At 43.8% G+C, this 144,179-nt stretch overlaps 1 protein-coding gene across 1 annotated transcript; it reads left to right on the forward strand.

The window, feature by feature from the left end:
- The first annotated feature begins 2,924 nt into the window (after positions 1-2,924).
- LOC135508221 (atrial natriuretic peptide receptor 3-like) lies at positions 2,925-109,063 on the forward strand. Its single transcript, XM_064928308.1, has 8 exons — positions 2,925-3,888; positions 32,374-32,496; positions 32,793-32,968; positions 89,242-89,377; positions 91,479-91,573; positions 95,480-95,600; positions 100,718-100,802; positions 106,202-109,063. Exons 1-8 carry the CDS (start codon positions 3,219-3,221, stop codon positions 106,311-106,313), a joined length of 1,518 nt encoding a protein of 505 aa, XP_064784380.1. The 5' UTR covers positions 2,925-3,218; the 3' UTR covers positions 106,314-109,063.
- Positions 109,064-144,179: the final 35,116 nt, after the last annotated feature.

Raw genomic sequence — 144,179 nt, forward strand, 5'->3', positions numbered from 1 at the left:
CAAAGGCACCTACTACCATACCCTGTTCAAAGGCACCTACTACCATACCCTGTTCAAAGGCACCTACTACCACACCCTGTTACCAGACCCTGTTCAAAGGCACCTACCACCATACCCTGTTCAAAGGCACCTACTACCATACCCTGTTCAAAGACACCTACTACCACACCCTGTTCAAAGGCAACTACTACCATACCCTGTTCAAAGGCACCTTCCCACCATACCCTGTTCAAAGGCAACTACTACCATACCCTGTTCAAAGGCACCTACTACCATACCCTGTTCAAAGACACCTACTACCACACCCTGTTCAAAGGCACCTACTACCATACCCTGTTCAAAGACACCTTCCCACCATACCCTGTTCAAAGGCACCTACTACCATACCCTGTTCAAAGACACCTTCCCACCATACCCTGTTCAAAGGCACCTACTACCATACCCCGTTCAAAGTCACTTAAATATTTTGCCCCGTCATCCTCTGAATGAAACACAGACACAATCCACGTGTGAAGAAAAAAATTATTCTTTATCCTGTCTCCTCCCCTTAATGTACACTGATTGAAGTGGATTTAACAAGTAACATCAATTAGGGATCAAAGCTTCCACCTGGATTCACCTGGTCAGTTTGTGTCATGGAAAGAGCAGGTGTTCTTAATGTTTTGTCTAATCAGGTTATTGCTTCACTTACAACAGTGCTGTCTATAGATTGAGGTCTTGGGGGATATCTTGTCTCTGCTTTGTACCTAGTGATGAGGGGCACGTTAGGGGTACGTTAGTGGAACATTAGGAGCACGTTAGGGGACCTACCTCTCTCTCTCTGTCAAACACACACACACACACACACACACACACACACACACACACACACACACACACACACACACACACACACACACACACACACACACACACACACACACACACACACACACGGGGGACATTAAACAAGTATACAGCATTAATATAAAACACACCCTGTCGTGGCTCTGACAGATGGCCTTGATTACATGAACCCTAGATTTATAAAGAGATGTGTGGTCATAAACCAGCACCCTTATTAGATCAACTAACAACCTGCCCTGCAATACGGTCTGTCTGGACAATTATACAACACACACACACGCAAACGACCTGCACTGGGCATCAACCAGACCTAGCCAGCCAGGCTGGCTGCATCATATACCTTTCATTTGTATTGTTATTTAACTAGGCAAGTCAGTTAAGAACAAATTCTTATTTTACAATGACGGCCTACCAGAAGGCAACAGGTCTACTGCAGGGGGACGGGGGATTAAATATAAAGTATTTAATATAAAGTATTATTTTTCTGCTGTGAGAAACTGGGTCAAAGTAATATGCGGCATCTGTAGCTACAGGATGTTGTACAATTAAACAACAAGGTGTCCTGTTAGTTAAGCAGAATGACTCCAAATAGCAGCTTCAATTTGCACCCATTGGTGTAATCAGGATAAGGGGAGTGTCTAAAGATATCACAGACGAGAGACCCAACATTACCTCAAAACCCCTGTCATTATTATAATGAGACTTCTGGAGAACGTGTCCCCCTATATGTCAATGAATTACGCCAGCCACAAAACCATGTGGCCCGTTCAAATGTGTCATGAATGAGAGGTTGTTACTCATATGTCTAGGGAACTTGTTAGGTGACTCATTTTTCAGGTCGGACATTTAATGGGGCATGAGATATATAGCCAGGCTGGGATTGCCTCTTCTCCTTATTTAACATCCAACATTTAGTACTCAACTGTTGATATCTATCCAACACAACACAGGAGATTTTTATTTAACTAGGCAAGTCAGTTAAGAACAAATTCTTATTTACAATGACGGCTAACTCCGGCCAAACCCGGACGACGCTGGGCCAATTGTGCACCGCCCTATGGGACTCCCCATCACAGCCGGTTGTGATACAGCCTGGAATCAAACCAGGGTCTGTAGTGACGCCTCTAGCACTGAGATGCAGTGCCTTAGGCCGCTGCGCCACTCGGGAGAAAGACACCATTGTTTCCCAATAGACCAACACAAATCAGTGAGCTAGGTTTACTAGGTACAGTCTATTGTTATTAAACAGATCATTTTTTTCTTAAAATCGCCTGGACAGTATAGGCATATATATATATATATATATATATATATATATATATATATATATATATATATATAGTGAACTGAAACCCTCCTCAACAGGCCTACTTCTTTACTATAGAACAGTCTATGTTGGCTGTGGCCACTAGGTGGCAGTCTATAGCAGGTTTTTTTCCTCCCCCTCCTCACGCATCACTCGAGGTGGATCGTTCATTCTGGCTGCTGTCATTCACTTTGGAACACTCCGCAAGCTTCTAATACTGAATATGTTTAGTGGGGTGTCTAAAAGCAAAATGAATCAAAAATGTGGATATGTATAATGTTCAGTTGGCCTATTCATGTGCAGTATGCTTAAAGGTAAATTGATCAGGTAAGTTAAAGGTATTTAGTCTATTAATACAAGCTATATATGCGCTACACTCTACTATACTGTATATTATATTGCATTGTGTAGCTCAAAACAGCTTAGACTCGTGTTTTTTTTTAAATAGCAAAAGAAAACATTGTTCTTGAAACTTTCCTTAGTTTTATTTATCTTTCTCTTTGGAATTAAAAATAATAATAATTGCACACCGTTTATTGTATATGAGGCAATGCATCCCAGTGCATTCCGTCTCTTCCAATGTGGCAAAACGAACAATTATTTTCTATAATTATTTAAAAAAAAGGAGAAAAAATAAGGACCTGTAGCTTTAAGAAAGAGGTGTGTTGTACAGGGATGACGCAGGAATAATAATGAGCCAGCGTGTGTGGTAGCCAGCGTGTGTGGTAGCTGTCTGGGCAGTTACCATATTTAAACAAGAGGAATGACCAGAGAAACAGGAGAATTAGTTAGCAAAACAGAGGGGATACTTCCATCAGTTGAGGAGGTTGCAGGAGACTCTCTGTGCAGGAGCATTATACACTTCATACATTTAGAATTTTTATTTCATTCATTCAAAGAAAAAGGTTACTTAATTTAGATTATTTATTTTGGAAGACTCCACATTGGTATTTGCAATTTACCTGTGTACTCGGAAGTCTGCGGTTCCAGGGACGCAGTTGACTTGGAGAGCGAGATAAACATTTATTAATGATTATAGACAAAGCATAACTTTTAAAGTTGCATCATGCCATGTTACGTTTCAGTGTGTTTGTACATTTGGCTGGGGTTGTTACCTGGCCGGACAAGTGCAACAGTGATTGAGGACATCGAAGTATTGGTGATGTTGCCAAAAAATAACTCTTATATGTTCTCAATAGCAAGAGTGGCCCCGGCAATAGAGTATGCAAAGCAGAGGTTGAAAATCGGAGGCGGTGTGTATTCCGGATTTAACTTTAATTTGCGCTATGAGGATTCTAACTGTGGCAATGATGCGCTCTTCTCCCTGGTGGACCGCTCCTGCGAAAAGAAGCCGGACTTGGTGCTCGGTCCGGTGTGTGAATACGCCGCGGCGCCGGTGGTAAGGATGGCATCTCACTGGAACATCCCGGTAATATCGACAGGTGCTCTGGCCAGCGGTTTTAGTGACAAGGAGAAAGAATACTCTCACCTGACCCGAATCTCCCCGTCTTACCTGAAAATGGCAGAAACATTCTCGGCGATGTTCCGTCACTTCAACTGGAAAGACGCGCTGCTGATCTTCGATGACGACAAAGAGGAGAGAAATTGTTACTTCACTCTGGAAGGAGTGCACCTCAAACTCATGGAGGAATATCAGACCGTACACATAGCGATCAACACTAAAGAAGAGGGCCTGAACGCAGATGACATCATCAACTACATCTACGAGAGTGAAGGTAGGCTACTGTACTGAGAAAAGTCTCTACACTGTCTCATTGTATAGCGTAAATGTCAGAAATATTCAACTATCTACACACGCTGCCACTCATTATACTCATTGCACTTAAAATGTTCGCGTTCGTTCACATCCGTTGATTCTTTTTCACATTTTGTTGTTACCGCCTGAAAATACAATTGATGAAATTGAGATTGAGTCACTTGCCTACACACAATACCCCATATTATGTTTAAGACGTTTTTTACAAATGTATTCAAAATGAAAAGCCCTTTGTTATGCAAGCCTAAATAAGTTCAGGAGTAAAAAGGAGTAAAAATATGCTTAACAAGTCACCTAATAAGTTGCATGGACTCACTGTGTACAATAATAGTGTTTAACATGACTTTTGAATGACTACCTCATCTCTGTACCCCACACATTCAATTATCTGTAAGGTCACTCAGTCGAGCAGCGCATTTCAAACACAGATTCAACCACAAAGACCAAGGAGGTTTTCCAATGCCTCACAAAGAAGGGCACCTATTGGTAGATGGGTAAAAATTGAGAAAAAACCCCAGACATTGAATATCCCTTTGAGCATGATGTAGTTATTAATTACACTTTGGATGGTGTATCAATACACCCAGTCACTACAAATATACAGGTGTCCTTCCGGTGTCCTTCAACTCAGTTGCTGGAGAGGAAGAAAACTACTCAGGGATTTGACCATTGGGCCAATGGTGACTTTAAAACAGTTAGAGTTTAATGGCTGTGATAGGAGAAGTGGGGATGGATCAACAACATTGTAGTTACTCCACAATACTAACCTAATTGACAGAAGGAAGCCTGTACAGAATATAAATATTCCAGGCACTAAAATAATACAGGGGAAAATACAAGGCACTAAAATAATACCGGGGAAAATGTGGCAAAGAAATTAACTTTATGTTCTGAACACAGAGTGTTATGTTTGGGGCAAATCCAACACATCACTGAGTACCACTCTTCATATCTTCAAGCATGGCGGTGGCTGTGTCATGTTATAGGTATGCTTGTCATTGGAAATAACAAGGGAGTATTTTTAGGATAAAAAATAAACGGAATTGAGCTAAAATGGGAAAAATCTGAGAGTAAAACCTGGTTCAGTCTGCTTTCCAACAGACACTGGGAGACTAATTCACCTTTTAGCAGGACCAATAAACTAGAACACAAGACCAAATATACAATGGAGTTGCTTACAGAGATGACATTGAATGTTCCTGAGTGGCCAAGTTACAGTTTTGACTTAAATTGGAGTAAAACTCTATGGCAAGACTTGAAAATGGCTGTCTAGCAATGATCAACATCCAACTTGACAGAGCTCGATGAATTTTGAAAAGAATGTCAGAATATTGTACAATCCAGGTGTGCAAAGCTCTTAGACTTACCCAGAAAGACTTACAGCTGTAATCGCTCTTAGAGACTTACCCAGAAAGACCCACAGCTGTAATCGCTCTTAGAGACTTACCCAGAAAGACTCACAGCTGTAATCACTACCAAAGGTGCTTCTACAAAATATTGACTAAGGGGTGTGAATCATTTTGTAAATGAGATTTTTCTGTATGTCATTTTCTAAAACATTTACTACAAATCTAAAAACACATTTTCACTTTGTGAGAGGAAAACGATGGGTGAATTGAGGATGTAATACAGATGGGTGAATTGAGGATGTAATACAGATGGGTGAATTGAGGATGTAATACAGATGGGTGAATTGAGGATGTAATACAACACAATGTGTAATGTCAATGGGTATGAAGACTTTCTGAAGCCTCTGAATGGCTTTTCTGCTGTCCAATATGGGAGGAAATATGCCAAATATTTACAGCTATGTGAAGAATACATTATCTCCAACAAATCTAGTATAAATTAAAGTGTTTGTGGAATTTACTTCTTGCTCACTTCAATAGCACATAATGCTGTAGGCTGCTGGGCCAACTGCATTGGGCCGGCCGCACTGGGCCAACTGCACTATTTACAATAGACTACTGGGCCAACAGTACTGGGCCTACTCAAACCCATGATGGGTCCATTCTTGCTACTATTGAATTATTACATGATTTAGCTTCCCTCCCTGTACTGTTTGGAGAGTGGCCTTTGTCTCAGGACATTGTTGCTGTGATATGAGGAGAGAGTGATCTCCCTCCCCCTCTGTGTGTTGTCACAGAGGGGTGAGATGGGTCTTCCCTCCTTTTCAGATGGCTGTTCCTCACTCCCTCCCTCCCTCCTGCTCTGTATGTTGTCACAGAGGGGTGAGATGGGTCTTCCCTCCTTTTCAGTTGGCTGTTCCTCCCTCCCTTTAAAGCTGGAACACTTCATGCCCCTAACTAATGCCCACGCACACATGCACACATGCACACATGCTTACATACATACATACATACATACATACATACATACATACATACATACATACATACATACATACATACATACATACATACATACATACATACATACATACATACAGTTGAAGTCGGAAGTTTACATAATCGTTAAAGAATATAATCTTAATGGAGTCATTAAAACTCATTATTCAACCACTTCACACATTTCTTGTTAACAAACTATAGTTTTGGCAAGTCTGTTAGAACATCTACTTTGTGCATGACACAAGTAATTTTTCCAACAATTGTTTCCAGACAGATTATTTAACTTATAATTCACTGTATCACGATTCCAGTGGTTCAGAAGTTTACATACACTAAGTTGACTGTGCCTTTAAACAGCTTTGAAAATTCCAGAAAATTATGTCATGGCTTTTAAAAGCTTCTGATAGGCTAATTGACATCATTTGAGTCAATTGGAGGTGTACCTGTGGATTTATTTCAAGGCCTACCTTCAAACTCGGTGCCTCTTTTCTTGACATCATGGGAAAATCAAAAGAAATCAGCCAAGACCTCAGAAAATAAATTGTTGACCTCCACAAGTTTGGTTCATCCCTGGGAGCAATTTCCAAACACCCAAAGGTACCACGATCTGCACAAACAATAGTACGCAAGTATAAACACCATGGGACCACGCAGCTGTCATACCGCTCAGGAAGGAGACGCGTTCTGTCTCCTAGAGATGAACGTACTTTGGTGCGAAAAGTGCAAATCAATCCCAGAACAACAGCAAAGGACCTAGTGAAGATACTGGAGGAAACAGGTACAAAAGTACCTATATCCACAGTAAAACGAGGCCTATATCGACATAACCTGAAAGGCCACTCATCAACGAAGAAGCCACTGCTACAAAACCTCCATAAAAGCCAGACTACAGTTTGCAAATGCACATGGTGACAAAGATCGTACTTTTCGGAGAAATGTCCTCTGTTCTGATGAAACAAAAACAGAACTGTTTGGCCATAATGACCATCGTTATGTTTGGAGGAAAAAGGAGGAGGCTTGCAAGCCGAAGAACACCATCCCAAATGTGAAGCACGGGGGTGTCAGCATCATGTTGTGGGGGTGCTTTGCTGCAGGAGGGACTGGTGCACTTCACAAAATAGATGGCATCATGAGGGTGGAAAATTATGTGGATATATTGAAGCAACATTTCAAGACATCAGTCAGGAAGTTAAAGCTTGGTCGTGAATGGGTTGAGGCAAAATGGCTTAAGAACAACAAATTCAAGGTATTGGAGTGGCCATCACAAGGCTCTGACCTCAATCCTATAGAAAATGGTATGGGCAGAACTGAAAGAGTTTTTGTGAGCATGGAGGCCTACAATCCTGACTCAGTTACACCAGCTCTGTCAGGAGGAATGGGCCAAAGTTCATCGAACTTATTGTGGGACGCTTGTGGAAGGCTACCCTTAATGTTTGACCCAAGTGAAACAATTTAAAGGCAATGCAACCAATTACTAATTGAGTGTATTTAAACTTCTGACCCACTGGGAATGTGATGAAAGAAATGTAAAGTTGAAATAAGTAAATCTCTCTCTAATATTATTCTGACAATTAAACTTTCCCCTCTCAGCCTACTGTTCTGACTTGGTGGTGCACATGTGGCCTATAACCTGTTTTTGAAAAAATGTAATCATTGAATATTGTAAGAGCTTTCATTGTCTGCTTATATGCCCTCTTTATTTATCTTACAGTTCTGACTTGGTGTACAGGGAGAACCCTGTAAGAACTGAATTCTGTCGCTGTACGTTTCAAAAGTGCTAAACAAATAGTTATATTGACTACGGACGTCCTAGCTCGCTCATTAATGTCTTAATCGAAATTACGGATTGCCTCTTATCCGCTTGTCGTCCCCTTATTCCATAGTTTGTACATCCGCCATATCAGCCATGTTTTTTTTAAAGATAAATGTTGCCAGACAAGGCTCTGCTGATAGCCAGGTGTAGCAGTGGTACGGTGTTGGGACTCTGCTGTTGGGACAGCTTTATGTAGGCCCTAACAGTTTGTGGGCACCGTTTGTCACCGTTATAGTGCAATTAATGTATTGTTTAGTGTTGTGTTGTGTAGTGGCTTTGTTGGCATGCAGCTACATAATTTTTTTGCACCACTAAGATTTAAATACTGGAATTGCCACTGAAGCTGACAGTCTGCACTTTAACCTCATAGTCATTGTATAATTTAAAATCCAAAGTGCTGGTGTACAAGCCAAAACAACAAAACGTGTCACTGTCCCAATACTGTTGGAGCTATACACACAAATATTCTCTTTCTCCACTGCCAATCCCATTATGCTGTGGTGAAACTCTCCCCCATCACTCTTTGCCAAAGACAACACCTGCCCTCCTATGCCCCCTGCCCGCCTGCCTGCCCCGCTCTCTTCCAATGGCAGCTCCCCTCAGCTCCGTCGGTGGCTGTGCCCACTGTTTCCTTTGGAACAGCCCAGGTGTCAACATATCTGCCTGCTGTCAAAACGATCCATTGTCTCTCCGTTGCAGAGCTCTGGGAGATGGCCAGCCATTCCACCATCCTCTGTTCTGAAAAATAATCACTATTCAGTCAGATCTCATTTCATTGGCACTGGGCAGAGGGATGGGCAGAAGGGTGGAGAGCTGGATGTTTGGACGGGCGGACGGTTCTATGTTGTCTTATCAGGGTTGTCCCCGACAAAAAATAATAATCTTGTTCGACCAAGAGTCGTCTTTAACATTTTAAATGTGTATTTTTCCATATATAGACACATCCTATGTGTTTTAATCAAATATACCGTTCAATAGTTTGGGGGTCACTTAGAAATGTCCTTGCTTTTTAAAGAAAAACACTTTTTTTGTCCATTAAAATAACATAAAATTGATCAGAAATACAGTGTAGACATTGTTAATGTTGTAAATGACTATAGTATCTGAAAACGGCTGATTTAAAAAAAGATCTACATAGGCGTACAGAGGCCCATTATCAGCAACCATCACTCCTGTGTTCCAATGACACATTGTGTTAGCTAATCCAAGTCTGTCATTTTAAAAGGCTAATTGATCACTAAACCCTTTTTGCAATTATGTTAGTACAGCTGAAAACTGTTGTACTAATTAAAGAAGCAATAAAACTGGCCTTCTTTAGACTAGTTGAGTATCTGGAGCATCAGCATTTGTGGATTTGATTACAGCCTCAAAATGGCCAGAAACAAAGGACTTTCTTCTGAAACTCATCCGTCTATTCTGAGAAATGAAGGCTATTCCATGCAAGAAATTGCCAAGAAACAGAAGATCTCGTACAACGCTGTGTACAACTCCCTTCACAGAACAGCACAAACTGGCTCTAACTAGAATAGAAGAGGAGTGGAAGGCCCCGGTGCATAACTAAGCAAGAGGACAAGTACATTTGAATGTCTTTGTGCAATGCTGTCATAAAGGCATTCTTGACATTCTCACAACCAGCTTCATTAGGTAGTCACCTGGAATGCATTTCAATTAACAAGTGTGCCTTCTTAAGTTAACTTGTAGAATTTCTTATTTTTTTAATGAGCCAATCAGTTATGTTGTGACAAGGTAGGGGTGGTATACAGAAGATAGCTCAAATAAGCAAAGAGAAAACGACAGTCCATTACTTTAAGACATGAAGGTCAGTCAATACGGAGAACTTTGAAAGTTTCTTCAAGTGCAGTCTCAAAAACCACCAAGCACTATGTTGAAACTGGCTCTCATGAGGACAGCCACAGGAAAGGAAGACCCAGAGTTACCTCTGCTGCAGAGGATAAGTTCATTAGAGTTACCAGCCTCAGAAATTGCAGCCCAAATAAATGCTTCACAGAGTTCAAGTAACAGACACATCTCAACATCACCTGTTCAGAGGAGACGGCGTGAATCAGGCCTTCATGGTCAAATTTCTGCAAAGAAACCACTACTGAAGGACCTCAATAAGAGGAGACTTGCTTGGGCCAAACAACCTGAGGAATGGACATTAGACCGGTGGAAATCTGTCCTTTGGTCTGATGAGTCCATATTTAAGATTTTTAGGTCCAACCGCCGTGTCTTTGTGAGACGATGTGTGGGTGACTGGATGATCTCTGCATGTGTATTTCCCACCGTGAAGCATGGAAGAGGTATGATGGTGTGGGGGTGCTTTGCTGGTGACACTATCTGTTATTTATTTAGAATTCAAGGCACACTTAACCAGCACAGCTACCACAGCATTCAGCAGAGTTTGACCATCCCATCTGGTTTGGGCTTAGTAGGACTATCATTTATTTTTCAACAGGACAATGACCCAACACACCCCCAGGCTGTGTAAGGGACATTCGACCAAGAAGAAGAGTGATGGACTGCTGTATCAGATGACCTGGCCTCTACAATCACCTGACCTCAACCCAATTGAGATGGTTTGGGATGAGTTGGACCGCAGATTGAAGGAAAAGCAGCCAACAAGTGCTCAGCATATGTGGGAACTCCTTCAAGACTGTTGGAAAAGCATTCCAGGTGAAGAGAGTGTGCAAAGCTGTCATCAAGGCAAAGGCTGGCTATTTGAAGAGTCTCAAATGTAACATATTTAGATTTGTTTAACACTTCTTTTTGGTTACTACATGATTCCAGATGTGTTATTTCATAGTTTTAATGTCTTCAATATTATTCTACATTGTAGAAAATATGAAAACCCTTGAATGAGTAAGTCTTCTAAAACTCTTTACTAGTAGTGTACAGCGGGCACTATCAAGCCTGTAGTCTGACGAGGATATACAGCTGGCACTATCAAGCCTGTAGTTACTTTTACCTTTTTTTCACCATGGGAATATATCTTCAGACCAGCTTACCTCGATAACCACGAGAGGGCTAAGGTTTGAGACCAGACCAGTACCTCTATCACAGAGGGAAATAAAGTTTGAGTAGATTGCTGAATCTTTTAACCATCCCACGTGGTTAAACTCTTAGACTATCGATACCGACAGAATAAGAACAAGTCTTTGATATTAATTACTAGTCTGCAGCGAGGTATTCGGTATCATTGAACACGAAGACCGACAACCGCCGAAACATCTATTCTATAACAGCATCGCTGAATGTTACTCTGAACTATCCATCCTAACCATGGAAGAGGGAGCGGGCGGACAAACTTCAACAGAAACAAACATTCCAACAGCGATCCCGACGACACACTGAGCGTAAATATATATATTGCAATTATTCCCGAATGAGTGAGCGTTCATGTGCAAAGGATTGGCATTTCAATCGTTCTAATTATCACTCTGTCTAACAAGCCACCGTACCGGTTTAGCCCACAGCCCCCTTTATTTTTTTACCTTTATTTAACCAGGCAATTCAGTTAAAAACCTATTCTTATTTTCAATGACGGCCTAGGAACAGTGGGTTAACTGCCTGAACGACAGATTTGTACCTTGTCAGCTCGGGATTTGAACTTGCAACCTTTCAGTTACTAGTCCAATGCTCTAACCACTAGGCTACCCTGCCGCCCCCCTATCATTTCTTTGTAACCATATCTACTTTGTTTGTGTTATGCATTTCTGTGAATTACTTAGTTAGTAAATAAATTATTTTAAGACAATTGATGTATGGATGACTCATAGTAAAGACTGGGTTCGTGCAGATAACCAACAATTGACGTTTGGAATGAGACTAACGTGAGGTAAATAATAATTCATTAAGACTAAGTGATTAGATATTAAAATATCTGAAAGTTAGATAAGGAAAATTATAATTTTATAATCTGAATATTTTCCTTGGTGCCCCGACTTCCTAATTAATTACAGTTACATGATTAAGTGGTTTAATCACGTAATAATAATTACAGAGAATTTTTGATAAAGATTCATCTTCAATTTAATGACACGACACTAGGCTGTAACGCTGTCATTAGTCTGAGGATGAGGAACTACCAATATGTATACACAGCCAGGCTGCAATGGGGATTATATACACAGCTAGACTAACAGGGATTATATACACAGCTAGACTAACAGGGATTATATACACAGCTAGACTAACAGGGATTATATACACAGCCAGGCTGCAATGGGGATTACATACACAGCTAGACTAACAGGGATTATATACACAGCTAGACTAACAGGGATTATATACACAGCCAGGCTGTAACGGGGATTATATACACAGCTAGACTAACAGGGATTATATACACAGCCAGGCTGCAATGGGGATTATATACACAGCCAGGCTGCAATGGGGATTATATACACAGCCAGGCTGCAATGGGGATTATATACACAGCCAGGCTGCAACGGGGATTATATACACAGCCAGGCTGTAACGGGGATTATATACACAGCCAGGCCGTAACGGGGATTATATACACAGCCTGGCTGTAACGGGGATTATATACACAGCCAGGCTGTAACGGGGATTATATACACAGCCAGGCTGTAACGGGGATTACATACACAGCTAGACTAACAGGGATTATATACACAGCCGGGCTGTAACGGGGATTATATACACAGCTGGGCTGTAACGGGGATTATATACACAGCCAGGCTGCAATGGGGATTATATACACCGCTAGACTAACAGGGATTATATACACAGCCAGGCTGCAATGGGGATTATATACACAGCCAGGCTGTTCTGGGGATTATATACACAGCCGGGCTGTAACGGGGATTATATACACAGCTAGGCTGTTTCGGGGATTATATACACAGCTAGGCTGTTTCGGGGATTATATACACAGCTAGGCTGTTTCGGGGATTATATACACAGCTAGGCTGTTTCGGGGATTATAAACACAGCCAGACTAACAGGGACTATATACACAGCCAGACTAATAGGGATTATATACACAGCCAGGCTGTAATAGGGATTATATACACAGCCAGGCTGTAACGGGGATTATATACAGCCAGGCTGTAACGGGGATTATATACACAGCTAGACTAACAGGGATTATATACACAGCCAGGCTGCAATGGGGATTATATACACAGCTAGACTAACAGGGATTATATACACAGCCAGGCTGTAACAGGGATTATATACACAGCTAGGCTGTTCTGGGGATTATATACACAGCCGGGCTGTAACGGGGATTATATACACAGCTAGACTAACAGGGATTATATACACAGCTAGGCTGTTTCGGGGATTATATACACAGCTAGGCTGTTTCGGGGATTACATACACAGCTAGGCTGTTCCGGGGATTATATACACAGCTAGGCTGTTTCGGGGATTATAAACACAGCCAGACTAACAGGGACTATATACACAGCCAGACTAATAGGGATTATATACACAGCCAGGCTGTAACAGGGATTATATACACAGCCAGGCTGTAACGGGGATTATATACAGCCAGGCTGTAATGGGGATTATATACACAGCCGGGCTGTAACGGGGATTATATACACAGCCAGGCTGTAACGGGGATTATATACACAGCTAGACTAACAGGGATTATATACACAGCCAGGCTGCAATGGGGATTATATACACAGCTAGACTAACGGGGATTATATACACAGCCAGGCTGTAACGGGGATTATATACACAGCCAGGCTGTAACGGCGATTATATACACAGCCAGGCTGTAACGGGGATTATATACACAGCCTGGCTGTAACGGGGATTATATACACAGCCAGGCTGTAACGGGGATTATATACACAGCCAGGCTGTAACGGGGATTATATACACAGCCTGGCTGTAACGGGGATTATATACACAGCCAGGCTGTAACGGGGATTATATACACAGCTAGACTAACAGGGATTATATACACAGCCTGGCTGTAACGGGGATTATATACACAGCCAGGCTGTAACGGGGATTATATACACAGCTAGACTAACGGGGATTATATACACAGCCAGGCTGTAACGGGGATTATATACACAGCCAGGCTGTAACGGGGATTATATACACAGCCAGGCTGTAACGGGGATTATATACACAGCTAGACTGTAACGGGGATTATATACACAGCCAGGCTGTAACGGGGATTATATACACAGCCAGGCTGTAACGGGGATTATATACACAGCCAGGCTGTAACGGGGATTATATACACAGCCAGGCTGTAACAGGGATTATATACACAGCCAGGCTGTAACGGGGATTATATACACAGCTAGGCTGTAACGGGGATTATATACACAGCCAGGCTGCAATGGGGATTATATACACAGCTAGACTAACGGGGATTATATACACAGCCAGGCTGTAACGGGGATTATATACACAGCCAGGCTGTAACGGGGATTATATACACAGCCAGGCTGTAACGGGGATTATATACACAGCCAGGCTGTAACGGGGATTATATACACAGCCAGGCTGTAACGGGGATTATATACACAGCCAGGCTGTAACGGGGATTATATACACAGCCAGGCTGCAATGGGGATTATATACACAGCCAGGCTGTTCTGGGGATTATATACACAGCCGGGCTGTAACGGGGATTATATACACAGCTAGGCTGTTTCGGGGATTATATACACAGCTAGGCTGTTTCGGGGATTATATACACAGCTAGGCTGTTTCGGGGATTATATACACAGCTAGGCTGTTCCGGGGATTATATACACAGCTAGGCTGTTTCGGGGATTATAAACACAGCCAGACTAACAGGGACTATATACACAGCCAGACTAATAGGGATTATATACACAGCCAGGCTGTAATAGGGATTATATACACAGCCAGGCTGTAACGGGGATTATATACAGCCAGGCTGTAACGGGGATTATATACACAGCTAGACTAACAGGGATTATATACACAGCCAGGCTGCAATGGGGATTATATACACAGCTAGACTAACAGGGATTATATACACAGCCAGGCTGTAACAGGGATTATATACACAGCTAGGCTGTTCTGGGGATTATATACACAGCCGGGCTGTAACGGGGATTATATACACAGCTAGACTAACAGGGATTATATACACAGCTAGGCTGTTTCGGGGATTATATACACAGCTAGGCTGTTTCGGGGATTACATACACAGCTAGGCTGTTCCGGGGATTATATACACAGCTAGGCTGTTTCGGGGATTATAAACACAGCCAGACTAACAGGGACTATATACACAGCCAGACTAATAGGGATTATATACACAGCCAGGCTGTAACAGGGATTATATACACAGCCAGGCTGTAACGGGGATTATATACAGCCAGGCTGTAATGGGGATTATATACACAGCCGGGCTGTAACGGGGATTATATACACAGCCAGGCTGTAACGGGGATTATATACACAGCTAGACTAACAGGGATTATATACACAGCCAGGCTGCAATGGGGATTATATACACAGCTAGACTAACGGGGATTATATACACAGCCAGGCTGTAACGGGGATTATATACACAGCTAGACTAACAGGGATTATATACACAGCCAGGCTGTAACGGCGATTATATACACAGCCAGGCTGTAACGGGGATTATATACACAGCCTGGCTGTAACGGGGATTATATACACAGCCAGGCTGTAACGGGGATTATATACACAGCCAGGCTGTAACGGGGATTATATACACAGCCTGGCTGTAACGGGGATTATATACACAGCCAGGCTGTAACGGGGATTATATACACAGCTAGACTAACAGGGATTATATACACAGCCTGGCTGTAACGGGGATTATATACACAGCCAGGCTGTAACGGGGATTATATACACAGCTAGACTAACGGGGATTATATACACAGCCAGGCTGTAACGGGGATTATATACACAGCCAGGCTGTAACGGGGATTATATACACAGCCAGGCTGTAACGGGGATTATATACACAGCTAGACTGTAACGGGGATTATATACACAGCCAGGCTGTAACGGGGATTATATACACAGCCAGGCTGTAACGGGATTATATACACAGCCAGGCTGTAACGGGGATTATATACACAGCCAGGCTGTAACAGGGATTATATACACAGCCAGGCTGTAACGGGGATTATATACACAGCTAGGCTGTAACGGGGATTATATACACAGCCAGGCTGCAATGGGGATTATATACACAGCTAGACTAACGGGGATTATATACACAGCCAGGCTGTAACGGGGATTATATACACAGCCAGGCTGTAACGGGGATTATATACACAGCCAGGCTGTAACGGGGATTATATACACAGCCAGGCTGTAACGGGGATTATATACACAGCCAGGCTGTAACGGGATTATATACACAGCCAGGCTGTAACGGGATTATATACACAGCCAGGCTGTAACGGGGATTATATACACAGCCAGGCTGTAACGGGGATTATATACACAGCCAGGCTGTAACGGGGATTATATACACAGCTAGGCTGTAACGGTGATTATATACACAGCCAGGCTGTAACGGTGATTATATACACAGCCAGGCTGTAACGGGGATTATATACACAGCCAGGCTGTAACGGGGATTATATACACAGCTAGACTAACAGGGATTATATACACAGCTAGACTAATAGGGATTATATACACAGCTAGGCTGTAACGGGGATTATATACACAGCCAGGCTGTAACGGGGATTATATACACAACCAGGCTGTAACGGGGATTATATACACAGCCAGGCTGTTTCGGGGATTATATACACAGCTAGGCTGTTTCGGGGATTATATACACAGCTAGGCTGTTTCGGGGATTACATACACAGCTAGGCTGTAACGGGGATTATATACACAGCCAGACTAACAGGGACTATATACACAGCCAGACTAATAGGGATTATATACACAGCCAGGCTGTAACAGGGATTATATACACAGCCAGGCTGTAACGGGGATTATATACAGCCAGGCTGTAATGGGGATTATATACACAGCCGGGCTGTAACGGGGATTATATACACAGCCAGGCTGTAACGGGGATTATATACACAGCCAGGCTGTAACGGGGATTATATACACAGCCAGGCTGTAACGGGGATTATATACACAGCCAGGCTGTAACGGGGATTATATACACAGCCAGGCTGTAACGGGGATTATATACACAGCCAGGCTGTAACGGGGATTATATACACAGCCAGGCTGTAACGGGGATTATATACACAGCTAGACTAACAGGGATTATATACACAGCTAGACTGTAACGGGGATTATATACACAGCCAGGCTGTAACGGGGATTATATACACAGCCAGGCTGTAACGGGGATTATATACACAGCCAGGCTGTAATGGGGATTATATACACAGCCAGGCTGTAATGGGGATTATATACACAGCCAGGCTGTAACGGGGATTATATACACAGCTAGGCTGTAACGGGGATTATATACACAGCCAGGCTGTAACGGGGATTATATACACAACCAGGCTGAAACGGGGATTATATACACAGCTAGACTAACAGGGATTATATACACAGCCAGGCTGCAATGGGGATTATATACACAGCTAGACTAACGGGGATTATATACACAGCCAGGCTGTAACGGGGATTATATACACAGCCAGGCTGTAACGGGGATTATATACACAGCCAGGCTGTAATGGGGATTATATACACAGCCAGGCCGTAACGGGGATTATATACACAGCCAGGCCGTAACGGGGATTATATACACAGCCAGGCTGTAACGGGGATTATATACACAGCCAGGCTGTAACGGGGATTATATACACAGCCAGGCCGTAACGGGATTATATACACAGCCTGGCTGTAACGGGATTATATACACAGCCAGGCTGTAACGGGATTATATACACAGCCAGGCTGTAACGGGGATTATATACACAGCCAGGCTGTAACGGGGATTACATACACAGCCAGGCTGTAACGGGGATTACATACACAGCCAGGCTGTAACGGGGATTATATACACAGCTAGGCTGTAACGGGGATTATATACACAGCTAGGCTGTAACGGGGATTATATACACAGCCAGGCTGTAACGGGGATTATATACACAGCCAGGCTGTAACGGGGATTATATACACAGCTAGACTAACGGGGATTATATACACAGCCAGGCTGCAATGGGGATTATATACACAGCTAGACTAACGGGGATTATATACACAGCCAGGCTGTAACGGGGATTATATACACAGCCAGGCTGTAACGGGGATTATATACACAGCCAGGCTGTAACGGGGATTATATACACAGCCAGGCTGTAACGGGGATTATATACACAGCCAGGCTGTAACGGGGATTATATACACAGCCAGGCTGTAACGGGGATTATATACACAGCTAGACTAACAGGGATTATATACACAGCTAGACTGTAACGGGGATTATATACACAGCCAGGCTGTAACGGGGATTATATACACAGCCAGGCTGTAACGGGGATTATATACACAGCCAGGCTGTAATGGGGATTATATACACAGCCAGGCTGTAATGGGGATTATATACACAGCCAGGCTGTAATGGGGATTATATACACAGCTATGCTGTAACGGGGATTATATACACAGCCAGGCTGTAACGGGGATTATATACACAGCCAGGCTGTAACGGGGATTATATACACAGCCAGGCTGTAACGGGATTATATACACAGCCAGGCTGTAACGGGATTATATACACAGCCAGGCTGTAATGGGGATTATATACACAGCCAGGCTGTAACGGGATTATATACACAGCCAGGCTGTAACGGGATTATATACACAGCCAGGCTGTAACGGGGATTATATACACAGCCAGGCTGTAACGGGGATTATATACACAGCCAGGCTGTAACGGGGATTATATACACAGCCAGGCTGTAACGGGATTATATACACAGCCAGGCTGTAACGGGATTATATACACAGCCAGGCTGTAACGGGGATTATATACACAGCCAGGCTGTAACGGGGATTATATACACAGCCAGGCTGTAATGGGGATTATATACACATCTAGGCTGTAACGGGGATTATATACACAGCTAGACTAACAGGGATTATATACACAGCTAGACTAATAGGGATTATATACACAGCTAGGCTGTAACGGGGATTATATACACAGCCAGGCTGTAACGGGGATTATATACACAACCAGGCTGTAACGGGGATTATATACACAGCCAGGCTGTAATGGGGATTATATGCACAGCCAGGCTGTAACGGGGATTATATACACAGCTAGACTAACAGGGATTATATACACAGCCAGACTAACAGGGATTATATACACAGCTAGGCTGTAACGGGGATTATATACACAGCCAGGCTGTAACGGGGATTATATACACAACCAGGCTGTAACGGGGATTATATACACAGCCAGGCTGTAATGGGGATTATATGCACAGCCAGGCTGTAACGGGGATTATATACACAGCTAGACTAACAGGGATTATATACACAGCCAGACTAACAGGGATTATATACACAGCTAGACTAACAGGGATTATATACACAGCTAGACTAACGGGGATTATATACACAGCCAGGCTGTAACGGGGATTATATACACAGCTAGACTAACAGGGATTATATACACAGCCAGGCTGTAACGGGGATTATATACACAGCCAAGCTGTAACGGGGATTATATACACAGCCAGACTAACAGGGATTATATACACAGCCAGACTAACGGGGATTATATACACAGCTAGACTAACGGGGATTATATACACAGCTAGACTAACGGGGATTATATACACAGCTAGACTAACAGGGATTATATACACAGCCTGGCTGTAACGGGGATTATATACACAGCTAGACTAACAGGGATTATATACACAGCCTGGCTGTAACGGGGATTATATACACAGCTAGACTAACAGGGATTATATACACAGCTAGATTAACGGGGATTATATACACAGCTAGACTAACGGGGATTATATACACAGCCAGACTAACGGGGATTATATACACAGCTAGACTAACGGGGATTATATACACAGCTAGACTAACGGGGATTATATACACAGCCAGACTAACGGGGATTATATACACAGCCAGGCTGCAATGGGGATTATATACACAGTAGCAACACCTTAAATCTTGTAGCCTGATGACTTGGAGTTCAAATCAAATTGTATTGGTCACATACACATGGTTAGCAGATGGTATTGGTCACATACACATGGTTAGCAGATGTTAATGGTCACATACACATGGTTAGCAGATGTTAATGTGAGGGTAGCGAAATGCTTGTGCTTCTAGTTCCAACAGTGTAGTAATATCTAACAAGTAATCTAACATTTCCCCAACAACTACTTTATACACACAAATCTAAAGGGGTGAATGAGAATATGTACATATTAATATATGGATGAGCGATGGCCGAGCGGCATAGGCAAGGTGCAGTAGATGGCATAAAATACAGTATATACATGTGACATGAGTAATGAAAGATATGTAAACATTATTTAAAGTGGCATTATTTAAAGTGGCGTTGTTTAAAGTTCTCAGGTTTTTGCAGTACTTCGTTTTAGGGCGATTTGGCCTAAAAACATATCTTGATTATTATTTTTTTTTAAATGATGGCTGATTCACAGTATACTGTATCTCGATGAAACACGTTTTTTAAATAAACAAATTAAATTATTAGTGGGTCTTATGGTTGTGGAAGGCTTATATTCAGCCTCAATATAATGTCACAAGCCCTGAATTCATTAGATTATTGCTGACTGTTTGAAATGCAGTGTATTCCTTATATAATTGTGTTTTATGCTTATTGCAATTTTTTAAATAAAACACAACAGACTAGACAGCTGGTATAACAGTCTTTGGCTACAATGCTGATAGTGGTTCTGGTTCAAGGCCGCGCACAACAAACTGAGCATTCACTTTCATAATCAGTGTTCACTGATACTCCCGTTCTTAGTAGAGTTGAGAGATACTGTAAAACGCTACGTACGTGTGGACAGACGGACCAAGGCTCAGCGGATGTTGAGTTCCACATCATATTTATTAAAGTGAAACTTAGCAAAAACAATATATCAATAAACTAACAACGAAACGTGACTATGTGGTGCACAAAACAAAACAATATCCCACAAACACAAGTGGGAAAAATTATACCTAAATATGATCCCCAATTAGATACAACGATTATCAGCTGCCTCTAATTGGGAATCATACAAATCACCAACATAGAAAAATAAACTAGAACCCCACATAGCAATAGTAATAAACTAGAATACCCCCCAGTCACGCCCTGACCTACTCTCAAAGGCTCTCTATGGTCAGGGCGTGACAGGTATCGTTAGAATGGTTAACTTGTCCTCTAATATAGTGAAATAATGTCTCAATGTGTCGGTGTCCATATGACCCATTCTGTGGGTCTGAATTTTGTATCTTGTATAATACATTAGTTTATACTGGATTACGTGTACATTTTCATAAACTGTAATTTTGTTTGTTATGCTCCAACTTCCCCTCCATCTTGCCCCTACATCGGTTATTTTTAAATCTGATTTATCGTATGAACATCCTGTGTCTGACTCAAATAAGATTCCGTCAAGGTTGCTCTGATGTCCAAAAGATTTTCAAATTGAAATTTTGTGATATGTAACTTTAAAAAAAAAGTTTTATGTATTTTGAAACCATCTAGATTAGTCAGTCCAAAATGAATTCTTTCATGGAAATAATGTATCCCCCCGTTACCAAATCATTTACGGTTTCTATGCCTTTAGTTTTCCATGTGGAACAATTTATCGGTGAATTCTGACAAGAATTGTTCCATATGGTTGTGTTTCTAGGGAGTGATATTGGTTCTTTTAGAATAAGTTTAATTTTCTTCATTATTGTTCTAATTTTCTTACCTATAAAGTTGTTAATGTTCTCAGCTTTATCCTGTGAAAACAGACACGTATTCTGGGGATGAGCATCTTCAATATGTTCCCGTTGTTCCTCTTTGTCGTAAGTAAAAGACCTGGGTGGTGAATTGATGCAATTAAATGTCTGGAAGGTTAAAACCACCCTCAGTGTCTGGAACGTTACAACCACCCTCAGTGTCTGGAACGTTAAAACCACCCTCGGTCTCTGGAAGTTGTAAAACCACCCTCGGTCTCTGGAAGGTGTAAAACCACCCTCGGTTTTAGGAAGGTGTAAACCACCCTCGGTCTCTGGAAGGTGTAAAACCACCCTCGGTCTCTGGAAGATGTAGAACTTTGCTGTTTATTCTATGAGTTTTATTTGTCCAGTTAAAGTCTCTTATGACCAAGTATGCTTTTTTTAAATGTGTCTTCGGTGGGGTAATTAGTACTACTGAAAATAAATACACAGCTTTGACCGCCATGCCATTCTAAAGACGTATATTCTACCTGGAAAATGTATGGGCATCAACATAATAAGCTAAATCACTGAACTCCTCCACTCTACTCTCTCCTCCACTCCTTCTCTCCTCCTCCTCACTCCACTCTCTCATCCACTCCTTCTCTCCTCCTCCTCACTCCACTCTCTCATCCACTCCTTCTCTCCTCCTGCTCACTCCACTCTCCTCCACTCCTTCTCTCCTCCTCCTCACTCCACTCTCTCCTCCACTCCTTCTCTCCTCCTCCTCACTCCACTCTCTCCTCCTCTCCTCCTCCTCACTCCACTCTCTCCTCCACTCCTTCTCTCCTCCTATACTTGTTCTCTCCTCTTCTCTCTGCCCACAGCAGCATTCTCAGCATCTCAGTAGTAACAGGCAGACAGGCAGGCAGGCAGGCAGGCAGGCAGACAGGCAGACAGGCAGACAGGCAGGCAGCGTTACAGATTTGCACAACGTCGTTCCCCTATTTGCATAATGCACTCACACAACACCATGTTTATAATGAGCCAAGGAGACACATAAAACGTCCTGTGAGCCACGATAAGTAGGGCCCGTGTGTAGCGCCCCTTCTCTGCCTTCCTGAGCTCAGTGCTCCCTACCTAGAGGTGAGGACAGACAGGCAGGCAGGCAGACGCAGACAGACAGACAGGCAGGGAGACAGACAGTCAGACACAGACAGGCAGGCAGGCAGACGCAGACAGACGGATAGATAGACAGGGAGATGCAGACAGACAGCAGGCAGGGAGATAGACATGCAGACAGACAGGCAGGGAGGCAGACAGACAGGCAGGGAGACACATAGACACATGGAGACAGACATACGCAGGGGGACAGACAGACGCAGGGAGCAACAGGGCTGGTATTGTTGTCTCTGTCCCAGTAATGCTGTCAGCAGGACTGAGGTGAAGTGTGTCCCCTCTCTGGACCCCCCCTGACCAGCCGGGCGCTACAGTGACAGGGGAATGTTTCAGCAGACTCTGGTTGTGTTCCAAATGGCCCGCCAATTCCGTATTTAGTGCAGTACTTTGACCCCTATCCTTTTATATAGAGCCCTATGGGCCCTGGTCAAAGTAGTGCACTATATAGGGGATTGGATGCCATTTGATGCTCAACCCTATTAACCACGGCTGGTCAACGCTGGGACACTCCCCGAGTTATTTCCAAACCTTTTCCAAATGCCCCCTTGGCCTCTCCTCGTTGTTTGTTTGTGTGCCTGTTTTGTTGGGTTGTATTTTTAACCTCGCTCCATAGTAACCAGACAGGTTTTCTGTTGATGTTTGGGTCAGGACTAGGGCCGCCGAGCCCCTCTCTGACTGTCCCCTACTGTATCTTACTTATGTACTGTAACTAGTGCACAGGTTTTCTGTTTGTTGGAGTTGGGACTACCTTCTCTACTGTACGCTGCTATGAGCTGTTGCCTAACCTGGCGTATATTTCAACAAGGTACAGTATCACAAATTCAATTTCGGAATCAGCCGTTTTCAATTCACCTCGGAATCAGCCGTTTTCAATTCACCTCGGAATCAGACGTTTTCAATTCACTTTGGAATCAGCCGTTTTTACAGTGGAGATAACCACCTCACCCATAGATATTCAACTTGACACGTTGTTACCCTATGAACTATGTTGTATCCAGGTATCCCCTGGCTGTGATCTGTAGTGTTGCCATTAACAGATCTGGGACCAGCCTAAGGACAGGTATCCCCTGGCTGTGATGTGTAGTGTTGCCATTAACAGATCTGGGACCAGCCTAAGGACAGGTATCCCCTGGCTGTGATGTGTAGCGTTGCCATTAACAGATCTGGGACCAGCCTAAGGAAAGGTATCCCCTGGCTGTGATATGTAGCGTTGCCATTGACAGATCTGGGACCAGCCTAAGGACAGGTATCCCCTGGCTGTGATGTGTAGTGTTGCCATTAACAGATCTGGGACCAGCCTAAGGACAGGTATCCCCTGGCTGTGATGTGTAGTGTTGCCATTAACAGATCTGGGACCAGCCTAAGGACAGGTATCCCCTGGCTGTGATATGTAGCGTTGCCATTGACAGATCTGGGACCAGCCTAAGGACAGGTATCCCCTGGCTGTGATGTGTAGCGTTGCCATTAACAGATCTGGGACCAGCCTAAGGAAAGGTATCCCCTGGCTGTGATGTGTAGTGTTGCCATTAACAGATCTGGGACCAGCCTAAGGACAGGTATCCCCTGGCTGTGATGTGTAGCGTTGCCATTAACAGATCTGGGACCAGCCTAAGGACAGGTATCCCCTGGCTGTGATGTGTAGTGTTGCCATTAACAGATCTGGGACCAGCCTAAGGACAGGTATCCCCTGGCTGTGATGTGTAGTGTTGCCATTAACAGATCTGGGACCAGCCTAAGGACAGGTATCCCCTGGCTGTGATGTGTAGTGTTGCCATTAACAGATCTGGGACCAGCCTAAGGACATATCCCCTGGCTGTGTGTAGTGTTGCCATTAATGGAATCCTAGTACTTGTAGGGCTAATTGGTTGAAGCTACTGTAGGGCTACTTAGCCTGCTGTCCTTGGTACGTCTCCAGGGAAGACTTGACTTCTTCTTCCTCGTGATCGTCACCTAGAAGTAGGTAGGCCCACTGTGTAGTTACATTTACATGATCAGCACATAATACTATTATTGCAACTGTGCGGGAGGCTCATGCCTCTAGCTGTGACATCTGTTTCTCTTCATCACTACCTCATTGTCCCGCTTGTTCAGCTTCTGATTGATTTTATTTGCTGTTGTCTGTTCCCAACAATGTTTTTTCCCCGTTTTGTGCTGCTACCATGTTTTGTTGCTACCATATTGATGTTGTGTTGTGTTGCTACCATGTTGTGTTGCTACCATGCTGTATTGGCATGTGTTGCTGCCTTGTTATGTTGTCTTAGGTCTCTCTTTATGTAGTGTTGTCTCTCTTGTCGTGATGTGTGTTTTTGTCCTATATTCTTACTTAATTTATTATTATTTTTAATTCCAGTTTGGTTTTCTTTTTAATTTAGCCTTTTGTTAGACTGTCATTGTAAATACGAATTTGTTCTTAACTGACTTGCCTAGTTAAATAAATAAAACAAACACACACAGACCAGGCGGTTGGTGGCACCTTAATTGAGGAGGACGGGCTCATTATAATAGCTGGAATGGAATGAATGGAATGGGTATCAAACACATCGTTTCCATATGTTTCAATACCATTCCAGTCTCTCCATTCCAGCTATTATAATGAGCCGTCCTCCCGTCACCAGCCACCTATAGCACATACATGGAAATAAGTTAGTTCCACCTGTTGAAATGAGGAGGCAGAAGCAGAAAAGAACCCCATACCTACTGAGAAATATGGTGGTGTAACGTGTGATGTAATGGGGTCAAAGGCATCATGAACTCTACCTAGTACCTGGACATTTGTCTTAGCCGTGTCTGAATCCTGGCTTAGGAAAACCACCAAAAACCCTGAAATCTCCATTGCTAACTATAACGTTTTCCGCCAAGATAGAACTGTCAAAGGGGGCGGTGTTGCAATTTACTGCAAAGATCGAAAGTAATACAGAACTCTGCAGGCTAAGTCTGTACCCAAACAATTTGAGCTTCTACTTCTAAAAATTCACCTTTCCAGAAACAAGTCTCTCACTGTTGCCACTTGCGATAGACCTCCCTCTGCCCCCAGCTGTGCCCTCGATACTATATGTGAACTGATTGCCCCCCATCTATCTTCTGAGCTCGTGCTACTAGGTGAGCTAAACTGGGACATGCTTAACACCCCGACCATCCTACAAACTAAGCTTGATGCCCTCAATCTCACACAAATGATCAATGAACCTAACAGGTACAACCCCAAATCAGTAAACACGGGCACCGTCCAGCATCACTACTCTGGACGGCTCTGACTTAGAATATGTGGACAAATACAAATACCTGGTTGTCTGGTTAGACTGTAAACTCTCCTTCCAGACTCACATTAAGCATCTCCAATCCAAAATTAAATCTAGAATCGGCTTCCTATATCGCAACAAAGCATCCATCATGCTGTCAAACATACCCTAGTAAGACTGACCATCCTACCGATCCTCGACTTCGGTGAAGTCATCTATAAAATAGCCTCCAACACTCTACTCAACAAACTGGATGCAGTCTATCACAGTGCCATCCGTTTTGTCACCAAAGCCCCATACACTACCCACCATTGCGACCTGTACGCTCTCGTTGGTTGGCCCTCGCATCATACTCGTCGCCAAACCCACTGGCTACAGGTTATCTACAAGTCTCTGCTCGGTAAAGCCCCGCCTTATCTCAGCTCACTGGTCACCATAGCAGCACGCGCTCCAGCAGGTATATCTCACTGGTCACCCCCAAAGCCAATTCCTCCTTTTGTCGTCTTTCCTTCCAATTCTCTGCTGCCCATGACTGGAATGAATTGCAAAAATCTCTGAAGCGGGAGACTCACATCTCCCCCTCTAAGCTTTAAGCACCAGCTTTCAGAGCAGCTCACAGATCACTGCACCTGTACATAGCCCATCTGTAAACAGCCCATCTATCTACCTACCTCATCCCCATACTGGTATTTATTTATTTTGCTCCTTTGCACCCCAGTATCTCTACCATTCCAGTGTTTAATTACTATATTGTAATTACTTCGCCACCATGGCCTATTTTATTTCCTTAACTTACCTCATTTGCACTCACTGTATATAGACTTGTTGTAATCTTTTGTTCTACTGTATTATTGACTGTATGTTTTGTTTATTCCATGTGTAACTCTGTGTTGTTGTCTGTGTCACACTGCTTTGCTTTATCTTGGCCAGGTCTCAGTTGTAAATGAAAACTTGTTCTCAACTAGTCTACCTGGTTTAATAATGGTGAAATAAATACAAATTTCAGACAGAAACCTGGTTGTGTCACGAATCCCGTTTCCTGAGTCTTTTTTTTGCCTGTGTTCTGTCCTGGAGTGTTTTTTCCGGCGTCCTGGAACGCACCCTGTCTGGTTGCCGGGCAATGTAGCCAGTTGGGAGTTCTGGTTACCCGCACCTGTATCCCATCAGCTATCTGCACACCTGGTCCTGATCATCATCTCTCCTCTTCATAAGCCCGGACCTGACATCCATTCCCTGCCGGATCGTTAGCCATGAACAGTATGTCGTGCCATAGTATCAGCCTCAAGTTGGATAGAATTTGTTTTGTTGTTTTTTAAGTATTGCTTGCCTTAAACTTACCTCCGTTTGTTCTGTCTTCAGTTACTCACCCGGATCATTTACCCCATTCCCGCCTGGTCGTCGGAGAATTCCGCTACCCCATTGGATCCACCTATTTACTCCCATCAACTCACCACCGCTGCCCGCTACGCCACCTGGATATATCTACCCATTCACATTCACTTGTAAATAAATACTCACCTTCTTCCTACTCTCCTTGTCCTGGTCTGCTTCTGGGTTCAATTCTGGTAAACCTTGACAGGTTGCCTCTGTCAGAGGCTGAAAACGTGGCCGAACTACAGATCTTCAGAGACAATAACCCCGAGCACACATAAACCCCAAGCACACATCAAACCCCGAGCACACATCAAGCACACATCAAGCACACATCAAGCCCGAGCACACATCAAGCACACATCAACCCCGAGCACACATCAAACCCCGAGCACACATCAAACCCCGAGCACACATCAAGCACACATCAAGCCCGAGCACACATCAAGCACACATCAACCCCGAGCACACATCGAGCACACATCAACCCCGAGCACACATCGAGCACACGTCCAGCCCCGAGCACACGTCCAGCCCCGAGCACACGTCCAGCCCCGAGCACACGTCCAGCCCCGAGCACACGTCCAGCCCCGAGCACACGTCCAGCCCCGAGCACACGTCCAGCCCCATTCTAGAAAAAAGGCTCAGGACTCTATTTAATCTGGATGGGTGAAGCATTACAGATTGCGTGATGGAAATGTTAAGGTCATTTCCCATTGAGTCGACATATGCAGTATTTTGCTAACACCGGAATCATTGCCTTTTTAAATTGAAATCCTGCTGCGATGCGGATTGAATAGAGCCCTCAGCACCATTATCCTCACAAGGTTAGGTATTTTAAAGGTATTGAAAACAGGGGTGCCAATACTTTTTTAACCACATGCTTTTTAAGAAGAAAATGATCTCTTCACAAACAAAATCTCTTTCTCTGGGCAATTCTATTAGTATAAAATAATATAAACGTTCACCTTGGAGCGTTCAATATAGTTATTTGATAGTCTTTTATTTGCTCTTTTTTTTATCAAGGGTGCCAATAATTATATACTATCTGGTTGAGTCCAGGGTTAGGAGGGTCCTCATTGGCCAGTACTGTACAGTCTGGTTGAGTCCAGGGTTAGGAGGGTCCTCATTGGCCTGTACTGTACAGTCTGGTTGAGTCCAGAGTTAGGATGGTGCTCTAAGTAATTGTGCACTTCTGCAACCACAAGAAGCAAGTGGGCACAACGTGCCATGTTCACGTGTGTGTGTGTATTTTGGGTGTAACCAAGTGGTACAAGAAATTATAGCGTTGAAACGTATTACTCTGATATCAAAAGTAGTGTTTTTATTTCCCTCTACTTCTATAGAGCCAACGACTACAAACACCCGGTACTTCTATAGAGCCAACGACTACAAACACCCGGTACTTCTATAGAGCCAACGACTACAAACACCCGGTACTTCTATAGAGCCAACGACTACAAACACCCGGTACTTCTATAGAGCCAACGACTACAAACACCCGGTACTTCTATAGAGCCAACGACTACAAACACCCGGTACTTCTATAGAGCCAACGACTACAAACACCCGGTACTTCTATAGAGCCAACGACTACAAACACCCGGTACTTCTATAGAGCCAACGACTACAAACACCCGGTACTTCTATAGAGCCAACGACTACAAACACCCGGTACTTCTATAGAGCCAACGACTACAAACACCCGGCACTTCTATAGAGCCAACGACTACAAACAACCGGCACTTCTATAGAGCCAACGACTACAAACACCCGGCACTTCTATAGAGCCAACGACTACAAACACCCGGCACTTCTATAGAGCCAACGACTACAAACACCCGGCACTTCTATAGAGCCAACGACTACAAACACCCGGTACTTCTATAGAGCCAACGACTACAAACACCCGGTACTTCTATAGAGCCAACGACTACAAACACCCGGTACTTCTATAGAGCCAACGACTACAAACACCCGGCACTTCTATAGAACCAACGACTACAAACACCCGGCACTTCTATAGAACCAACGACTACAAACACCCGGCACTTCTATAGAGCCAACGACTACAAACACCCGGCACTTCTATAGAGCCAACGACTACAAACACCCGGTACTTCTATAGAGCCAACGACTACAAACACCCGGTACTTCTATAGAGCCAACGACTACAAACACCCGGTACTTCTATAGAGCCAACGACTACAAACACCCGGCACTTCAATAGAACCAACGACTACAAACACCCGGTACTTCTATAGAATCTAAAGCTACAATGGCACCCTATTCCCTACATAGTGCACTTCTTTTGATCAGAGCCCTATGGGAGTATAGTGCCATTTGGGTTGTAACCTAAGACTGCATCAGACCAGACATGTAGGGCAGGAGGGTTTGAATTTAAATCGCACCAGGATCATTATTTTTTTATTTTTTTGTGCTTTGACTCATTCAAAGATGCTTTGTTTTTTAAGAAACGACAAATGAGGATGGGGTAGTGTATTAAACCTGTAGCGAGAATACAGGCATCCTTTCCATTACAGCTTCAAGAAAAGGAATTTGTCAATTGTACTGTGAACATGGTTTTCTGAAACAGTCTCCTACACTATGTATTGTATGTACTTCTCATCTTGTTGCTGGGTTGAGTTGTAGCACTGTTTCCTCCATGTCTTCTCGTCTTGTTGAAGCTCGGTTGAGTTGTAACACTGTTTCCTCCATGTCTTGTTGAAGCTGGGTTGAGTTGGAACACTGTTTCCTCCATGTCTTCTCGTCTTGTTGAAGCTGGGTTGAGTTGTAACACTGTTTGCTCCATGTCTTGTTGAAGCTGGGTTGAGTTGTAACACTGTTTCCTCCATGTCTTCTCGTCTTGTTGAAGCTGGGTTGAGTTGTAACACTGTTTCCTCCATGTCTTGTTGAAGCTGGGTTGAGTTGTAACACTGTTTCCTCCATGTCTTGTTGAAGCTGGGTTGAGTTGTAACACTGTTTCCTCCATGTCTTCTCGTCTTGTTGAAGCTGGGTTGAGTTGTAACACTGTTTCCCCCATGTCTTCTCGTCTTGTTGAAGCTGGGTTGAGTTGTAGCACTGTTTCCCCCATGTCTTCTCGTCTTGTTGCTGGGTTGAGTTGTAACACCGTTTCCTCCATGTCTTCTCGTCTTGTTGTTGCTGGGTTGAGTTGTAACACTGTTTGCTCCATGTCTTCTCGTCTTGTTGTTGCTGGGTTGAGTTGTAACACTGTTTCCTCCATGTCTTGTTGAAGCTGGGTTGAGTTGTAACACTGTTTCCTCCATGTCTTGTTGAAGCTGGGTTGAGTTGGAACACTGTTTCCTCCATGTCTTCTCGTCTTGTTGAAGCTGGGTTGAGTTGTAACACTGTTTGCTTCATGTCTTCTCGTCTTGTTGAAGCTGGGTTGAGTTGTAACACTGTTTCCTCCATGTCTTGTTGAAGCTGGGTTGAGTTGTAACACTGTTTCCTCCATGTCTTGTTGAAGCTGGGTTGAGTTGTAACACTGTTTCCTCCATGTCTTCTCGTCTTGTTGCTGGGTTGAGTTTTAACACTGTTTCCTCCATGTCTTCTCGTCTTGTTGCTGGGTTGAGTTTTAACACTGTTTCCTCCATGTCTTCTCGTCTTGTTGAAGCTGGGTTGAGTTGTAACACTGTTTCCTCCATGTCTTCTCGTCTTGTTGCTGGGTTGAGTTTTAACACTGTTTCCTCCATGTCTTCTCGTCTTGTTGAAGCTGGGTTGAGTTGTAACACTGTTTCCTCCATGTCTTGTTGAAGCTGGGTTGAGTTGTAACACTGTTTCCTCCATGTCTTGTTGAAGCTGGGTTGAGTTGTAACACTGTTTCCTCCATGTCTTCTCGTCTTGTTGTTGTTGCTGGGTTGAGTTGTAGCACTGTTTCCTCCATGTCTTCTCGTCTTGTTGTTGTTGCTGGGTTGAGTTGTAGCACTGTTTCCTCCATGTCTTCTCGTCTTTTTGAAGCTGGGTTGAGTTGTATCACTGTTTCCTCCATGTCTTCTCGTCTTTTTGAAGCTGGGTTGAGTTGTATCACTGTTTCCTCCATGTCTTCTCGTCTTGTTGAAGCTGGGTTGAGTTGTAACACTGTTTCCTCCATGTCTTCTCGTCTTGTTGAAGCTGGGTTGAGTTGTAACACTGTTTCCTCCATGTCTTGTTGAAGCTGGGTTGAGTTGTAACACTGTTTCCTCCATGTCTTCTCGTCTTGTTGTTGTTGCTGGGTTGAGTTGTAGCACTGTTTCCTCCATGTCTTCTCGTCTTGTTGTTGTTGCTGGGTTGAGTTGTATCACTGTTTCCTCCATGTCTTCTCGTCTTGTTGAAGCTGGGTTGAGTTGTAACACTGTTTCCTCCATGTCTTCTCGTCTTGTTGAAGCTGGGTTGAGTTGTAACACTGTTTCCTCCATGTCTTCTCATCTTGTTGCTGCATTGAGTTGTAACACTGTTTCCTCCATGTCTTCTCGTCTTGTTGAAGCTGGGTTGAGTTGTAACACTGTTTCCTCCATGTCTTCTCGTCTTGTTGAAGCTGGGTTGAGTTGTATCACTGTTTCCTCCATGTCTTCTCGTCTTGTTGAAGCTGGGTTAAGTTGTAACACTGTTTCCTCCATGTCGTTTCCTTGCAGTTGTTATCATGTGTGCGGGAGCAGACGTTGTCCGAGACATCATGCTAGCGGTTCACAGAAGGAGGCTCACCAACGGCAGCTACATCTTCTTCAACATCGAACTCTTCAACTCCTCATCCTATGGTAAAAATACACATCAGTACAACGTTGCCAGCCCTACATATACTATGTTCCCAGCCCTACATATATACTCCGTTGTTCCCTACATATATACTCTGTTGTTCCCAGCCCTACATATATACAACCATGTTGTAATGCTTGGCCATGTTGTAATGCTTGGCCATGTTGTAATGCTTGTAAAGACCTTCCCACTATGCACATCTCCATGCCGAGGGTTGCACTACATGGTTATAGACAGAAACTTTTCAACATGTCAAAAATGTCACCTCTTTTTCATCTCTCCCTGTTTTGTTTCCTAGGCAACGGCTCGTGGAAGCGAGGGGATAGGTACGACAGTGAGGCGCGACAGGCGTACTCTGCCCTCAACACGGTCACGCTGCTCCGGACGGTCAAACCAGAGTTTGACAACTTCTCCTTGGAAGTCAAGAGATCAATTCAGAAAGCTGGACTACCGGACTGTGACGACTGTGACAATGTACGTACGCCTGGCATCCTAAACTCTAAACCAACTGTTAACTGTGAAGACTGTGATCATGTATATACAGTACCAGTCAAAAGTTTGGATACACCTACTCATTCAAGGGTTTTTCTTTGTTTTTACTATTTTCTACATTGTAGAATAATAGTGAAGACATCAAAACTATGATATAACACATATGGAATCATGTAGTAACCGCAAAAAGTGTTAAACAAATCAAAATATATTTTAGATTCTTCAAAGTAGCCACCCTTTGCCTTGATGACAGCTTTGCACACTCTTGGCATTCTCTCAACCAGCTTCACCTGGAATGCTTTTCCAACAGTCTTGAAGGAGTTCCCACATATGCTGAGCAATTGTTGGCTGCTTTTCCTTCACTCGGCGGTCTGACTCATCCCAAACCATCTCAATTGGGTTGAGATTGGGGGATTGTGGAGCCAGGTCATCTGATGCAGCATTTCACCACTCTCCTTCTTGGTAAAATAACCCTTATACAGCCTGGAGGTGTGTTGTGTCATTGTCTTGTGGAAAAACAAATGATAGTCCCACTAAGCCCAAACCAGTTGGGATGGCATATCGCTGCGGAATGCTGTGGTAGCCATGCTGGTTAAGTGAGCCTTGAATTTTAAATAAATCACTGTGTCACCAGCAAAGCACCCCCACACCATCACACTTCTTTCTCCATGCTTTATGGTGGGAAATACAAATTCGGAGATCATCCGTTCACCCACACAGCGTCTCACAAAGAAACGACTGTTGGAATCAAACATCTCAAATTTGGACTCATCAGACCAAAGGACAGATTTCCACCAGTCTAAATGTCCTTTGCTCGTGTTTCTTGGCCCAAGCAAGAGTCTTCTTCTTATTGGTGTCCCTTTAGTAGTGGTTTATTTGCAGCAATTCAACCATGAAGGCCTGATTCACACAGTCTCGTCTAAACAGTTGATGTTGAGATGTGTCAGTTACTTGAACTCTGAAGCATTTATTTGTACTGAAATTTCTGAGGCTGGTTACTCTGAACTTATCCTCTAGAGCAGAGGTAACTCTGGGTCTTCCTTTCCTGTAGCGGTCCTCATGAGAGACAGTTTCATCATAACTCTTTCAAAGTCCTTGAAATCTTCTGTATTGACTGACCTTCATGTCTTAAAGTAATGATGGACTGTCATTTCTCTTTGCTTATTTGAGCTGTTCTTGCCATAATATGGACTTGGTATTTTACTATAGGGCTATCTTCTGTATGCCAACCCTACCTTGCCACAACACAACTGTGCGTGTGTGTACTACAAGTCTGTGCTATGCTAGGCCCAATGGCTGGGGGGGTGTGTGTGTGTGTGTGTGTGTGTGTGTGTGCGTGTGCGCACACGTACTTCATGTCTGTGCTATGCTAGACCCAGTGGCTGGGAAACCTCTCCAGTTAGTCTGTAGTTGAGTCAAGGTAAACAACATAACGGACTGGGCCTAGAAACGGACTGGGCCTAGAAACGGACTGGGCCTAGAAACGGACTACGCTCTTAGAAAAATATTTCCAAAAGGGTTCTTCATCCCAGAGAGGATGAGGGGGAGATACGGGGGGGAGGATAGGGTCATATTTTACCAGTACCACCCCCTACTCCCCATATATTTTAGGATTCCCTATACTGAAATATAAACAAAACACACCAAACTCTCTGGCCTGGTTGGACCAGTAGCTAGTTAGCTGGTGCCCCAAGCTGAGGTAATGTGAAGTTCTTTCACTATGGCAGAGAGGATCAGGGGGATGTCTGGGAGGGAGAAAGGAGGCGTTATTCATGGGGGAACTCGGCACCGCTAATTCCTAGGCTGCTCGTCAGATATATGTAAATTAGACGCGCCAGCCACAACCATCACAAGAGACTTCATTGTCAACAAGCCGTTCAGCTAGGGCTCTGCAGGAGGAGGGAAAGAGGGAGAGAGGGAGAGAAAGATTTCTTTTCACATGGCCGTGGGTTGAGACAGGGATGCAGCTTAAGCCCCACCTTCTTTAACGTGCAGTTGAAGTCGGAAGTTTAGATACATTTAGGTTGCAGTCATTAAAACTCGTTTTTCAACCACTCCACAAATTTCTTGTTAACAAACTATAGGTTTGGCAAGTCGGTTAGGACATCTACTTTGTGCAGGACACAAGCAATTTTTCCAACAATTGTTTACAGACAGATTATTTTACTTATAATTTACTGTATCACGATTCCAGTGGGTCAGAAGTTTGCATACACTAAGTTGACTGTGCCTTTAAACAGCTTTGAAAATTCCAGAAAATTATGTCATGGCTTTAGAAGCTTCTGATCAGCTAATTGACATCATTTGAGTCAATTGGAGGTGTACCTGTGGATGTATTTCAAACTCAGTGCCTCTTTGCTTGACATCATGGGAAAATCAAAAGAAATCAGCCAAGACCTCAGAAAAGAAATGGTAAACCTCCACAAGTCTGGTTCATCTTTGGGAGCAATTTTCAAATGCCTGAAGGTACCACGTTCATCTGTACAAACAATAGTATGCAATTATAAGCACCATGGGACCACGCAGCCATCATACTGCTCAGGAAGGAGACGGGTTCTGTCTCCTAGAGATGAACGTACTTTGGTGCGAAAAGTGCAAATCAATCCCAGAACAACAGCAAAGGACCTTGTGAAGATGCTGGAGGAAACCGGTGCAAAAGTATCTATATCCACAGTAAAACGAGTCCTATGTCGACATAAACTGAAAGGCCGCTCAGCAAGGAAGAAGCCACTGCTCCAAACCGCCATGAAAAGCCAGAATACTGTTTGCAACTGCACATGGAGACAAAGATTGTACTTTTTGAAGAAATGTCCTCTGGTCTGATGTAACAAAAATAGAACTTTTTGGCCATAACGGCCATCGTTATGTTTGGAGGAAAAAGGGGGAGGCTTGCAAGCCGAAGAACACCATCCCAACCGTGAAGCACGGGGGTGGCAGCGTCATGTTGTGGAGGTGCTTTGCTGCAGGAGGGACTGGTGCACTTCACAAAATAGATGGCATCATGAGGCTGGAAAATTACGTGTATATATTGAAGCAACATCTCAACATTTTACATCAGTCAGGAAGTTAAAGCTTTGTCGTGAATGGGTCTTCCAAATGGATAATGACCCCAAGCATACTTCCAAAGTTGTGGCAAAATGACATAAGGACAACAAAGTCAAGGTATTGGAGTGGACATGGCAAAGCCCTGACCTCAATCCGATAGAAAATGTGTGGGCAGAACTGAAAAAGCGTGTGCGAGCAAGGAGGCCTACAAACCTGACTCAGTTACACCAGCTCTGTCAGGGGGAATGGGCCAAAATTCAACTTATTGTAGGAAGCTTGTGGAAGGCTACCTGAAACGTTTGACCCAAGTTAAACAATTTAAAGGCAATGCTACCAAATACTAATTGAGTGTATGCAAACTTCTGACCCACTGGGAATGAAAGAAACAAAAGCTGAAATAAATAATTCTCTACTATTATTCTGACATTTCACATTCTTAAAATAAAGTGGTGATCCTAACTGACCTAAGACAGGGAATTTTTACTTGAATTAAATGTCAGGAATTGTGAAAAAGAGTTTAAATTTATTTGGCTAAGGTGTATGTAAACTTCAGACTTCAACTGTATATATCAACAAATTGGAGAGGGCACTAGAACAGTCTGCAGCACCTGGCCTGATCCTGGGGTTCTGTTCACAAACAGACCCGACAGAGCACAGGGTCTGCAACACAATTAGACCCAACCAATTCATGAGAAAACAAAAATATAATTACTTGAAACATTGGAAAGAATTCACAAAAAAACAGAGCAAACTAGAATGCTATTTGGCCCTAAACCGAGAGTACACAGTGGCAGAATACCTGACCACTGTGACTGACCCAAAATTAAGGAAAGCTTTGACTATGTACAGACTCAGTGAGCATAGCCTTGCTATTGAGAAAGGACGCCGTAGGCAGACATGGCTCTCAAGAGATGACCGGCTATGTGCACAGTGCTCACAAAATGAGGTGGAAACTGAGCTGCACTTCCTAATCTCCTGCCAAATGTATGACCATATTAGAGACACATATTTCCCTCAGCTTACACAGACACACAAATAATTTGAAAACAAAATCCATTTTGATAAACTCACATATATATTGGCTGAAATATCAGTGTGCCATCACAGCAGCAAGATGTGTGACCTGTTACCACAAAAATCGGGCAACCAGTGAAGAACAAATACCATTGTAAATACAAACTGTTTATTTATTTTCCCTTTTGTACTTTAACTATTTGCACATCATTACAACATTGCCAAATCAAGTATATTTGTCTATATACAATGTAAACATGTTTCCAATACCAAAACATCCCCTTGGAGAGCGAGAGAGGAGAGGAAGAGAGAGGAGAGCGAGAGAGAGGAGAGAGAGAGAGAGGCGAGAGAGAGAGAGGCGAGAGAGAGAGAGGCGAGAGAGAGAGAGGCGAGAGAGAGAGAGAGGAGAGAGAGAGGAGAGAGAGAGAGGAGAGAGAGAATTTAAGTGGATGGCCATAACTCCAATATTTCTATCAAATCACAACCAGTAGGTGGGTGTGTTGCGTTAAAGCTCTGTTTTTACTTTCACTAACGTGACACACAGTACGTTGGTAAAAGGACCAGGCATGAATCATTTGATTTGTGTCAGAAATCAAAACAAGAACAGGCCCTGAACGTCCAGAACAGACTGATGCTTTTCAACAGCCCTGGCCAACGGCTCCAACACACATTCAGCCCTGACCAACGGCTCCAACACACATTCAGCCCTGACCAACGGCTCCAACACACATTCAGCCCTGACCAACGGCTCCAACACACATTCAGCCCTGGCCAACGGCTCCAACACACATTCAGCCCTGGCCAACGGCTCCAACACACATTCAGCCCTGACCAACGGCTCCAACACACATTCAGCCCTGACCAACGGCTCCAACACACATTCAGCCCTGACCAACGGCTCCAACACACATTCAGCCCTGACCAACGGCTCCAACACACATTCAGCCCTGACCAACGGCTCCAACACACATTCAGCCCTGACCAAGGGCTCCAACACACATTCAGCCCTGACCAAGGGCTCCAACACACATTCAGCCCTGACCAACGGCTCCAACACACATTCAGCCCTGACCAACGGCTCCAACACACATTCAGCCCTGACCAACGGCTCCAACACACATTCAGCCCTGACCAACGGCTCCAACACACATTCAGCCCTGACCAACGGCTCCAACACACATTCAGCCCTGACCAACGGCTCCAACACACATTCAGCCCTGACCAACGGCTCCAACACACATTCAGCCCTGACCAACGGCTCCAACACACATTCAGCCCTGACCAACGGCTCCAACACACATTCAGCCCTGACCAACGGCTCCAACACACATTCAGCCCTGACCAACGGCTCCAACACACATTCAGCCCTGGCCAACGGCTCCAACACACATTCAGCCCTGGCCAACGGCTCCAACACACATTCAGCCCTGACCAACGGCTCCAACACACATTCAGCCCTGACCAACGGCTCCAACACACATTCAGCCCTGACCAACGGCTCCAACACACATTCAGCCCTGACCAACGGCTCCAACACACATTCAGCCCTGACCAACGGCTCCAACACACATTCAGCCCTGACCAACGGCTCCAACACACATTCAGCCCTGACCAACGGCTCCAACACACATTCAGCCCTGACCAACGGCTCCAACACACATTCAGCCCTGACCAACGGCTCCAACACACATTCAGCCCTGGCCAACGGCTCCAACACACATTCAGCCCTGGCCAACGGCTCCAACACACATTCAGCCCTGACCAACGGCTCCAACACACATTCAGCCCTGACCAACGGCTCCAACACACATTCAGCCCTGACCAACGGCTCCAACACACATTCAGCCCTGACCAACGGCTCCAACACACATTCAGCCCTGACCAAGGGCTCCAACACACATTCAGCCCTGACCAAGGGCTCCAACACACATTCAGCCCTGACCAACGGCTCCAACACACATTCAGCCCTGGCCAACGGCTCCAACACACATTCAGCCCTGACCAACGGTTCCAACTCACATTCAGCACACACAGTAAAAGGAGGTGTCACTACACACTGACACAGTAAAAGGAGGTGTCACTACACACTGACACAGTAAAAGGTGTCACTACACACTGACACAGTAAAAGGAGGTGTCACTACACGCTGACACAGTAAAAGGAGGTGTCACTACACGCTGACACAGTAAAAGGAGGTGTCACTACACGCTGACACAGTAAAAGGAGGTGTCACTACACGCTGACACAGTAAAAGGAGGTGTCACTACACGCTGACACAGTAAAAGGAGGTGTCACTACACGCTGACACAGTAAAAGGAGGTGTCACTACACGCTGACACAGTAAAAGGAGGTGTCACTACACGCTGACACAGTAAAAGGAGGTGTCACTACACGCTGACACAGTAAAAGGAGGTGTCACTACACACTGACACAGTAAAAGGAGGTTTCATTTGGAAACCCTCAAGTTTATGGTTTATATATTTAGAATGTTTTACAGCTTTGTCTTTTAAAAAAAAAATCATCTTATTTATACTGAACAAAAATATAAATGCAACAATTTCAAACGATTTTACTAAGTTACAGTTCATATAAGGAAATCAGTAAAATTTCAATGAATTCATTAGGTCCTAATCTATGGATTTAACATGACTGGGAATACAGATATGCAGGCTGTTGATTGTGGCCTGTAGAATGTTGTCCCACTCCTCTTCAATGACAGTGCAAAGTTGCTGGATATTGGTGGGAACTGGAACATGCTGTTGTACATGTCGATCCAGAGCATCCCAAACATGCTCAATGTGTGACATGTCGGGTGAGTATGAGGGCCATGGAAAAACTGTTATATTTTCAGCTTCCAGATATTGTGTACAGATCCTTGCGACATGGGGCCGTGCATTATCATGCTGAAACATGAGGTGATGGCGGTGGATGAATGGCACGACAATGGATCTCAGGATCTTGTCACGGTATCTCTGTGCATTCAAATTGCCATTGATAAAATGCAATTGTGTTCGTTGTCCGTAGCTTATGTCTGCCCATACCATAACCACTGCCACCATGGGGCCCTTTGTTCACAACGTTGACATCAGCAAACCGCTCGCCACAGGCTGTTATGGTCTTTATTCAGGGATCAGTGTGTGTGTGTGTGTGTACACATGCCTTATTGTGTTGTTGATTGTGTGTGTGCGTGTGCGTGTGCGTGTGCGTGCGTGCGTGCGCGTGCGCGGTCTCTCTAATATCTACCGTGTGTCAGGGAGAGACAGGGCGTCAGGTCTGTACTTGAAGCAGCCCCCTCAGTGGTAAGTTATTAACAGAAACGTTGTCATTCCTGACAGACTGTCAGAGCAGATTTTAATCCTACCTCCAAGCCGGTCGTTTTACGCAAAAGGCCTGAGGAAGAGAATAGCACTCGTCCATTCCTTCATAGCATTATAGCTGGCTTGCATATACGTGTTGCAGAGGGCTACATTACCAACTAGCAAACAAGACCAAAAAAACATTATGAAAAGGCCAGATTTATTTTGAATGTTATGTGTAATTCATATTTAACCATTGTTTAAATGAAGTAAAGTGTCATGAAGAGGCAAGGCATGGCCAAGCACGCAATATAAGGCAATAGGAGACGATAAATAATAAATAACTGAATGGTCTTGTCTTGAGGCCCAACAGAGTGGAACCAGCTCTTTGAAGAAACCCCCTGTAGAGTCACATTACATCCCAGTACACTTCACTAGTCAGCAGATAAATGTAGACTTCCTTTTGTCTCTGCATGCATAGAGACTGGCTTCTGGGGCTAGTCTGATGGGCGTAATAACTGTAATAACCATGTCTAGTCTGCTGGGGGTAATAACCATGTCTAGTCTGCTGGGGGTAATAACCATGTCTAGTCTACTGGGGGTAATAACTGTAATAACCATGTCTAGTCTACTGGGGGTAATAACTGTAATAACCATGTCTAGTCTGATGGGGGTAATAACTGTAATAACCATGTCTAGTCTGCTGGGGGTAATAACTGTGTAATAACCATGTCTAGTCTGATGGGGGTAATAACTGTGTAATAACCATGTCTAGTCTGATGGGGGTAATAACTGTGTAATAACCATGTCTAGTCCACTGAGGGTAATAACCGTGTCTAGTCTGATGGGGGTAATAACTGTATAATAACCGTGTCTAGTCTGATGGGGCTAATAACTGTGTAATAACCATGTCTAGTCTGATGGGGGTAATAACTGTGTAATAACCGTGTCTAGTCTGATGGGGGTAATAACTGTGTAATAACCGTGTCAAGTCTGATGGGGGTAATAACTGTAATAACCATGTCTAGTCTGATGGGGGTAATAACTGTGTAATAACCATGTCTAGTCTGATGGGGGTAATAACTGTGTAATAACCGTGTCTAGTCTGATGGGGGTAATAACTGTGTAATAACCGTGTCTAGTCTGATGGGGGTAATAACTGTGGCTAGTCCGCTGGGGGTAATAACTGTGTAATTACCGTGGCTAGTCCGCTGGGGGTAATAACTGTGTAATAACCGTGGCTAGTCCGCTGGGGGTAATAACTGTGCAATAACCGTGGCTAGTCCTCTGGCGGTAATAACTGTGTAATAACCATGTCTAGTCCTCTGGGGGTAATAACCATGGCTAGTCCGCTGGGGGTAATAACTGTGGCTAGTCCGCTGGGGGTAATAACTGTGTAATAACCATGTCTATTCCGCTGGGGGTAATAACCGTGTCTCGTCCGCTGGGGGTAATAACCGTGGCTAGTCCGCTGGGGGTAATAACCGTGGCTAGTCCGCTGGGGGTAATAACTGTGTAATAACCGTGTCTCGTCCGCTGGGGGTAATAACCATGGCTAGTCCACTGGGGGTAATAACCGTGGCTAGTCCGCTGGGGGTAATAACCATGGCTAGTCCGCTGGGGGTAATAACCGTGGCTAGTCCGCTGGGGGTAATAACTGTGGCTAGTCCGCTGGGGGTAATAACTGTGTAATAACCATGTCTATTTCGCTGGGGGTAATAACCATGTCTAGTCCGCTGGGGGTAATAACCGTGGCTAGTCCGCTGGGGGTAATAACTGTGGCTAGTCTGCTGGGGGTAATAACTGTGTAATAACCATGTCTATTCCGCTGGGGGTAATAACCGTGTCTCGTCTGCTGGGGGTAATAACCGTGTCTCGTCTGCTGGGGGTAATAACCGTGGCTAGTCCGCTGGGGGTAATAACCGTGGCTAGTCCGCTGGGGGTAATAACTGTGTAATAACCGTGGCTAGTCCGCTAGGGGTAATAACCATGGCTAGTCCGCTGGGGGTAATAACCGTGGCTAGTCCGCTGGGGGTAATAACCGTGGCTACTCCGCTGGGGGTAATAACCGTGGCTAGTACGCTGGGGGTAATAACCGTGGCTAGTCCGCTGGGGGTAATAACCGTGGCTACTCCGCTGGGGGTAATAACCGTGGCTAGTACGCTGGGGGTAATAACCGTGGCTAGTCCGCTGGGGTTAATAAATATGACAACCTCTTCTTATGGCTGAGATCCCGCTAACGGGATCGATATGACAACAACCAGTGAAAGTGCAGGGCACCAAATTCAAAACAACAGAAGTCCCATAATTAAAATTCCTCAAACATAGAAGTATTTTACACTATTTTAAAGATAAACGTGTTGTTAATTCCACGACAGCGTCCGATTTCAAAAAGGCTTTACTACGAAAGAACACCAAACGATTATGTTTGGTCAGTACCTAGTCACAGAAATAAACAGTCATTTTTCCAGCCAAAGAGAGGAGTCACAAAAAGCAGAAATAGAGATATAATTAATCACTAACCTTTGATGATCTTCATCAGATGACACTCATAGGACTTCATGTTACACAATACATGTATGTTTTGTTCGATAAAGTTCATATTTATATTCAAAAATCTGAGTTTACAGGTGCGTTATGTTCAGTAGTTCCAAAACATCCGGTATTTTTGCAGAGAGCCACATCAATTTACAGAAATACTCATCATAAATGTTGATGAAAAGTGTTATGTGTTAAGTGTTATGCATGGAACTTTAGATAAACTTCTCCTTAATGTAACCGCTGTGTCAGATTTCAAAGAAGCTTTACCGAAAAAGCACACTATGCAATAATGAGTACTGCGCTCAGACAACAAAACAAGCCATACAGATCCGGCATGTTGTGGAGTCAACAGAAGTCAGAAATACACTATAAATATTCCCTTACCTTTGATGATCTTCATCAGAATGCACTCCCAGGAATCTCAGTTCCACAAAAAATGTTTGATTTATTCGATTAAAGTCCATAATTTATGTCCCAATACCTCCTTTTTGTTTGCGTGTTTAGTACACACTCCAAACTCACGACGTGCGGGCAAGTCCAGGAGAAAGCTCAGACGAAAAGTCACATTACAGTTCATAGAAACATGTCAAACAAAGTATAGAATCAATCTTTAGGATGTTTTTATCATTAATCTTCAATAATGTTCCAACCGGAGAATTCCTTTTTCTGTAGAAATGCAATAGAACGCAAGCTAACTCTCACCTGAGCGCGCGTGATCAGCTCATGCCACTCTCACAGACCTCTGACTCATTCAGCTCCCATTTCCCCCTCCGTCACAGTAGAAGCATCAAACAAGGTTCTACAGACTGTTGACATCTAGTGGAAGCCTTAGGAAGTGCAATATGACCCCATAGACACTGTATATTCGATAGGCAATGACTTGGAAACTACAAACATCAGATTTCCCACTTCCTGGTTGGATTTTTTTCTCTGGTTTTTGCCTGCCATGAGTTCTGTTATGCTCACAGACATCATTCAAACAGTTTTAGAAACTTTTCTATCCAAATCTACTAATAATATGCATATATTAGCAACTGGGCCTGAGTAGCAGTTTACTCTGGGCACCTTATTCATCCAAGCTACTCAATACTGCCCCCAGCCATAACAAGTTAGACTGACTATACAACAGGACCTCTTTTAACAGACTGACTATACAACTGAGGCTACACAACACAAACTCTGTTTGCAGAACATGACCATCTTTGGTAGGAAGCTGATAGGTCCAGTATGTGTGTTCCAGAGATGTTGTATTGTGGTCAAGATAACTAACCAGGGAACCCACCCAGCCATTCTCACTATCAAACACTACATTCTGGCCCAGTTATTCAGTGCAGAGCAACTAGACAAAGGCCCCAGTCTCTGTTTCTCTGTGCCCTGTCAGATTGGGCTGTGCAGTAGGGTCACTCCTGTGTCACTCTGTCTCCCCTTTACAGAGCACTACTTTGTACCAGGACACATAAAACTCTGGTCAAACGTATTTCACTATGTAGAGAATAGAGTGGAACTCCAGACTGGAGGACAGGGGAAGGCTGCGGCTCAACCTACTGTGGGAGAGAGATAACTATTTCAGTCGCTCTCCAGGCTCCTTGTTCCCAGCCGATATCACCATCCACACTGTCCTGTTGGGAGAGATACCGGGCGGTAGAGGTTGCCACCAACAGACCAGACCTGCATTGCCTCAACGGCATATAAACCACCCTATTGTTCAGTTGTCCCATTATTCTGACCAGTTGCCATTCGACTCTAGCCTTGTCCCAAATGTGTTTGTGCTGTGAAGTCTTATGGTCGTTCACATTTTCAAGTAATTCAACTGTCTCTTCTGGCTCAACGGCTGTGTGGCTCAGTCGGTAGAGCATGGCGCTTGCAACGCCAAGCGTCGTGGGTTCGATTCCCGCTGGGACCACCCATATGTAAAAGTAGTGGCCCCAGCCGACTTGTAAGTCGCTTTGGACAAAAGTGTCTGCTAAATGGGATATATAGGATCAGAATATCCTCAAGACAAGGCTAGGTTACTGTTAGGCTGCATGATCAGAATATCCTCAAGACAAGACAAGGCTAGGTTACTGTTAGCCTGCAGGATCAGAATATCCTCAAGACAAGACAAGGCTAGGTTTCTGTTAGGCTGCATGATCAGAATATCCTCAAGACAAGGCTAGGTTACTGTTAGGCTGCAGGATCAGAATATCCTCAAGACAAGACAAGGCTAGGTTACTGTTAGGCTGCAGGATCAGAATATCCTCAAGACAAGACAAGGCTAGGTTACTGTTAGGCTGCATGATCAGAATATCCTCAAGACAAGACAAGGCTAGGTTACTGTTAGGCTGCAGGATCAGAATATCCTCAAGACAAGGCAAGGCTAGGTTACTGTTAGGCTGCAGGATCAGAATATCCTCAAGACAAGACAAGGCTAGGTTACTGTTAGGCTGCATGATCAGAATATCCTCAAGACAAGACAAGGCTAGGTTACTGTTAGGCTGCAGGATCAGAATATCCTCAAGACAAGACAAGGCTAGGTTACTGTTAGGCTGCATGATCAGAATATCCTCAAGACAAGACAAGGCTAGGTTACTGTTAGGCTGCAGGATCAGAATATCCTCAAGACAAGACTAGGCTAGGTTACTGTTAGGCTGCAGGATCATAATATCCTCAAGACAAGACAAGGCTAGGTTACTGTTAGGCTGCAGGATCAGAATATCCTCAAGACAAGACAAGGCTAGGTTACTGTTAGGCTGCAGGATCAGAATATCCTCAAGACAAGACAAGGCTAGGTTACTGTTAGGCTGCATGATCAGAATATCCTCAAGACAAGGCTAGGTTACTGTTAGGCTGCATGATCAGAATATCCTCAAGACAAGGCTAGGTTACTGTTAGGCTGCAGGATCAGAATATCCTCAAGACAAGACAAGGCTAGGTTACTGTTAGGCTGCATGATCAGAATATCCTCAAGACAAGACAAGGCTAGGTTACTGTTAGGCTGCAGGATCAGAATATCCTCAAGACAAGGCTAGGTTACTGTTAGGCTGCAGGATCAGAATATCCTCAAGACAAGGCTAGGTTACTGTTAGGCTGCAGGATCAGAATATCCTCAAGACAAGACAAGGCTAGGTTACTGTTAGGCTGCATGATCAGAATATCCTCAAGACAAGGCTAGGTTACTGTTAGGCTGCAGGATCAGAATATCCTCAAGACAAGACAAGGCTAGGTTACTGTTAGGCTGCATGATCAGAATATCCTCAAGACAAGGCTAGGTTACTGTTAGGCTGCAGGATCAGAATATCCTCAAGACAAGACAAGGCTAGGTTACTGTTAGGCTGCATGATCAGAATATCCTCAAGACAAGGCTAGGTTACTGTTAGGCTGCAGGATCAGAATATCCTCAAGACAAGACAAGGCTAGGTTACTGTTAGGCTGCATGATCAGAATATCCTCAAGACAAGGCTAGGTTACTGTTAGGCTGCAGGATCAGAATATCCTCAAGACAAGACAAGGCTAGGTTACTGTTAGGCTGCAGGATCAGAATATCCTCAAGACAAGACAAGGCTAGGTTACTGTTAGGCTGCATGATCAGAATATCCTCAAGACAAGACAAGGCTAGGTTACTGTTAGGCTGCAGGATCAGAATATCCTCAAGACAAGGCAAGGCTAGGTTACTGTTAGGCTGCATGATCAGAATATCCTCAAGACAAGACAAGGCTAGGTTACTGTTAGGCTGCATGATCAGAATATCCTCAAGACAAGACAAGGCTAGGTTACTGTTAGGCTGCAGGATCAGAATATCCTCAAGACAAGGCTAGGTTACTGTTAGGCTGCAGGATCAGAATATCCTCAAGACAAGACAAGGCTAGGTTACTGTTAGGCTGCAGGATCAGAATATCCTCAAGACAAGACAAGGCTAGGTTACTGTTAGGCTGCATGATCAGAATATCCTCAAGACAAGACAAGGCTAGGTTACTGTTAGGCTGCATGATCAGAATATCCTCAAGACAAGACAAGGCTAGGTTACTGTTAGGCTGCATGATCAGAATATCCTCAAGACAAGACAAGGCTAGGTTACTGTTAGGCTGCATAATCAGAATATCCTCAAGACAAGACAAGACTAGGTTACTGTTAGGCTGCAGGATCAGAATATCCTCAAGACAAGGCTAGGTTACTGTTAGGCTGCAGGATCAGAATATCCTCAAGACAAGACAAGGCTAGGTTACTGTTAGGCTGCATGATCAGAATATCCTCAAGACAAGGCTAGGTTACTGTTAGGCTGCAGGATCAGAATATCCTCAAGACAAGACAAGGCTAGGTTACTGTTAGGCTGCAGGATCAGAATATCCTCAAGACAAGACAAGGCTAGGTTACTGTTAGGTTGCAGGATCAGAATATCCTCAAGACAAGGCTAGGTTACTGTTAGGCTGCATGATCAGAATATCCTCAAGACAAGACAAGGCTAGGTTACTGTTAGGCTGCAGGATCAGAATATCCTCAAGACAAGGCTAGGTTACTGTTAGGCTGCATGATCAGAATATCCTCAAGGCAAGGCTAGGTTACTGTTAGGCTGCATGATCAGAATATCCTCAAGACAAGGCTAGGTTACTGTTAGGCTGCAGGATCAGAATATCCTCAAGACAAGGCTAGGTTACTGTTAGGCTGCATGATCAGAATATCCTCAAGACAAGGCTAGGTTACTGTTAGGCTGCAGGATCAGAATATCCTCAAGACAAGGCTAGGTTACTGTTAGGCTGCAGGATCAGAATATCCTCAAGGCAAGGCTAGGTTACTGTTAGGCTGCATGATCAGAATATCCTCAAGACAAGGCTAGGTTACTGTTAGCCTGCAGGATCAGAATATCCTCAAGACAAGACAAGGCTAAGTTACTGTTAGGCTGCATGATCAGAATATCCTCAAGACAAGACAAGGCTAGGTTACTGTTAGGCTGCATGATCAGAATATCCTCAAGACAAGACAAGGCTAGGTTACTGTTAGGCTGCAGGATCAGAATATCCTCAAGACAAGGCTAGGTTACTGTTAGGCTGCAGGATCAGAATATCCTCAAGACAAGACAAGGCTAGGTTACTGTTAGGCTGCAGGATCAGAATATCCTCAAGACAAGGCTAGGTTACTGTTAGGCTGCAGGATCAGAATATCCTCAAGACAAGGCTAGGTTACTGTTAGGCTGCAGGATCAGAATATCCTCAAGACAAGACAAGGCTAGGTTACTGTTAGGCTGCATGATCAGAATATCCTCAAGACAAGACAAGGCTAGGTTACTGTTAGGCTGCAGGATCAGAATATCCTCAAGACAAGACAAGGCTAGGTTACTGTTAGCCTGCAGGATCAGAATATCCTCAAGACAAGACAAGGCTAGGTTACTGTTAGGCTGCAGGATCAGAATATCCTCAAGACAAGGCTAGGTTACTGTTAGGCTGCATGATCAGAATATCCTCAAGACAAGACAAGGCTAGGTTACTGTTAGGCTGCAGGATCAGAATATCCTCAAGACAAGACAAGGCTAGGTTACTGTTAGGCTGCATGATCAGAATATCCTCAAGACAAGGCTAGGTTACTGTTAGGCTGCAGGATCAGAATATCCTCAAGACAAGACAAGGCTAGGTTACTGTTAGCCTGCAGGATCAGAATATCCTCAAGACAAGACAAGGCTAGGTTACTGTTAGGCTGCATGATCAGAATATCCTCAAGACAAGGCTAGGTTACTGTTAGGCTGCAGGATCAGAATATCCTCAAGACAAGGCTAGGTTACTGTTAGGCTGCAGGATCAGAATATCCTCAAGACAAGACAAGGCTAGGTTACTGTTAGGCTGCAGGATCAGAATATCCTCAAGACAAGGCTAGGTTACTGTTAGGCTGCAGGATCAGAATATCCTCAAGACAAGGCTAGGTTACTGTTAGGCTGCAGGATCAGAATATCCTCAAGACAAGACAAGGCTAGGTTACTGTTAGGCTGCATGATCAGAATATCCTCAAGACAAGGCTAGGTTACTGTTAGCCTGCAGGATCAGAATATCCTCAAGACAAGACTAGGCTAGGTTACTGTTAGGCTGCATGATCAGAATATCCTCAAGACAAGACAAGGCTAGGTTACTGTTAGGCTGCATGATCAGAATATCCTCAAGACAAGACAAGGCTAGGTTACTGTTAGGCTGCAGGATCAGAATATCCTCAAGACAAGACAAGGCTAGGTTACTGTTAGGCTGCAGGATCAGAATATCCTCAAGACAAGACAAGACTAGGTTACTGTTAGGCTGCAGGATCAGAATATCCTCAAGACAAGACAAGGCTAGGTTACTGTTAGGCTGCAGGATCAGAATATCCTCAAGACAAGACAAGGCTAGGTTACTGTTAGGCTGCATGATCAGAATATCCTCAAGACAAGACAAGGCTAGGTTACTGTTAGGCTGCAGGATCAGAATATCCTCAAGACAAGGCTAGGTTACTGTTAGGCTGCAGGATCAGAATATCCTCAAGACAAGGCTAGGTTACTGTTAGGCTGCAGGATCAGAATATCCTCAAGACAAGACAAGGCTAGGTTACTGTTAGGCTGCATGATCAGAATATCCTCAAGACAAGGCTAGGTTACTGTTAGGCTGCAGGATCAGAATATCCTCAAGACAAGGCTAGGTTACTGTTAGGCTGCAGGATCAGAATATCAGGATCAGAATATCCTCAAGACAAGACAAGGCTAGGTTACTGTTAGGCTGCATGATCAGAATATCCTCAAGACAAGACAAGGCTAGGTTACTGTTAGGCTGCAGGATCAGAATATCCTCAAGACAAGACAAGGCTAGGTTACTGTTAGGCTGCAGGATCAGAATATCCTCAAGACAAGGCTAGGTTACTGTTAGGCTGCAGGATCAGAATATCCTCAAGACAAGACAAGGCTAGGTTACTGTTAGGCTGCAGGATCAGAATATCCTCAAGACAAGACAAGGCTAGGTTACTGTTAGGCTGCAGGATCAGAATATCCTCAAGACAAGGCTAGGTTACTGTTAGGCTGCAGGATCAGAATATCCTCAAGACAAGGCTAGGTTACTGTTAGGCTGCATGATCAGAATATCCTCAAGACAAGACAAGGCTAGGTTACTGTTAGCCTGCAGGATCAGAATATCCTCAAGACAAGACAAGGCTAGGTTTCTGTTAGGCTGCATGATCAGAATATCCTCAAGACAAGGCTAGGTTACTGTTAGGCTGCAGGATCAGAATATCCTCAAGACAAGACAAGGCTAGGTTTCTGTTAGGCTGCAGGATCAGAATATCCTCAAGACAAGGCTAGGTTACTGTTAGGCTGCAGGATCAGAATATCCTCAAGACAAGGCTAGGTTACTGTTAGGCTGCAGGATCAGAATATCCTCAAGACAAGGCTAGGTTACTGTTAGGCTGCATGATCAGAATATCCTCAAGACAAGGCTAGGTTACTGTTAGGCTGCAGGATCAGAATATCCTCAAGACAAGACAAGGCTAGGTTACTGTTAGGCTGCAGGATCAGAATATCCTCAAGACAAGACAAGGCTAGGTTACTGTTAGCCTGCAGGATCAGAATATCCTCAAGACAAGACAAGGCTAGGTTACTGTTAGGCTGCAGGATCAGAATATCCTCAAGACAAGGCTAGGTTACTGTTAGGCTGCAGGATCAGAATATCCTCAAGACAAGACAAGGCTAGGTTACTGTTAGGCTGCAGGATCAGAATATCCTCAAGACAAGACAAGGCTAGGTTACTGTTAGGCTGCAGGATCAGAATATCCTCAAGACAAGACAAGGCTAGGTTACTGTTAGGCTGCATGATCAGAATATCCTCAAGACAAGACAAGGCTAGGTTACTGTTAGGCTGCAGGATCAGAATATCCTCAAGACAAGGCTAGGTTACTGTTAGGCTGCAGGATCAGAATATCCTCAAGACAAGACAAGGCTAGGTTACTGTTAGGCTGCAGGATCAGAATATCCTCAAGACAAGACAAGGCTAGGTTACTGTTAGGCTGCATGATCAGAATATCCTCAAGACAAGGCTAGGTTACTGTTAGGCTGCAGGATCAGAATATCCTCAAGACAAGGCTAGGTTACTGTTAGGCTGCAGGATCAGAATATCCTCAAGACAAGGCTAGGTTACTGTTAGGCTGCAGGATCAGAATATCCTCAAGACAAGGCTAGGTTACTGTTAGGCTGCAGGATCAGAATATCCTCAAGACAAGACAAGGCTAGGTTACTGTTAGGCTGCAGGATCAGAATATCCTCAAGACAAGACAAGGCTAGGTTACTGTTAGGCTGCAGGATCAGAATATCCTCAAGACAAGACAAGGCTAGGTTACTGTTAGGCTGCAGGATCAGAATATCCTCAAGACAAGGCTAGGTTACTGTTAGCCTGCAGGATCAGAATATCCTCAAGACAAGACAAGGCTAGGTTACTGTTAGGCTGCAGGATCAGAATATCCTCAAGACAAGGCTAGGTTACTGTTAGGCTGCAGGATCAGAATATCCTCAAGACAAGGCTAGGTTACTGTTAGGCTGCATGATCAGAATATCCTCAAGACAAGGCTAGGTTACTGTTAGGCTGCAGGATCAGAATATCCTCAAGACAAGACAAGGCTACTGTTAGGCTGCAGGATCAGAATATCCTCAAGACAAGGCTAGGTTACTGTTAGGCTGCATGATCAGAATATCCTCAAGACAAGGCTAGGTTACTGTTAGGCTGCAGGATCAGAATATCCTCAAGACAAGACAAGGCTACTGTTAGGCTGCAGGATCAGAATATCCTCAAGGCAAGGCTAGGTTACTGTTAGGCTGCAGGATCAGAATATCCTCAAGACAAGGCTAGGTTACTGTTAGGCTGCAGGATCAGAATATCCTCAAGACAAGACAAGGCTAGGTTACTGTTAGGCTGCAGGATCAGAATATCCTCAAGACAAGGCTAGGTTACTGTTAGGCTGCAGGATCAGAATATCCTCAAGACAAGACAAGGCTAGGTTACTGTTAGGCTGCAGGATCAGAATATCCTCAAGACAAGGCTAGGTTACTGTTAGGCTGCATGATCAGAATATCCTCAAGACAAGGCTAGGTTACTGTTAGGCTGCAGGATCAGAATATCCTCAAGACAAGACAAGGCTAGGTTACTGTTAGCCTGCAGGATCAGAATATCCTCAAGACAAGACAAGGCTAGGTTACTGTTAGGCTGCATGATCAGAATATCCTCAAGACAAGGCTAGGTTACTGTTAGGCTGCAGGATCAGAATATCCTCAAGACAAGGCTAGGTTACTGTTAGGCTGCAGGATCAGAATATCCTCAAGACAAGACAAGGCTAGGTTACTGTTAGGCTGCAGGATCAGAATATCCTCAAGACAAGGCTAGGTTACTGTTAGGCTGCAGGATCAGAATATCCTCAAGACAAGGCTAGGTTACTGTTAGGCTGCAGGATCAGAATATCCTCAAGACAAGACAAGGCTAGGTTACTGTTAGGCTGCAGGATCAGAATATCCTCAAGACAAGACAAGGCTAGGTTACTGTTAGGCTGCAGGATCAGAATATCCTCAAGACAAGACAAGGCTAGGTTACTGTTAGGCTGCAGGATCAGAATATCCTCAAGACAAGGCTAGGTTACTGTTAGGCTGCAGGATCAGAATATCCTCAAGACAAGGCTAGGTTACTGTTAGGCTGCAGGATCAGAATATCCTCAAGACAAGGCTAGGTTACTGTTAGGCTGCAGGATCAGAATATCCTCAAGACAAGACAAGGCTAGGTTTCTGTTAGGCTGCATGATCAGAATATCCTCAAGACAAGGCTAGGTTACTGTTAGGCTGCAGGATCAGAATATCCTCAAGACAAGACAAGGCTAGGTTACTGTTAGGCTGCAGGATCAGAATATCCTCAAGACAAGGCTAGGTTACTGTTAGGCTGCAGGATCAGAATATCCTCAAGACAAGACAAGGCTAGGTTACTGTTAGGCTGCATGATCAGAATATCCTCAAGACAAGACAAGGCTAGGTTACTGTTAGGCTGCAGGATCAGAATATCCTCAAGACAAGACAAGGCTAGGTTACTGTTAGGCTGCAGGATCAGAATATCCTCAAGACAAGGCTAGGTTACTGTTAGGCTGCAGGATCAGAATATCCTCAAGACAAGACAAGGCTAGGTTACTGTTAGGCTGCAGGATCAGAATATCCTCAAGACAAGACAAGGCTAGGTTACTGTTAGGCTGCATGATCAGAATATCCTCAAGACAAGACAAGGCTAGGTTACTGTTAGGCTGCAGGATCAGAATATCCTCAAGACAAGGCTAGGTTACTGTTAGGCTGCAGGATCAGAATATCCTCAAGACAAGACAAGGCTAGGTTACTGTTAGGCTGCAGGATCAGAATATCCTCAAGACAAGACAAGGCTAGGTTACTGTTAGGCTGCATGATCAGAATATCCTCAAGACAAGACAAGGCTAGGTTACTGTTAGGCTGCATGATCAGAATATCCTCAAGACAAGACAAGGCTAGGTTACTGTTAGGCTGCATGATCAGAATATCCTCAAGACAAGACAAGGCTAGGTTACTGTTAGGCTGCATGATCAGAATATCCTCAAGACAAGGCTAGGTTACTGTTAGGCTGCAGGATCAGAATATCCTCAAGACAAGACAAGGCTAGGTTACTGTTAGGCTGCAGGATCAGAATATCCTCAAGACAAGACAAGGCTAGGTTACTGTTAGGCTGCAGGATCAGAATATCCTCAAGACAAGACAAGGCTAGGTTACTGTTAGGCTGCAGGATCAGAATATCCTCAAGACAAGACAAGGCTAGGTTACTGTTAGGCTGCATGATCAGAATATCCTCAAGACAAGACAAGACTAGGTTACTGTTAGGCTGCAGGATCAGAATATCCTCAAGACAAGGCTAGGTTACTGTTAGGCTGCATGATCAGAATATCCTCAAGACAAGACAAGGCTAGGTTACTGTTAGGCTGCATGATCAGAATATCCTCAAGACAAGGCTAGGTTACTGTTAGGCTGCAGGATCAGAATATCCTCAAGACAAGGCTAGGTTACTGTTAGGCTGCAGGATCAGAATATCCTCAAGACAAGACAAGGCTAGGTTACTGTTAGGCTGCATGATCAGAATATCCTCAAGACAAGGCTAGGTTACTGTTAGCCTGCAGGATCAGAATATCCTCAAGACAAGACTAGGCTAGGTTACTGTTAGGCTGCATGATCAGAATATCCTCAAGACAAGACAAGGCTAGGTTACTGTTAGGCTGCATGATCAGAATATCCTCAAGACAAGACAAGGCTAGGTTACTGTTAGGCTGCAGGATCAGAATATCCTCAAGACAAGACAAGGCTAGGTTACTGTTAGGCTGCAGGATCAGAATATCCTCAAGACAAGACAAGGCTAGGTTACTGTTAGGCTGCAGGATCAGAATATCCTCAAGACAAGACAAGGCTAGGTTACTGTTAGGCTGCAGGATCAGAATATCCTCAAGACAAGACAAGGCTAGGTTACTGTTAGGCTGCAGGATCAGAATATCCTCAAGACAAGACAAGGCTAGGTTACTGTTAGGCTGCAGGATCAGAATATCCTCAAGACAAGACAAGGCTGGGTTACTGTTAGGCTGCAGGATCAGAATAGCCTCAAGACAAGGCAAGGCTAGGTTACTGTTAGGCTGCAGGATCAGAATATCCTCAAGACAAGGCTAGGTTACTGTTAGGCTGCAGGATCAGAATATCCTCAAGACAAGACAAGGCTAGGTTACTGTTAGGCTGCATGATCAGAATATCCTCAAGACAAGACAAGACTAGGTTACTGTTAGGCTGCAGGATCAGAATATCCTCAAGACAAGGCTAGGTTACTGTTAGGCTGCATGATCAGAATATCCTCAAGACAAGACAAGGCTAGGTTACTGTTAGGCTGCATGATCAGAATATCCTCAAGACAAGACAAGGCTAGGTTACTGTTAGGCTGCAGGATCAGAATATCCTCAAGACAAGACTAGGTTACTGTTAGGCTGCAGGATCAGAATATCCTCAAGACAAGGCTAGGTTACTGTTAGGCTGCAGGATCAGAATATCCTCAAGACAAGACAAGGCTAGGTTACTGTTAGGCTGCATGATCAGAATATCCTCAAGACAAGGCTAGGTTACTGTTAGCCTGCAGGATCAGAATATCCTCAAGACAAGACTAGGCTAGGTTACTGTTAGGCTGCATGATCAGAATATCCTCAAGACAAGACAAGGCTAGGTTACTGTTAGGCTGCATGATCAGAATATCCTCAAGACAAGACAAGGCTAGGTTACTGTTAGGCTGCAGGATCAGAATATCCTCAAGACAAGGCTAGGTTACTGTTAGGCTGCAGGATCAGAATATCCTCAAGACAAGGCTAGGTTACTGTTAGGCTGCAGGATCAGAATATCCTCAAGACAAGGCTAGGTTACTGTTAGGCTGCAGGATCAGAATATCCTCAAGACAAGACAAGGCTAGGTTACTGTTAGGCTGCAGGATCAGAATATCCTCAAGACAAGACAAGGCTAGGTTACTGTTAGGCTGCAGGATCAGAATATCCTCAAGACAAGGCTAGGTTACTGTTAGGCTGCAGGATCAGAATATCCTCAAGACAAGGCTAGGTTACTGTTAGGCTGCAGGATCAGAATATCCTCAAGACAAGACAAGGCTAGGTTACTGTTAGGCTGCATGATCAGAATATCCTCAAGACAAGACAAGGCTAGGTTACTGTTAGGCTGCAGGATCAGAATATCCTCAAGACAAGGCTAGGTTACTGTTAGGCTGCAGGATCAGAATATCCTCAAGACAAGACAAGGCTAGGTTACTGTTAGGCTGCATGATCAGAATATCCTCAAGACAAGGCTAGGTTACTGTTAGGCTGCAGGATCAGAATATCCTCAAGACAAGACAAGGCTAGGTTACTGTTAGGCTGCATGATCAGAATATCCTCAAGACAAGACAAGGCTAGGTTACTGTTAGGCTGCAGGATCAGAATATCCTCAAGACAAGGCTAGGTTACTGTTAGGCTGCATGATCAGAATATCCTCAAGACAAGACAAGGCTAGGTTACTGTTAGGCTGCAGGATCAGAATATCCTCAAGACAAGACAAGGCTAGGTTACTGTTAGGCTGCATGATCAGAATATCCTCAAGACAAGGCTAGGTTACTGTTAGGCTGCAGGATCAGAATATCCTCAAGACAAGACAAGGCTAGGTTACTGTTAGGCTGCAGGATCAGAATATCCTCAAGACAAGACAAGGCTAGGTTACTGTTAGGCTGCAGGATCAGAATATCCTCAAGACAAGACAAGGCTAGGTTACTGTTAGGCTGCATGATCAGAATATCCTCAAGACAAGGCTAGGTTACTGTTAGGCTGCAGGATCAGAATATCCTCAAGACAAGACAAGGCTAGGTTACTGTTAGGCTGCAGGATCAGAATATCCTCAAGACAAGACAAGGCTAGGTTACTGTTAGGCTGCATGATCAGAATATCCTCAAGACAAGGCTAGGTTACTGTTAGGCTGCAGGATCAGAATATCCTCAAGACAAGACTAGGTTACTGTTAGGCTGCAGGATCAGAATATCCTCAAGACAAGGCTAGGTTACTGTTAGGCTGCAGGATCAGAATATCCTCAAGACAAGGCTAGGTTACTGTTAGGCTGCAGGATCAGAATATCCTCAAGACAAGACAAGGCTAGGTTACTGTTAGGCTGCATGATCAGAATATCCTCAAGACAAGGCTAGGTTACTGTTAGGCTGCAGGATCAGAATATCCTCAAGACAAGGCTAGGTTACTGTTAGGCTGCATGATCAGAATATCCTCAAGACAAGACTAGGCTAGGTTACTGTTAGGCTGCATAATCAGAATATCCTCAAGACAAGACAAGACTAGGTTACTGTTAGGCTGCATGATCAGAATATCCTCAAGACAAGGCTAGGTTACTGTTAGGCTGCAGGATCAGAATATCCTCAAGACAAGACAAGACTAGGTTACTGTTAGGCTGCAGGATCAGAATATCCTCAAGACAAGACAAGGCTAGGTTACTGTTAGGCTGCAGGATCAGAATATCCTCAAGACAAGACAAGGCTAGGTTACTGTTAGGCTGCATGATCAGAATATCCTCAAGACAAGACAAGGTTACTGTTAGGCTGCAGGATCAGAATATCCTCAAGACAAGGCTAGGTTACTGTTAGGCTGCAGGATCAGAATATCCTCAAGACAAGACAAGGCTAGGTTACTGTTAGGCTGCAGGATCAGAATATCCTCAAGACAAGACAAGGCTAGGTTACTGTTAGGCTGCATGATCAGAATATCCTCAAGACAAGACAAGGCTAGGTTACTGTTAGGCTGCATGATCAGAATATCCTCAAGACAAGACAAGGCTAGGTTACTGTTAGGCTGCAGGATCAGAATATCCTCAAGACAAGACAAGGCTAGGTTACTGTTAGGCTGCATGATCAGAATATCCTCAAGACAAGACAAGGTTACTGTTAGGCTGCATGATCAGAATATCCTCAAGACAAGGCTAGGTTACTGTTAGGCTGCAGGATCAGAATATCCTCAAGACAAGACAAGGCTAGGTTACTGTTAGGCTGCAGGATCAGAATATCCTCAAGACAAGGCAAGGCTAGGTTACTGTTAGGCTGCATGATCAGAATATCCTCAAGACAAGACAAGACTAGGTTACTGTTAGGCTGCAGGATCAGAATATCCTCAAGACAAGACAAGGCTAGGTTACTGTTAGGCTGCATGATCAGAATATCCTCAAGACAAGGCTAGGTTACTGTTAGGCTGCAGGATCAGAATATCCTCAAGACAAGGCTAGGTTACTGTTAGGCTGCAGGATCAGAATATCCTCAAGACAAGGCTAGGTTACTGTTAGGCTGCATGATCAGAATATCCTCAAGACAAGGCTAGGTTACTGTTAGGCTGCAGGATCAGAATATCCTCAAGACAAGACAAGGCTAGGTTACTGTTAGGCTGCATGATCAGAATATCCTCAAGACAAGGCTAGGTTACTGTTAGGCTGCAGGATCAGAATATCCTCAAGACAAGACAAGGCTAGGTTACTGTTAGGCTGCAGGATCAGAATATCCTCAAGACAAGACAAGGCTAGGTTACTGTTAGGCTGCAGGATCAGAATATCCTCAAGACAAGACAAGGCTAGGTTACTGTTAGGCTGCAGGATCAGAATATCCTCAAGACAAGGCAAGGCTAGGTTACTGTTAGGCTGCATGATCAGAATATCCTCAAGACAAGACAAGACTAGGTTACTGTTAGGCTGCAGGATCAGAATATCCTCAAGACAAGACAAGGCTAGGTTACTGTTAGGCTGCATGATCAGAATATCCTCAAGACAAGGCTAGGTTACTGTTAGGCTGCAGGATCAGAATATCCTCAAGACAAGGCTAGGTTACTGTTAGGCTGCAGGATCAGAATATCCTCAAGACAAGGCTAGGTTACTGTTAGGCTGCATGATCAGAATATCCTCAAGACAAGGCTAGGTTACTGTTAGGCTGCAGGATCAGAATATCCTCAAGACAAGACAAGGCTAGGTTACTGTTAGGCTGCATGATCAGAATATCCTCAAGACAAGGCTAGGTTACTGTTAGGCTGCAGGATCAGAATATCCTCAAGACAAGACAAGGCTAGGTTACTGTTAGGCTGCAGGATCAGAATATCCTCAAGACAAGACAAGGCTAGGTTACTGTTAGGCTGCAGGATCAGAATATCCTCAAGACAAGACAAGGCTAGGTTACTGTTAGGCTGCATGATCAGAATATCCTCAAGACAAGGCTAGGTTACTGTTAGGCTGCAGGATCAGAATATCCTCAAGACAAGGCTAGGTTACTGTTAGGCTGCAGGATCAGAATATCCTCAAGACAAGACAAGGCTAGGTTACTGTTAGGCTGCAGGATCAGAATATCCTCAAGACAAGGCTAGGTTACTGTTAGGCTGCAGGATCAGAATATCCTCAAGACAAGGCTAGGTTACTGTTAGGCTGCAGGATCAGAATATCCTCAAGACAAGGCTAGGTTACTGTTAGGCTGCATGATCAGAATATCCTCAAGACAAGACAAGGCTAGGTTACTGTTAGGCTGCAGGATCAGAGTATCCTCAAGACAAGGCTAGGTTACTGTTAGGCTGCATGATCAGAATATCCTCAAGACAAGACAAGGCTAGGTTACTGTTAGGCTGCAGGATCAGAATATCCTCAAGACAAGGCTAGGTTACTGTTAGGCTGCATGATCAGAATATCCTCAAGACAAGGCTAGGTTACTGTTAGGCTGCATGATCAGAATATCCTCAAGACAAGACAAGGCTAGGTTACTGTTAGGCTGCAGGATCAGAATATCCTCAAGACAAGGCTAGGTTACTGTTAGGCTGCATGATCAGAATATCCTCAAGACAAGACAAGGCTAGGTTACTGTTAGGCTGCAGGATCAGAATATCCTCAAGACAAGGCTAGGTTACTGTTAGGCTGCAGGATCAGAATATCCTCAAGACAAGACTAGGTTACTGTTAGGCTGCATGATCAGAATATCCTCAAGACTAGACAAGGCTAGGTTACTGTTAGGCTGCAGGATCAGAATATCCTCAAGACAAGGCTAGGTTACTGTTAGGCTGCAGGATCAGAATATCCTCAAGACAAGGCTAGGTTACTGTTAGGCTGCAGGATCAGAATATCCTCAAGACAAGACTAGGTTACTGTTAGGCTGCATGATCAGAATATCCTCAAGACAAGACAAGGCTAGGTTACTGTTAGGCTGCAGGATCAGAATATCCTCAAGACAAGGCTAGGTTACTGTTAGGCTGCAGGATCAGAATATCCTCAAGACAAGGCTAGGTTACTGTTAGGCTGCAGGATCAGAATATCCTCAAGACAAGACAAGGCTAGGTTACTGTTAGGCTGCAGGATCAGAATATCCTCAAGACAAGACAAGGCTAGGTTACTGTTAGGCTGCATGATCAGAATATCCTCAAGACAAGGCTAGGTTACTGTTAGGCTGCAGGATCAGAATATCCTCAAGACAAGGCTAGGTTACTGTTAGGCTGCAGGATCAGAATATCCTCAAGACAAGGCTAGGTTATTGTTAGGCTGCAGGATCAGAATATCCTCAAGACAAGACAAGGCTAGGTTACTGTTAGGCTGCAGGATCAGAATATCCTCAAGACAAGGCTAGGTTACTGTTAGGCTGCAGGATCAGAATATCCTCAAGACAAGACAAGGCTAGGTTACTGTTAGGCTGCAGGATCAGAATATCCTCAAGACAAGACAAGGCTAGGTTACTGTTAGGCTGCAGGATCAGAATATCCTCAAGACAAGACAAGGCTAGGTTACTGTTAGGCTGCATGATCAGAATATCCTCAAGACAAGGCTAGGTTACTGTTAGGCTGCAGGATCAGAATATCCTCAAGACAAGACTAGGCTAGGTTACTGTTAGGCTGCAGGATCAGAATATCCTCAAGACAAGGCTAGGTTACTGTTAGGCTGCAGGATCAGAATATCCTCAAGACAAGACTAGGTTACTGTTAGGCTGCAGGATCAGAATATCCTCAAGACAAGGCTAGGTTACTGTTAGGCTGCAGGATCAGAATATCCTCAAGACAAGACAAGGCTAGGTTACTGTTAGGCTGCAGGATCAGAATATCCTCAAGACAAGGCTAGGTTACTGTTAGGCTGCAGGATCAGAATATCCTCAAGACAAGGCTAGGTTACTGTTAGGCTGCAGGATCAGAATATCCTCAAGACAAGGCTAGGTTACTGTTAGGCTGCAGGATCAGAATATCCTCAAGACAAGGCTAGGTTACTGTTAGGCTGCATGATCAGAATATCCTCAAGACAAGACAAGGCTAGGTTACTGTTAGGCTGCAGGATCAGAATATCCTCAAGACAAGACAAGGCTAGGTTACTGTTAGGCTGCAGGATCAGAATATCCTCAAGACAAGACAAGGCTAGGTTACTGTTAGCCTGCAGGATCAGAATATCCTCAAGACAAGACAAGGCTAGGTTACTGTTAGGCTGCAGGATCAGAATATCCTCAAGACAAGACAAGGCTAGGTTACTGTTAGGCTGCAGGATCAGAATATCCTCAAGACAAGACAAGGCTAGGTTACTGTTAGCCTGCAGGATCAGAATATCCTCAAGACAAGGCTAGGTTACTGTTAGCCTGCAGGATCAGAATATCCTCAAGACAAGACAAGACTAGGTTACTGTTAGGCTGCATGATCAGAATATCCTCAAGACAAGACAAGGCTAGGTTACTGTTAGGCTGCAGGATCAGAATATCCTCAAGACAAGGCTAGGTTACTGTTAGGCTGCAGGATCAGAATATCCTCAAGACAAGACAAGGCTAGGTTACTGTTAGGCTGCAGGATCAGAATATCCTCAAGACAAGGCTAGGTTACTGTTAGGCTGCAGGATCAGAATATCCTCAAGACAAGACAAGGCTAGGTTACTGTTAGGCTGCATGATCAGAATATCCTCAAGACAAGACAAGGCTAGGTTACTGTTAGGCTGCATGATCAGAATATCCTCAAGACAAGGCTAGGTTACTGTTAGGCTGCAGGATCAGAATATCCTCAAGACAAGACAAGGCTAGGTTACTGTTAGGCTGCATGATCAGAATATCCTCAAGACAAGACAAGGCTAGGTTACTGTTAGGCTGCATGATCAGAATATCCTCAAGACAAGACAAGGCTAGGTTACTGTTAGGCTGCAGGATCAGAATATCCTCAAGACAAGACAAGGCTAGGTTACTGTTAGGCTGCAGGATCAGAATATCCTCAAGACAAGACAAGGCTAGGTTACTGTTAGGCTGCATGATCAGAATATCCTCAAGACAAGACAAGGCTAGGTTACTGTTAGGCTGCAGGATCAGAATATCCTCAAGACAAGGCTAGGTTACTGTTAGGCTGCATGATCAGAATATCCTCAAGACAAGGCTAGGTTACTGTTAGGCTGCATGATCAGAATATCTTCAAGACAAGGCTAGGTTACTGTTAGGCTGCAGGATCAGAATATCCTCAAGACAAGGCTAGGTTACTGTTAGGCTGCAGGATCAGAATATCCTCAAGACAAGGCTAGGTTACTGTTAGGCTGCAGGATCAGAATATCCTCAAGACAAGGCTAGGTTACTGTTAGGCTGCATGATCAGAATATCCTCAAGACAAGGCTAGGTTACTGTTAGGCTGCAGGATCAGAATATCCTCAAGACAAGACAAGGCTAGGTTACTGTTAGGCTGCAGGATCAGAATATCCTCAAGACAAGACAAGGCTAGGTTACTGTTAGGCTGCAGGATCAGAATATCCTCAAGACAAGACAAGGCTAGGTTACTGTTAGGCTGCAGGATCAGAATATCCTCAAGACAAGACAAGGCTAGGTTACTGTTAGGCTGCAGGATCAGAATATCCTCAAGACAAGACAAGACTAGGTTACTGTTAGGCTGCAGGATCAGAATATCCTCAAGACAAGACTAGGTTACTGTTAGCCTGCAGGATCAGAATATCCTCAAGACAAGGCTAGGTTACTGTTAGGCTGCAGGATCAGAATATCCTCAAGACAAGACAAGGCTAGGTTACTGTTAGGCTGCAGGATCAGAATATCCTCAAGACAAGGCTAGGTTACTGTTAGGCTGCATGATCAGAATATCCTCAAGACAAGGCTAGGTTACTGTTAGGCTGCAGGATCAGAATATCCTCAAGACAAGACAAGGCTAGGTTACTGTTAGGCTGCATGATCAGAATATCCTCAAGACAAGACAAGGCTAGGTTACTGTTAGCCTGCAGGATCAGAATATCCTCAAGACAAGACAAGGCTAGGTTACTGTTAGGCTGCATGATCAGAATATCCTCAAGACAAGACTAGGTTACTGTTAGGCTGCAGGATCAGAATATCCTCAAGACAAGGCTAGGTTACTGTTAGGCTGCATGATCAGAATATCCTCAAGACAAGGCTAGGTTACTGTTAGGCTGCATGATCAGAATATCCTCAAGACAAGGCTAGGTTACTGTTAGGCTGCATGATCAGAATATCTTCAAGACAAGGCTAGGTTACTGTTAGGCTGCAGGATCAGAATATCCTCAAGACAAGACAAGGCTAGGTTACTGTTAGGCTGCAGGATCAGAATATCCTCAAGACAAGGCTAGGTTACTGTTAGGCTGCAGGATCAGAATATCCTCAAGACAAGGCTAGGTTACTGTTAGGCTGCAGGATCAGAATATCCTCAAGGCAAGGCTAGGTTACTGTTAGGCTGCAGGATCAGAATATCCTCAAGACAAGACAAGGCTAGGTTACTGTTAGGCTGCAGGATCAGAATATCCTCAAGACAAGACAAGGCTAGGTTACTGTTAGCCTGCAGGATCAGAATATCCTCAAGACAAGACAAGGCTAGGTTACTGTTAGGCTGCAGGATCAGAATATCCTCAAGACAAGACTAGGCTAGGTTACTGTTAGGCTGCAGGATCAGAATATCCTCAAGACAAGACAAGGCTAGGTTACTGTTAGGCTGCATAATCAGAATATCCTCAAGACAAGACAAGGCTAGGTTACTGTTAGGCTGCAGGATCAGAATATCCTCAAGACAAGGCTAGGTTACTGTTAGGCTGCAGGATCAGAATATCCTCAAGACAAGACAAGACTAGGTTACTGTTAGGCTGCAGGATCAGAATATCCTCAAGACAAGACAAGGCTAGGTTACTGTTAGGCTGCAGGATCAGAATATCCTCAAGACAAGGCTAGGTTACTGTTAGGCTGCAGGATCAGAATATCCTCAAGACAAGGCTAGGTTACTGTTAGGCTGCAGGATCAGAATATCCTCAAGACAAGGCTAGGTTACTGTTAGGCTGCAGGATCAGAATATCCTCAAGACAAGACAAGACAAGGTTACTGTTAGGCTGCAGGATCAGAATATCCTCAAGACAAGACAAGGCTAGGTTACTGTTAGGCTGCAGGATCAGAATATCCTCAAGACAAGACAAGACTAGGTTACTGTTAGGCTGCAGGATCAGAATATCCTCAAGACAAGGCTAGGTTACTGTTAGGCTGCATGATCAGAATATCCTCAAGACAAGACAAGGCTAGGTTACTGTTAGGCTGCAGGATCAGAATATCCTCAAGACAAGGCTAGGTTACTGTTAGGCTGCAGGATCAGAATATCCTCAAGACAAGACAAGGCTAGGTTACTGTTAGGCTGCAGGATCAGAATATCCTCAAGACAAGACAAGGCTAGGTTACTGTTAGGCTGCATGATCAGAATATCCTCAAGACAAGGCTAGGTTACTGTTAGGCTGCATGATCAGAATATCCTCAAGACAAGACAAGGCTAGGTTACTGTTAGGCTGCAGGATCAGAATATCCTCAAGACAAGACAAGGCTAGGTTACTGTTAGGCTGCAGGATCAGAATATCCTCAAGACAAGACAAGGCTAGGTTACTGTTAGGCTGCATGATCAGAATATCCTCAAGACAAGACAAGGCTAGGTTACTGTTAGGCTGCAGGATCAGAATATCCTCAAGACAAGGCTAGGTTACTGTTAGGCTGCAGGATCAGAATATCCTCAAGACAAGGCTAGGTTACTGTTAGGCTGCAGGATCAGAATATCCTCAAGACAAGACAAGGCTAGGTTACTGTTAGGCTGCAGGATCAGAATATCCTCAAGACAAGACAAGGCTAGGTTACTGTTAGGCTGCAGGATCAGAATATCCTCAAGACAAGGCTAGGTTACTGTTAGGCTGCAGGATCAGAATATCCTCAAGACAAGACAAGGCTAGGTTACTGTTAGGCTGCATGATCAGAATATCCTCAAGACAAGACAAGGCTAGGTTACTGTTAGGCTGCATGATCAGAATATCCTCAAGACAAGACAAGGCTAGGTTACTGTTAGGCTGCAGGATCAGAATATCCTCAAGACAAGACAAGGCTAGGTTACTGTTAGGCTGCAGGATCAGAATATCCTCAAGACAAGACAAGGCTAGGTTACTGTTAGGCTGCAGGATCAGAATATCCTCAAGACAAGGCTAGGTTACTGTTAGGCTGCAGGATCAGAATATCCTCAAGACAAGACAAGGCTAGGTTACTGTTAGGCTGCATGATCAGAATATCCTCAAGACAAGACAAGGCTAGGTTACTGTTAGGCTGCAGGATCAGAATATCCTCAAGACAAGGCTAGGTTACTGTTAGGCTGCATGATCAGAATATCCTCAAGACAAGACAAGGCTAGGTTACTGTTAGGCTGCAGGATCAGAATATCCTCAAGACAAGACAAGGCTAGGTTACTGTTAGGCTGCAGGATCAGAATATCCTCAAGACAAGGCTAGGTTACTGTTAGGCTGCAGGATCAGAATATCCTCAAGACAAGGCTAGGCTAGGTTACTGTTAGGCTGCAGGATCAGAATATCCTCAAGACAAGACAAGGCTAGGTTACTGTTAGGCTGCATGATCAGAATATCCTCAAGACAAGACAAGGCTAGGTTACTGTTAGGCTGCAGGATCAGAATATCCTCAAGACAAGACAAGGCTAGGTTACTGTTAGGCTGCAGGATCAGAATATCCTCAAGACAAGGCTAGGTTACTGTTAGGCTGCAGGATCAGAATATCCTCAAGACAAGGCTAGGTTACTGTTAGGCTGCAGGATCAGAATATCCTCAAGACAAGGCTAGGTTACTGTTAGGCTGCAGGATCAGAATATCCTCAAGACAAGACAAGACAAGGTTACTGTTAGGCTGCAGGATCAGAATATCCTCAAGACAAGACAAGGCTAGGTTACTGTTAGGCTGCATGATCAGAATATCCTCAAGACAAGACAAGGCTAGGTTACTGTTAGGCTGCAGGATCAGAATATCCTCAAGACAAGGCTAGGTTACTGTTAGGCTGCAGGATCAGAATATCCTCAAGACAAGGCTAGGTTACTGTTAGGCTGCAGGATCAGAATATCCTCAAGACAAGGCTAGGTTACTGTTAGGCTGCAGGATCAGAATATCCTCAAGACAAGACAAGGCTAGGTTACTGTTAGGCTGCATGATCAGAATATCCTCAAGACAAGGCTAGGTTACTGTTAGGCTGCAGGATCAGAATATCCTCAAGACAAGACAAGGCTAGGTTACTGTTAGGCTGCATGATCAGAATATCCTCAAGACAAGACAAGGCTAGGTTACTGTTAGGCTGCATGATCAGAATATCCTCAAGACAAGGCTAGGTTACTGATAGGCTGCATGATCAGAATATCCTCAAGACAAGGCTAGGTTACTGTTAGGCTGCATGATCAGAATATCCTCAAGACAAGACAAGGCTAGGTTACTGTTAGGCTGCATGATCAGAATATCCTCAAGACAAGACAAGGCTAGGTTACTGTTAGGCTGCAGGATCAGAATATCCTCAAGACAAGACAAGGCTAGGTTACTGTTAGGCTGCATGATGTTGTGGGACTTCTCACCAGTGTGCAGAAGTTAAAGGGGAAGTTCACTCAAAAACACTTCTGGGCCCTTTATAACACTTGCCTGGACGTTTGGCAATACCCCCAGACAGTTTTTAGGTCCTTTGCTTGAATGTTTAGATTTCTGTATTTTATATAAAAAAATGCAACATTTATGAAATTGCTTAAAATGCATTCAGAACTATATTGTTTATTTAATAATAAATACACAATCTGTGTCTCTGCATTGAATTACCAAGTATAAAAAAACAAAGACGTACTCGTTGCTAACGCAACGGTATTCCATACCGTCTGTACCAGGGAGGCAGGGTAGCCTAGTAGTTAGAGCGTTGGACTTGTAACGGGAAGGTTGCAAGATCAAACCCACAAGCTGACAAGGTACAAATCTGTCGTTCTGCCCCCTGAACAGGCAGTTAACCCATGGTTCCTAGGCCGTCATTGAAAATAAGATTTTTTTCTTAACTGACTTGCCTAGTTAAATAAAGGTAAAAAAAATAAAAAAATCCAGTCACTTCCTGGATTAAGGTCACTTCCTGACGAAAAGTTGCTTTCGGGTCACAGCTATACTTGCTCTAGTCACAACCCAGAATATAATCCACTGATTAAATTTCTTCACAAAAGTTAAGTTAGCAGCTCAACATACTTGTAAATATAAAAACAAATGGACACATATTTACCCCCCCCCCCCTTTAAAAATGTTTTGTCACAAAGCTACCTCCAACTACCATAAATGTTTTAATCAGGTACCGGGTTACCTACAGACGAGAGTGCGGTGACACACGGAGAACACCATCGTGTTTGTGAGATGCTCCTCTTTCCAGAGTGGTCATATTAGTTGGTAGGCTAAGCCGTTTGGGAGCTACTATCCGCTTACTCAAGCAACGCACCCAAACACTGTCTGGGGTAGTAATACATGTCCAGGTGAAGGGCCCAGAAGCTGAGACAGCATTGAGACGAAGGACGATAGGATAGAACACAATCAGAGCTCGTGGCTCGTCTCTTCACTGCACCCTGATTGGGAGGAGGCACTAACCAGGTTGCACTATCCAGCTTATGCCAGTGAAGTCAGATTAAACATGGCATGACAGGCCTGATGGAGACACCATTTTTTGGGGGGGGGAGTGGGTAAACTTTCCCAATGTTGACAAAACTAAATACACTAGACAACGTGTATCCAGAGCTTTTAGGGTGTCCGTCTAACAGTATTCACAGCTCTTAGGGGGTGTCAACTATTAGTGTCAGTCTAACAGTATCCACAGCTCTTAGGGTGTATCAACTATTAGTGTCTGTCTAACAGTATCCACAGCTCTTAGGGTGTCAACTATTAGTGTCTGTCTAACAGTATCCACAGCTCTTAGGGTGTCAGTCTAACAGTATCCACAGCTCTTAGGGTGTCAACTATTAGTGTCAGTCTAACAGTATCCACAGCTCTTAGGGTATCAACTATTAGTGTCTGTCTAACAGTATCCACAGCTCTTAGGGTGTCAACTATTAGTGTCTGTCTAGCAGTATCCACAGCTCTTAGGGTATCAACTATTAGTGTCTGTCTAACAGTATCCACAGCTCTTAGGGTGTCAACTATTAGTGTCTAACAGTATCCACAGCTCTTAGGGGGTATCAACTATTAGTGTCAGTCTAACAGTATCCACAGCTCTTAGGGGGTATCAACTATTAGTGTCTGTCTAACAGTATCCACAGCTCTTAGGGTATCAACTATTAGTGTCTGTCTAACAGTATCCACAGCTCTTAGGGGGTATCAACTATTAGTGTCAGTCTAACAGTATTCACAGCTCTTAGGGTATCAACTATTAGTGTCAGTCTAACAGTATCCACAGCTCTTAGGGGGTATCAACTATTAGTGTCAGTCTAACAGTATTCACAGCTCTTAGGGGGTATCAACTATTAGTGTCAGTCTAACAGTATCCACAGCTCTTAGGGTATCAACTATTAGTGTCTGTCTAACAGTATCCACAGCTCTTAGGGGGTATCAACTATTAGTGTCTAACAGTATCCACAGCTCTTAGGGTATCAACTATTAGTGTCTGTCTAACAGTATCCACAGCTCTTAGGGTGTGTCAACTATTAGTGTTAGTCTAACAGTATCCACAGCTCTTAGGGTGTCAACTATTAGTGTCTAACAGTATCCACAGCTCTTAGGGGGTATCAACTATTAGTGTCTGTCTAACAGTATCCACAGCTCTTAGGGGGTATCAACTATTAGTGTCTGTAAAACAGTATCCACAGCTCTTAGGGTGTGTCAACTATTAGTGTTAGTCTAACAGTATCCACAGCTCTTAGGGTGTCAACTATTAGTGTCTAACAGTATCCACAGCTCTTAGGGGGTATCAACTATTAGTGTCAGTCTAACAGTATCCACAGCTCTTAGGGGGTATCAACTATTAGTGTCTAACAGTATCCACAGCTCTTAGGGGGTATCAACTATTAGTGTCAGTCTAACAGTATCCACAGCTCTTAGGGGGTGTCAACTATTAGTGTCTAACAGTATCCACAGCTCTTAGGGGGTATCAACTATTAGTGTCAGTCTAACAGTATCCACAGCTCTTAGGGGGTATCAACTATTAGTGTCAGTCTAACAGTATCCACAGCTCTTAGGGTATCAACTATTAGTGTCAGTCTAACAGTATCCACAGCTCTTAGGGGGTATCAACTATTAGTGTCTGTCTAACAGTATCCACAGCTCTCAGGGTGTCAACTATTAGTGTCAGTCTAACAGTATCCACAGCTCTTAGGGGGTATCAACTATTAGTGTCTGTCTAACAGTATCCACAGCTCTTAGGGTGTATCAACTATTAGTGTCAGTCTAACAGTATCCACAGCTCTTAGGGTATCAACTATTAGTGTCTGTCTAACAGTATCCACAGCTCTTAGGGGGTATCAACTATTAGTGTCTAACAGTATCCACAGCTCTTAGGGGGTATCAACTATTAGTGTCAGTCTAACAGTATCCACAGCTCTTAGGGGGTATCAACTATTAGTGTCAGTCTAACAGTATTCACAGCTCTTAGAGGGTATCAACTATTAGTGTCTGTCTAACAGTATCCACAGCTCTTAGGGTGTATCAACTATTAGTGTCAGTCTAACAGTATCCACAGCTCTTAGGGTATCAACTATTAGTGTCAGTCTAACAGTATCCACAGCTCTTAGAGGGTATCAACTATTAGTGTCTGTCTAACAGTATCCACAGCTCTTAGGGTATCAACTATTAGTGTCTGTCTAACAGTATCCACAGCTCTTAGGGGGTATCAACTATTAGTGTCTAACAGTATCCACAGCTCTTAGGGGGTATCAACTATTAGTGTCAGTCTAACAGTATCCACAGCTCTTAGGGGGTATCAACTATTAGTGTCAGTCTAACAGTATTCACAGCTCTTAGGGGGTATCAACTATTAGTGTCAGTCTAACAGTATCCACAGCTCTTAGGGGGTATCAACTATTAGTGTCAGTCTAACAGTATCCACAGCTCTTAGGGGGTATCAACTATTAGTGTCAGTCTAACAGTATCCACAGCTCTTAGGGGGTATCAACTATTAGTGTCAGTCTAACAGTATTCACAGCTCTTAGGGGGTGTCAACTATTAGTGTCAGTCTAACAGTATCCACAGCTCTTAGAGGGTATCAACTATTAGTGTCTGTCTAACAGTATCCACAGCTCTTAGGGTGTCAGTCTAACAGTATCCACAGCTCTTAGGGGGTATCAACTATTAGTGTCAGTCTAACAGTATCCACAGCTCTTAGGGGGTATCAACTATTAGTGTCAGTCTAACAGTATTCACAGCTCTTAGAGGGTATCAACTATTAGTGTCTGTCTAACAGTATCCACAGCTCTTAGGGGGTATCAACTATTAGTGTCAGTCTAACAGTATCCACAGCTCTTAGGGTGTATCAACTATTAGTGTCAGTCTAACAGTATCCACAGCTCTCAGGGTGTCAACTATTAGTGTCCGTCTAACAGTATCCACAGCTCTTAGAGGGTATCAACTATTAGTGTCTGTCTAACAGTATCCACAGCTCTTAGGGGGTATCAACTATTAGTGTCTAACAGTATCCACAGCTCTTAGGGGGTATCAACTATTAGTGTCTAACAGTATCCACAGCTCTTAGGGTATCAACTATTAGTGTCTGTCTAACAGTATCCACAGCTCTTAGGGTATCAACTATTAGTGTCTAACAGTATCCACAGCTCTTAGGGGGTATCAACTATTAGTGTCTGTCTAACAGTATCCACAGCTCTTAGGGGGTATCAACCATTAGTGTCTAACAGTATCCACAGCTCTTAGGGGGTATCAACTATTAGTGTCTGTCTAACAGTATCCACAGCTCTTAGGGGGTATCAACTATTAGTGTCTAACAGTATCCACAGCTCTTAGGGGGTATCAACTATTAGTGTCTGTCTAACAGTATCCACAGCTCTTAGGGTGTCAACTATTAGTGTCTAACAGTATCCACAGCTCTTAGAGGGTATCAACTATTAGTGTCTGTCTAACAGTATCCACAGCTCTTAGGGTGTCAACTATTAGTGTCTAACAGTATCCACAGCTCTTAGGGTGTCAACTATTAGTGTCAATCTAACAGTATCCACAGCTCTTAGGGGGTATCAACTATTAGTGTCTGTCTAACAGTATCCACAGCTCTTAGGGGGTATCAACTATTAGTGTCTGTCTAACAGTATCCACAGCTCTTAGGGTATCAACTATTAGTGTCAGTCTAACAGTATCCACAGCTCTTAGGGGGTATCAACTATTAGTGTCAGTCTAACAGTATCCACAGCTCTTAGGGGGTATCAACTATTAGTGTCAGTCTAACAGTATCCACAGCTCTTAGGGGGTATCAACTATTAGTGTCTGTCTAACAGTATCCACAGCTCTTAGGGTATCAACTATTAGTGTCTGTCTAACAGTATCCACAGCTCTTAGGGTATCAACTATTAGTGTCAGTCTAACAGTATCCACAGCTCTTAGGGGGTATCAACTATTAGTGTCAGTCTAACAGTATTCACAGCTCTTAGGGTGTATCAACTATTAGTGTCAGTCTAACAGTATCCACAGCTCTCAGGGGGTATCAACTATTAGTGTCTAACAGTATCCACAGCTCTTAGGGGGTATCAACTATTAGTGTCATTCTAACAGTATCCACAGCTCTCAGGGTATCAACTATTAGTGTCAGTCTAACAGTATTCACAGCTCTTAGGGGGTATCAACTATTAGTATCTGTCTAAAAGTATCCACAGCTCTTAGGGTGTCAACTATTAGTGTCAGTCTAACAGTATCCACAGCTCTTAGGGTGTCAACTATTAGTGTCTAAAGGTGAAATAAAATAATAACAACCGTGTCATGTGTTACTCTGTGTTGTTGTTTATTGTTTATTCCATGTGTAACTCTGTGTTGTTGTTTATTGTTTATTCCATGTGTAACTCTGTGTTGTTGTTTATTGTTTACTCCATGTGTAACTCTGTGTTGTTGTTTATTGTTTATTCCATGTGTTACTCTGTGTTGTTGTTTATTGTTTATTCCATGTGTAACTCTGTGTTGTTGTTTATTGTTTACTCCATGTGTAACTCTGTGTTGTTGTTTATTGTTTACTCCATGTGTAACTCTGTGTTGTTGTTTATTGTTTACTCCATGTGTAACTCTGTGTTGTTGTTTATTGTTTACTCCATGTGTAACTCTGTGTTGTTGTTTATTGTTTATTCCATGTGTTACTCTGTGTTGTTGTTTATTGTTTATTCCATGTGTAACTCTGTGTTGTTGTTTATTGTTTACTACATGTGTTACTCTGTGTTGTTGTTTATTGTTTATTCCATGTGTAACTCTGTGTTGTTGTTTATTCCATGTGTAACTCTGTGTTGTTGTTTATTGTTTACTACATGTGTAACTCTGTGTTGTTGTTTATTGTTTATTCCATGTGTAACTCTGTGTTGTTGTTTGTTTATTCCATGTGTAACTCTGTGTTGTTGTTTATTGTTTACTACATGTGTAACTCTGTGTTGTTGTTTATTGTTTACTCCATGTGTTACTCTGTGTTGTTGTTTATTGTTTACTCCATGTTTAACTCTGTGTTGTTGTTTATTGTTTACTCCATGTGTAACTCTGTGTTGTTGTTTATTGTTTACTCCATGTGTAACTCTGTGTTGTTGTTTATTCCATGTGTTACTCTGTGTTATTGTTTATTGTTTATTCCATGTGTTACTCTGTGTTGTTGTTTATTGTTTATTCCATGTGTAACTGTGTTGTTGTTTATTGTTTACTCCATGTGTAACTCTGTGTTGTTGTTTATTGTTTACTCCATGTGTAACTCTGTTGTTGTTTATTGTTTATTCCATGTGTTACTCTGTGTTGTTGTTTATTGTTTATTCCATGTGTAACTCTGTGTTGTTGTTTATTGTTTACTACATGTGTTACTCTGTGTTGTTGTTTATTGTTTATTCCATGTGTAACTCTGTGTTGTTGTTTATTGTTTATTCCATGTGTAACTCTGTGTTGTTGTTTATTGTTTACTACATGTGTAACTCTGTTGTTGTTTATTGTTTACTACATGTGTAACTCTGTGTTGTTGTTTATTGTTTATTCCATGTGTAACTCTGTGTTGTTGTTTATTGTTTATTCCATGTGTAACTCTGTGTTGTTGTTTATTGTTTATTCCATGTGTAACTCTGTGTTGTTGTTTATTGTTTACTACATGTGTAACTCTGTGTTGTTGTTTATTGTTTATTCCATGTGTAACTCTGTGTTGTTGTTTATTGTTTACTCCATGTGTAACTCTGTGTTGTTTATTGTTTACTCCATGTGTTACTCTGTGTTGTTGTTTATTGTTTACTCCATGTTTAACTCTGTGTTGTTGTTTATTGTTTACTCCATGTGTAACTCTGTGTTGTTGTTTATTGTTTACTCCATGTGTAACTCTGTGTTGTTGTTTATTCCATGTGTTACTCTGTGTTATTGTTTATTGTTTATTCCATGTGTTACTCTGTGTTGTTGTTTATTGTTTACTCCATGTGTAACTCTGTGTTGTTGTTTATTGTTTACTCCATGTGTAACTCTGTGTTGTTGTTTATTGTTTATTCCATGTGTTACTCTGTGTTGTTGTTTATTGTTTATTCCATGTGTAACTCTGTGTTGTTGTTTATTGTTTATTCCATGTGTAACTCTGTGTTGTTGTTTATTGTTTATTCCATGTGTAACTGTGTTGTTGTTTATTGTTTACTACATGTGTAACTCTGTGTTGTTGTTTATTGTTTATTCCATGTGTAACTCTGTGTTGTTGTTTATTGTTTACTACATGTGTAACTCTGTGTTGTTGTTTATTGTTTACTACATGTGTAACTCTGTGTTGTTGTTTATTGTTTATTCCATGTGTAACTCTGTGTTGTTGTTTATTGTTTACTCCATGTGTTACTCTGTGTTGTTGTTTTTGTCTCACTGCTTTGCTTTATCTTGGCAAGGTCTCAGTTGTAAATGAGAACTTGTTCTCAACTGACCTGAATAAATAAAGGTGAAACAAAATAATAACAAAGTGTAATATTTTTGTGTCTGTAGTATATATGTCATGTGAGAAATGGCAGTGGATATTCCAATCCCCCTGAGACACCCTTGGAGAGTGGGGTTACGTCCAGGGATCAGCCATTATTGACTGCGACCCTGGAGCTGTCAACCTGGTCGGCTCGGGTAGTCCAACCAGCAAGCTTTCTGCTGTCCCCAACAGTCTAACCACGAGGCTACCTACCGCACCACCATCACACATTAGTAAATGGCCCCCCGTCTACATCTGGAGATGGAATACAGTTTATTAGGCTACAGATGAAATGAATTATAGCGTGGTGAAAGTTCAAGGTGATGAGCTTGACGCTCCTTTCCAATAAATATCCAAGGGTCTTATTCTGCTGACATGATCATCGATGATTGGCTGCCATTTTTCAACTTTTTCATAATCACATTCTTTCCCCCATAATAGTCTCATCATGTAGGCAAAATGTTTGCTGACAACCCCAGGTGAACGTTTTCGGTTGTTTGCCCTAGAACTACACAGCTGATTCAAGTAATCAATCAGTCAAAATGATTTATAAAAGCCCTTTTTGCATCAACAGATGTCACACAGTGCTTTACAGAAACCCAGCCTAAAACCCCAAACATCAAGCAATGCAGATGTAGAATTATGTGGTGATCAGTTAATTATTGAATACGAGTTAAACACACACACCATCTTCCACTGTCTGCCAACATGTCTGTCTGTGTGTAGACACATTGTACCTACATATATGTACAACCATACTATATAACAGTTCCTAGAGCAGTACTATGTAACAGGTCCTACAGCAGTACTATGTAACAGGTCCTACAGCAGTACTATGTAACAGGTCCTACAGCAGTACTATGTAACAGCAGTACTATGTACTATGTAACAGGTCCTACAGCAGTACAATGTAACAGCAGTACTATGTAACAGGTCCTACAGCAGTAATATGTAACAGCAGTACTATCTAACAGGTCCTACAGCAGTACTATGTAACAGCAGTACTATATAACAGGTCCGACATCAGTACTATGTAACAGCAGTACTATGTAATAGTTCCTAGAGCAGTACTCTGTAACAGCAGTACTATGTAATAGTTCCTAGAGCAGTACTCTGTAACAGCAGTACTATGTAATAGTTCCTACAGCAGTAATATGTACTATGTAACAGTTCCTAGAGCAGTACTATGTAACAGGTCCTACAGCAGTACTATGTAATAGTTCCTACAGCAGTAATATGTACTATGTAACAGGTCCTACAGCAGTGCTATGTAACAGGTCCTACAGCAGTACTATGTAACAGGTCCTACAGCAGTACTATGTAACAGGTCCTACAGCAGTACTATGTAACAGGTCCTACAGCAGTACTATGTAACAAGGTCCTACAGCAGTACTATGTACTATAACAGGTCCTACAGCAGTACTATGTAACAGGTCCTACAGCAGTACTATGTAACAGGTCCTACAGCAGTACTATGTAACAGGTCCTACAGCAGTACTATGTAACAGGTCCTACAGCAGTACTATGTAACAGGTCCTACAGCAGTACTATGTAACAGGTCCTACAGCAGTACTATGTAACAGGTCCTACAGCAGTACTATGTAACAGGTCCTACAGCAGTATTATGTAACAGGTCCTACAGCAGTACATTTACATTTAAGTCATTTAGCAGACGCTCTTATCCAGAGCGACTTACAAATTGGTGAATTCACCTTCTGACATCCAGTGGAACAGCCACTTTACAATAGTGCATCTAAATCATTAAGGGGGAGGGGGGTGAGAAGGATTACTTATCCTATCCTAGGTATTCCTTGAAGAGGTGGGGTTTCAGGTGTCTCCGGAAGGTGGTGATTGACTCCGCTGTCCTGGCGTCGTGAGGGAGTTTGTTCCACCATTGGGGGCCAGAGCAGCGAACAGTTTTGACTGGGCTGAGCGGGAACTGTACTTCCTCAGTGGTAGGGAGGCGAGCAGGCCAGAGGTGGATGAACGCAGTGCCCTTGTTTGGGTGTAGGGCCTGATCAGAGCCTGGAGGTACTGCGGTGCCGTTCCCCTCACAGCTCCGTAGGCAAGCACCATGGTCTTGTAGCGGATGCGAGCTTCAACTGGAAGCCAGTGGAGAGAGCGGAGGAGCGGGGTGACGTGAGAGAACTTGGGAAGGTTGAACACCAGACGGGCTGCGGCGTTCTGGATGAGTTGTAGGGGTTTGATGGCACAGGCAGGGAGCCCAGCCAACAGCGAGTTGCAGTAATCCAGACGGGAGATGACAAGTGCCTGGATTAGGACCTGCGCCGCTTCCTGTGTGAGGCAGGGGTGTACTCTGCGGATGTTGTAGAGCATGAACCTACAGGAACGGGCCACCGCCTTGATGTTAGTTGAGAACGACAGGGTGTTGTCCAGGATCACGCCAAGGTTCTTAGCGCTCTGGGAGGAGGAAACAATGGAGTTGTCAACCGTGATGGCGAGATCATGGAACGGGCAGTCCTTCCCCGGGAGGAAGAGCAGCTCCGTCTTGCCGAGGTTCAGCTTGAGGTGGTGATCCGTCATCCACACTGATATGTCTGCCAGACATGCAGAGATGCGATTCGCCACCTGGTCATCAGAAGGGGGAAAGGAGAAGATTAATTGTGTGTCGTCTGCATAGCAATGATAGGAGAGACCATGTGAGGTTATGACAGAGCCAAGTGACTTGGTGTATAGCGAGAATAGGAGAGGGCCTAGAACAGAGCCCTGGGGGACACCAGTGGTGAGAGCGCGTGGCGAGGAGACAGATTCTCACCACGCCACCTGGTAGGAGCGACCTGTCAGGTAGGACGCAATCCAAGCGTGGGCCGCGCCGGAGATGCCCAACTCGGAGATGGTGGAGAGGAGGATCTGATGGTTCACAGTATCGAAGGCAGCCGATAGGTCTAGAAGGATGAGAGCAGAGGAGAGAGAGTTAGCTTTAGCAGTGCGGAGCGCCTCCGTGATACAGAGAAGAGCAGTCTCAGTTGAATGACTAGTCTTGAAACCTGACTGATTTGGATCAAGAAGGTCATTCTGAGAGAGATAGCGGGAGAGCTGGCCAAGGGCGGCACGTTCAAGAGTTTTGGAGAGAAAAGAAAGAAGGGATACTGGTCTGTAGTTGTTGACATCGGAGGGATCGAGTGTAGGTTTTTTCAGAAGGGGTGCAACTCTCGCTCTCTTGAAGACGGAAGGGACGTAGCCAGCGGTCAGGGATGAGTTGATGAGCGAGGTGAGGTAAGGGAGAAGGTCTCCGGAAATGGTCTGGAGAAGAGAGGAGGGGATAGGGTCAAGCGGGCAGGTTGTTGGGCGGCCGGCCATCACAAGAAGCGAGATTTCATCTGGAGAGAGAGGGGAGAAAGAGGTCAGAGCACAGGGTAGGGCAGTGTGAGCAGAACCAGCGGTGTCGTTTGACAAACGAGGATCGGATGTCGTCGACCTTCTTTTCAAAATGGTTGACGAAGTCATCTGCAGAGAGGGAGGAGGGGGGTGGGGGAGGAGGATTCAGGAGGGAGGAGAAGGTGGCAAAGAGCTTCCTAGGGTTAGAGGCAGATGCTTGGAATTTAGAGTGGAAGAAAGTGGCTTTAGCAGCAGAGACAGAGGAGGAAAATGTAGAGAGGAGGGAGTGAAAGGATGCCAGGTCCGCAGGGAGGCGAGTTTTCCTCCATTTCCGCTCGGCTGCCCGGAGCACTGTTCTGTGAGCTCGCAGTGAGTCGTCGAGCCACGGAGCGGGAGGGGAGGACCGAGCCGGCCTGGAGGATAGGGGACATAGAGAGTCAAAGGATGCAGAAAGGGAAGAGAGGAGGGTTGAGGAGGCAGAATCAGGAGATAGGTTGGAGAAGGTATGAGCAGAGGGAAGAGATGATAGGATGGAAGAGGAGAGAGTAGCGGGGGAGAGAGAGCGAAGGTTGGGACGGCGCGATACCATCCGAGTAGGGGCAGTGTGGGAAGTGTTGGATGAGAGCGAGAGGGAAAAGGATACAAGGTAGTGGTCGGAGACTTGGAGGGGAGTTGCAATGAGGTTAGTGGAAGAACAGCATCTAGTAAAGATGAGGTCGAGCGTATTGCCTGCCTTGTGAGTGGGGGGGAAGGTGAGAGGGTGAGGTCAAAAGAGGAGAGGAGTGGAAAGAAGGAGGCAGAGAGGAATGAGTCAAAGGTAGACGTGGGGAGGTTAAAGTCGCCCAGGACTGTGAGAGGTGAGCCGTCCTCAGGAAAGGAGCTTATCAAGGCATCAAGCTCATTGATGAACTCTCCGAGGGAACCTGTAGGGCGATAAATGATAAGGATGTTAAGCTTGAAAGGGCTGGTAACTGTGACAGCATGGAATTCAAAGGAGGCGATAGACAGATGGGTAAGGGGAGAAAGAGAGAATGACCACTTGGGAGAGATGAGGATCCCGGTGCCACCACCCCGCTGACCAGAAGCTCTCGGGGTGTGCGAGAACACGTGGGCGGACGAAGAGAGAGCAGTAGGAGTAGCAGTGTTGTCTGTGGTGATCCATGTTTCCGTCAGTGCCAAGAAGTCGAGGGACTGGAGGGAGGCATAGGCTGAGATGAACTCTGCCTTGTTGGCCGCAGATCGGCAGTTCCAGAGGCTACCGGAGACCTGGAACTCCACGTGGGTCGTGCGCGCTGGGACCACCAGATTAGGGTGGCCGCGGCCACGCGGTGTGGAGCGTTTGTATGGTCTGTGCAGAGAGGAGAGAACAGGGATAGATAGACACATAGTTGACAGGCTACAGAAGAGGCTACGCTAATGCAAAGGAGATTGGAATGACAAGTGGACTACACTTATCGAATGTTCAGAACGTTAAGCTTACGTAGCAAGAATCTTATTGACTAAAATGATTGAAATGATACAGTACTGCTGGAGTAAGCTAGCTGGCAGTGGCTACGTTGTTGACACTACACTAATCAAGTCGTTCCGTCGAGTGTAATAGTTTCTACAGTGCTGCTATTCGGGGGCTACCTGGCTAGCTAGCAGTGTTGATTACGTAACGTTACGTTAAAAGAACGACAATAGCTGGCTAGCTAACCTAGAAAATCGCTCCAGACTACACAATTGTCTTAGATACAAAGACGGCTAAGTAGCTAGCTAGCTACGATCAAACAAATCAAACCGTTGTACTGTAATGAAGTGAAATGAAAATGTGATACTACCTGTGGAGCGAGGCGGAATGTTGACCGGGTTGTTGAAGTTCAATTCGGAAGACGTTGGCTAGCTGTTGGCTAGCTAGCTAGCAGTGACTCCTATGTTAAGGACGACAAATAGCTGGCTAGCTAACCTCGGTAAATTAAGATAATCACACTAAGTCTACACACTCTAAGCTACACAATTACCTTGGATACGAAGACAGCAAAGACAACTATGTAGCTAGCTAACACTACACTAATCGAGTCATTGAGTGTAATAGTTTCTACAGTGCTAGTGGACGTTAGCTAGCTGCTGTGCTAGTGGACGTTAGCTAGCTGCTGGGCAGAAAGCAGTGTAGACTACGTTAGGACGACGAAATACGATAATTACGCAATTATCTTTGATACAAAGACGGCTATGTAGCTAGCTAAGAAGAAATTGCTAAGATTAGACAAATCAAACCGTTGTACTATAATGAAATGTAATGAAAAGTTATACTACCTGCGGACCGAAGTGTAGATGCGACCGCTCGCTCCAACCCGGAACCGGAAGCCTATGTACTATGTAACAAGGTCCTACAGGTGTACTATAACAGGTCCTACAGCAGTGCTATGTAACAGGTCCTACAGCAGTACTATGTAACAGGTCCTACAGCAGTACTATGTAACAGGTCCTACAGCAGTACTATGTAACAGGTCCTACAGCAGTACTATGTAACAAGGTCCTACAGCAGTACTATGTACTATAACAGGTCCTACAGCATTACTATGTAACAGGTCCTACAGCAGTACTATGTAACAGGTCCTACAGCAGTACTATGTAACAGGTCCTACAGCAGTACTATGTAACAGGTCCTACAGCAGTACTATGTACTATACCAGGTCCTACAGCAGTACTATGTAACAGGTCCTACAGCAGTACTATGTAACAGGTCCTACAGCAGTACTATGTACTATAACAGGTCCTACAGCAGTACTATGTAACAGGTCCTACAGCAGTACTATGTAACAGGTCCTACAGCAGTACTATGTAACAGGTCCTACAGCAGTACTATGTAACAGGTCCTACAGCAGTACTATGTAACAGGTCCTACAGCAGTACTATGTAACAGGTCCTACAGCAGTACTATGTACTATAACAGGTCCTACAGCAGTACTATGTAACAGGTCCTACAGCAGTACTATGTAACAGGTCCTACAGCAGTACTATGTAACAGGTCCTACAGCAGTACTATGTAACAAGGTCCTACAGCAGTATTATGTAACAAGGTCCTACAGCAGTACTATGTACTATAACAGGTCCTACAGCAGTACTATGTAACAGGTCCTACAGCAGTACTGTGTACTGCGTAACAGTGTGTATTCTGCTTACAATCCGCTGTACCTACTTATATAACTTCTGTAACATTCATGGGTTTTAAAGGTGCTCGTTGTTAAGTGGAAGCAGAATGTCATGTACTGTAGACTGAAACCTTGGCTCCTATATATTTCTTCAGAATAGATCAGGTCAGCATTTTTGTTCTGCAAAAATATTCTCTGATAATCTTAGCTCTGTGTATTTTTGGACCTGTGTCATTCCCTTTCCTTTATTGATACAATTGAACCATATATTTGAACCGGGGGAAAGCACGTCAACTGCTTGTGTTGTCAGAGAAAGCAAGCGGACTCTGAGATATGAAACCACAGCACTCTGTGAATAGTATCAGACTCGTGGGTCAGTTTATGTCCAATTTCACGTGAAAAATATATCTTTTGGGCACTTTTAGCTAACCCTAATCCTTCTCCTAATCTTAACCTAATTCTCCTAACCTGCTGCAATTGTTGTCCTAACCCACTGCGTAAGTTCACCAAATCTGCTACGAAAAGTCAATTTTGACAAAAGCTGTATCCCTTCTAGACCAAACCACTTTGGTCCCCCCTCCCCCCCCCCCAAAAAAAACATATATTGTTTTCTTGACAACTTCCCCTGCCAGGAATGTGCCGCAGCTTGAACTCCAAAAAATAAATGATATATTGTAAGAAAAATAATAATAATAATAATAATAAATAAAGTATTAGCTATATCAGCCTGTTCCCCGCCGCTGCAGACTGGCTGATAGGCTGAAGGTGATTGTAAACACAGACAGCACCTCAGCTAGTACTGAGTACGCCCTGAGCAGCCCTGTTTGGATTGGGCAACGGATAGATACATAGAGAAGACATGGAGCAACTATTAGTGTCAGTCTAACAGTATCCACAGCTCTCAGGGTGTCAACTATTAGTGTCTGTCTAGCAGTATCCACAGCTCTCAGGGTGTCAACTATTAGTGTCTGTCTAACAGTATCCACAGCTCTTAGGGTGTATCAACTATTAGTGTCAGTCTAACAGTATCCACAGCTCTTAGGGGGTATCAACTATTAGTGTCAGTCTAACAGTATCCACAGCTCTTAGGGGGTATCAACCATTAGTGTCTAACAGTATCCACAGCTCTTAGGGTATCAACTATTAGTGTCTGTCTAACAGTATCCACAGCTCTTAGGGTATCAACTATTAGTGTCAGTCTAACAGTATCCACAGCTCTTAGAGGGTATCAACTATTAGTGTCAGTCTAACAGTATCCACAGCTCTTAGGGTATCAACTATTAGTGTCAGTCTAACAGTATCCACAGCTCTTAGAGGGTATCAACTATTAGTGTCTGTCTAACAGTATCCACAGCTCTTAGGGTATCAACTATTAGTGTCTGTCTAACAGTATCCACAGCTCTTAGGGGGTATCAACTATTAGTGTCTGTCTAACAGTATCCACAGCTCTTAGGGTGTCAACTATTAGTGTCAGTCTAACAGTATTCACAGCTCTTAGGGTGTATCAACTATTAGTGTCAGTCTAACAGTATCCACAGCTCTTAGGGTGTCAACTATTAGTGTCTGTCTAACAGTATCCACAGCTCTTAGGGTATCAACTATTAGTGTCTGTCTAACAGTATCCACAGCTCTTAGGGTATCAACTATTAGTGTCTAACAGTATCCACAGCTCTTAGGGTATCAACTATTAGTGTCAGTCTAACAGTATCCACAGCTCTTAGGGGGTATCAACTATTAGTGTCTGTCTAACAGTATCCACAGCTCTTAGGGGGTATCAACTATTAGTGTCTGTCTAACAGTATCCACAGCTCTTAGGGTATCAACTATTAGTGTCTGTCTAACAGTATCCACAGCTCTTAGGGTGTCAGTCTAACAGTATCCACAGCTCTTAGGGTATCAACTATTAGTGTCTGTCTAACAGTATCCACAGCTCTTAGGGTGTCAACTATTAGTGTCAGTCTAACAGTATCCACAGCTCTTAGGGTGTCAACTATTAGTGTCTGTCTAACAGTATCCACAGCTCTCAGGGTATCAACTATTAGTGTCTAACAGTATCCACAGCTCTTAGGGTGTCAACTATTAGTGTCTGTCTAACAGTATCCACAGCTCTTAGAGGGTATCAACTATTAGTGTCAGTCTAACAGTATCCACAGCTCTTAGGGTATCAACTATTAGTGTCTGTCTAACAGTATCCACAGCTCTTAGGGTGTCAACTATTAGTGTCAGTCTAACAGTATCCACAGCTCTTAGGGTGTCAGTCTAACAGTATCCACAGCTCTTAGGGTGTCTGTCTAACAGTATCCACAGCTCTTAGGGTGTATCAACTATTCGTGTCTGTCTAACAGTATCCACAGCTCTTAGGGTGTCAGTCTAACAGTATCCACAGCTCTTAGGGTGTATCAACTATTCGTGTCTGTCTAACAGTATCCACAGCTCTTAGGGTATCAACTATTAGTGTCTGTCTAACAGTATCCACAGCTCTTAGGGTGTCAGTCTAACAGTATCCACAGCTCTTAGGGGGTATCAACTATTCGTGTCTTTCTAACAGTATCCACAGCTCTTAGGGTGTCAGTCTAACAGTATCCACAGCTCTTAGGGTATCAACTATTAGTGTTTGTCATCGGCAGCACACAGATAATTGTCTTGTGAAGGGGATTAAGTAGGAGGCACCTTCATCCACGTTTGGTTAATTTTCTTCATGTATATACGTGTTTTTACAGTTTTTCCTTCGTATGTATTTTTTACATTTTTAATCTCAATTTCCATCTACGGACTGAACATACTCTCCTGCAACCCGCCTCACCCAATGCAGTATGGATCCGCTATTTGTTGTACTTTAGAACCGTAACTTTCTTCAGTGCCAGCCAGCTAACTAGCTACTAGATAGTAGTCAGTTAGCCACATCACCGTTAACTCGGACATCAGCCAGCCTCAGCCTGTGCACAGTGTGATATCAATCCAGAGAATATCGGACTGCTTTTTCACTCCGGATTGCAGTAGAAATCTCCAGATTTCTACTGCGTGCTGAACCTTTACTCTGGGTCATCGCAGCTAGCTATCTGCTATCCGAGTGGCTACTCCTGGCTAACGGCTCTGTCCCGAAGCAAGCACCAGTTAGCCTGGAGCTAGGCCCATCTTCCGGCTAGCCGAAGAAATCCATCAAACAATTCCTTGGCTTCAATATCTCTTTTGCCAATTGGCCCGTACCCTCTGCTGCCGATACGGAGCCCCGCCGATCCATCACGACTGGTCTGCCGACGTAACTGTCCGAAGATGTTTCTACAGGCTCTCCCGTTGCGACTGGTCTGCCGACGTAACTGTCCGAGGATGTTTCTACAGGCTCTCCCGTTGCGACGTCACACTGAGGCCCATCTGCCACCCCCGGCCTGCTAGCTGTCTGAATCGCCTCCAGCTCGCCTAGCTACACCCTGGACCCTATGATCACTCGGCTATGCATGCCTCTCCCTAATGTCAATGTGTCTTGTCCATTGCTGTTTTGGTTAGTAATGATTGTCTTATTTCACTGGAGAGCCTCCAGCCCTGTTCAATATCCCTTAGCTAGCCTGTTTGTTTCACCTCCCACACATGTGGTGACCTCATCTGGTCTAAATGATGTCTCTAGAGACAAAACCGCTCTCATCATCACTCAATGCCTAGGCTTACCTCCACTGTATTCACCTCCCACACATGCGGTGACCTCACCTGGTCTAAATAATGTCTCTAGAGACAAAACCTCTCTCATCATCACTCAACGCCTAGGTTTACCTCCACTGTACTCACATCCTACCATACCCTTGTCTATACATTATGCCTTGAATCTATTCTTCCGCACCCAGAAATCTGCTCCCTTTTCTCTCTGTTCCGAACACACTAGACGACCAGTTCTTTTAGCCTTTAGCCGTACCACTATCCTACTCCTCCTCTATTCCTCTGGTGATGTAGAGGTTAACCCAGGCCCTGCAGCCCCCAACATCACTCCCATTCCCTTGGCGCTCTCATTTGTTGACTTCTCTAACCGTGAAATCCTTGGTTTCATGCATGTTAACATCAGAAGCCTCCTCCCTAAGTTTGTTTTACTCACTGCTTTAGCACACTCTGCCAGCCCAGATGGCCATGTATGAATCCTGGCTTAGGAAGGCCACCAGAAATCCTGACATTTCCATCCATAATAATATAATTTACTAACAGGATAGAACTGCAGAGTTCTGTCATACTTTCCAGGTCTGTGCCCAAACAATTCAGGCTTCTACTTTTAGAAGTCCACCTTTCCAGAAACATATCTCTCACCGTTGCCACTTGTTAAAGACCCCCCTCACCCCTCAGCTGTGCCCTGGACACCATACTGTATGTGAATATCTTCAGAGTTTTTACTGTTAGGTGACCGAAACTGGGACATGATTAACATCCAGGCCGCCCTACAATCTAAGCTAGATGCCCCCAATCTCACACAATTATCAAGGAACCTACTAGGCACAACCCCAAAACCGTAAACATGGGCACCCTCATAGATATCATCCTGACCAACTTGCCCTCTAAATACACCTCTGCTGTCTTCAATCAGGATCTCAGCGATCACTGCCTCATTGCCTGCGTCCGTAATGGGTCAGCGGTCAAACGACCTCCACTCATCATTGTCAAACACTCCCTAAAACACTTCTATTTTTTTTCTATTTTTTTTACACCCCCTTTTTCTCCCCAATTTCGTGGTATCCAATTGCTGGTAGTTACTGTCTTGTATCATTGCTACAACTCCCGCATGGACTCGGGAGAGGCAAAGGTCGAGAGCCATCCGTCCACCAAAACACAACCCAACCAAGCCGCACTGCTTCTTAACACAGCACGCATCAAACCTGGAAGCCAGCCGCACCAATGTGTGGGAGGAAACACCCTACACCTAGCGGCCTGGTCAGTGTGCACTGCGCCTGGCCCGCTACAGGAGTCGCTAGCGTGTGATGAGACAAGGATATCCCTACCGGCCAACCCCTCCCTAACTCAAACGACGCTAGGCCAAATGTGCCTCCCGGTTTCGGCCGGCTGCGACAGAGCCTGGGCTCGAACCCAGAGTCTCTGGTGGCACAGCTAGCACTGTGATGCAGAGCCACCCGAGAGGCTCCTAAAACACTTCTGCGTCCAGTCCTTTCTAATCGACCTGGCCGAGTTATCCTGGAAGGACATTGAGCTCATCCCGTCAGTAGAGGATGCCTGGTGGTTCTTTAAAAGTGCTTTCCGCACTATCTTAAATGAGCATGCCCCATTCAAAAATGTTGAACTAAGAGCAGATACTGCCCTTGGTTCACTCCAGACTTGACTGCCCTCGATCAGCACAAAAACACCCTGTGGCTTTCTGCATTAGCATCGAATAGCCCCGCAATATGCAGCTTTTCAGGGAAGTCAGGAAACAATGTACACAAGCAGTAAAGAAAGCAAAGGCTAGCTTTTTCAAACAGACATTTGCTTCCTGTAGCACAAATTCCCAAAAGTTTTGGACACTGTAAAGTCCATGGAGAACAAGAGCATCTCCTCCCAGCTGCCCACTGCACTGAGGCTAGGAAACACTGTCACCATTGAAATATCTACTATAATAGATCATTTCAATAAGCATTTTTCTACGGCCCCCCTTGCCTTCCAACTGGCAACCCCTACCCCGGCCAACACCTCAGCACCCCCTGCAGCAACATGCCCCCCCCCCCACTTCTCCTTCACCCAAATCCAGATCGCTGATGTTCTGAAAGAGCTGAAAAATCTGGACCCCTAAAAATCAGCTGGACTAGACAATCTGGACCCTCTCTTTCTAAAATGATCCACCAAAATTGTTGCAACCCCTATTACTAGCCTATTCAACTGCTCTTTTGTATCGTCTGAGATCCCCAAAGATTGTAAAGCTGCCGCGGTCATCCCCCTCTTCAAAGGGGGAGACACTTTAGACCCAAACTGTTACAGACCTATATCTATCCTGCCCTGCCTTTCTAAAATCTTCGAACGCCAAGTTAACAAACAGATCACCGACCATTTCGAATCCCACCATACCTTCTCCACTATGCAATCTGGTTTCCGAGCTGGTTTTGGGTGCACCTCAGCCACGCTCAAGGTCCTAAAAGATATCATAACCGCCATTGATTAAAGACAGTACTGTGCAGCCGTCTTCATCGACCTGGCCAAGGCTTTCAACTTGGTCAATCACCGCATTCTTATCGGCAGACTCAACAGCCTTGGCTTCCAAGTCTGGTTCACCAACTACTTGTCAGATAGAGTTCAGTGTGTCAAATCGGAGGGCCTGTTGTCTGGACCTCTGGCAGTCTCTATTGGGTGGGTGCCATAGGGTTCAATTCTTGGCCTGACTCTTCTCTCTATATATCAATGATGTCGCTCTTGCAGCTGGTGACTCTGATCCACCTCTACGCTGATGACACATTCTGTATACATCTGGCCCTTCAATGGACACTGTACTAACAAACCTACCAATGAGCTTCAGCGCCATACAACTCTCCTTCCGTGGACTCAGACTGCTTTTAATTGCTAGTAAAACTAAGTGCATGCTCTTCAACCAATTGCTGCCTGCACCCTCCCGCCCGACTTGCATCACTACTCTGGACGGTTCTGACTTAGAAAATACAAATACCTTCAGTAGGTGTCTGGTTAGACTGTAAACACTCCTTCCAGACTCACATTAAGCATCTCCAATCCAAAATTAAATCTAGAATTGGCTTCCTATTTTGTCACCCAAGCCACATATAGTGCGACCTGTATGCTCTCGTTGGCTGGCCCTCACTACATATCTGTCACCAAACCCACTGGTTCCAGGTCATCTATATGTCTATGCTAGGTAAAGCCCGCCTTATCTCAGCTCACTGGTCACCATAGCAACACCCACCTGTAGCACGCGCTCCAGCAGGTATATTTCACTGGTCATCCCCAAAGCCAACACTTCCTTTGGCCGCCTTTCCTTCCAGTTCTCTGCTGCCAATGACTGGAACAAAAATGGCAAAAATCTCTGAAGCTGGAGACCCATACCTCCCTCTCTAACTTTAAGCATCAGCTGTCTGAGCAGCTTATCGATCACTGTACCTGTACACAGCCCATCTGTAAATAGCCCACCCGACTACCTCATCCCCATATTATTACTTACTGGGGTGAAAAAGAGCAAGAGGGTATCTCTACTTGCACATCACCATCTGCACATCTATCACATCTATCACTCTAGTATTAATGCTGTAATTATAGTTGTAATTATTTTCACCTCTAGGGCCTATTTATTGCCTACCTCCCTAGTCTTCTACACACACTGTACATATTTATATTTTTCTTTCTATTGTGTTATTGACTGTACATTCGTTAATGTGTAACTCTGTGTTGTTGTTTGTCGCACTGCTTTGCTTTATCTTGGCCAGGTTGCAGTTGTAAATATATATATGTATAAATATATATTACTGAAAGGAAGTAAAGACACATAGTTACAGTTGATTAAAGAGAACATTGTTTTAGAAAACTGTGTTGGAAAATGGAGGTGAGATGAACTTGGTTCCTCCATGAATCATCTGGCTTAGAGGAGACCACGTAGAACGAGGATGTTGTTGTGCCCCATTAGAACGCAGCATACAGGTCTTCTACAGGACCACGCTATGAGATGGGTATCACACACATTGACGCACTAAGTGGAATGGAAAACATTTCAATATCTATTTTTTTTTTTTGTGAAAACAAATATAGACCAAATTGTTTGTTTAGTAAGAGACTGTGTATGTAGAGTAACTCATTATTTTTCTAGTACTTAGGTTGTAAATTGCCAGTGAAAAGAAAATTATGACTGTGATTTTCTGTGGTGTTTCATGACTGATATGGTAGGCATTTTGTTTCCACAAACACAAAACAGAAATCAGGCTGAAGCCACTACCGATCCCTTTTTCGTTTGTCTGTTGGTTTTGTCTTATTAGTTTCACCTGTGTGTGTTTTAGTTTAATTAGCTTCCCTATAGGTAGTAGTCTGACCCGCCCTTGTTTTGTGCGGGATTGTCTTTTGTTACTCTGTTGGTTGTGGTTTTCATGTGTGTCTCCGGACTGTTTGGTCCTGTGTTTGGGCTGGTCTGTTCTATGCTCCCTGTATGTTGGTCCTGGTCCTGTATGTTGGGTCCTGTATATTGGGTCCTGTGTTTGGGCTGGTCTGTTCTATGCGCCCTGTATGTTGGTCCTGGTCCTGTATATTGGGTCCTGTGTTTTGGGCTGGTCTGTTCTATGCGCCCTGTATGTTGGTCCTGGTCCTGTATATTGGGTCCTGTGTTTTGGGCTGGTCTGTTCTATGCGCCCTGTATGTTGGTCCTGGTCCTGTATATTGGGTCCTGTGTTTTGGGCTGGTCTGTTCTATGCGCCCTGTATGTTGACGTGGCCGTTTTTTGGCCTGGAGAATAAATGACGAATTACTGAACCCTGCTCTCTGCGTCTGATTCCAACCCACCACTCCTAGTAGGCTGTGACATAACCTGTTGTATTCGGCGCATGTGACGAATAAAGTTCGATTTGATTTGAATCATCATTCTGAGATGTTACGTATGCATTGGAATTCAGTGTTTCCCCTGCCATCACCAGACTGGGGCGGGGACGACCTCTTCTGTACCTTACCCTACCATCCTCTGTTATCAGCTCTCCTTCCTCCCATCATCCACCCTCCCTTCAATAAATTGCCAAATTAGTTGTTGGCAGTTGCCTTGACAACCTGAGTAAAGAGGAACGAATCCATCTGAGAGACTTTGCATCTGGTTCCAATGTTTTCTTCTCGTTAATCACTCTAAAGTATTTGAAGGCCAGAGACCCACTGCAAGACAACACCGTGTTTATATAGTATGAAATGACTATCTGTTATTTGGTTTCTTTATTTAAGTGATGAATCTGTCGTTCATTCATTAGTTTCATCCCTATCTTCATGTATTATTATGATTCTGTTGTCTCTCCCTCCAGATCAACATGTTTGTGGAAGGGTTCCATGATGCATTGCTGCTGTACGCCCTGGCTTTGCACGAAGCCATCAGGAACGGCCTCACCAAGAAGGACGGAGCAGGGATCACCTATCGTATGTGGAACAGAACATTTGAAGGTAAAAAAAAAAACAAACCCTCTGCTCATTATTAAACCTATGTCCCAATGTCACCCTATTCCTTACACAGTGAGGTACGTGTCCCAATGTCACCCTATTCCTTACACAGTGAGGTACGTGTCCCAATGTCACCCTATTCCTTACACAGTGAGGTACGTGTCCCAATGTCACCCTATTCCTTACACAGTGAGAGACGTGTCCCAATGGCACCCTATTCCTTACACAGTGAGGTACGTGTCCCAATGTCACCCTATTCCTTACACAGTGAGAGACGTGTCCCAATGTCACCCTATTCCTTACACAGTGAGGTACGTGTCCCAATGGCACCCTATTCCTTACACAGTGAGAGACGTGTCCCAATGGCACCCTATTCCTTACACAGTGAGGTACGTGTCCCAATGTCACCCTATTCCTTACACAGTGAGAGACGTGTCCCAATGTCACCCTATTCCTTACACAGTGAGGTACGTGTCCCAATGGCACCCTATTCCTTACACAGTGAGAGACGTGTCCCAATGTCACCCTATTCCTTACACAGTGAGGTACGTGTCCCAATGGCACCCTATTCCTTACACAGTGAGGTACGTGTCCCAATGTCACCCTATTCCTTACACAGTGAGAGACGTGTCCCAATGTCACCCTATTCCTTACACAGTGAGAGACGTGTCCCAATGTCACCCTATTCCTTACACAGTGAGGTACGTGTCCCAATGGCACCCTATTCCTTACACAGTGAGGTACGTGTCCCAATGTCACCCTATTCCTTACACAGTGAGAGACGTGTCCCAATGTCACCCTATTCCTTACACAGTGAGGTACGTGTCCCAATGTCACCCTATTCCTTACACAGTGAGAGACGTGTCCCAATGGCACCCTATTCCTTACACAGTGAGAGACGTGTCCCAATGTCACCCTATTCCTTACACAGTGAGGTACGTGTCCCAATGGCACCCTATTCCTTACACAGTGAGGTACGTGTCCCAATGTCACCCTATTCCTTACACAGTGAGAGACGTGTCCCAATGTCACCCTATTCCTTACACAGTGAGGTACGTGTCCCAATGTCACCCTATTCCTTACACAGTGAGGTACGTGTCCCAATGTCACCCTATTCCTTACACAGTGAGAGACGTGTCCCAATGTCACCCTATTCCTTACACAGTGAGGTACGTGTCCCAATGTCACCCTATTCCTTACACAGTGAGGTACGTGTCCCAATGGCACCCTATTCCTTACACAGTGAGGTACGTGTCCCAATGTCACCCTATTCCTTACACAGTGAGAGACGTGTCCCAATGTCACCCTATTCCTTACACAGTGAGGTACGTGTCCCAATGGCACCCTATTCCTTACACAGTGAGGTACGTGTCCCAATGTCACCCTATTCCTTACACAGTGAGGTACGTGTCCCAATGTCACCCTATTCCTTACACAGTGAGGTACGTGTCCCAATGTCACCCTATTCCTTACACAGGGATTCTGTCTCAGTGTAATATAGAGTGGAGCGAGCAGCTAGTGCAGCATTCTGTCTCCCCAGACCTGTTAACCAGAAAACTGTTGTAATCCCCCAGATTTCCTTTGCAGAATGTGTGTAGGATTGCAACACCAGAATATCTCCTCAAGACAACAGAATATGAAAGCTAAACTACAATTAATGTGTTGTCTAATTGGAGGGGGATGAGTCAGAGGCAACACTGACTACAGTGTTGCCTTTCATCTGCAATGATTAGATTGCAGTCACAGAGCACATGCCCACTGGACAAACCGGTTGAGAGGCCAAACTGCCACATTGCCAGCTCTTAAATAACGATGTTTTGATCAGTAGGAATTGTCAAAAACAGGGTCATATTTTCTTGTTAATAGAAATAATATTTTTAAAATGCCAAACATTTGGGAACACAGGCGGAGGGATTAAATTACAATTCTAGTTAGGGCCTGCCAACACAAACGGCGGGAGGAGAGATGGGATTTCCTGTTAAATTGGCCGGTGCTGGAATTTCTCCACTCCGCTCTCTGTTCTCTGTTTTCCTTGGAATGCTGGGCTCTTGCTAATTAATTCTGCCATTCTTTGCATGCCGCTGGTCCTCTGGTCGCTGGGCAGGCATCGCAGGTCAGGTGTCTATGGACTTCAATGGAGACAGATACGGAGACTTCTCTGTGATGAGCATGACCAACACCGAGGCAGGCACCTATGAGGTAAGAACAGGGCCTCAACCTAATCCTGAACCTCCCGCATGGCTCTCGGTCAGGGCTGTCATTCATAGAGCGTCCCAGAGTAGGAGTGGTGATCTAGGATCAGGTCATGAAGAGTCTCTCAGTAGGAGTGGTGATCTAGGATCAGGTCATAAAGAGTCTCTCAGTAGGAGTGGTGATCTAGGATCAGGTCATAAAGAGTCTCTCAGTAGGAGTGGTGATCTAGGATCAGGTCATAAAGAGTCTCTCAGTAGGAGTGGTGATCTAGGATCAGGTCATAAAGAGTCTCTCAGTAGGAGTGGTGATCTAGGATCAGGTCATAAAGAGTCTCTCAGTAGGAGTGGTGATCTAGGATCAGGTCATAAAGAGTCTCTCAGTAGGAGTGGTGATCTAGGATCAGGTCATAAAGAGTCTCTCAGTAGGAGTGGTGATCTAGGATCAGGTCATAAAGAGTCTCTCAGTAGGAGTGGTGATCTAGGATCAGGTCATAAAGAGTCTCTCAGTAGGAGTGGTGATCTAGGATCAGGTCCCACCTGACTATGTGATTGTATTAATAATAATAATCTAAAAAGCAAACCGACCCTATAGCTATGATGTAAGAACAGATAACTTCAACCTAATCCTGTAACCTCCTGCGTCCCCAGTGATCCGACGGGTTTAAACCATATACTGCCATTTGTCTTGTCAAATGCCCCCTTATAGATTCTCTTCATAAAGGACTGTACATTGAAAAACAATGTAACTGGGAATCAAATTGGGATGCAAATACTCCAATATTTCACAATAATGCTTGGCAATCGCGAGGGCCGTCTTTTGCATCCCCCTATGTTCCAAATGTGTAATCCATGTCATAGATAGTAATGGTTTGAAAGAAATTCCAAGATATTCCATTTAGATTTGAAATACACATGACCAGGCAACTCCTTTTTTTTCTAGATTTACAACTTTAGGTCAGCAATGCTGGCCTCTGGAGTCCCTTGGGAAACCCAGCTACCGAACCATCTAATGATGACGATCTGGGCTTCCGAAAGGACTGATCTCCATAGTATATAAACACCTTTTGGAATGCTCATATTCTGAGCTAGCCATTAAAAAAGTCTGGTCTACAGATCTACGTGAATCTGAGAAACCCTGTAGCACTTTTCCTGGAGTCAATGCTCAAAAGCGAGTGGAATGTTATTCATGTTTTTCATAATTTCATAGTTAATAAAGATAATTTCCCCAAAAACTTGCCAGTGTTTCTATGTCGAACAGGTGTGTTATATTTCAGTCTTCTGTATATAAAGTATAATATTGGGATGAAAACTCAAAATGTAACACATTTCAACTATATCTGACACAGTGCAGGCGTCTTCTTTTTGTTAAGCCCAGAACCATGTGTGTGAAGTGTATAAGGTGATTTGTTTAAGACTACCAAGAAACACTGTGTGACCCTGATTTAGCCCACTGCAGTAGAAGGTTAAAGAACCCTGTGTGACCATGATTTAGCCCACTGCAGTAGAAGGTTAAAGAACCCTGTGTGACCATGATTTAGCCCACTGCAGTAGAAGGTTAAAGAACCCTGTGTGACCATGATTTAGCCCACTGCAGTAGAAGGTTAAAGAACTCTGTGTGACCCTGATTTAGTCCACTGCAGTAGAAGGTTAAAGAACCCTGTGTGACCCTGATTTAGCCCACTGCAGTAGAAGGTTAAAGAACCCTGTGTGACCATGATTTAGCCCACTGCAGTAGAAGGTTAAAGAACTCTGTGTGACCCTGATTTAGTCCACTGCAGTAGAAGGTTAAAGAACCCTGTGTGACCCTGATTTAGCCCACTGCAGTAGAAGGTTAAAGAACTCTGTGTGACCCTGATTTAGCCCACTGCAGTAGAAGGTTAAAGAACCCTGTGTGACCCTGATTTAGCCCACTGCAGTAGAAGGTTAAAGATCTCTGTGTGACCCTGATTTAGCCCACTGCAGTAGAAGGTTAAAGAACTCTGTGTGACCTGGATTTAGTCCACTGCAGTAGAAGGTTAAAGATCTCTGTGTGACCCTGATTTAGCCCACTGCAGTAGAAGGTTAAAGATCTCTGTGTGACCCTGATTTAGCCCACTGCAGTAGAAGGTTAAAGATCTCTGTGTGACCCTGATTTAGTCCACTGCAGTAGAAGGTTAAAGATCTCTGTGTGACCCTGATTTAGCCCACTGCAGTAGAAGGTTAAAGATCTCTGTGTGACCCTGATTTAGTCCACTGCAGTAGAAGCCTAATTGGAACAGAATATGGAAAAATATGACCTTGGAATGGGATGGGGGAATGGGATGGGGTGTTGGGGGAATGGGATGGGGCATTGGGGGGAATGGGAAGGGGCGTTGGAAGAATGGGATGAGGGGTTGGGGGAAATGGGATGAGGAGTTGGGGGAAATGGGATGAGGGGTTGGGGGAAATGGGATGGGGGTTGGGGAAATGGGATGGGGGGTTGGGGAACTGGGATGAGGGGTTGGGGGAAATGGGATGAGGGGTTGGGGGAAATGGGATGAGGGGTTGGGGGAAATGGGATGAGGGGTTGGGGGAAATGGGATGAGGGGTTGGAGGAAATGGGATGAGGGGTTGGAGGAAATGGGATGAGGGGTTGGAGGAAATGGGATGAGGGGTTGGAGGAAATGGGATGAGGGGTTGGAGGAAATGGGATGAGGGGTTGGAGGAAATGGGATGAAGGGTTTGGGTTAATGGGATGAGGGGTTGGGGACATGGGATGAGGGGTTGGGGGAAATGGGATGAGGGGATGAGAGGTTGGGGGACTGGGATGGGACGCTGGTGGAATGGGATGAGGGGTTGGGGGACTGGGATGCGGGGTTGGGGGACTGGGATGGGACGCTGGGGAATGGGATGAGGCGTTGGGGGAAATGGGATGAGGCGTTGGGGGAAATGGGTTGGGACGTTGGGGGAATGGGATGGGACGTTGGGGGAATGGGATGGGACGTTGGGGGAATGGGATGAGGGGTTGGGGGAAATGGGATGAGGGGTGGGGGGAATGGGTTGGGACGTTGGGGGAATGGGTTGGGACGTTGGGGGAATGGGATGAGGGGTGGGGGGAATGGGATGAGGGGTGGGGGGAATGGGATGGGACGTTGGTGGAATGGGATGAGGGGTTGGGGGAAATGGGATGGGACGTTGGGGGAATGGGATGAGGGGTTGGGGGAAATGGGATGGGACGTTGGGGGAAATGGAATGGGACGCTGGGGGAAATGGGATGAGGGGATGGGGGAAATGGGATGAGGCGTTGGGGGAAATGGGATGAGGCGTTGGGGGAAATGGGTTGGGACGTTGGGGGAATGGGATGGGACGTTGGGGGAATGGGATGGGACGTTGGGGGAATGGGATGAGGGGTTGGGGGAAATGGGATGAGGGGTGGGGGAATGGGTTGGGACGTTGGGGGAATGGGTTGGGACGTTGGGGGAATGGGATGAGGGTGGGGGGAATGGGATGAGGGTGGGGGGGAATGGGATGGGACGTTGGTGGAATGGGATGAGGGGTTGGGGGAAATGGGATGGGACGTTGGGGGAATGGGATGGGACGTTGGGGGGATGGGATGAGGGGTTGGGGGAAATGGGATGGGACGTTGGGGGAATGGGATGGGACGTTGGGGGGATGGGATGAGGGGTTGGGGGAAATGGGATGGGACGTTGGGGGAATGGGATGGGACGTTGGGGGAATGGGATGGGACGTTGGGGGAATGGGATGGGATCACTTCTTTCAGTTTATTTGCGTGCTGTGTTTATTGTTACTGATTCTGTAATATGATCTTAATGATCTTTATATTTATGGACCTTTTTTTGAGTTGCAGCCAACAGGAAAATGCTAACAGATTATGAGATTGCCTGTCCTTGTTTCAGAGGTCTGTAACTAACGGCTTTGGTGTTTGTGTTCTCAGACGGTGTGTAACTACTTTGGTGTGAACGAGAGTTTCCAGATGCTTCCGGTGTTCAACCCTGAACTCTTCACACTGAAAGGACGGCACAGAGTGCACCACACTGACCTGCCAGACAAATCATGTAAATTATCTCTAATATACAGGGACAAGAAAAACTATGTGAACCTTTTGGAATTACCTGGATTTCTGCATAAATTGGTCATAAAATTTGATCTGACCTTCATCTTAGTCACAAAAATAGACAAAAACACAGTGTGCTTAAACTAATAAGACACAAATTATTGTGTATGTCTCCACCACTACACGCACCAACAAACAGACCTGTTCTGTTTTCTCTGTCTCCACTACCAAACAGACCTGTCCTGTTCTCTCTGTCTCCACTACCAGACCTGTCCTGTTCTCTCTGTCTCCACTACCAAACAGACCTGTCCTGTTTTCTCTGTCTCCACTACCAGACCTGTTCTGTTCTCTCTGTCTCCACTACCAGACCTGTCCTGTTTTCTCTGTCTCCACTACCAGACCTGTTCTGTTCTCTCTGTCTCCACTACCAGACCTGTTCTGTTCTCTCTGTCTCCACTACCAAACAGACCTGTCCTGTTCTCTCTGTCTCCACTACCAAACAGACCTGTCCTGTTCTCTCTGTCTCCACTACCAGACCTGTCCTGTTCTCTCTGTCTCCACTACCAAACAGACCTGTCCTGTTCTCTCTGTCTCCACTACCAGACCTGTTCTGTTCTCTCTGTCTCCACTACCAAACAGACCTGTCCTGTTCTCTCTGTCTCCACTACCAGACCTGTCCTGTTCTCTCTGTCTCCACTACCAAACAGACCTGTCCTGTTCTCTCTGTCTCCACTACCAGACCTGTCCTGTTCTCTCTGTCTCCACTACCAAACAGACCTGTCCTGTTCTCTCTGTCTCCACTACCAAACAGACCTGTCCTGTTCTCTCTGTCTCCACTACCAGACCTGTCCTGTTCTCTCTGTCTCCACTACCAGACCTGTCCTGTTCTCTCTGTCTCCACTACCAAACAGACCTGTCCTGTTTTCTCTGTCTCCACTACCAGACCTGTTCTGTTCTCTCTGTCTCCACTACCAAACAGACCTGTCCTGTTCTCTCTGTCTCCACTACCAAACAGACCTGTCCTGTTCTCTCTGTCTCCACTACCAGACCTGTCCTGTTCTCTCTGTCTCCACTACCAGACCTGTCCTGTTCTCTCTGTCTCCACTACCAAACAGACCTGTCCTGTTCTCTCTGTCTCCACTACCAAACAGACCTGTCCTGTTCTCTCTGTCTCCACTACCAGACCTGTCCTGTTCTCTCTGTCTCCACTACCAGACCTGTCCTGTTCTCTCTGTCTCCACTACCAGACCTGTTCTGTTCTCTCTGTCTCCACTACCAAACAGACCTGTTCTGTTCTCTCTGTCTCCACTACCAAACAGACCTGTCCTGTTCTCTCTGTCTCCACTACCAGACCTGTCCTGTTCTCTCTGTCTCCACTACCAAACAGACCTGTTCTGTTCTCTCTGTCTCCACTACCAGACAGACCTGTCCTGTTCTCTCTGTCTCCACTACCAGACCTGTCCTGTTTTCTCTGTCTCCACTACCAGACCTGTTCTGTTCTCTCTGTCTCCACTACCAAACAGAACTGTCCTGTTCTCTCTGTCTCCACTACCAGACCTGTCCTGTTCTCTCTGTCTCCACTACCAGACCTGTCCTGTTCTCTCTGTCTCCACTACCAAACAGACCTGTCCTGTTCTCTCTGTCTCCACTACCAGACCTGTCCTGTTTTCTCTGTCTCCACTACCAGACCTGTTCTGTTCTCTCTGTCTCCACTACCAAACAGACCTGTTCTGTTCTCTCTGTCTCCACTACCAAACAGACCTGTCCTGTTCTCTCTGTCTCCACTACCAGACCTGTCCTGTTCTCTCTGTCTCCACTACCAAACAGACCTGTCCTGTTTTCTCTGTCTCCACTAACAAACAGATCTGTTCTGTTCTCTCTGTCTCCACTACCAAACAGACCTGTTCTGTTCTCTCTGTCTCCACTACCAGACCTGTCCTGTTCTCTCTGTCTCCACTACCAAACAGACCTGTTCTGTTCTCTCTGTCTCCACTACCAAACAGACCTGTTCTGTTCTCTCTGTCTCCACTACCAAACAGACCTGTCCTGTTCTCTCTGTCTCCACTACCAGACCTGTCCTGTTCTCTCTGTCTCCACTACCAAACAGACCTGTTCTGTTCTCTCTGTCTCCACTACCAGACCTGTCCTGTTCTCTCTGTCTCCACTACCAGACCTGTTCTGTTCTCTCTGTCTCCACTACCAGACCTGTCCTGTTCTCTCTGTCTCCACTACCAAACAGACCTGTTCTGTTCTCTCTGTCTCCACTACCAGACCTGTCCTGTTCTCTCTGTCTCCACTACCAAACAGACCTGTTCTGTTTTCTCTGTCTCCACTACCAGACCTGTCCTGTTCTCTCTGTCTCCACTACCAGACCTGTCCTGTTCTCTCTGTCTCCACTACCAAACAGACCTGTTCTGTTCTCTCTGTCTCCACTACCAGACCTGTTCTGTTCTCTCTGTCTCCACTACCAAACAGACCTGTTCTGTTCTCTCTGTCTCCACTACCAGACCTGTCCTGTTCTCTCTGTCTCCACTACCAAACAGACCTGTCCTGTTCTCTCTGTCTCCACTACCAAACAGACCTGTCCTGTTCTCTCTGTCTCCACTACCAGACCTGTCCTGTTCTCTCTGTCTCCACTACCAGACCTGTCCTGTTCTCTCTGTCTCCACTACCAAACAGACCTGTCCTGTTCTCTCTGTCTCCACTACCAGACCTGTCCTGTTTTCTCTGTCTCCACTACCAGACCTGTTCTGTTCTCTCTGTCTCCACTACCAAACAGACCTGTCCTGTTCTCTCTGTCTCCACTACCAAACAGACCTGTCCTGTTCTCTCTGTCTCCACTACCAGACCTGTCCTGTTCTCTCTGTCTCCACTACCAAACAGACCTGTCCTGTTTTCTCTGTCTCCACTAACAAACAGATCTGTTCTGTTCTCTCTGTCTCCACTACCAAACAGACCTGTCCTGTTCTCTCTGTCTCCACGACCAAACAGACCTGTCCTGTTCTCTCTGTCTCCACTACCAGACCTGTCCTGTTCTCTCTGTCTCCACTACCAGACCTGTCCTGTTCTCTCTGTCTCCACTACCAGACCTGTCCTGTTCTCTCTGTCTCCACTACCAAACAGACCTGTCCTGTTCTCTCTGTCTCCACTACCAAACAGACCTGTCCTGTTCTCTCTGTCTCCACTACCAGACCTGTCCTGTTCTCTCTGTCTCCACTACCAAACAGACCTGTCCTGTTCTCTCTGTCTCCACTACCAAACAGACCTGTCCTGTTCTCTCTGTCTCCACTACCAGACCTGTCCTGTTCTCTCTGTCTCCACTACCAAACAGACCTGTCCTGTTCTCTCTGTCTCCACTACCAAACAGAACTGTCCTGTTCTCTCTGTCTCCACTACCAAACAGACCTGTCCTGTTCTCTCTGTCTCCACTACCAAACAGACCTGTCCTGTTCTCTCTGTCTCCACTACCAGACCTGTCCTGTTCTCTCTGTCTCCACTACCAGACCTGTCCTGTTCTCTCTGTCTCCACTACCAGACCTGTCCTGTTCTCTCTGTCTCCACTACCAAACAGACCTGTTCTGTTCTCTCTGTCTCCACTACCAAACAGACCTGTTCTGTTCTCTCTGTCTCCACTACCAAACAGACCTGTCCTGTTCTCTCTGTCTCCACTACCAAACAGACCTGTCCTGTTCTCTCTGTCTCCACTACCAGACCTGTCCTGTTCTGTTCTCTCTGTCTCTACTAACAAACAGACCTGTTCTGTTCTCTCTGTCTCCACTACCAGACCTGTCCTGTTCTCTCTGTCTCCACTACCAAACAGAACTGTCCTGTTCTCTCTGTCTCCACTACCAAACAGACCTGTCCTGTTCTCTCTGTCTCCACTACCAGACCTGTCCTGTTCTGTTCTCTCTGTCTCTACTAACAAACAGACCTGTTCTGTTCTCTCTGTCTCCACTACCAGACCTGTCCTGTTCTCTCTGTCTCCACTACCAAACAGACCTGTCCTGTTTTCTCTGTCTCCACTAACAAACAGATCTGTTCTGTTCTCTCTGTCTCCACTACCAAACAGACCTGTCCTGTTCTCTCTGTCTCCACTACCAGACCTGTCCTGTTCTCTGTCTCCACTACCAGACCTGTCCTGTTCTCTCTGTCTCCACTACCAGACCTGTCCTGTTCTCTCTGTCTCCACTACCAGACCTGTCCTGTTCTCTCTGTCTCCACTACCAGACCTGTCCTGTTCTCTCTGTCTCCACTACCAAACAGACCTGTTCTGTTCTCTCTGTCTCCACTACCAGACCTGTCCTGTTCTCTCTGTCTCCACTACCAGACCTGTCCTGTTCTCTCTGTCTCCACTACCAAACAGACCTGTCCTGTTTTCTCTGTCTCCACTACCAGACCTGTTCTGTTTTCTCTGTCTCCACTACCAGACCTGTTCTGTTCTCTCTGTCTCCACTACCAAACAGACCTGTCCTGTTTTCTCTGTCTCCACTAACAAACAGATCTGTTCTGTTCTCTCTGTCTCCACTAACAAACAGAACTGTCCTGTTCTCTCTGTCTCCACCAACAAACACAGACCTGTCTGACACATCATGTAAATTATCTCCACAGCTTCTGTCTCTGTCTCCACACATCAAACCATGAGATTGAAACACCCCAAGTTTGGTCTTAGATGTTTAATGTAGGGGCTCAGTGCAGATGTTTAATGTAGGGGCTCAGTGCAGATGTTTAATGTAGGGGCTCAGTGCAGATGTTTAATGTAGGGGCTCAGTGCAGATGTTTAGCCTGCAGGTATTCAGCTCTAGCATGCAGGTATTCAGCTCTAGCATGCAGGTATTCAGATCTAGCATGCAGGTATTCAGCTCTAGCATGCAGGTATTCAGCTCGAGCACGCAGGTATTGAGATCTAGCATGCAGGTATTCATCTCCGGTTGTCGATATACATTTGAAATCATCCTCCACACAATGAGCTTGTCTGAGGTAGTCCCCGAAGGGCAGAAGACCTGCACACCACACCTATCTGGCACGCCAGACAATCAAGTTACAAATATAGTGTAACACACTTGTGTAGCAGAGGTGTCGTTAGCCTAACTAATAGCCTCCGTCTTCCTGTCCGAGCAGGTGGACTAGGAGTATCTGCTGTTACTGGGATCGTAGTGGGAGCTCTGCTGGGGACTGCACTGCTCATAGCCTTCTACTTCATCAGGTAAAACAGAATTTCAACCGCTTAAACTGAAAGTTACGTTCAGTGGCGTTTGGCTCATTTCAACTGGGTTCGAGCTTCATTTTAACCTCAGACAGCACTGATCTATAGGAAAAGCATAATGATTGACACCTATAGGGGGCATACAGACATGACATCTATAGGGGGAATACAGACAAGACATCTATAGGGGGAATACAGACATGACATCTATAGGGGAAATACAGACATGACATCTATAGGGGAAATACAGACATGACATCTATAGGGGGAATACAGACATGACATCTATAGGGGGAATACAGACATGACATCTATAGGGGGAATACAGACATGACAGCTATAGGGGGAATACAGACATGACATCTATAGGGGGAATACAGACATGACAGCTATAGAGGGAATACAGACATGACAGCTATAGAGGGAATACAGACATGACATCTATAGGGGGAATACAGACATGACAGCTATAGAGGGAATACAGACATCTATAGGGGGAATACAGACATGACATCTATAGGGGGAATACAGACATGACATCTATAGGGGGCATACAGACATGACATCTATAGGGGGCATACAGACATGACATCTATAGGGGGCATACAGACATGACATCTATAGGGGGAATACAGACAAGACATCTATAGGGGGAATACAGACATCTATAGGGGGAATACAGACATGACAGCTATAGGGGGCATACAGACATGACATCTATATGGGGAATACAAACATGACATCTATAGGGGGAATACAGACATCTATAGGGGAAATACAGACATGACATCTATAGGGGGAATACAGACATCTATAGGGGAAATACAGACATGACATCTATAGGGGGAATACAGACATGACATCTATAGGGGGAATACAGACATGACACCTATAGGGGGAATACAGACATCTATAGGGGGAATACAGGCATGACATCTATAGGGGGAATACAGGCATGACATCTATAGGGGGAATACAGACATGACATCTATAGGGGGAATACAGACATGACATCTATAGGGGGCATACAGACATGACATCTATAGGGGGCATACAGACATGACATCTATAGGGGGCATACAGACATGACATCTATAGGGGAAATACAGACATGACATCTATAGGGGAAATACAGACATGACATCTATAGGGGGAATACAGACATGACATCTATAGGGGGAATACAGACATGACATCTATAGGGGGAATACAGACATGACAGCTATAGGGGGAATACAGACATGACATCTATAGGGGGAATACAGACATGACAGCTATAGAGGGAATACAGACATGACAGCTATAGAGGGAATACAGACATGACATCTATAGGGGGAATACAGACATGACAGCTATAGAGGGAATACAGACATCTATAGGGGGAATACAGACATGACATCTATAGGGGGAATACAGACATGACATCTATAGGGGGCATACAGACATGACATCTATAGGGGGCATACAGACATGACATCTATAGGGGGCATACAGACATGACATCTATAGGGGGAATACAGACAAGACATCTATAGGGGGAATACAGACATCTATAGGGGGAATACAGACATGACAGCTATAGGGGGCATACAGACATGACATCTATATGGGGAATACAAACATGACATCTATAGGGGGAATACAGACATCTATAGGGGAAATACAGACATGACATCTATAGGGGGAATACAGACATCTATAGGGGAAATACAGACATGACATCTATAGGGGGAATACAGACATGACACCTATAGGGGGAATACAGACATGACACCTATAGGGGGAATACAGACATCTATAGGGGGAATACAGGCATGACATCTATAGGGGGAATACAGGCATGACATCTATAGGGGGAATACAGACATGACATCTATAGGGGGAATACAGACATGACATCTATAGGGGGCATACAGACATGACATCTATAGGGGGCATACAGACATGACATCTATAGGGGGCATACAGACATGACATCTATAGGGGGAATACAGACAAGACATCTATAGGGGGAATACAGACATCTATAGGGGAAATACAGACATGACATCTATAGGGGGAATACAGACATCTATAGGGGAAATACAGACATGACATCTATAGGGGGAATACAGACATGACATCTATAGGGGGAATACAGACATGACACCTATAGGGGGAATACAGACATCTATAGGGGGAATACAGGCATGACATCTATAGGGGGAATACAGACATGACATCTATAGGGGGAATACAGACATGACATCTATAGGGGGAATACAGACATGACAGCTATAGAGGGAATACAGACATGACAGCTATAGAGGGAATACAGACATCTATAGGGGGAATACAGACATGACATCTATAGGGGGAATACAGACATGACATCTATAGGGGGAATACAGACATGACATCTATAGGGGGAATACAGACATGACATCTATAGGGGGAATACAGACATGACATCTATAGGTGGAATACAGACATGACATCTATAGGGGGAATACAGACATGACAGCTATAGAGGGAATACAGACATGACAGCTATAGAGGGAATACAGACATCTATAGGGGGAATACAGACATGACATCTATAGGGGGAATACAGACATGACATCTATAGGGGGAATACAGACATGACATCTATAGGAGGAATACAGACATGACATCTATAGGGGGAATACAGACATGACATCTATAGGGGGAATACAGACATGACAGCTATAGAGGGAATACAGACATGACAGCTATAGGGGGAATACAGACATGACATCTATAGGGGGAATACAGACATGACAGCTATAGAGGGAATACAGACATGACAGCTATAGAGGGAATACAGACATGACATCTATAGGGGGAATACAGACATGACATCTATAGGGGGAATACAGACATGACAGCTATAGAGGGAATACAGACATGACAGCTATAGGGGGAATACAGACATGACATCTATAGGGGAATACAGACATGACAGCTATAGAGGGAATACAGACATGACAGCTATAGAGGGAATACAGACATGACATCTATAGGGGGAATACAGACATGACAGCTATAGGGGGAATACAGACATGACATCTATAGGGGAAATACAGACATGACATCTATAGGGGGAATACAGACATGACAGCTATAGAGGGAATACAGACATCTATAGGGGGAATACAGACATGACAGCTATAGAGGGAATACAGACATCTATAGGGGGAATACAGACATGACAGCTATAGAGGGAATACAGACATCTATAGGGGGAATACAGACATCTATAGGGGGAATACAGACATGACAGCTATAGAGGGAATACAGACATGACAGCTATAGAGGGAATACAGACATCTATAGGGGGAATACAGACATGACATCTATAGGGGGAATACAGACATGACATCTATAGGGGGAATACAGACATGACAGCTATAGAGGGAATACAGACATCTATAGGGGGAATACAGACATGACAGCTATAGAGGGACTACAGACATCTATAGGGGGAATACAGACATGACAGCTATAGAGGGAATACAGACATCTATAGGGGGAATACAGACATCTATAGGGGGAATACAGACATCTATAGGGGGAATACAGACATGACATCTATAGGGGGAATACAGACATGACATCTATAGGGGGAATACAGACATGACATCTATATGGGGGAATACATACATGACATCTATAGGGGGAATACAGACATGACATCTATAGGGGGAATACAGACATCTATAGGGGGAATACAGACATGACATCTATAGGGGGAATACAGACATGACATCTATAGGGGGAAAACAGGCATGACATCTATAGGGGGAAAACAGGCATCTATAGGGGGAATACAGACATGACATCTACAGGGGGAATACAGACATGACATCTATAGGGGGAATACAGACATGACATCTATAGGGGAATGCAGACATGACATCTATAGGGGGAATACAGACATGACATCTGTAGGGGGGAATACAGGCATGACATCTATAGGGGGAATACAGACATGACATCTATAGGGGGAATACAGACATCTATAGGGGGAATACAGGCATGACATCTATAGGGGGAATACAGACATGACATCTATAGGGGGAATACAGACATCTATAGGGGGAATACAGACATGACATCTATAGGGGGAATACAGACATGACATCTATAGGGGGAATACAGACATCTATAGGGGGAATACAGACATCTATAGGGGGAATAAAGACATGACATCTATAGGGGGAATACAGACATGACATCTATTGGGGGAATACAGACACGACAGGCTATAGAGGGAATACAGACATGACAGCTATAGGGGGAATACAGACATGACATCTATAGGGGAATACAGACATTACATCTATAGGGGGAATACAGACATGACATCTATAGGTGGAATAGAGACAACATCTATAGGGGGAATACAGACATGACATCTATAGGGGAATACAGACATGACATCTATAGGGGGAATACAGACATGACATCTATAGGGGGAATACAGACATGACATCTATAGGGGAATACAGACATGACATCTATAGAGTGAATACAGACATGACAGCTATAGGGGGAATACAGACATGACATCTATAGGTGGAATACAGGCATGACATCTATAGGGGGAATACAGACATGACATCTATAGGGGAAATACAGACATGACAGGTATAGGAGGAATACAGACATCTATAGGGGGAATACAGGCATGACATCTATAGGGGGAATACCGACATGACATCTATAGGGGGAATACAGACATGACATCTATAGGGGGAATACAGACATGACATCTATAGGGGAAATACAGACATGACATCTACAGGGGGAATACAGACATCTATGGGGGAATACAGACATCTATAGGGGAATTCAGACATCCATAGTGGGAATACAGACATGACATCTATAGGGGAAATACAGACATGACATCTATAGGGGAAATACAGACATGACATCTATAGGGGGAATACAGACATGACATCTATAGGGGGAATACAGACATGACATCTACAGGGGGAATACAGACATCTATAGGGGAATACAGACATCTATAGGGGGAATACAGACATCTATAGGGGGAATACAGACATCTATAGGGGGAATACAGACATCTATAGGGGAATACAGACATGACATCTATAGTGGGAATACAGACATGACATCTATAAGGGGGATACAGGCATGACATCTACAGGGGGAATACAGACATCTATTGGGGAATACAGACATCTATAGGGTGAATACAGACATCTATAGGGGAATACAGACATCTATAGGGGAATGCAGACATCTATAGTGGGAATACAGACACGACAGTAATACATTAAGCATCACAGTAAACATATTTTATTGCCTGGTCTAAATAAAATTGTAATGAATATTAACTCCAAGCTTTTTGTTGTTGTTCCTCACAGGAAGAACTACACTATAACCATTGAGAGACGCGCCACCAGAGAGGAACCTGACGTCGGGAAACATCGTCAGTTACGAGAAGATTCTGTCAGATCTACCTTCTCGGCGGCTTAGAGCATCATTCTGTCTGTGGCTCCTGACGTTTCCGTTCCAGCGAAGCGTCATGGGAATGTGACCAAAGACTCGACTGCTGTCAGAGTACTCATGCTATTTAAAGAAAGACATGTCATTGTTTTGTGTTTTTTATTTTTTGGTGTTTTAACGTTTTTGAAATTTCATTTTTCTCAGGAAAGTTAGCCGTCACAAAGCACCACTTGCATCTCGTCTCTGTAGAAGGATATAGGTGTGTCTTCTCCCCTTAAGAGGGCCAGCACGGAAGCATTTATAGTCTCTGCAAATTGCTTTTAGTAATTATCAAGACCTTAGTAGTATAACACTGCATAGTTGTTAATGTACAGGATCGTGGGTGTGAATGTATTCAGATAATGGACGCTCTTGTGTCATGAGAAAAGGTTTTGGCCTGTTTGTCAGAAAAAAGCATTTGCTCTCCACCCTGCTGTGTTTTAGTCAAACCTGAGAGGACTGGTTTTGGTCAGAACAGAGGTAACTAGAATAACAGTGAAGACATCAAAACTATGAAATAACACATATGGAATCATGAAGTAAACAAAAAAGTGTTAAACAAATGAAAATATATTTTATATTTGAGATTCTTCAAAGTATCCACCCTTTGCCTTGATGACAGCTTTGCACACTATTCTCTCAACCAACTTCACCTGGAAATCTTTTCCAGCATGCGAGTTCCCACATATCCTGAGCACATGTTGGCTGCTTTTCCTTCACTCTGCGGTCCAACTCATCCCAAACCATCTCAATTGGGTTGAGGTCGGGTGATTATGGAGGCCAGGTCATCTGATGCAGCACTCCGTTTCTCTTCTTCTTGGTCAAATGGCCCTTATACAGCCTGGAGGTGTGCTGGGTCATTGTCCTGTTGAAAAACAAATGATAGTCCCACTAATCACAAACCAGATGGGATGGCGTGTCACTACAGAATGCTGTGGTACCATGCTGGTTAAGTGTGCCTTAAATTATAAATAAATCACTGACAGTGTCACGAAAAAAGCACCCCCACACCATAACACCTCCTCCTCCATGCTTCACGGTGGGAACCACACATGCGGAGATCATCCGTTCACTTGTTTATTGGCCCAAGTAAGTCTGTTCTTGTTATTGGTGTCCTTTAGTAGTCGTTTCTTTGCAGATATTCGACCATGAATGTCACAACTTCCGCCGAAGTCGGGTCCTCTCCTTGTTCGGGCAGCGCTCGGCGTCGTCGGTGTTCTCGCCATCATCAATCCACTTTTCACTTTCCATGTGTTTTGTCTTGTTTTTCCTCACACCTGGTTTCAATTCCCTCAATTACTTGTTGTGTATTTAACCCTCTGTTCCCCCCATGTCTTTGTGTGGGATTGTTTATTGTAGTGCTTGTGCACGTTCCCCGTGAGTGCACGACGGGTTATTTTTGTGCCCATTTATCTTGTTGTTCTGGATGCCGTTGGTTTTGCTTAATAAATCTCCAGGTATCACCCAGTTCTGCTCTCCTGCGCCTGACTTCTCTGCTGCCAATTACGCACCCGCTACAATTAAGGCCTAATTCACGCAGTCTTCTCTGATCAGTTGATGTTGAGATGTGTCTGTTACTTGAACTCTGTGAAGCATTTATTTTGGCTGCAATATCTGAGGCTGGTAACTCTAATGAACTTATCCTCTGCAGCAGAGGTAACTCTGGGTCTTCTTTTCCTATGGCAGTCCTCATGAGAGACAGTTTCATCATAGTGCTTGATGGTTTTTGCGACTGAACTTGAAGAAACTTTCAAAGTTCTTCACATTTTCCGTATTGACTGACCTTTATGTCTTAAAGTAATGATGGACTGTTGTTTCTCTTTGCTTATTTGAGCTGTTCATGCCATAATATGGACTTGGTCTTTTACAAAATATGGCTATCTTCTGTATGCCACCCCTACCTTGTCACAACATGTAACGGCGTTCTTCTTTTGTTGAATGAAAGTCGGACCGAAATGCAGCGTGTAAGTTACTCATGTTTATTAGAGAAGACAAATGAACGAACTATACACGAATAACTAAATAAATACAAAAACAACAAACAGAACGAAACCTAATACAGCCTGACTGGTGCACACTACACAGAGACAGGAACAATCACCCACGAAATGCAAAGCAAAACCAGGCTACCTAAATACGGTTCCCAATCAGAGACAACGAGAATCACCTGACTCTGATTGAGAACCGCCTCAGGCAGCCAACCTATTTAACACACACACACCCCTAATCAGCTACAATCCCAGACACTACAAACCCCAATACGAAAATACAATACATAATAAACCCATGTCACACCCTGGTCTGACTAACTAATAAACAAAAACACAAAATACTAAGACCAAGGCGTGACACAACACAACTGATCGTCTCAAAGCCGCTAAGGAAAATAAATTCCACAAATTAACTTTTAGCACGGCACACGTGTTAATTAAAATGCATTCCAGGTGACTACCTCATGAAGCTGGTTGAGAAAATACCAACAGTGTGCAAAGCTGTCATCAAGGCAAAAAGGTGGCTACTTTGAAGAATCTCAAATATTTTTTTATTTGTTTCACACTTTTCTGGTTACTACGCGATTCCATATTTCCATGTTTCATAGTTTATGTCTTCACTATTATTCTACAATGTAGAAAGTTGTAAAAAAATATAGAAAAACCCTTGAATGAGTAGGTGTGTCCAACATTTTGACTGATACTGTGCACAACATATAAACACAACATGTAAAGTGTTGGTCCCATGTTTCTTGAGCTGAATTCTTCATATGCACAAAAAGCTTATTTCTCTAAAATGTTGTGCACACCTTTTTTGACATCCCTGTTAGTGAGCATTTCTCCTTTGTCAAAATTATCCATCCACCTGACAGGTGTGGCATATCAAGAAGCTGATTTAACAGCATGCTCGTTACACAGGTGCACCTTGTGATGGGGACAATAAAATGCCACTCTAAAATGTGTAGTTTTCACACAACACAATACCACAGATGTCTCAAGTTTTGAGGGAACGTGCAATTGGCATGCTGACTGCAGGAATGTCCACCAGAGCTGTTGCCAGAGAATTTGTCTGAACTTCCAAACGGCCTCACAACCGCAGACCACGTGTATTGCGTCATGTGGGGGAGCGGTTTGTTGACGTCAACGTTGTGAACAGAGTGCCCCATGGTGGCGGTGGGGTTATGGTATGAGCTACGGACAACGAACACAATGGCATGTTATTTTACCGACGGCAATTTGAATGCACAAAGATACCATCCTGAGGCCCATTGTAAGTAATAATAGAAACACAACATATAGTTAAGAACACTTCTGATATGAAGAAACTGTGCAGTTTCAGGGTTAGGGAAACTTCCAGATAGTATTCATACACCTTGACGTATTACACATTGTGTTGTGTTACAGCCTGAATTCAAAATGGATTCAATTGAGATTGGTTTCTCACCCATCTACACACGATACCTCATAAAGACAAAGTGAAAACTTGTTTGTAGCTTTTTTGGCAAATTTGTTGCAAATTAAATCAAATAAAAAATCTAATATACATAAGTATTCACAACCCTGGGTCAATACATGTTAGAATCACCTTTGGCAGCAAATCACCTTTGGGGCAGTAGGTAGCCTAGTGGTTAGAGCGTTGAACTAATAACCAGAAGAGTTGCAAGATCGAATCCCCGAGCTGACAAGGTAGAAATCTGTCGTTCTGCCCACTGTTCCTAGGCCGTCAACGAAAATAAGTTGTTCTTAACTGTCTTGACTATTTAAATAAAAAAGCCTTTGCCAGCGATTACAGATGTGAGTCTTTCTGGGTAAGTCTGTAAGAGCTTTGCACACCAGAATATTACAATATTTGCACATTATTCTTTTTAATTCTTCAAGCTCTGTCAAGTTGGTTGTTGATCATTGCTAGACAGCCATTTAAGCTGATTTAAGTCAAAACTAGGCCACTCAGGAACATTCAATGTCATCTTGGTAAGCAACTCCAGTGTAGATTTGGCCTTGTTTTAGTTTATTGACCTGCTGAATTAGTATCTATTGGAAATCAGACTAAAACAGGTTTTCCTCTAGGATTTTGCCTGTGCTTAGCTCTATTCCATTTGCTTGTATCCAGAATGCTGATGACAAGCACACCCATAACGTGATGCAGCCATCACCATGCTTGAAAAATGAAGAGGGGTACTCAGTGATGTGTTGTATTGGATTTAACACTTTGTGTTCAGGACGTAAAGTTAATTTGCTACATTTTTTAGCAGTTTTCCTTTAGTGCCTTATAGCAAACAGGATGCATGTTTTGGAACATTTGTATTCTGTACAGGCTTCCTTCTTGTCACTGTCAGTGAGGTTAGTATTGTGGAGTAACTACAATGTTGTTGATCCATCCTCAGTTCTACTATCACAACCATTAAACTCTAACTGTTTGTGAAATCCCTGAGCGGTTTCCTTCCTCTCCGGCAACTGAGTTAGAAGATACACTCAGTCACCACAAAGATACTGGTGTATTGATACACCATCCAAAGTGTAATTAACTGCAACATGCTGAAAGTGACTCAATGTCTGCTTTTTTTTAACCCATCTACTAATAGGTCCCCTACTTTGAGAGGCATTGGAAAACCACTCTTGTCTTTGTGGTTGAATCGGTGTTTGAAATTCACTGCTCAACTGAGGGATCGTACAGATAATTGTATGTGTGGGGGGTACAGAGAGGAGTCATTCAACAATCAAGTGAAACACTATTATCGCACACAGAGTGAGTCCAACTTATTGTGACTTGTTAAGCACATTTTTACTCCTGAACTATTTTAGGCTTCCCATAACAAAGGGGTTGAACACTTAGACTGACTCAAGACATTTAATCCTTTTCATGTTTTAAAAAAATGTCTAAAAACAAAATTCCACTTTGATATTATGGGGTAGTGTGAGTAGGCCAGTGACTCAATGTAATTTTTTTTAAACTTAGGCTGTAACAACAAAATGTGGAAAAGGTCAAGGGTTGTGAATACTTTCTGAAGCCACTCAGTATGATGACTTTATCTTCTCCTATTCATGGGCAGCAGGAGCATCTCATTGGCCATATATAATTATATATTTTATGGTATTATTATTTTTTAACCATGTTAAGCATCCACTCTACAGTAAAGCATCCTCTATACAGTAAAGCATCCTCTCTACAGTAAAGCATCCTCTCTACAGTAAAGCATCCTCTCTACAGTAAAGCATCCTCTCTACAGTAAAGCATCCTCTCTACAGTAAAGCATCTTCTCTACAGTAAGGCATCCTCTCTACAGTAAAGCATCCTCTCTACAGTAAAGCATCCTCTCTTCAGTAAAGCATCCACTCCACAGTAAAGCATCCTCTCTACAGTAAAGCATCCTCTCTACAGTAAAGCATCCTCTCTACAGTAAAGCATCCTCTCTACAGTAAAGCATCCTCTCTACAGTAAAGCATCCGCTCTACAGTAAAGCATCCTCTCTACAGTAAAGCATCCTCTCTACAGTAAAGCATCCTCTCTACGGTAAAGCATCCTCTCTACAGTAAAGCATCCTCTCTACAGTAAAGCATCCTCTCTACAGTAAAGCATCCGCTCTACAGTAAAGCATCCGCTCTACAGTAAAGCATCCTCTCTACAGTAAAGCATCCTCTCTACAGTAAAGCATCCTCTCTACAGTAAAGCATCCTCTCTACAGTAAAGCATCCTCTCTACAGTAAGGCATCCGCTCTGCAGTAATGCATCCGCTCAATCAATTACATTCATCGCCAGTTACTTAGCAACAGTTTGGTGAGAATGAAAAGCGTGTAAAACTATTTTGAAATGAATCCTCTGCTTGTCTCTTCAATTATCAGCCGTGTGAATACATTCAAACCCATGAGAGGTGATGACACAGAAAATAAATGTATCTGACGAGCGACGCTTCAGCGAGTCTATTTTTACTTCGAAGGCCAGGTGTTCTCAAGAGAATTTTACTGGAGCTTCAGGGAGTCTAGTATAATTCTATAATTCTGTTTGAACAAGTGAAATAAGGTTGTATGATTTGATACTCTATTATAACTAATTTGAATATAATTCCTGTAGTTTTTCCAATTTGGAGATTATCTAACAGGTTTTTGTTTTTCAAAGCAGACTTTGACAGACATTGAAAATCACCCTCATTCCCTCCAAACATTTTAACTTTGGTGGTTGTTTAGTGTTAAATGTCCTAGGGACATTTCAATGGCAATAGTATTAAATGACTTAGGGACATTTCAATGACAAAATGTAATGTCAGTCGGAAAAATCATAATTTGAAAAATCCCGAAACAGACCAGCCAAAAAAGTAATCTAGCAAGGCTGGGGTTGGAGGAACACAGAGGCTCGTCACTGCAGGTCGTGCAGAAGGCAAATACATCCACACAGATTATTGGCAGTCTGCTGCTGAACCAGGGCCAATACTGGGTGATTCAAATGATATAATGCTGATAGGAACTTTTAAACCTACAGTAGTTAAACGATAAGCCTTCTATTGGAGTGGAACCAATCCCACTCACTGCAACAACGTCAGGTTGCCTAGTGGTTAAATGGGATAAGTGTGTGTGTGTGTCAGAGCTGTGTGTAAGTTGACTGTGTGTTAGTGTCTTGTAAAAACAAGATGATAGTACTATAGTAATGACAGAATGGTCAACATAATAGTACTATAGTAATGACAGAATGGTCAACATAATAGTACTATAGTAATGACAGAATGGTCAACATAATAGTACTATAGTAATGACAGAATGGTCAACATAATCGTACTATAGTAATGACAGAATGGTCAACATAATAGTACTATAGTAATGACAGAATGGTCAACATAATAGTACTATAGTAATGACAGAATGGTCAACATAATATTAGGTAATAACAGAATGGTCAACATAATAGTACTATAGTAATGACAGAATGGTCAACATAATAGTACTATAGTAATGACAGAATGGTCAACATAATAGTACTATAGTAATGACAGAATGGTCAACATAATAGTACTATAGTAATGACAGAATGGTCAACATAATAATACTATAGTAATGACAGAATGGTCAACATAATAGTACTATACTAATGACAGAATGGTCAACATAATAATACTATAGTAATGACAGAATGGTCAACATAATAGTACTATAGTAATGACAGAATGGTCAACATAATAGTACTATAGTAATGACAGAATGGTCAACATAATAGTACTATACTAATGACAGAATGGTCAACATAATAGTACTATAGTAATGACAGAATGGTCAACATAATAGTACTATAGTAATGACAGAATGGTCAACATAATAGTACTATAGTAATGACAGAATGGTCAACATAATAGTACTATAGTAATGACAGAATGGTCAACATAATAGTACTATAGTAATGACAGAATGGTCAACATAATAGTACTATTGTAATGACAGAATGGTCAACATAATAGTACTATAGTAATGACAGAATGGTCAACATAATAGTACTATTGTAATGACAGAATGGTCAACATAATAGTACTATAGTAATGACAGAATGGTCAACATAATATTAGGTAATAACAGAATGGTCAACATAATAGTACTATAGTAATGACAGAATGGTCAACATAATAGTACTATAGTAATGACAGAATGGTCAACATAATAGTACTATAGTAATGACAGAATGGTCAACATAATAGTACTATTGTAATGACAGAATGGTCAACATAATAATACTATAGTAATGACAGAATGGTCAACATAATAGTACTATAGTAATGACAGAATGGTCAACATAATAGTACTATAGTAATGACAGAATGGTCAACATAATAATACTATAGTAATGACAGAATGGTCAACATAATAGTACTATAGTAATGACAGAATGGTCAACATAATAGTACTATAGTAATGACAGAATGGTCAACATAATAGTACTATACTAATGACAGAATGGTCAACATAATAGTACTATAGTAATGACAGAATGGTCAACATAATATTTCCTATATTTCCTACTAGAAATTAAAATAAAGGTACCGTACAGGATTAAACTATGCAGTCATGTCCAAACACCAAACAGTAATTTAATGTTCGTGTCACGACTTCCGCCTTGTTCGGGCGGGCGACCTCACCGGCCATCTGGCCATCGCCGATCCACTTTTCATTTTCCATTTGTTTTGTCTTTGTTTTACACACCTGGTTTCAATTCCCCCAATTACATGTTCATTATTTAACCCTCTGTTTTCCCCATGGTTTTAGTGCGTGATTGTTTTATGTATGTTCGGTCTGTTATCGTGGGCTCGGTATTACGACATGCTATTGTAATATTTGAGTAAAGTTACTTGTGTTACCCATCTCTGCTGTCCTGTGCCTGACTCCTCTGCACCAGCTACACCCAGACCACTACAGTTCCTTTTGTTAACAGCAATTTAAACAAATTACATTTGTAATGACATCCTCATGATATAAGTTACATTCATTTCTTTACATTAAGTATCTTAAACGATAAGACTTATGTTGTGCATTATAAGGGTCAGAGAACATCTACCTATTGGAACGTCCACGTTGGCATGGCAGCGCTTCTAGGGTTGCCCTGATATCAACGTCGGCATGGAGAACATGATCATGTATGGACGTAGGCACTTCCTGTATGGACGTACGCACTTCCTGTATGGACGTAGGCACTTCATGTATGGACGTAGGCACTTCCTGTATGGACGTAGGCACTTCCTGTATGGACGTAGGCACTTCCTGTATGGACGTAGGCACTTCCTGTATGGACGTAGGCACTTCCTATATGGACGCACCCCCCACAGCATCACATGAACCACAGGACATTGGGGATCAATTGCAAAGTATGAAAAGAATCCTGAAATGAACCTGCTTTCTCTGTACGTACAGCCATGTGTCATCTGTCCCACAAACACTTCCTTTGGCCTTAAGCACCGATAGGAGTATTACATATTTCACTGCAGATGAAAGTGGACATTTTATTATCCCTTTCACTGCACAGAGGAGTGATTAACACATCCACAACACATATATAGACACAATGCATTCTCCAATGGACAATTCCCATAGTAGCGTCTTCAGCTCACGCCTACCATCTGGGGACTAGCAGAGCTGTTTGTTTCTGCATGTTAGAGTAACTGTAGCTTCTCTCAATTACAACACTGCACTTATCTGCTTTTCTGCACATTGATATACTGTATGTACCCAGAACGTACATAGCATTTTCGCTACACTCGCATTAACATCTTCTAACGATGTGTATGTGACCAATAACATTTAATTTGATTTGATTTGGTAACACTTTCCATTGTGTTTTTTAAGTGTCCTACATTGTTGTTCCGTAATTGCCTTTTAATAGCATGCAATGGAGATGAACGAATGAATTCTGTTCTTCAGTGATGAGACACTCATTTCCATTACGAGGCGCTTACTACAGTTATATCTTGTAACAATTACAGTAATTATTGTACAGGTTTTACGAGCCACTTAGTGTGAAGAGTTACTGTGGTGATTGGATTGGATTTACATGTTGTTAATTACCGTTAAAAACAGACATGTACCCTACAAAACAAAAATGTGTCTTTAGGACGTGCCTAAAACGTCAGGAAGTTGTGTCACGGTCCCGTAGGACGTTTTGCTATTTTGCTGGGTTATTTCCTATTGTTTAATCCAAAACATTTGTTCACTAAATCATAGCTGGACTATCCAACGGGATGCTTACAAGTTAGTGGGTTCTCTTCTCTATAATTGCACACTTTGTTATACTAGTATACTGTAGGTAGGGGGCATTAGAGGAGGAGGAGGAAGCTGTAGGTAAGGGGGCATTAGAGGAGGAGGAAGCTGTAGGTAGGGGGCAATAGAGGAGGAGGAAGCTGTAGGTAGGGGACATTGGAGGAGGAGGAAGCTGTAGGTAGGGGGCATTAGAGGAGGAGGAAGCTGTAGATAGGGGCATTAGAGGAGGAGGAAGCTGTAGGTAGGGGGCATTAGAGGAGGAGGAAGCTGTAGGTAGGGGGCATTAGAGGAGGAGGAAGCTGTAGGTAGGGGGCATTAGAGGAGGAGGAAGCTGTAGGTAGGGGGCATTAGAGGAGGAGGAAGCTGTAGGTAGGGGGCATTACAGGAGGAGGAAGCTGTAGGTAGGGGGCATTGGAGGACGAGGAAGCTGTAGGTAGGGGGCATTACAAGAGGAGGAAGCTGTAGGTAGGGGGCATTGGAGGACGAGGAAGCTGAGGGTAGGGGGCATTACAGGAGGAGGAAGCTGTAGGTAGGGGGCATTACAAGAGGAGGAAGCTGTAGGTAGGGGGCATTACAAGAGGAGGAAGCTGTAGGTAGGGGGCATTGGAGGAGGAGGAAGCTGTAGGTAGGGGGCATTACAAGAGGAGGAAGCTGTAGGTAGGGGGCATTGGAGGAGGAGGAAGCTGTAGGTAGGGGGCATTACAGGAGGAGGAAGCTGTAGGTAGGGGGCATTAGAGGAGGAGGAAGCTGTAGATAGGGGCATTAGAGGAGGAGGAAGCTGTAGGTAGGGGGCATTACAGGAGGAGGAAGCTGTAGGTAGGGGGCATTACAGGAGGAGGAAGCTGTAGGTAGGGGGCATTGGAGGACGAGGAAGCTGTAGGTAGGGGGCATTACAGGAGGAGGAAGCTGTAGGTAGGGGGCATTACAGGAGGAGGAAGCTGTAGGTAGGGGGCATTGGAGGAGGAGGAAGCTGTAGGTAGGGGGCATTGGAGGACGAGGAAGCTGTAGGTAGGGGGCAATAGAGGAGGAGGAAGTCTTAAACTTTAAACTTGTTCTAGAACACTTTAAAAAAAAGAGAAAACAAATCCAAAAACAAATTGCATCATGCTCCGGGAAATGTAGAAGTTTACAGTTTAATTTTCGTGCAGCTCTTCTGAGTAACTAATGTTACAGGATCTGTTCAGTCTCCTTTTCTTTGATTTAAGAGTCTGAGGACAACAGTCCCTGCTTGACGGAACATGTGGTCATGGTATACAACAGACCAGATGGATAACAACCTATGTCTTATGTCTTACAATTTTAGAATCTACTTTAATGCATCTCAACTAAGGAACCTACAGGATCAAACTTAGGTACTGTTGACATAGTTCCAAAACCATTATTTTTTCTCAATATTAGGTTTAGTAGACCTAGCCTGGATGCTTTGATTTCACTGTCTACATCCCCCTCTACATCAGATATCCTGTGCTCTGTGTTCTGCAGCATTCCACATTAGACTATCATATTCTAGGCATATCAGCCAAATGCATCTTCTGTTGATCTCTCTGATCTGAGGAGGAATCCTCCCCAGGCACTCGTTGGGGCCAGATCTTACCCCACAAGAACTCTCCCGATACCCTTTGGAAAATAAACGCAAGGCTGAAATTGCTGGGCAAGCAGGACACGTTAGTTAAACAAACAGGGGGCTAACAGAGACTCTCACGATACTGTGACTGTCAGGAGTCCATCAGGGAGAGTTGGGCTCATAATCACGCCAGTCCATCAATCCATCCACAATGAAGCTGTTGGATCGCCTGTTGCAGTGAAATGGCACTGTATAATAGCTAAAGTTAAATGCTCCCATGTTTTGACTATTCAGATTACTGTACCTAGCCAGTTGACCATTCTGTCTAGACTATTTAGTCAGGTGACCATTCTGTCTCGACTATTTAGTCAGGTGACCATTCTGTCTAGACTATTTAGTCAGGTGACCATTCTGTCTAGACTATTTAGTCAGGTGACCATTCTGTCTAGACTATTTAGTCAGGTGACCATTCTGTCTCGACTATTTAGTCAGGTGACCATTCTGTCTGGACTATTTAGTCAGGTGACCATTCTGTCTCGACTATTTAGTCAGGTGACCATTCTGTCTAGACTATTTAGTCAGGTGACCATTCTGTCTCGACTATTTAGTCAGGTGACCATTCTGTCTGGACTATTTAGTCAGGTGACCATTCTGTCTGGACTATTTAGTCAGGTGACCATTCTGTCTCGACTATTTAGTCAGGTGACCATTCTGTCTGGACTATTTAGTCAGGTGACCATTCTGTCTAGACTATTTTGTCAGGTGACCATTCTGTCTCGACTATTTAGTCAGGTGACCATTCTGTCTAGACTATTTAGTCAGGTGACCATTCTGTCTAGACTATTTAGTCAGATGACTATTCTGTCTAGACTATTTAGTCATGTGACCATTCTGTCTAGACTATTTAGTCAGGTGACCATTCTGTCTAGACTATTTAGTCAGGTGACTATTCAGCCAAAGTGGCAATTTACTGTATAGCAGCTGTTTTCTTTTTTCTTTTCTGAACATGGAGAATGTCTCGAACTGGAAATACTGTATGTGTGGTATGTATGTCCGAGCTCCATGTTCAACTACAGTATATGTTGACTGTCCCTGTTTTACTCTTGTCTGTCTTTCTATAGAAAAGGGCAGGCTGACGACAACATGCTGTAAACGATCAGAGAATCAAAGTCAACGTCTACAGGCCCTTCAGATCTTCTGTCCATCCACCAGCCTGTAGCTCAGCAGGCTTTCCTTCCTTGGCATGTAAAAGCCCATTCAAAGTCACCCTTTTCATTTCACATCTGGCAATGGTAAGTAACCTCGGAGGAAAAATTCCTTGGATTCTTTTTAATCAAAGGACTGCGAACTTCGCTGTGTTTCAGCCTGGCCCGAGTAGTGACCTGCGCTGTTCGACTTCCTAGGCCACAAACAGCAGAGTACATCTTTAACATGGACATTCCTGTACCTTACAGTGGACGGTTTTACAATGCAGTGAGTGACCGTTCATTTTATGACTCTGGCATTTCTCCTCTTGTTAGAGGAACTTAAGAACAGGAAATACCATGATGATTGGTTATCACTTGGCCATTGTATATAGCTGTCAAAGGGGGGTTTGGATGCTTGTCATTGTTCCGTTTTAACATACACTATATATACAAAAGTATATGGACACCCCTTCAAATCAATGAATTTGGCTAATTCAACCAAGCCCGTTGTTGACAGGTGTATAAAACCAAGCACACAGCCATGCAATCTCCATAGACAAACACTGTCAGTTAAAGCTCCATGTGAGGAAACATAACGTCACATTTGACGGCAGTGATACCTCAGGGGAAGCTAACATAGAAGAGTCACCATGTGGTTATAACGATATAAGAGCTATTGTTGGAAATCTTCTCTCTTGTAATGCTAATCATTATCTTTGTGTTCAATTACCCCAAAGAAATCACAACAGTGGAGGTTGCGTTGTTACCTTGTCTGTCTCCGAAAATAAAATAGAAGAGAAGGAATACAAAATATTGTGTCATGTAGCTTGTCTGAAGGAGCTATCTTGATGATAGCAGTGCTCTTGTATTCCTATTCATTGCTGATGAACAATGCCTTTCCCAGTGTTAATGTACCTACTGGAAACATTTCCATTAGTCCATTAGTACCCAGTTCACTCTATAATGAGGGTCTCTTTTTTATTGAGAACACCTTGTAAACACTGAAAGAAAACTAAAAAAAGAACCTCAGCCGCGTTCTTATTCTGCTGTGGATATTGGAAGAGAGTGACTGGTTCTCTGTCATTGAAAGTGAAAGACAGAGGAGGATTCTACTAATTTGTTCACCGCTGGTTGGAAAAGGGTCTGGAAACATTATAAATGACTGACTACAAGCTTTTATGTCTACTGTCTAACTGGTAGGCCACCGGTGTCTGTCAGAAATATGCTAATGCATTGACGGTGGCTCTTAGCATGGCCTTCTATTGACTCCTCTCAGAAATATGCTAATGCAGGGACGGTGGCTCTTAGCATGGCCTTCTATTGCCTCCTCTCAGAAATATGCTAATGCTTGACGGTGGCTCTTAGCATGGCCTTCTATTGACTCCTCTCAGAAATATGCTAATGCATTGACGGTGGCTCTTAGCATGGCCTTCTATTGCCTCCTCTCAGAAATATGCTAATGCATTGACGGTGGCTCTTAGCATGGCCTTCTATTGCCTCCTCTCAGAAATATGCTAATGCAGGGACGGTGGCTCTTAGCATGGCCTTCTATTGACTCCTCTCAGAAATATGCTAATGCAGGGACGGTGGCTCTTAGCATGGCCTTCTATTGCCTCCTCTCAGAAATATGCTAATGCAGGGACGGTGGCTCTTAGCATGGCCTTCTATTGACTCCTCTCAGAAATATGCTAATGCAGGGACGGTGGCTCTTAGCATGGCCTTCTATTGACTCCTCTCATCTTCTGGTCAGACAGAGACATACATTATATGAATTAATAGATGACTCTGCTGTCCTTAAAAACATCTAACTCTTGTTACATTCCGATACAGTCAGTCCTGGGATTTGAAAAGGCAACCTTCTGATTACCAGCCCGCTTCTCTAACTTTGAGACTGCCAACCACTTATGCGTGCAGTAGTGGAATGATAATGGGCAACAAAACGATAAGATGAAACCTGAGATAGCTATGCATCTCTGTTCTCTGACAGGGTAAATATCCCTGTTCAGTTGAAGGCTTGCAGAGCTCAGGGACTCCCATACATCTTGCATTAGTTATACATCCTTTGCCTTGGCTGGCAGCCAACAGACACATTTTTGACATTTTTTTAGGGCTGTGTTGTGCTTCGATACAGAACTTGAATTACTGCAATTGAAGGATCACCAACACTGCACGGCCAAAAGTATGTGGACACCCTTTAAAATTTGTGGATTCAGGCTAATTTCAGCCACACCTGTGCTGACAGATGTATCAAATAGTGTACACAGCCATGCAATCGCCATAAACAAACATTGGCAGTAGAATGGCCCGTACTGAAGAGCTCAGTGACTTTCAACGTGGCACCATCATAGGATGTCACCTTTTCCAAGTCAGTTCGTCAAATTTCAGCCCTGCTAGAGCTGCCCCGGGAAAACTGTAGGCGCTGTTATTGTGAAGTCAAAACGTCTAGGAGCAACAACTGCTCAGCCGTGAAGAGGTAGGCCACACAAGCTGACAGAACTGAACCGCAGAGTGCTGAAAAATTGTCTGTCGTCAGTTGCAACACTCACTACAGAGTTCCAAAGCTTCATGAAATGGGTTTCCATGGCTGAGCAGCCACACACAAGCCTAAGATCACCATGTGCAATGCCAAGCGTTGGCTGGAGTGGTGTAAAGCTCGCAGCCAATGGACTCTGGAGCAGTGGAAACGCGTTCTCTGGAGTGATGAATCACGCTACACCATCTGGCAGTGCAATCGATGAACCTGGGTTTGACGGATGCCAGGAGAACATTACCTGCCCGAATAGTACTAACTGTAAATTTTGGTGGAGGAGGAATCTGGGGCTGTTTTTCATGGTTCAGGCCCCTTAGTTCCAGTGAGGGGAAATCTTAACGCTACCGCAGACAATGACCTTCTAGACTATTCTGAACTTCCAACTTTGTGGCAACAGTTTGGGGAAGGCCCTTTCCTGTTTCAGCATGACAATTCCCCTGTGCACAAAGCGAGGTCCATACAGAAATGTTTTGTTGAGGCCTGTGTGGAGGAACTTGACTGGGCTGCACAGAGCCCTGACCTCAACCCCATCGAACACCTTTGGGATGAATTGGAACACCAACTGCAAGCCAGACCTAATCGCCCAACATCAGTGCCCGACCTCACTAATGCTCTTGTGGCTGAATGGAAGGAAGTCCCCGCAGCAATGTTCCAACATCTAGTGGAAAGCCTTCCCAGAAGAGTGGAGGCTGTTATAGCAGCAGTGTTCCAACATCTAGTAGAATGCCTTCCCAGAAGAGTGGAGGCTGTTATAGCGGCAAAGGGGGACCAACTCCATATTAATGCTCATGATTTTTGAATGAGATGTTCGACGAGCAGGTGTCCACATACTTTAGTCATGTAGTGTATTCGCAAAAATATTATATGAATATGAGAATTACCCAAGAGATGATAATGCCTTCTTTATAAATGTCCTTTGTAAAATATTTGGCTTTGCAGGTTTGAAAACGAAAGTCAGCCTCAAGATCAGTAGGGAATTGTCACAGAGAGAGAGAATACATATTAAGTGTGTAATTTATACAGCCCCGAATAAAATTCCTGAGATAATGAAATCGTTGAACGCACCGGGTGTGAGCACTTCATCATAGCACACTTGTTTAAACCCTTTGCCAATTGCGCAATGAAATAAACACATTTTAGAACTCTTTGGGAGTTTGTTGTTTCTGTCCGTTGTTCTTCTTGAACGTTCTTCCCGTCCATCATTCCTCTTGAATGTTCTTCCCGTCCATCATTCATCTTGAACGTTCTTCCTGTCCATCATTCCTCTTGAATGTTCTTCCCGTCCATTATTCCTCTTGAACGTTTTTCCTGTCCATCATTCCTCTTGAACGTTCTTCCCGTCCATCATTCCTCTTGAACGTTCTTCCTGTCCATCATTCCTCTTGAATGTTCTTCCTGTCCATCATTCCCCTTGAACGTTCTTCCCGTCCATCATTCCTCTTGAACGTTCTTCCCGTCCATCATTCCTCTTGAACGTTCTTCCTGTCCATCATTCCTCTTGAAGTTCCTCCGGTCCATCATTCCTCTTGAACGTTTTTCCTGTCCATCATTCCTCTTGAACGTTCTTCCCATCCATCATTCATCTTGAACGTTCTTCCTGTCCATCATTCCTCTTGAATGTTCTTCCCGTCCATTATTCCTCTTGAACCATTTTCCTGTCCATCATTCCTCTTGAATGTTCTTCCCGTCCATCATTCCTCTTGAACGTTCTTCCTGTCCAGCATTCCTCTTGAAGTTCTTCCTGTCCATCATTCCCCTTGAACGTTCTTCCCGTCCATCATTCCTCTTGAACGTTCTTCCTGTCCATCATTCCTCTTGAAGTTCTTCCTGTCCATCATTCCCCTTGAACGTTCTTCCCGTCCATCATTCCTCTTGAACGTTCTTCCTGTCCATCATTCCTCTTGAAGTTCTTCCGGTCCATCATTCCTCTTGAACGTTCTTCCCGTCCATCATTCCTCTTGAACGTTCTTCCCGTCCATCATTCCTCTTGAAGTTCTTCCGGTCCATCATTCCTCTTGAATGTTCTTCCCGTCCATCATTCATCTTGAACGTTCTTCCCATCCATCATTCCTCTTGAATGTTCTTCCCGTCCATTATTCCTCTTGAACCATTTTCCTGTCCATCATTCCTCTTGAACGTTCTTCCTGTCCATCATTCCTCTTGAACGTTCTTCCCGTCCATCATTCCTCTTGAACGTTCTTCCTGTCCATCATTCCTCTTGAACGTTCTTCCTGTCCATCATTCCTCTTGAACGTTCTTCCCATACATCATTCCTCTTGAACGTTCTTCCTGTCCATCATTCCTCTTAAACGTTCTTCCTGTCCATCATTCCTCTTGAATGTTCTTCCTGTCCATCATTCCTCTTGAACGTTCTTCCTGTCCATCATTCCTCTTGAACGTTCTTCCCATCCATCATTCCTCTTGAACGTTCTTCCTGTCCATCATTCCTCTTAAACGTTCTTCCTGTCCATCATTCCTCTTGAACGTTCTTCCTGTCCATCATTCCTCTTGAACGTTCTTCCCGTCCATCATTCCTCTTGAACGTTCTTCCTGTCCATCATTCCTCTTGAATGTTCTTCCCGTCCATCATTCCTCTTGAATGTTCTTCCTGTCCATCATTCCTCTTGAATGTTCTTCCCGTCCATTATTCCTCTTGAACCATTTTCCTGTCCATCATTCCTCTTGAACGTTCTTCCCGTCCATCATTCCTCTTGAACGTTCTTCCTGTCCATCATTCCTCTTGAACGTTCTTCCTGTCCATCATTCCTCTTGAACGTTCTTCCTGTCCATCATTCCTCTTGAACGTTCTTCCTGTCCATCATTCCTCTTGAATGTTCTTCCTGTCCATCATTCCCCTTGAACGTTCTTCCCGTCCATCATTCCTCTTGAACGTTCTTCCTGTCCAGCATTCCTCTTGAACGTTCTTCCTGTCCAGCATTCCTCTTGAAGTTCTTCCTGTCCATCATTCCTCTTGAACGTTTTTCCTGTCCATCATTCCTCTTGAACGTTCTTCCTGTCCATCATTCCTCTTGAATGTTCTTCCCGTCCATCATTCCTCTTGAATGTTCTTCCTGTCCATCATTCCTCTTGAATGTTCTTCCCGTCCATTATTCCTCTTGAACCATTTTCCTGTCCATCATTCCTTTTCAACGTTCTTCCCGTCCATCATTCCTCTTGAACGTTCTTCCTGTCCATCATTCCTCTTGAACGTTCTTCCTGTCCATCATTCCTCTTGAACGTTCTTCCTGTCCATCATTCCTCTTGAACGTTCTTCCTGTCCATCATTCCTCTTGAATGTTCTTCCTGTCCATCATTCCCCTTGAACGTTCTTCCCGTCCATCATTCCTCTTGAACGTTCTTCCTGTCCAGCATTCCTCTTGAACGTTCTTCCTGTCCAGCATTCCTCTTGAAGTTCTTCCTGTCCATCATTCCTCTTGAACGTTTTTTCTGTCCATCATTCCTCTTGAACGTTCTTCCCATCCATCATTCCTCTTGAACGTTCTTCCCGTCCATCATTCCTCTTAAACGTTCTTCCTGTCCATCATTCCTCTTGAATGTTCTTCCTGTCCATCATTCCTCTTGAACGTTCTTCCTGTCCATCAATCCTCTTGAACGTTCTTCACGTCCATCATTCCTCTTGAACGTTCTTCCCGTCCATCATTCCTCTTGAACGTTCTTCCCGTCCATCATTCCTCTTGAATGTTCTTCCTGTCCATCATTCCTCTTGAACGTTCTTCCTGTCCATCATTCCTCTTGAACGTTCTTCCCGTCCATCATTCCTCTTGAACGTTCTTCCCGTCCATCATTCCTATTGAATGTTCTTCCTGTCCATCATTCCTCTTGACGTTCTTCCTGTCAGTTGTTCCTCTTGAACGTTCTTCCCGTCCATCATTCCTCTTGAATGTTCTTCCTGTCCATCATTCCTCTTGAATGTTCTTCCTGTCCATCATTCCTCTTGAACGTTCTTCCTGTCAGTTGTTCCTCTTGAGCGTTCTTCCCGTCAGTTGTTCCTCTTGAACGTTCTTCCTGTCAGTTGTTCCTCTTGAACGTTCTTCCTGTCAGTTGTTCCTCTTGAACGTTCTTCCTGTCCATTATTCCTCTTGAATGTTCTTCCTGTCCATCATTCCTCTTGACAGTTCTTCCTGTCCATCATACTTCTTGAACTTTCTTCCCGTCAGTTGGTCCTCTTGAACGTTCTTCCCATCCATCATTCCTCTTGAATGTTCTTACCATCAGTTGTTCCTCTTGAACGTTCTTCCCGTCAGTTGTTCCTCCTGAATGTTCTTACCATCAGTTGTGCCTCTTGAATGTTCTTCCCGTCAGTTGTACCTCTTGAATGTTCTTCCCGTCAGTTGTTCCTCTTGAACGTTCTTCCCGTCAGTTGTTCCTCTTGAATGTTCTTCCCGTCCATCATTCCTCTTGAACGTTCTTCCCGTCCATCATTCCTTTTGAACGTTCTTCCCATCCATCATTCCTCTTGAATGTTCTTCCCGTCCATCAATCCTCTTGAATGTTCTTCCCGTCAGTTGTTCCTCTTGAACGTTCTTCCTGTCCATCATTCCTCTTGAACGTTCTTCCTGTCCATCATTCCTTTTGAACGTTCTTCCCATCCATCATTCCTCTTGAATGTTCTTCCCGTCCATCAATCCTCTTGAATGTTCTTCCCGTCAGTTGTTCCTCTTGAACGTTCTTCCTGTCAGTTGTTCCTCTTGAAAGTTCTTCCTGTCAGTTGTTCCTCTTGAACATTCTTCCCGTCAGTTGTTCCTCTTGAACATTCTTCCTTTCCATCATTCCTCTTGAACGTTCTTCCTGTCTGTTGTTCCTCTTGAATGTTCTTCCTTTCCATCATTCCTCTTGAATGTTCTTCCCGTCAGTTGTTCCTCTTGAACGTTCTTCCCGTCAGTTGTGCCTCTTGAACGTTCTTCCTGTCAGTTGTTCCTCTTGAACGATTTCAAAGTAGACTGTATATGAAGAGTGTTTGGGTGTTATATCAAAAACAGAGTTATTGGGTGTTATATTAAAATAGTTATCGGGTGTTAAATTAAATATTTCTGTTAAACTTTTTGTCCTTCGGTAGTAAAGTATTTTTTTTGTTTATGTTTTATTTAACCTTTATTTAACCTTTATTTAACAACGCAAGTCAGTTAAGAACAACTTCTTATTTACAATGACAGAAGGCCTCCTGCGGGGACGGGGGGCTTGGATTAACAATTAAAAATAAATAACATAAATATAGGACAAAACACACATTACGACAAGAGAGACAACACAACACTACATAAAGAGAGACCTAAGACAACAACATAGCACAGGACCTACTGACCTCTTCAATAAAGACTTAAAGGTTGAGACTGAGTCTGCGTCTCTCACATGGATAGGCAGACCATTTCCTAAAAATGGAGCTCTATAGGAGAAAGACCTGCCTCCAGCTGTTTGCTGCATATGATTGAGTGTAGTCTGGCCCAGGAGTGTGAAGGTGAACGGAAAGGCACTGGAGCAACGAACCGCCCTTGCTGTCTCTGCCTGGCCGGTTAAGGTTTAGAGGCCATGAATATTTTCATCATTGTGTCAAGAGATATAGTACTAAAACACTTGAGCGTCTCCCTTGATCCTAGGTCCTGGCAGAGTTGTGCAGACTCAAGACAACTGAGCTTTGAAGGAATACGCAGATTTAAAGAGGAGTCCGTAATTTGCTTTCTAATGATCATGATCTTTTCCTCAAAGAAGTTAATTTATTTATTACTGCTTTATTACTGTTAAAATTCACCACTTTAATCATGTTTACATACCCTACATTACTCATCTCATATGTATATACTGTATTCTACACCATCTACTGCATCTTGACTATGCCGTTCGGCCATCGTTCATCCGTATATTCATATGTACATATTCTCATTCATCCCTTTACATTTCTGTGTACGAGGTAGTTGTTGTGAATTTCTTAGATTACTTGCCAGATAATAATGTCGGGACTAGAAGCACAGGAATGTCACTACACTCACAATAACATCTGCTAACCATGTGTATGGGACAAATTAAATTTGATTTGAGTGACCAACCTGACACATCACAGGCTTCGAGCAGCTCCTTAGGGGTAAAAGAGGTTTGCTCAAGAGCACAACAGCAGTAGGTAGTATACAGAGATATTGTAGCTGGTAACTCTTTGGCTTCCGGCTCACTCTGCAGATTTACCCGCAGGCAGCTGGGAGTTGGAACCGATATCCCGCCAGGTCTGCCTTTCTAACCTCGAAGCTACTGCCACCCTTATTCATTTAGCTCTTTCCTCACTCCCTTGACTTTGTTCAACCACTTGACCTGTCTTACCAACCGTTCGCTCCTCGTAGTCATTTAGAAATGTAGGTAAAATGATCTCTTATTAAAATCTCCCCCATAGCGATTAAAAGCATTGGGACAGTAACAGAAAGGTCATTGGTTAGAATCCCCTTTCCAGCAAGGTGGAAAAATCTGCCATTCTGACTTTGAGCAAGGCAGTTAACCCCCAGCAACAACTGCAAGCCTCGTTGAAGGAGACCGCGATCCAGAGGGCTCAGTGGACCAGACAGAATGGGGCCAAGATAGTCCGAGAGTATCTGTGTCTGCTGTTAAATTGTTTACAAAAACATGAGACTTGAATTAGATTCTGTTTCCTGTGATTAATGCAATATTTGTTCATAAATTATGTGAAAGAGCTTGATTGGTTCTCTCAACAACAACAACCACAACAACAACAAAAATCATTGGGTTGAATCTTGTGACTGTTTGAGTGAGAAAGACACAGGAGAGCCAACCAGGAAAAGCACAGCCCCCTTCATTATTGACACATTGTGCCGACAACATCAAAGAGACATTCCAGAATGGTGTCAGGATGACTGTGAGAGTCAAGGTGTTAGCCAGACTATTGTGTAACTGTATTGGAAAAGTTGGTCTGCTTTACTACAGATTGCTCAGGACTTCTCCATTTTAAACCGAGAACTGGATCGAGGGCTTCAAGGATAAAACATCTTGTTGTTGGGTGTGTTTAATATCGATATAAATGTCTTTATAGTATACAAAATAAATTGTGTGTGACGTCATTGTCAGTGTGACTCCATGCTTTGCACTAGACCTCATATTCTAAAATCGAATGATTTCTATCTTGCCAACCAATGGAGGTGACCAGACCAGGCCCATTTGTGTTGGCTGTTGGGGACTCATCGTTGTTTACAGTTGTTTTACTGAACAGGCTTTATCTTTTTTTGAATGTTTTATTTACCCAGGCAAGTCAGTTAAGAACAAATTATTATTTACAATTACTGCCTACCCTGGCCAAACCCTACCCCGGCCAAACCCTACCCCGGCCAAACCCTAACCCGGACGACGCTTGGCCAATTGTGCGCCGCCCTATGGGACTCCCAATCAACGGTCGGTTGTGATACAGCCTGGAATCGAACCAGGGTCTGTAGTGACACCTCTGAGATACAGTGTCTTAGACCGCTGCTGCCACTCGTGGGCATTGCAGCAAGGTACACTGCTTGGTGTACTAGATGTGTGCTTCTAGTCCTATTATGTGTGTTGATATCGACTTTCCTACAGACCAACGTGTATCAGCTGCCAGGGACAGAATCCCCCGCAGTACGACCGTTGCGAACATGTATTTTATTTCCAAATGAACAATAGTGAATAAGTATCTGTTCTTTTATGTAGTGTGAGAAGTGACAGGAGGAAGCACAGTGTTTGTGTTCCTGTGAAGTAATAGATCAACGGATGGATGAGCCGTGAGTGTCTCTCTGATTCAGAGGGGTGTGTCTTCCACGTTTAACCCAACCCCTCTGACTCAGAGGGGTTGGGTTAAACATGGAAGACACAACTCTCTGATTCAGAGGGGTTGGGTAAAACGTGGAAGACACACCTCTCTGATTCAGAGGGGTTGGGTTAAACGTGGAAGACACACCTCTCTGATTCAGAGGGGTTGGGTTAAACGTGGAAGACACACCTCTCTGATTCAGAGGGGTCGGGTTAAATGTGGAAGACACACCTCTCTGACTCAGAGGGGTTGGGTTAAACGTGGAAGACACACCTCTCTGACTCAGAGGGGTTGGGTTAAACGTGGAAGACACACCTCTCTGACTCAGAGGGGTTTGGTTAAACGTGGAAGACACACCTCTCTGATTCAGAGGGGTTGGGTTAAACGTGGAGGACACACCTCTCTGACTCAGAGGGGTTGGGTTAAACGTGGAAGACACACCTCTCTGACTCAGAGGGGTTGGGTTAAACGTGGAAGACACACCTCTCTGACTCAGAGGGGTTGGGTTAAACGTGGAAGACACACCTCTCTGACTCAGAGGGGTTGGGTTAAACGTGGAAGACACACCTCTCTGACTCAGAGGGGTTGGGTTAAACGTGGAAAACACACCTCTCTGATTCAGAGGGGTTGGGTTAAACGTGGAAGACACACCTCTCTGATTCACAGGGGTTGGGTTAAACGTGGAAGACACACCTCTCTGATTCAGAGGGGTTGGGTTAAACGTGGAAGACACACCTCTCTGATTCAGAGGGGTTGGATTAAACGTGGAAGACACACCTCTCTGATTCAGAGGGGTTGGGTTAAACGTGGAAGGCACACCTCTCTGATTCAGAGGGGTTGGGTTAAACGTGGAAGACACATTTCAGTTGAATGTATTCAGTTGTACAACTGGGAGGTATCCACCTTTCCCATTCATATTCCAATGCTAATTATGCTCTTAAGGCTCTTATTTATAGCTCAGCTAAATGGAACTTTTAGTTTGTTTTAATGCATTTTTTGTGCCTACTGTATGGTGTGTGTTTGATTGCCTTTAGTTCAACTACTGTTGCACATAAATCTTTATATACTTTATTTGTTTGATTAATATCTATATATATAAAATATGACATTTTTGGTAAAAGCTGGGCTAAAGGGTTCCGCTGCACTTTCATTCTATCACAACAATTTATTTTAAATACAAATGTTAACTATTATTTCTACCTTTGTTCAAAATGCCAAAATAAAATGTTTTCACTATCCGAATTTTCAGATTGTTTCAGTGCTTTCATTCAACAAGCCATCTCCAAAGTTCCTTCAGGCAATAGTTCTTAACTGGTTTTGATTCAGTTTTTGTTTAAATTTTTAAAAAATATTAAATTATCTTTTAAACTTCCATTGGTTGAAATCTATTGCTCAGTTATCACTTGGCTCATGTAAATAATTCTGCACTTGCCCCTTTAAACATATAAGGTCAACATCCCCATGTACACATTTCTCTTATGTAAATGTTGTAGCAACATAAAAAGATTACTTAAACTATTTAATTTGATATTTTAAGACATTGAATACATGTTAAGTATATTTACTAATTTTAATGGTTTAGTTTTTTTTCTCTGAGAAGTAAGTTCATCTAAACTTATGTGATTTGGTTTTTAATTACATTTAATTAATTTGCATATTCAATGTCTAGCAAATTTGCAGAAAACAGAATGTTCGCCACAAGAATTGCTTGCCAGAAGTTCACAAGTTGCTGCAAATTTCCCACAACAGTTTGCCAAATGACACATTTGCAATAAAAAAATATGAGCTTGTCGTAAATTTAACACAACAGTTGGCCACAAAACTCATTTGCATGTGAAAATATGAGATTGACGCAAATGTGAGACGAATTGGCAACAACTGTTTACCAGAAGCTGTTTCTAGTTTTTTTACATCCTTTATGTGGAAATTAGATGTTCTGGTCCACAGAGATCTCTGAAAATAGATGTTCTGGTCCACAGAGATCTCTGAAATTAGATGTTCTGGTCCACAAAGATCTCTGAAATTAGATGTTCTGGTCCACAGAGATCTCTGAAATTAGATGTTCTGGTCCACAAAGATCACTGAAATTAGATGCTCTGGTCCACAGAGATCTCTGAAATCTTAATATGTTTTTGTAATTTTCTATACTGTATATTGTATATATTGTTTTGGATATTTATGCAGGGCCCATCTGAAAAAAGAGAGACCCTAGTCAGTAAGACTTCCCTGTCAAAATAAAGGTTTATTAATAATAATTATTATAATAATTATAATTATTATCCAGTTGAAACATTTTGAATGTCACCATGTAGAAAATAAAACATCAAACATAAAACATCAAAAAATGCTCCATTGTCGAATTTGTGTTGACTTGAACCCATTGCATTCTGGTCAGTTCTTTCAGTTTTGCCAATAAGGATTGTGTTTTTAGTGTCACCATCACTTTTTTTTAAAAGCCCACCTTGGGGGAGGGGCGAAAGAGCACAAAGTACAGCCCCACACAATTTTGGTCTGTTTGTATTTTTAGCAATGGACCTGCCTATAGGAACATCGCTGAAAGACATCCAATGGAAAAACATATAGTGATCAGTATCACATCCTTCTCGGTAGGAAGTAGAACTACATTCTCCGCCCACCCCCATCAGTATACCGGAAGCTGTCATAGGGTGTATCATTCAGTGTGTGAAGGCCAGGGTAAAATTCCCATCGGACATGATGAAAACAAGCCCAGATTCCACCAGGCTAAAATTCCTTTTAACAGACCAAATGAACATGTTTCTGAAAAACATTTACCCAGTGTAATTTACAGTCTTAATCAATTTAGCCATATGAACACACTTTTCATAAAAACATTTACCCAGTGTTATTTACATTCTTAATAATTTTAACCAAATGAACACACGTTTCAGAAAAACATTCCCCCACCCCCCCCATTTTGGTCGGAAACACTCACGTCGGAGCTTGACTCGGCTGAATATGAAACATTTTAAAAGTGTGGCCCTAGGTACATTACGAAAGCAAACTGTTGTACTTAAATTTGGCCGGAGGACAGTGAGACTGAGAGGATCTGGACGGCTGTCAAACCAGAGAGGTTCTCAGCTGTTTTTCCCATTCCCTCTAGGTACTCCCAGCACTGGAGCCCGTAACCAGAGAGGCTGTGAGAAACGCAGGCCACACAAGATGTGTTAGTAGTTTTAAATATTAGCCTTCTAATGCTGATGGGGGAAGGAGGGAAGCAGAGCTGTTGGACCAGAATAGACTGTGACAGCAGCATACGATTAATAACGGACATCACTGAGATCTAAAAGGAAAGGCCAAAAATGACATCAGGACTGTGATTACCCACCACGGACTAGCAGAATCCTCTTTTTCCTTTCATGACTCTGACGAGCCCGACGCGAAGGAAATGCTGCTTCCTCGGGAACAGGCCCGATCCCCTATCCGATCTGCGAGAAGAGGAGGCGGAGAGAGAGGGGCCGAAGGGCGGGCTGCCTTCTGAGAATTTGTAGGCGATCCAATAAACCCCCACTTCCACCCATTCTGCTAGCAAACGTGCAATCTTTGGACAATGAAATTGTCGAGTTACGAGGAAGAATAAACTACCAACGGGCCATTAAAAACTGTAACATCTTATGCTTCACAGAGTCGTGGCTGAACGATGACAACATCAACATACAGCTGGCTGGTTATACGATGTACCGCCAGGATAATACAGCGGCTTCTGGTAAGACAAGGGGCGGCGGTCTATGTATTTTTGTAAATAACAGCTGGTGCACGATAACTAAGGAAGTCTCAAGCTATTGCTCGCCTGAGGTAGAGCATCTCATGATAAACTGTAGACCACACTACCTACTGAGATAGTTTTCATCTGTATTCTTTGTAGCTGTTTATATACCATCACAGGCAAAGGCTGTCTAGGACAGCATTAAACACCACAAGCCAATAAGAAAACGCTCACATGGCAGTCCTACTAGCCTGGGACTTTAATGCAGGGAAACTTAATTTCTATCCAACGCTCATTGGATGTGGCAGACCTTGCAAACCATTACGGACTACAAAAGGAAGCACAGCCTAGAGCTGCCCAGTGACACAAGCCTACCAGACGAGCTCAACTACTTATATGCTCACTTCGAGGCAAATAGAACTGAAACATGCATGAGAGCACCAGCTGTTCCGGAAGACTGTGTGATCACGCTCTCCGCAGCCGATGTGAGTAAGACGTTTAAAGGGGTCAACATTCACAAGGCTGCATGGCCAGACGGATTAGCAGGACGTGTACTGCGAGCATGCGCTGACCAACCTGCAAGTGTCTTCACTGACATGTTGAACCTCTGACTGTCCAAGTCTGTAATACCAACATGACAAAGGAGATGATTGTGGACTACAGGAAAAAGAGATCCGAGCATGCTCCAATTCTCATCAACGGGGCTGCAGTGGAGCAGATTGAGAGCTTCAAGTTCCTTGTTGTCCACATCACCAACAAACTAGCATGGTCCAAACACACCAAGAGAGTCATGAAGAGGACACGACAAACCAATTCCCACTCAGAAGACTGAAAAGATTTGACTTGGGTCCTCAGATTCTCAAATGTTTCTACAGCTGCACCATCGAGAGCAGCCTGACTGGTTGCATCACTGCCTGGTATGGCAACTGCTCAGAGTCCGACCGCATGGCATTACAGAGGGTAGTGCGAACGGCCCAGTACATCACTGCGGCCAAGCTTCCTGCCATCTAGGACCTCTACACCAGCTTACTGCCGTCCAGGACCTCTATACCAGGCGGTGTCAGAGGAAGGCCCTAAAAATTGTCAAAGACCCCAGCCAGCCTAGTCATACTGTGTTCTCTTTGCTACCCGCAAGCAGTACCGGAGTGCCAAGTCTAAGTCCAAGAGGCTTCTAAACAGCTTCTAACCCCAAGCCATAAGACTCCTGAACATCTAATCAAATGGCCACCCAGACTATTTGCAGCCCCCCCCCCCCTGTTTACACCACTGCTACTCTCTCTTGTCATCTATACATAGTCACTTTAATAACTCTACCTAAATGTACATACTTCCTAGAATACCGGTGCCCCCGCACATTGACTCTGTACTGTAGCACCCTGTATATAGCCTCCACATTGACTCTGTACCGTAACACCCTGTATATAGCCTCCACATTGACTCTGTACTGTAACACCCTGTATATAGCCTCCACATTGACTATGTACCGTAACACCCTGTATATCCTGTATATAGCCTCCACATTGACTCTGTACCGTAACACCCTGTATATAGCCTCCACATTGACTCTGTACCGGTACCCCCCTGTATATAGCCTCCACATTGAGTCTGTACCGTAACACCCTGTATATAGTCTCCACATTGACTTTGTACCGTAACACCCTGTATATAGCCTCCACATTGACTATGTACCGTAACACCCTGTATATAGCCTCCACATTGACTCTGTACCGTAACACTCTGTATATAGCCTCCACATTGACTATGTACCGTAACACCCTGTATATAGTCTCCACATTGACTATGTACCGTAACACCCTGTATATAGCCTCCACATTAACTCTGTACTGTAACACCCTGTATATAGCCTCCACATTGACTCTGTACCGTAACACTCTGTATATAGCCTCCACATTGACTCTGTACCATAACACCCTGTATATAGCCTCCACATTGACTCTGTACCGGTACCCCCTGTATATAGCCTCCACATTGACTCTGTACCGTAACACCCTGTATATAGCCTCCACATTGACTCTGTACCGTAACACCCTGTATATAGCCTCCACATTGACTCTTTACCGTAACACCCTGTACATAGCCTCCACTTTGACTCTGTATCGTAATACCCTGTATATAGTGTCACTATTGTTATTTCACTGCTGCTCTTTATTTACTTGTTACTTTTATCTCTTATTGTTATCTGTATTTTAAAACTGCATTGTTGGTCAGGGGCTCGTAAGTAAGCATTTCACTGTAAGGTCGACATCTGTTGTATTAAGCATTTCACTGTAAGGTCAACATCTTTTGTATTAAGCATTTCACTGTAAGGTCAACATCTGTTGTATGTGACTAATAACATTTGATTTGATTTTGAAATTATGTTAAAGCAAAAACACTTTGAGGATGGTGTGACTGGGAGACCAGACTCACTATTCTTAATCTGTTCATCTTAAAAACTTCTGGTCCTCTTCCTTGTACCTGGTCTAATCAACTTTTAATCGGACAGCGTTAATTTACCTCCATGAACAACATCTTGAGCAACAGACCATTCAGACCAATATTCTCAGACTAACGATCATAACCGCCTGAATGATGATTATACCCTCTAACTCTCCTGATGCTGGAGATACAGAAAGATACAGAAAGTATTCACATACCTTCATTTGAATTTAAGCAGAGATTGTTTGTCACTGGCCGACACACAACATCCCATAATGTCAAAGTGGAATGATGTACTTTTACATTTTTACAAAGTAATCAAAAACGAAAAGCTGAAATGTCTTGTGTCAATAACGCAAGCCCAAATAAGTGTCTTATGTGTCTTACAAGTAACATAAGAAGTTGCATGGACTCACTCTGCAGTAACATGGATGGACTCACTCTGCAGTAATAGTGTTTAATATGATTTTTGAATGATTATCTGTAAGGTTCCTCAGTCGAGCAGTGAATTTGAAACACAGATTCAACCAGAAAAGCCAAGGAGGTTTTCCAATGCTTCGCAAATAAGGGCACCTATTGGTAGATTGGGCTTTTTTTTAATGCAGACATTGAATATCCCTTTGAGCATGGGGAAGTTATTAATTACACTTTTGATGGTGTATTTATGCACCCAGTCACTACAAAGATACCGGTGTCCTTCCTAACTCAGTTACCGGAGAGGAAGGAAATGGCTCAGGGATTTCACAATTAGACTTTGGGTTTTAAGAACTGGGGAGGATTTCAGGTTAATCAGAAACGGAATGGAGCTAAGCAAAATCCTTGAGGAAAGTCTGGTTAATTCAGGTTTCCACCAAACACTGGGAGATTAATTCACCTTTCAGCAGGACAATAACCTAAAACACAAGACCAAATCTACACTGGAGTTGCTTGAAAGTCCAAGTTACAGTTTTGACTTAAATCTGCTTGAAAATCTATGGGAAGACCTGGAAATGGTTGTCCAGCAATGATCAACAACCAATTTGACATAATTTTGAAAAGAATAATGGGCAAATGTTCCACAATCCAGGAGTGGAAAACTCTTAGAGTCTTACCCAGAAAGCCTCACAGCTGTAAAGGTAACTCTAACGTGTATTGACTCATGGGGTTTAATATTTATATAATAAATACATATTCGTTTTTTAAATGTTTGTTTTGTTTGTTTTTTTACAAATGTTAGCATTGTTCTTCCACTTTGACATTACAGAGTATTTTGTGTAGACTGTTGACAGAAATGTTTTAATTAACTCCATTTGAATCCTACTTTGTAACACAACAAAAATGTGGAAAAAGTCAAGGGGTGTGAATACATTTTGAAGGCACTGTAGTATATTCAATTGATTCAATCCAGTCCAAAGTGTCAGAAACTGGAAAACGGTTATGAGATAGGTCTTGAGTTACAACAGGCCCAGAGGTCCTTCCACTAGTTTCCCTAAATACAGTGACAGAACAACTCAATGTGTTATTAAGCGTCACAAACATCCTTGGAGTATTATATCACTATTTTGTTTTCATATTGAAACACAGTTCCTGAAAAGCAGATGCGAATGTTATGTTCACCCTGATTTGATAGAGGAGACGCATACAATTGGTGTCTGAGTGCTCTCAGCTGCGACTGTTTTTACAACCTTAAAATATGATCTTCATTCTGAAATCTTGGCTAGTCATGCCACCAGACATTTCCTGGGTGTAACTACTCCCATGTCCCATGCCTCGCAAAGAAGGGCACCTATTGGTAGATCTGAAAAAATAAAAAAAATAAAAGTAATAATAAATTAATACAAATAAAGCAGTCGCTGAATATGCCTTTCATCATGGTGATGCCATTAATTATGCTTTGGATGGTGTATCAATACACCCAGTCACTACAAACATACAGGCGTCCATCCTAACTCAGTTCCCGGAGAGAAAGGAAACTGCTCAGAAGTTTCACCATGAGGCCAATGGTGACTTTAAAACAGTTACAGTTTAATGGCTGTGATGGGAGAAAACTGAGGATGGATCAACAACGTTGTAGTTACTCCACAATACTAATAACCTAAATGACAGAGTGAAATGAAGGAAGCCTGTTCAGAATACAAATATTCCAAAACATGGATCCTGTTTGCAATAAGGTACTTAAGTAATACTGCAAAACATGGATCCTGTTTGCAACAAGGTACTTAAGTAATACTGCAAAACATGGATCCTGTTTGCAACAAGGCACTTAAGTAATACTGCAAAACATGGATCCTGTTTGCAACAAGGTACTTAAGGAATACTGCAAAACATGGATCCTGTTTGCAACAAGGCACTTAAGTAATACTGCAAAACATGGATCCTGTTTGCAACAAGGTACTTAAGTAATACTGCAAAACATGGATCCTGTTTGCAACAAGGCACTTAAGTAATACTGCAAAACATGGATCCTGTTTGCAACAAGGCACTTAAGTAATACAGCAAAACATGGATCCTGTTTGCAACAAGGCACTTAAGTAATACTGCAAAACATGGATCCTGTTTGCAACAAGGCACTTAAGTAATACTGCAAAACATGGATCCTGTTTGCAACAAGGCACTTAAGTAATACTGCAAAACATTTTTTGTACTGAATATGTTTGGGGCAAATCCAACACAACACATCTATGAATGCCACTCTTCATATTTTTAAGAATGGTGATGGCTGCACCATGTTATGGGTATGCTTGTCACAGGGAAGGACTAGGGAGTTTTAAAGGATATGAAGAAACGGAATATAGCTAACTTAAAGAGATCAGTTATTGCAGTGAATTTGGAGGCTAGCTAGCTATCCCTGTAATGAATGTTTGGACATTTCGTTCTCGATGCTGCTCGTTCAAGCTGCTCGCTGTCACGTGTGCTCCTTCTCCGGCCTCTTGGCTGCTGATTATTGCGCACACCTGTCACCATCGTCACGCGCACCAGCACCTCATCACACTCACCTGGACTCCATTTCCTCCTTGATTATCTTCCCTATTCCCTATATCTGTCACTCCCTTTGGCTATTTCCTCAGGTGTTATTGACTCTGTCTCGTGACACTCGCCTGGACTCCATCACCTACTTGATTATCTTCTCTGTATCTGTCACTCACCTGGACTCCATCACCTTCTTGATTATCTTCCCTATATCTGTCACTCGCCTGGCCTCCATCACCACCTTGATTATCTACCCTATATCTGTCACTCGCCTGGCCTCCATCACCACCTTGATTATCTTCCCTATATCTGTCACTCACCTGGACTCCATCACCTCCTTGATTATCTTCCCTATATCTGTCACTCACCTGGACTCCATCACCTCCTTGATTATCTTCCCTATATCTGTCCCTCCCCTTGGTTCTTTCCTCGGGTGTTATTGACTCTGTCTCACGACACTCACCTGGACTCCATCACCTCCTTGATTATCTTCCCTCTATCTGCCCCTCCCCTTGGTTCTTTCCTCGGGTGTTATTGACTCTGTCTCATGACACTCACCTGGACTCCATCACCACCTTGATTATCTTCCCTATATCTGTCACTCACCTGGACTCCATCACCTCCTTGATTATCTTCCCTCTATCTGTCCCTCCCCTTGGTTCTTTCTTCGGGTGTTGTTGACTCTGTCTCACGACACTCACCTGGACTCCATCACCTCCTTGATTATCTTCCCTATATCTGTCCCTCCCCTTGGTTCTTTCCTCGGGTGTTATTCCCTCTGTTTTCATGTCACTGCGCTGTTTGTATTTCTTGTTTTATGTACCGTTTATTTATTAAACACTCACTCCCTGTACTTGCTTCCATACTCTCAGCACACTCTTTACACTTGTTTGTAAACGAATCCTTTACTTTCAATATAGCAACTGTTTGCTTTCAGAGAATTACAGGGGCGAAGTGGCTACTCTTAGCAGACAAATAGAAAACTTACACAAACTACTTTGGAATCCATGCCCAGCAAGTAGTGAACTTACACAAACTACTTTGGAATCCATGCCCAGCAAGTAGTGAACTTACACAAGCTACTGGGTAATCCATGCCCAGCAAGAAGCAAATTTACACAAACTACTGGGGAATCTATGACCAACAAGTAGTGAACTTACACAAACTACTGGGGAATCCACTCCCAACAAGTAGTGAACTTATACAAAGTACTGGGGAATCCACTCCCAACATGTAGTGAACTTACACAAACTACTGGGGAATCCACTCCCAACAAGTAGTGAACTCATACAAGCTACTGGGATAATCCATGCCCACCTACTTTCTCTTCTACTTCTGAACCTACACTTATAATGACCAAATTCTGAAAACAAGCATTGCAATTTTGAATTCTTCAAAGTGAGTGTGGAAGAAGTGAAAACATTATTGTTGTCTATCAACAATGACAAGCCACCGGGGTCTGACAACTTGGATGGAAAATAACTAGGAATGATAACGGATGATATTGCCACTCCTATTGGCCATCTCTTCAATCTAAGCCTACAGGAATGTGTGTGCCCTCAGGCCTGGATGGAAGCGAAAGTCATCCCGCTTCCCAAGAATAGCAAAGAACCCTTTACTGGCTCAAAAAGCCGACTATTCAGCCTGTTACCAACCCTTTGTAAAGCTTAGAGAAAAAAAATCTGTTTGACCAGATACAATTGACAACAGATTTTCAGCATGCTTTTAGGGAAAGGCATTCAACATGTACGGCACTTACACAAATTACTGATGATTGGCTGAGATAAATGTATAATATATTTCTTGCTATATTGTGGATCGAGAGTTACCCGTCTAACAAAACACAGAGGGAGTTCTTTAATGGAAGTCTCTCCAACATAATCCAGGTAGAGTCAGGCATTACCCAGGGCAGCTGTCTAGGCCCCTTACATTTTTCAATCTTTACTACTGACCTGCCACTGGCTTTGAGTAAAGCCTGTGTGTCTATGTATGCTGATGACTCAACCCTACACACATCAGCTACCACAGCAAGTGAAATCACAGCATCACTTAACAAAGAGCTGCAGTCAGTTTCAGAATGGGTGTCAAGAAATGAGTAAGTCCTCGGCAGGAAATAATGGGGATCTATAATAAACCCCAGGAAGAGTAGCTGCTGCCTTGGCAGGAACTAATGGGGATCCATAATAAACCCCAGGAAGAGTAGCTGCTGCCTCGGCAGGAATTAATGGGGATCCATAATAAACCCCAGGAAGAGTAGCTGCTGCCTCGGCAGGAACTAATGGGGATCCATAATAAACCCCAGGATGAGTAGCTGCTGCCTCGGCAGGAACTAATGGGCATCCATAATAAACCCCAGGAAGAGTTGCTGCTGCCTCGACAGAAACTAATTGGGATCCATTAGGTTTTTAGAATAAAAAATAAACAGAATGGAGCTAAGCACTGGCAACATCCTAGAGGAAAGCTTCATCCCACCAGACACTGGGAGATTATTTCGCCTTTCAGCAGGACAACAACCTAAAACACAAGGCCAGATGTTAACTGGAGTTGTTTAACAAGACAACTTTGAATGTTCCTGAGTTGACTTAAATCGGACTGAAAATCTATGGCAAAACTTGAAAATGTCCGTCTAGCAATCAACTTGACAGAGCTTGAAGCTTAAAAGCTAGCTTCTAGCTTCTAGGTAATCAATCCTCTGATGTCATATTGTAGTTGATGACCTGTTGTCGTTGATAACCCACTGATGACCTGTTGTAGTTGATAACCCACTGATGACCTGTTGTAGTTGATAACCCACTGATGACCTGTTGTAGACAATAACGCCCTGATGACCTGTTGTAGACGATAACCCCCTGATGACCTGTTGAAGACAATAACCCACTGATGACCTGTTGTAGTTGATAACCCCCTAATGACCTGTTGTAGATGATAACCCCCTGATGACCTATTTGTTAACATTTGAAATTGCAGTGTTGTTGTTGTATTTTATTAGTTAATTTGACGTGTTGTTGTTGTATTTTATTATTTAATTTGACTTGTCGTTGTTGTATTTTATTATTTAATTTGACGTGTCATTGTTGTATTTCATTATTTAATTTGACGTGTTGTTATTGTATTTTATTATTTAATTTGACGTGTTGTTATTGTATTTTATTAGTTAATTTGACGTGTTGGTGTGGTATTTTATTATTTAATTTGACGTGTCGTTGTTGTATTTTATTATTTAATTTGACGTGTCGTTGTTGTATTTCATTATTTAATTTGACGTGTTGTTATTGTATTTTATTATGTAATTTGAAGTGTTGTTATTGTATTTTATTCTTTAATTTAACGTGTTGTTATTGTATTTTATTATTTAATTTGATGTGTCGTTGTTGTATTTTATTATTTAATTTGACGTGATGTTATTGTATTTTATTATTTTATTTGACGTGTCGTTATTGTATTTTATTATTTAATTTGACGTGCCGTTATTGTATTTTATTATTTAATTTGATGTGTCGTTGTTGTATTTTATTATTTAATTTGACGTGTTGTTGTTGTATTTAATTATTTAATTTGACGTGTTGTTGTTGTATTTTATTTTTTAATTTGATGTGTCGTTGTTGTATTTTATTATTTAATTTGACGTGTTGTTGTTGTATTTTATTATTTATTTTGATGTGTCGTTGTTGTATTTTATTATTTAATTTGACGTGTCGTTATTGTATTTTATTATTTAATTTGACGTGTCGTTGTTGTATTTTTATTATTTGTATGACATATTCTTATAAAAAACAAACATGTTCATATCGTAGATGTTTGAGCATCTTTCAAAATGTATGTTTTCAATGGGCAAAACTGAAAGTAGCAGGAAAGGGAGAAGGGTGGGGGGGAGACATATTTTACCATATTACAATGGTGAGGAGTGAGTGTCAAGAGAACACCCAACCCCTATCACTGTCTTTAGTGTCAGCACTTCTCAGCAAGTAGGGGGGAGGGGGTTAAAACAGCACACAGAAGGAGTCAGGGTCTGTAGTGCCCATTGAGTGGTTTTCACACTGTCTGTTTCCATTCTGGCAGAGTTACATCAGAAAGCCGCTTCTGAGTGAGCAGAGTTACCTGTCTTTAGATCCTCAGAGCGGTCAGGAAGTGACAAGACTCTTCAGAAAAGTATAACGAGTGGAAGTACCAAACGTAACCTATTTGGTGCAGTGCTAGACAAGAAGCTAGTCTTGTGTATCTGTACTCATAGACACTCTGGACCATACTGTCTTGGTGCAGAGATTGGAGCGTGTTGAGATCACTGGTCATATTCTGGTTTGTAAACTACTTGTGAAGTAGAACCTAGTGTGTTAAGGCAGACGGTTGTTAAGTCTGACATCATAGATCTGCAGTTCCTCAAGGATCCATTATAGTTCTCCCTGTAGTTTACTATGTAACAACATTGGGAGCCATATTGAGACAGCTGATGTTCATTTCTATGTGGATGTTCTCTGTTCTCTATTCGAGGGACAGCAGTTTTGACTTTGGATTGGAAAAAGCTCAAACAACTTGAACATCATCGAACAAAAGTCTGTACAAGATGCAATGGTATTTTCCAATACTGAACACACTGAAAACCATGGAATTACTACATCGGTAGGACATAGAGCAAAGTGTACAAATATCTGGGAGTTTGGGTGGAAGTTGAGCTTCACCTCCCCATGTAGAGAACCTTCTCAGGAAATTCAAGTTGCTTATTAGGTTTTATTCCTTGTACTTTTCTCTGTGTTGGACTACGCTGAGGTCTGTCCAACGCTGGTCCGAACAAGCTGATTCCACACTCCAAGACTGCTTCCATCACGTGGACTGGGACATGTTTCGTATTGCGTCAGGCAACAACATTGACGAATACGCTGATTCGGTGTGCGAGTTCATTAGAACGTGCGTTGAAGATGTCGTTCCCATAGCAACGATTAAAACATTCCCTAACCAGAAACCGTGGATTGATGGCAGCATTCGTGTGAAACTGAAAGTACGAACCACTGCTTTTAATCAGAGCAAGGTGACTGATAACATGACCGAATACAAACAGTGCAGCTATTCCCTCCGTAAGGCTATCAAACAAGCTAAGCGTCAGTATAGACACAAAGTAGAATCCCAATTCAACGGCTCAGACACAAGAGGCATGTGGCAGGGTCTACAGTCAATCACGGACTACAAGATGAAATCCAGCTCAGTCACGGACCAGGATGTCTTGCTCCCAGGCAGACTAAATAACTTTTTTGCCCGCTTTGAGGACAATACAGTGTCACTGACACGGCCTGCAACGGAAACATGCGGTCTCTCCTTCACTGCAGCCAAGGTGAGTAAAACATTTAAACGTGTTAACCCTCGCAAGGCTGCAGGCCCAGACGGCATCCCCAGCCGCGCCCTCAGAGCATGCGCAGACCAGCTGGCTGGTGTGTTTACGGACATATTCAATCAATCCCTATACCAGTCTGCTGTTCCCACATGCTTCAAGAGGGCCACCATTGTTCCTGTTCCCAAGAAAGCTAAGGTAACTGAGCTAAACGACTACCGCCCCGTAGCACTCACTTCCGTCATCATGAAGTGCTTCGAGAGACTAGTCAAGGACCATATCACCTCCACCCTACCTGACACCCTAGACCCACTCCAATTTGCTTACCGCCCAAATAGGTCCACAGACGACACAATCTCAACCACACTGCACACTGCCCTAACCCATCTGGACAAAAGGAATACCTATGTTAGAATTCTGTTCATCGACTACAGCTCGGCATTTAACACCATAGTACCCTCCAAGTTCGTCATCAAGCTCGAGACCCTGGGTCTCGACCCCGCCCTGTGCAACTGGGTACTGGACTTCCTGACGGGCCGCCCCCAGGTGGTGAGGGTTGGCAACAACATCTCCACCCCGCTGATCCCCAACACCGGGGCCCCACAAGGGTGCGTTCTGAGCCCTCTCCTGTACTCCCTGTTC

The sequence above is a fragment of the Oncorhynchus masou genome, chromosome 1, assembly GCF_036934945.1.
Source record: "Oncorhynchus masou masou isolate Uvic2021 chromosome 1, UVic_Omas_1.1, whole genome shotgun sequence".
NCBI lineage: Eukaryota > Metazoa > Chordata > Actinopteri > Salmoniformes > Salmonidae > Oncorhynchus > Oncorhynchus masou.

Bases quoted from the DNA above. Each gene is read 5' to 3' on its own strand.
- LOC135508221 (XM_064928308.1), top strand. From the start codon at position 3,219: ATGCCATGTTACGTTTCAGTGTGTTTGTACATTTGGCTGGGGTTGTTA. The intron at 91,574-95,479 runs GTAAGAACAGGG...TTGTGTTCTCAG, and splicing joins CCGAGGCAGGCACCTATGAG to ACGGTGTGTAACTACTTTGG. The intron at 100,803-106,201 runs GTAAAACAGAAT...TGTTCCTCACAG, and splicing joins ATAGCCTTCTACTTCATCAG to GAAGAACTACACTATAACCA.